At 41.6% G+C, this 104,734-nt stretch overlaps 9 protein-coding genes across 19 annotated transcripts; 8 read left to right on the forward strand and 1 right to left on the reverse strand.

Annotated features, from left to right (window-relative positions):
* The first annotated feature begins 11,971 nt into the window (after positions 1-11,971).
* Positions 11,972-22,178, forward strand: ube2d4 (ubiquitin-conjugating enzyme E2D 4 (putative)). Of its 4 annotated transcripts, XM_052068768.1 has the most exons (8): positions 11,973-12,283; positions 13,803-13,866; positions 17,499-17,603; positions 18,335-18,366; positions 18,443-18,520; positions 18,630-18,735; positions 19,799-19,892; positions 19,972-22,178. In XM_052068768.1, the coding sequence occupies exons 4-8, from the start codon at positions 18,358-18,360 to the stop codon at positions 20,015-20,017; spliced, it is 333 nt and encodes a 110-aa protein (XP_051924728.1). In that variant the 5' UTR covers positions 11,973-12,283; positions 13,803-13,866; positions 17,499-17,603; positions 18,335-18,357; the 3' UTR covers positions 20,018-22,178. The 4 variants fall into 4 exon arrangements, with proteins under 4 accessions (XP_051924727.1, XP_051924728.1, XP_051924724.1 ...); XM_052068767.1 differs by lacking the exon at positions 17,499-17,603 and having other exon boundaries at positions 11,972-12,283; XM_052068764.1 differs by lacking the exons at positions 11,973-12,283; positions 17,499-17,603 and adding an exon at positions 12,693-12,877.
* A 286-nt stretch (positions 22,179-22,464) lies between these two features.
* Positions 22,465-32,735, forward strand: dbnlb (drebrin-like b). Of its 5 annotated transcripts, none has more exons than XM_052068752.1 (15): positions 22,465-22,623; positions 24,824-24,879; positions 25,109-25,221; positions 25,304-25,378; positions 25,655-25,804; positions 26,690-26,767; positions 26,932-27,083; positions 27,159-27,213; positions 27,416-27,487; positions 27,998-28,121; positions 28,353-28,463; positions 30,648-30,736; positions 30,906-30,962; positions 31,036-31,120; positions 31,760-32,735. In XM_052068752.1, exons 1-15 carry the CDS (start codon positions 22,541-22,543, stop codon positions 31,894-31,896), a joined length of 1,437 nt encoding a protein of 478 aa, XP_051924712.1. In that variant the 5' UTR covers positions 22,465-22,540; the 3' UTR covers positions 31,897-32,735. The 5 variants fall into 5 exon arrangements, with proteins under 5 accessions (XP_051924712.1, XP_051924713.1, XP_051924714.1 ...); XM_052068753.1 differs by having other exon boundaries at positions 30,648-30,722; positions 30,904-30,962; XM_052068754.1 differs by lacking the exon at positions 28,353-28,463.
* A 4,333-nt stretch (positions 32,736-37,068) lies between these two features.
* On the forward strand, positions 37,069-46,425 carry arid5a (AT rich interactive domain 5A (MRF1-like)). Its single transcript, XM_052067511.1, has 7 exons — positions 37,069-37,362; positions 38,016-38,074; positions 42,719-42,872; positions 42,959-43,011; positions 44,386-44,483; positions 44,550-44,706; positions 44,791-46,425. Exons 1-7 carry the CDS (start codon positions 37,314-37,316, stop codon positions 45,856-45,858), a joined length of 1,638 nt encoding a protein of 545 aa, XP_051923471.1. The 5' UTR covers positions 37,069-37,313; the 3' UTR covers positions 45,859-46,425.
* Positions 46,426-48,617: 2,192 nt separating this feature from the next.
* On the forward strand, positions 48,618-53,962 carry gins4 (GINS complex subunit 4 (Sld5 homolog)). The gene is made up of 9 exons (XM_052067081.1): positions 48,618-48,687; positions 48,774-48,872; positions 48,940-49,026; positions 50,456-50,569; positions 50,656-50,753; positions 52,586-52,674; positions 52,764-52,854; positions 52,936-53,040; positions 53,458-53,962. Exons 2-8 carry the CDS (start codon positions 48,780-48,782, stop codon positions 53,030-53,032), a joined length of 669 nt encoding a protein of 222 aa, XP_051923041.1. The 5' UTR covers positions 48,618-48,687; positions 48,774-48,779; the 3' UTR covers positions 53,033-53,040; positions 53,458-53,962.
* A 1,210-nt stretch (positions 53,963-55,172) lies between these two features.
* ppp1r3c2b (protein phosphatase 1 regulatory subunit 3C2, duplicate b) lies at positions 55,173-57,605 on the forward strand. Of its 2 annotated transcripts, XM_052067080.1 has the most exons (4): positions 55,173-56,355; positions 56,422-56,465; positions 56,617-57,044; positions 57,107-57,188. In XM_052067080.1, the coding sequence occupies exons 2-4, from the start codon at positions 56,446-56,448 to the stop codon at positions 57,112-57,114; spliced, it is 456 nt and encodes a 151-aa protein (XP_051923040.1). In that variant the 5' UTR covers positions 55,173-56,355; positions 56,422-56,445; the 3' UTR covers positions 57,115-57,188. The 2 variants fall into 2 exon arrangements, with proteins under 2 accessions (XP_051923040.1, XP_051923039.1); XM_052067079.1 differs by having other exon boundaries at positions 55,186-56,355; positions 56,617-57,605.
* Positions 57,606-58,171: 566 nt separating this feature from the next.
* Positions 58,172-67,113, reverse strand: LOC127601646 (phytanoyl-CoA hydroxylase-interacting protein). The gene is made up of 5 exons (XM_052067078.1): positions 66,828-67,113; positions 63,580-63,749; positions 59,894-60,068; positions 59,608-59,725; positions 58,172-59,509 (listed from the first exon to the last, which is right to left on the reverse strand). Exons 2-5 carry the CDS (start codon positions 63,745-63,747, stop codon positions 58,963-58,965), a joined length of 1,008 nt encoding a protein of 335 aa, XP_051923038.1. The 5' UTR covers positions 63,748-63,749; positions 66,828-67,113; the 3' UTR covers positions 58,172-58,962.
* A 1,325-nt stretch (positions 67,114-68,438) lies between these two features.
* Positions 68,439-73,643, forward strand: polr3d (polymerase (RNA) III (DNA directed) polypeptide D). Of its 2 annotated transcripts, none has more exons than XM_052068852.1 (9): positions 68,439-68,504; positions 69,469-69,631; positions 69,713-69,756; positions 69,840-69,994; positions 70,092-70,213; positions 70,295-70,451; positions 72,715-72,962; positions 73,037-73,189; positions 73,336-73,643. In XM_052068852.1, exons 2-9 carry the CDS (start codon positions 69,470-69,472, stop codon positions 73,447-73,449), a joined length of 1,155 nt encoding a protein of 384 aa, XP_051924812.1. In that variant the 5' UTR covers positions 68,439-68,504; position 69,469; the 3' UTR covers positions 73,450-73,643. The 2 variants fall into 2 exon arrangements, with proteins under 2 accessions (XP_051924812.1, XP_051924811.1); XM_052068851.1 differs by having other exon boundaries at positions 68,462-68,594.
* A 474-nt stretch (positions 73,644-74,117) lies between these two features.
* gpat4 (glycerol-3-phosphate acyltransferase 4) lies at positions 74,118-84,413 on the forward strand. The gene is made up of 13 exons (XM_052068853.1): positions 74,118-74,257; positions 74,877-75,416; positions 76,760-76,829; positions 77,490-77,790; positions 79,493-79,567; positions 79,766-79,855; positions 81,928-82,021; positions 82,114-82,229; positions 82,351-82,406; positions 82,508-82,593; positions 82,680-82,808; positions 82,874-82,953; positions 83,327-84,413. Exons 2-13 carry the CDS (start codon positions 75,249-75,251, stop codon positions 83,433-83,435), a joined length of 1,374 nt encoding a protein of 457 aa, XP_051924813.1. The 5' UTR covers positions 74,118-74,257; positions 74,877-75,248; the 3' UTR covers positions 83,436-84,413.
* Positions 84,414-85,071: 658 nt separating this feature from the next.
* inpp5l (inositol polyphosphate-5-phosphatase L) lies at positions 85,072-101,360 on the forward strand. 2 transcript variants are annotated; one of them, XM_052068855.1, is made up of 16 exons: positions 85,072-85,785; positions 89,056-89,097; positions 89,530-89,630; positions 89,895-89,982; positions 93,380-93,443; positions 93,854-93,957; positions 94,154-94,206; positions 96,632-96,751; positions 97,517-97,601; positions 97,687-97,779; positions 97,846-97,920; positions 98,183-98,256; positions 98,351-98,462; positions 98,839-98,907; positions 98,995-99,069; positions 100,192-101,360. In XM_052068855.1, exons 1-15 carry the CDS (start codon positions 85,726-85,728, stop codon positions 99,034-99,036), a joined length of 1,182 nt encoding a protein of 393 aa, XP_051924815.1. In that variant the 5' UTR covers positions 85,072-85,725; the 3' UTR covers positions 99,037-99,069; positions 100,192-101,360. The 2 variants fall into 2 exon arrangements, with proteins under 2 accessions (XP_051924815.1, XP_051924814.1); XM_052068854.1 differs by having other exon boundaries at positions 85,073-85,785; positions 98,995-99,063.
* The last annotated feature ends 3,374 nt before the right edge of the window (positions 101,361-104,734 follow it).

The following is a 104,734-nucleotide window of genomic DNA, read 5'->3' on the forward strand; positions in this document are numbered from 1 at the left end:
GAGTATTATTTTCTGACGACTTCAAAGCTGACCAAGAGCACTCTAGTTTCGGAGCGTACACTGGCTTCAAAGTGTACTACATTTTCCAAATGGACAGGAAAAGGCCTTCACTGGTGAGGTGATGCCATTGTGGTGTGGTGTGAGTTTTCACAGAAAAATGATATCTCTAAACATTGGCTTGCTTTCACCTTCATTTCAATTACTACACAATTTCAATTACTGCACAATTCATTCAATGCGTGAATTATTTTCTGCTGTCTTTGGAAATATATATTTTTATGGTCAAAGTGGAAAAATAGCTCAGCCAACACTATAAAAGGGTACCTCTGTGACCACTATTACACACCCACGGCAATTAAAGCCCCATAATTGACCCACACGTAGTGTGAGTCAGACTCTCTCCAGATGCTGCATTCAAGTTTTGTGCTTTGCAGGTTTTTATTGAATTCATTTATCCTTTGCAAGGTCACAGTCTTCAAGCGTCTGTGTTTTCTCAGCTGAGGATGCAGTGCTTCACATCCTCGGAAGACTGGAAATTCTTTCCCGTGATGTAAACCAAGCAGAAGTGTTAGCCTGTTGACTTCATTGAGTTAGCCCTGCCAGATTTTTATAAGCGTTGTGCAAATGAAATGGTTTGCATTACATGTGAACTATACGTTCCACAGAGCCATGCACGGCTGTAGACAGCTGGAAGTAACTTGAACCCCCCTCGGTCACTTATCACCACTGGCATCCCTGCCATTTCCCATAGCCATCTTCAGGCCAGAAGAATCCAGACATTGTTTGCGTCTCTGTGGGCCCTGTGTTAAACTCGGGCTCATTGATTGTTGCCCATATTAAGGGAGATTGTAGATATGTTTTGGTGTATATATTCTTGCCTTATGTCAGGGGGAGGGTTGAAGGGCTAAAGTTGATGCATTCACAGAGGGTGCCTGCACCTGCACTGTATGTCAGCAGAAGGTTCTGGAGCAGACACTTAAGTAGAGTGGTGGTGGCTTTCACTGCACCGGATTCCAGGAAGCTCCTTATTTTTGAAAGGCAACAATGACCATGCACTCTTCAGGCTCTTTGGCTTTGGCACCTGGTCCGTGTGGCCATGAGATTATCCTCTGACTGCGTCACCTACATTTGAGCTTATTGGGCTTCTCAATGTTCTCCTGTTTTCCTCCTCTCAGGTTTCCAGGATGCTTTTTGACTGTCTGTTTTACACATAGAGACAGGATCCCCTATGGGGGTTGTTAGGAGGAGGTTATAGGAGGGGGGCGGGGGCCAGCGGGGTCAGGGAGAAACTGTCTGTCTATTTCCTTTCTCTGGCCTTGGGAAACTTTCTACCACAAGTCTTTAGCATATTTTTAGCTTGCTTGCTGTTTGTGTCTGTGAAGCCACAGATGATAAAATTATTTCAAGTTCACTGGGACTTTTTGTTTTTCACACGAATTACATATTATTAGGGTTTTGGGCTCCCTTCTACAGTTCAGTCTTGTCCTGTGTACAGACTGTCTGCACAATGTAAAGTATAGCGCCTGGAAGCCATCTATTTTTTTATGTGCTCTTGCAAAAAAACACTTCTAGAACTGCTACACAAACCTCCACTTTCTCATCTTCTAACTGCAGGTTTCAGTGTGTGTGTGTGTGTGGGGGGGGGGGGGGGGGAGTATGTACAGTCACCGGTATGTCCATGTTCTGAAGAGTTTTTGAGGAAGACGCTGTCTATATAGGACCATTGTTTGTGTTGAATATTTCAAATATCAAATTAAGATAATTAAAAACTGTGAGAACCGATGCATTTAAAATATAGAGTTTGTCATTTGGTGATTTTGAAAACAAAAATACTCAAAAATTCTCATGCCTGAGAATCGTTAATTATGAAGTTTATCCACCATTTCCAGGAAAAATATGCCATCCACCATCAGACATCAAATTAAACGTGACATACACAAACATGTGAACAATTTTTTTCGGTAAGTTTGAGCACAATCATCAAACCAGCCCATTCAGTGGTATAGCAGCGTTGTTGATCTGCTGTTGTGTGTACTGCGCATTCATATAACATTTACTGTAAATCGAGTTAAAGATGCTACGACCTGTCACGTTCCGTATTTGACAGCAGGGGGCAGGTGTTCTCGCTTGCCACCTGCACACCTGCCACCCATTTATCGGTGATTGCACCTGCTATATTTAGGCGCTCCGGCAGTCGACTCACTGCCGGAGTATTCCACGCCGTGCCATTGCTATTGCCTATTCCTTCTCGGTTAAACACTGCCTTAAAGACTATTGATAATTGTTGCGTTCCGAGACATCCTCTCGTGTGTAATTATAGTATTTTGCCTAAACTTTCTCCTTGCCGTTTTTTCGCAAGCATTTTCTGTTGCCTCGTTATAATGATTTAATGGTTCTCTTTTTGACCATCGTTTTCTGTTGCCTTGTTATAATTATTTCCGGGTTCTCTTTTTGACCGGCGTTTTCTGTTATCCGTTTGTACGGGGGTTTTGTGTTGTAATAAATATCATTTTCGTGACAAAGTTACTTTCTATGTCTGCTATTTCGGTGATCCACTTATCCCCAGTTTGTTGCGCACGAAGCGATTACTCTGTCGCTTCGAGCTCAACGTGACACGGCCCAGATAATGTTGGTCCAAGACACGTCTTACCTGATGAGCCACATTTCTTTGTGTTATCTCAAGGTGCACAAACACTGCGCTTGCTCTCGTTAACGTCTCGAGTGAATGATGAGCCGTTCATGAAATAGCTGCAGTATGTCTTTGGAATAAATATTCCATATTGAAAGTGCAGATCAAGCTTCCTGCTTGAGCTGTCAACACCTTTGCTTACGTCAAGCTTAGTCTTCGGCTTCGGGCAACAGTCACTATTTGTGTTTGTCTTGCTGTGTTTGCTGTTTGACTCAAGTATTTGTGCTCCGGCATCACACAAGCACGTGCGGCGAGTTCAGTGCGCCAAATTTAGATATAACAAAAAGATGTGAGGATCAAGGGAGACAATACATTTTTCCCAATGTCAAAATGTATTTGATTGGAAGGGCAGATGGACAGATTAGAACAAGGCATGTCAAGTGTTTTAGTCGGGCCCACCTATCTGTGATACACAACTGTGCAGCTGCGCGGTGGAAAAAACAAACAGCATCTTGCAGCTGGGCTCCTATAATACAGCGAATGGGGAATTTTAATCTTTTTTTTTCCTTTGGCACTGGTCAGATGTATTCGCTCATAAAGAATGGAAACCCACCCCACCATATGAGAAGGACTGAGAGGCAAAAGTGCAACACAACTTATGCCAACAGTCATTCTTGCTGACTTAGAAACACTCCTGGAGACCAAGTCCTGCACAAAGCAAAGACGAGATGACTAGTCAGTCCAAATGATGTGACATGACTGCTGGAAATGTGTGTCTCACATGCAAGTCCCGGAACCAACCCCTTTTGCTTCACTCTCCTGATATCATTCACAGAAACCCTTTTATTGCAACACGTGTCTCTCCGACATTGAAAGGTTCCAGGGAGGCTCCAAGCAGTTCCAGCTGTCACGTCCCTCAGCCCCCATATCCTAACCTGATATGACAGGGCAAGACAAGGTGAGGGTCAGGCCTGCAGGATGATTCATGACATGTAACTCAAACTACAAGCATTATGATCACAACCTGTGGTTGAAAACTGAAGACTGCTGTGAAATGCCCCTACTGTCTCTCATGTTACGCTGACTATCATCTCATTTTACGTTAGACATAAGTCCTCTCAAATACAAGGCAATAACAATGGAAATCCACAACAATGGAGCGGTAGCCGTATAAGTGTAACCGCTTGCACTGCTCAAGTAGGTACTGTACTTACCGTAAGTAAAATGTTCCTTTTTTTAACCTGTGTTATTTCTGCAACCTTCTGGAGCTTTGTCATAATTATAATATTCAAATTCTACTTCGACACACTTCCATAAAACTAATAGAAGATCAAAATTTTTTCCCCCCGTTTTGTTACTTTAGGCATATCCGGCTAAGAAAATATACTCGTTATCATAATCAAATATTGTCTGAATAAATAATAACTGGGTATGCTGCTGCTATTTACATTTACAGAGGTAAATATACTGCTAACATTACAGTTATGATTGTTGTACTTTGGAGATTATTTTTTTTTCTGCTCAATGGGATGTAGTTGCCATGTCCCGCTGAGCGGGGGGCAAAAGTATTTTGCACAGTATTTTACACGTGTACAGAACTGGGCGAAAGGCCAGCTCTTTAATCCCCCCCGGAACATCAGAACAACAAACAGCAATGATGATTCAGACGTTAACAATGACATTAATTCTTGTTCCACTGTGTTTTTGTTTTAGAGAGTTGGCTTCTGGAATGTAACATTGTTGTAAATTTGTTGTTTTGCACTCCTTGTATAGGCTTCGCCTTGACTCTCGTGAATGGGAGGTGTAATTCTGTGACAGTAACAATTTTATGAACAAAGGTAATATTACAAGACAAAAATAGTAATATTATGAAAACAGAGTCTCAATAATAAACACATTTTAACAAATTTCAATGCGTGCAATGAAATACTCAATGTTTCCTGCACATTAGAATGAACAGTTTCATTTTATGGTACAAATGTGTGTGTGATTGTTCTTTGTTCTTTTATGATTTCAGCCTTTCACATTTCAATTTTGTTATTATTTTCTTCATAATTTCACTTCCTTTTTCACGATAGCTCTAACCCCTCCTCACAGTTTTCTGAGTGCATTCTGAGAGAAGGCGAAATAATTGTGTGTGTTACTTGTAGTTGCAATAAAAAGTAGGTGAATCCTTTGGAATTACCACAAATGTACATATATATGCATACATTGGTCATGAAGTGTGATCTGATCATCTAAGTCACAATCGGCAAAAATCCTGCTTGAACTAATAGCATACACTTTTTGAGATCCCAACGTGGTTAGTCTAACGCAAAGTGCAGTATAATGCAAATTGCAGTGTGCGCATGGGTGGAGTTTTCTGTCTTTTGACATTTTGATTGATGGGCAGAGTTAGAAATGGGTGTTTGCGCTGTTGTGGAACTGACCACACCCAACTTGATTTGCAGTCCATCGAAGCGGCTCCTCAATCCCTTTAAATTCTGCGCAGGAAAGGCGCCCAGTTTTCATTGTGGAAGCGTAACGGACTCGTGGGTTCCATGAGGAGATTGAAGCACACAAAGAACGTTCATAAGGAACTTCAAGAAGATCTCCACCTGGTTGATCCTTCTTGGGCTTCTGTAGTGGCAGTTCAGACCTCCACAACAGAGAAAAAAATGTTTTCTTATCATTCATCTTTTCAAAATTGTCCCCGTTCAATAACATTTTAGGATGTCTGGTGTGAACCAATCTCTTGACCACAGCTTCTCTGCCAGGTTGAGATTAAGACTGAAACCTTTCACTAGTTAATTTACTTCTGCCTTGGGTCATCCTGTTGTATCACACAGCTTCAGTTCATCTTAAGTTCCTATGCAAAATATCTTGATGAACTTTGGAATGTATTTTTCCATTAATAGCAATTCATCCAGACCCTGAGCTGGCAAAGCAGTCTCAACCGATGAAGCCCTCTCCAATGGCCTTCACAGTTAAAAATGTGTTCACTTTGGTTTCATCTGTCCACATAATGGTTTGCTAGTGGCGCTGTGGAACAATCAGAGGCTTGTTTTAAGAAGTCAAACCTGTAGCAATGTTTTTTGGGACGGTCGTGGCTTGCAAATCTGTGTCTTCCCATTACATGTACTCTTGTTAATTGTTCAACTTTTTATGAAGTTGTGAACAGTGAGGTTGACATGATTTTGGATATGTGACGTGAGTTCTGTAAGTCTTCAGTCGAGACGCTCAAATTCTTCTTCCCTTCATTGAGCATTCTGCTCTGTGCCCTTGCATTCATTCTTACCATTTTTACCTTCCCCCATCTTTGTACAATTGAACAATTCTCAATTTTATTTCTTCTGAGAACTGTTTTGTGCAAGGCATGGTTGGCACTGGCCAATGCTTTTTTTTTCACAGAAGCAAATTCAAATCTTGTGTGTACAAGCTTAACCAACACTTACAATCTCATCAGATTTGTGAGACTCTAGGTTGGTGGACTCTGATTAGCACAAGAAGTGATGAGCCAAGGCGTTGACATAATTTTTCCACCCTGCACTACCAATGTTTTCATGGTGTGGGCAATAAAAACATCCAAACATATAATTGCTTGTGTGGTATTAGTTGAAGCAGAGTCTTTCTCTATTGTGAGTTGTGATGATCTCCTTTATGACCAATATCTGCAGAAATCCAACTTCCATTCCAAAGGCTTCACAATGGTTTTCTTAAAACGATGCATTTTTGTATGCGGTATCCGCATTGTTAAAGCAGCAAACCTACTTGTGTCCTAAAACATTTGCACATTTCCAAATGAGAACGTGAACTCCAACAGTATGAAGATTGTTGGATTGTTATGTTATGTTTTTTTTTTTGTTGTTTTTTTGCAGTGGAGAGTAAAAGGATGATGATATAAGGGTGATGCGGCAAACATCTGGGATATCATTCAATTCTCAAGCTTGGCCCTGTAAAAAAGATAAATGTCTCTTTGTGAATTTCTGGAGGAACGCATCTCTTCTTATCCAACTCCTCCAGCACCTGGAAGCCTAAAACAGGCTGCAGGCCCTAAACTGGCCTGCCCTACATTATGATCTTATTCTTACACTCAATCTCACAGCTTATAGCAAATAGTGGCACACAACCCAAGTTAGTGTGGCCAATTTGAAAGCCGCAACAGTTTCCATTGCAGTATCAAGATGTCTCTGTTCGTCATGCTTCAAAATAGTACTTACAGTATATGCCTCTTTTGAGCTATCTTGTTAAAAGGGTCATTGCAAGCGTCAGTGTGTTTGAGCTCCGTCTGTGGTTTTGTGTGGAAAGGACTGTACAATACAATCACTCCTTTCTTGGATGTTCTTAACTGTTTTAATGACATGGTTACCATCGGTTTGCTGGTTGGATTGAGTTTCCCATATTTGGATTGTTTTTAGACATAAGTCTTCCTCAGGTAAAAAAATAAAAATCATTTAAGTCAGTTGGGATGTTCAATGTCACAAAGTTTGTACAGTATTCTTCTGTTTGTACTTCAGTGAACTCTTGATAGGGACTGGAATTTTGCTGTGATATGAGGGAAAAGAATGATGTCATTTTCATGTTTTGTTGAATAAGAGATATGTATGGGTAGTTGGGAAGGGGGACTCATCACTCCTCCGTCCAACCTCTTACCTCCCCTTTTGGGCCTTTAGGAGCATCCTGTGAACTCTGACCTTTTGGACAATAGAGGCCAGGACGTTTCCCAGTGAGCGGCGATGGAGCCAACAACAGGAACATGAGGGGTGCTCATGGGAAACAAACTGTTTATTGTGCGGCAGGATGGGCAGCCGACCCCCCCCCCTCTTGTCCAAGTTGCTTACTCACACACACACACACACACACACACACACACACACACACACACACACACACACACACACACACACACACAACTCTACTGCACACTAGCAGATACACTTCTGAATTGTCACAGCTTGTTAAGTTATTTATTATGACCATTTATAAACTACACACTAATTTCCCATATCTCGGGGGGGGGGGGATTGTGCCCTTCTGTGTTTTGTTTAAATAAAAATCGCTGTAAATTTGGCGAAATTTAAACCAAAATCTAAACATATTTTTGGGAGAAGGTTGACAGGGTGTTTTTATGAAATCTTAGCAATTCTAGTAAAATTGGGGCGACACAGGATAATTGGTTAGCACGTCGGCCTCACAGTACAGAGGTGCAGGCTTCCAGTGTGGAGTTTGCATGCTCTCCCCCGTGCTTGAGTGAGTTTTTTCCAGGTACTGCAGTTTCCTCACACATTCCAAAATCATGCATGGCAGCCTGATTGAACGCTCCAAATTGTCCCTAGGTGTGAGTATGAGCGCGAATGGTTGTTCATTTCTCTGTACCCTGCTATTGGCTGGCAACCGGTTCAGGGTGTCCCCCGCCTACTGCCCGAAGACAGCTGGAACAGGCTCTGGCCCCCTGAAACCCTAGTGAGGATAAAGCGGTTCGGAAAAGGGATGGATGAGCGTGTGTATACTGCAATACAGTATATTTATTTTTCATTCATCCTTTCATTCATCTTCCTAACCGCTTGATCCTCACTAGGGTCGCGGGGGGTGCTGGAGCCTATCCCAGCTGTCTCCGGGCAGTAGGCGGGGGACACCCTGAATCGGTTGCCAGCCAATCGCAGGGCACACAGAGACGAACAACCATTCGCACTCACACTCACACCTAGGGACAATTTAGAGTGTTCAATCAGCCTGCCATGCATATTTTTGGAATGTGGGAGGAAACCGGAGCACCCGGAGAAAACCCACGCAGGCTCGGGGAGAACATGCAAACTCCACACAGGGAGGCCGGAGCTGAAATCGAACCCGGTACCTCTGCACTGTGAAGCCGACGTGCTAACCACTGGACTACCGGGCCGCCATATTTATTTTTTTCTTCTCAAATTCAACTTCTATGATACATGTAACAAAAAAAGACACAATAAAGACAAAGAAATACCAAAACACATTTCCATAATTATTCCTTTGTTACAATTGAGGTCTTGTGTGGTACACTTAGGCCTCGCATGGATTGCTGACATCTGCATAACCTCTTTTAAAACTCACTTGATGCAGAGTTATATTTTTGTGCAACCTCAGGGTAGTTAGACTATCGAACTTTCAGTGCTTGATTTTCATTGGCATTTTGTATTGGCACGTGTTAAAAAATGTTTAGACTTTTATGTACAGTATGAACACAGTCCACTGCGTTTTTCATAGGCCTGAGCAAAGACCCACTTTTCTGATTTTTCGCTTTCCCACACTGTCTGCACTTCATTCATTGCAAATGGTAAGTTCATATTTAGGGACACTTTTTGTTTAAATAACATTGCCATGCTATTCGTTGGTGCCGCTAAAGCCAGACTGTTACAAAGGAAATCCCTCCTTTGTCTGCCAAGGAAACTCGCCTCGCGAGGAAAACCTGAAATTGACATCAGAAAAACCAACAGCTGGAACATATTTGATCCTAGATGATAACCAGTAAATGTGTTAGTCAACACTATATCGAGCGCTGGTGGCGAGACTCTGGGGATTACTCATTGCATGAACTGCACAGTTCGACATTTCAAAAAGCCATCAATCAGTGTGCAGTGAGACACTTGGGATTGGTCTGAGAGTGCTTCACCGCAAAGGAATACTGCTTCCTTATGATGATATGTTTGGTTTGTCTGGTTTCCAAATGATGTACATCTGATAAGAGAGGACCAGTGGCAATGGAACTGGTTCACGAAGAATTTCAATTCCTAAAAAAAAATTGCAGTGTAAATGACATTGGAAATCATATCTGTTAACAGGAGAGAATGATAAGTTGTTTAATTTTGATTGAAGAATGGGAAAAAAATACCTTACTAGAGTTTGAAACTAATTACGTTCTCCTTAGTCAGTATTTCCTCCATAACTGAAGTGTATTTCAAAAGTAAATCATCTTACATTCCTCCAAAGGCTAAAATTACCACAATGATTCCAGTGTTAAATTATGAGAGGCACACTCCCTCTCCACAAATTGTTTTTGGCTGATTGTTACCTCATGTGCTTGAATGTGCAAAATAGACAAGAGATTGTGAAATTTACTTCGGGTTACTGTGCTGATTATTGTCCTCACTTTAAATCTTTCACATTCAAAATTGGGATGCATTGTAATGTGCCATGCTATTCATACATGCGTGCATTGTGAACTCATGGTGTGTAACAAACATAATTTGTGAGGCCATCTTTTAACGTAGCCACACACAAACAAAGGATTTTTTTCCCATTACAATTACCAAATAAGTTCAATCCCTAAAACAAAGTGAAATGTTAAGGATTGATATTGAGATGTTTCAGGGTCAAGGGGCACCTTAACACTGACAAGCAAAATCAAATCACAGCGAAGGAAATGAGCCATGAAACACAGACTGCTTCACACATAATGACCTTTTTTCCTCTTGTTTAGCTCAATAATTATTTGATTGTGCAGAGTGCTGACTTCACTGTAAACATGAGTGCTACTTGCACATATAGCCTGAGTGTATAATCAAATCAAGACCATTGATACAAGGAGTGAACAAATATCTCTTAGTGTGTGACAACAATAGATCTTTGTTCTGAGGGAGAACCCTCAGAAAGCTGATACACTGACCCAAGGTAGGACACCTCAGGGGACTGTGAGCCCAGCTTGTGCTCAGAATTAATTGGTTCTGCTTTTATTGGATAATTTGGCCATTAACAAGACCAATCTAAGTTAATTAGGAAAATGACAAACTATGTGCCTTGTCATTGCAGCCATGGGAAAAGAGCCATTGAGAGAAGAATACACTCTGGCTCAGAGGTGGAGCATAAATGCCACAAAAAAAGTGAAAAGCTTTCTGTTTTACTATTGAACGAGTATGATTCATGAGACCAAAACGATGCGTCGCTGAGGTCTGCTGAGTCCATTGGCTCACATTACAACACTACAGGCTATTGCCATCATGAGACGGGGCGGCTGAGCTCTCGCCCCCACCCATATCACCCTGGTCCTGACACATTCACACCTTCCCTCATACATCAGTTTAGAACTTGGGCCACCAGTCATGTAACTGAACACTGAAGTTCTAGCTGTAAGTGGGAATTTCCCAGTACGGGACAGTGATATTTTGCCTTTTGGAAACAAATACATATCTTATTTATTACTGACTATTTATAAAGTTGCATTTACCTTATGCCTTGAAGTGCCTCATGAGTGTCAACTACAAATTACAAACATGTGGGTTTAAGTATATGGAAGCAAGTAAAGCAATATTTACTTTATAGAGTTACCAGAAGGCACTATTGAGGTTGGTTGACAACGTGAACCAAGGCTTGGCATAAACAGCACGTGTCTGAAAGCCTGATAAACATTTGTTCTAAAGCTTCCAACAGAAGGCCCCTGGTGCTAAGGAGCCAAAGTGCTACCTCTGCAGCCTGCTGAATCTGATTACAGCAAGGCCTCGGGACAGGCAGGTCATTCAGAGCAGGGAGATGAGCAAACAATAAGATATTATCTGAAGGAATCTTCAGTTTTCCAAAGGAAAATGGTTTCGCTCAGTGTCACACTGACGATAGGATCCTCAACCTGACACTGAATCAGCCATTTAAGAAGAATGAACACTGCAGCCCATTCATGCATGCTCACTAAAATAATGAGAGGTCCTTTTTCACCCTTGTTTAACACATATAAAGGAAGGTTCATGGGTCTTTGCAAAAACAAGGCTGTGCAGAAACCAGTGCATGCAGCTGACTCAGAGAAAAATGACTTTACAATGACAGCATGTGGAATTAGCAACCCTATAGCCTTTGTGTTTCTTTCTGCATGCATTTAAGTTAAAAAAAACATATATATATCTATATAGATATATCTATATAGATAGATATGCCGCTTCATAGTTGTGTTCATCGTGTGGTCATTCTGACATCAAATGAGATTCATTATGACAACGTGCATTCTTGGGGCCCTGGTGTGACTCGTTTGTTCTTCTCAAATAGTGACATCTTGTGGTTACTTGGCCACACTCGTTATTTCGATGTTACATTTTACAGCCAGTGGCCCTTTCAAACACACCACCCGCTCGAGATGCTATGCATTTAACCAATGATAATAAGCACAATTCTGCTATTTTGGAGGATTTGGGAGAACAGTACCTCAGTCACTTCCAATAACCCTAATCCTCTGAATAACCGGACTTGTTTTGTCATTAATTTTTTATGTCATATTCATATTTATATATATTCTGTGCACAATCAAAAATTCGATGTCGTGATCCACAAATTTCAATTTGATCGAAAAACTGATTGAAAATAATCAAGCCGAGAGGCAAAGTCAAGTCTCGCGATGTTTCCCCAATACTCTTGCGCCTGCCTGCAAGGGGGCGAGAATGCGTTCGCAGGGGTACTAGCAAACACCTCGTCAATTTTAGGACTAGCAACAGAAAGAAAATACGTTTTTTTATCACCTCATGTTTGGTGCTTACGTTGCTCCAGAAAGCAAAACACCAAAGTCGTTGTAGGCCAGAGGTGATTGCCCGCATCCTGTTGTAAGGTGTAATTTTGTAATTACGCCACCACCGAATATACATTGTATATGTTCATATCTAACGGTTAGCTGACAGGCTACCCAGCACAGCCATTGGGGCAATGGCGTTGAAAAGAATTCAGAAGGTGAGTGTTTTTCAACCCTCCACGAGCTAGTTGTGTCATACTTGGCAACTGTGTGTTTCATGATGGACCCCTTTCGCGTAAGATGACGAACCGGTCGCCGCGGTATCCTGAAGCTCATCTCTTCCTTTTTAACGCTATTCGGCTTGAAGACAAAGACCAGCTAACCTAAAGTTAACCGGGGTTTCCCGCGTATGTGCGTTGCCAAAGTAACGCCGGCTGAGAAGAACAACCCCGTATTAAGATAATGTCTTTGTTGTGTGCGCGCGAGCGTGTGTTTTTATTTTTTATTTTTTAGAGCAGATAAGAGTATTCGGGAGTCCGCTGACGATGTCTTATCTAAACGTAATCGTCCCACACGGCGTCACCGGATCGCATCGGCTCACGTAATTGTGTGGTTTATACATTTATTTAGAACGTGTGCAGGATATGACTTCTGTTTAGTTACTTCTGGGCAGTTGATATTGTCAAAGCGGGTTTTAGGGTTAAGACAAGTTGTGTGTTTGAATGACAGCTGCGAGCTGGTTGCCGAAATTGAACCCTGGTGTCGCTGTTTCCATATTTGGGCTGGCAAATGGGGCAGCGCGATTGGCCAAGGTGTGTGTATATTTTTATACTGCTGGATAGTTTTTGAATAGTGTTAGAGATGGCAGGCATACAACGAAATGCTGAAATGCCATCTTGTGTAAGTGTTGGGTGTTCATTTTGTCTTGTCTAAACCAAGTTATGTAAGTTGCCTTATTACAAGTTAAAGTAAATGAAGATATTGTGTTATTACTGCTAGTAATAGCATGAGTCATCATTAGCTCCAACCATTTAATCTAATGTGATGTATTATGAATCATCTGTATTTACAATGATACCAATGGGTGTATTTTCACCATCAGTGGTGCACTAAAGATGCTTTAGTTTCCAAAACGGTGTTCCTCTCACAGCTAAATCAGTTAACCAAAATATAAAAATCTTAATGTTGTTTATTTCTACACCAGTGCAACCAACAATCTTCATACCTCTCTGGAAGTGTCTTTATAAAAGCAGAATTTGCTGATTTAGCTTTGTATTGGATCACATTAGCTTGCGCAGGTGTACATAATATCGTGGCTGCCGCGAGTTTGTGTCAGCTGTCAAAGTCCTGAGACAAAATCGCATTTACTCCTATCTTGAATCGTCCGGCTTTCCATTTTATCTGCTGCTGTACGTTGTTGACCAACAGTTGTTCTGTGGGTATAGACAACAACAACTAGTTATGTTTCACACACAGTTATTGAATTATTTGTATCTTTACAGCAACCCGTGATCATAGCAATGTGTGTTATGACTGCTTTTAAAAGTCATTCTTGGCTAAAAAAATTGGTTTCAGCCCAAAGACAAGTCAAACCATTTTGCATGTGGCGTTATTGTATGAATTATTCATGTGACTGTTCTTTTATCAGGAATGTAGCTGTCAAATCATTTATAAAGTGGTTATACCAATTGAACATGAATATATTGGTGTCATTATTGTCTAATTGTTTGCCATTAGGAGCTGTCTGACTTGCAGAGGGACCCACCTGCTCAGTGCTCTGCTGGACCAGTTGGAGATGATTGTAAGAGTTCCGTTAATAGCATGTTGTTTTTCTATTGTGTGTATTGTACAGTATGCAGTAAATTCTCCTCTATTGCGGGGATTACATTCCAGAACACCCCCGCAATATGGAAAATCTGTGATGTAAAAATACAATCTTGGTATGTTATAACATATATCTTTATGACACAATTTTTTTAAGGGTATGTTAAAAACATATTTGCAGTAATATGTTTGATGCGGCCCCACTCGTTTAAACTTGTTATTCTACTTCTCTGTTTGTGGAATATGAAATAAGTAGCAAAATCCACCAGTTTTTATCTATCGCAGGGCACGGCCATTTTGTCACTTGCTGTCAACTGAAAATGACATCACAGTTGCTCAGGGCTCAAATAATTTCCAGTCACAGCAAGGGATGTGTATTGATACGATTTTGTCAAGACTATTATTCTTAACGATACTGCTTGTTATTCCTATCGGTACTTTTTTTGTTTCGGAAAACACCATCAAAATATTTGAACTCATATTAAAAAAAAAAATCAAAATATTTGAACTCATCACTTTTTAAAAAATAAATCTGCAACTACAATTACATTCATGTCAAATAAAAAAAATGCATAAATAATTTGGACAAATCACTACTATACTGTTAAACATTTTATAAACAATTATGATCTCTAAATGAAAAGTTGTGCCGAGTAACAAGACTGGAACATGCAGTTGGGCTGCAAAAAGCACTTCTGTGAGGCAGATGCACATTTTTGATTGCTTGTGTTCAAGGGGAAACCCTGACATTTTAATGATTGATTGCACTTGTGACAACGTGCATTGAGCAGCGACGTTGCGACATCATCCCCCTTCCCGCTCCAGTCTACATGCGTTATCGCTCAAACCGAGAATCACCCAACTTTCACGTTAGTGTAACGGTTGCATTGACTGTAAATCAATTAGTCATGCCTTGAATGAAACGCTCAACTGCAATGTTTGTAGCAAGTAGCAACAGAGCTAATGTAAATTAACCAGCTTGGGTTGTGTGAGTGTACCCGGTACGTTGTTGACAGCGCCACTTTAAAGCCTGAGTAGGTCGGGCTAGGATCCCACTCATCAAAGTAACAGAAAAACGACGGCATGCTGGAAGTTAAGTAAGACTATGTATTATGTCGTAAAATGATTACACAGCGCAATATTTGCAAAGAAAGGAGTCACGGGTGCCTCACGCTCATGGAAAAGCGTTCAGGCGAAATGGCTCACCTTCAATTGTGAACATATATCGTGACCAAACATATTCATAATTTTATTGTTCGTTAGAAACAATATCAGAGAGATAGAAGTTGCAAAGTAACAGTCATGGAGCATAATCAATCAAAAATGAATGAGTAATTCCTCTAAGACTGTTAACAGAATCATTAAGAGTGGAGTATACTGTTTCTTGTACATTATTGTACAAACACATCATTAATCAGAGTGACGTGTTTAGACTAGTTGGGCCGCATAGATACCCAAACTTTTTGGATCGAAGATCTACTTTTCGATCAACTAACCTCCCGGGATCTACCCTTACCGGCGCGCGCATGCGCACAAACACACACACACACACACACACACACACACACACACACACACACACACACGCCATGATGAGAAACAGCCTGAAACAGAGGCATGCCACACACTTTAGCAGCCTGTTAACTATCGTAGCTCACACGTACCGTTTTAACGTGCTTCCCTGGGCCCTCCTAGATTCCTATTCTTTGCTCGTGCCCTCAGTGAATTGTACAAGAAGCAAACTCTGAATGAGAATCATAACGATAAAAGTTTTAGCGCAACAGCTCTGATCACAAGCTGCAATTGCAAACTGCTGAGCGCTAACAACTTCCGGTGACGTAATCACGCGCCACGGTAAATTTAAGATTTACCTGCTTTATTTTATTTTTTTAAAAAATAGTGAAAATGAAACTGATAAGATGATTAGGGTGCAGTGTATATTAACACAAAAATATATTACTAACATGTACAAAGACACACAAATGGTTGTTTTTTTTTTTTTTTCTTCTCAACACTCCTCGGATCTACTTGGGACCTGTCTTAGATCTACCGGTAGATCAGGATCTACCTAATGGGCACCCCTGGCATAGAACATATTAATGTCAAGAACATTTTTGACTTGACTTCCCCTTTAAACACATTTAAAATTACCGGTATACAAATACATTTAAACATGTATAATATCATTAGGCGAGAACAAGATTGATGAATAACACAAAATGTTGTATAAAAAAACAAAACTGTGCACTCAAACCAGCAAAGATGGCAACAAAGATGATGATGAAGCAGCCATTATAACAGTGTTTCCTTTTCAATGCCGAAATATGCCCTTTGTGTAAAAAAAAGAAATCGATCATAACAAACTTCTTGTGTGTGGAAATTGAACATTGAAAATGTTCCTCTGGCATGAGCATTGCAGTACAACATGGTCACAGCCCTTACAGTTGTTGTTTTTTTTTTTTTGGTGGGGGGTTATGAACATGTTTAAAGGCAGTTGCTGGTTGCCTGTGTATCTTTTGTATACCTGTGTGGCTCCATCAATGCTGTTTTGAAACTGCAGTCACAACCCGTGTCAGTATCCCCCTCAGATAACACATTATGTCACCAATACAGACAGCATGGGAAACGTGGAAGTGATCAGCAAGCGAGCAGAGCGCCATGTGTCGACTGACAGAACACAACAGTCAATCAGCGGCTGATAAAACGATAGTGGCACCCCGATTGGCCGAATCGGTCCATACGTGGAATTTAAATTCAAACCAATGGCATAAAATGCCGGCAAATTAATGAAAAATAATGATGCTAAAATAAACATGAAAAAATGAACTGTGAACAGGGAACCAGTTCTGCTGTACTTCAAACAGGTACATCTGGAAAAACTGAGATGATCATGAAAATGTTCAATATTATTATTCCCCTCATTTGCGAAAGTGAAAATTATATTTTATACACAGAGTGGAATAGCTCAACCTTTTAAATCTGGCAAGTTATATTATTTTGGTTTACAGGTAATTCAAAAAATTCAGTGTCTCAGAAAATGTGAGTGTTAAAGATGATGACGACAAAAGGATATTTTAAATAAAATGTCATGCTTCTGAAAATTGTGTAAATTTCTCTGCACTCAGTACTTTGCTGGGTCTACTTTTGACTGGAATACTGCATCAGCCAGTAGCGCTGCTCAGTGTGTGTAATGGAAGTCCATGTTGCTTCCATAGAAGCATTCAGGTCAAGATCTACATTTTTGGGTTTGGTTCCTCTCATCTTCTTCAGTTTCCGACAGAGTCTGAATGGGATTTAGCTTAGGTGAGTTTGCTGTCCAATCAAGCACACTGACCATCCTGATCATTGAACCAGCTGCTGGTATATTTGGCAAATGCCAAGTCTGGCAAGAAAATTAAATAAGCTTCTCTATAAAGATTGTCAGCAGAGTGAAGCATCATTTGCTCGAAACCTTCGTCGGATTAGATTGCTGCTTTGACTGTCCGCTTTGGAAAACACACTGGACCAACACCGGCTGATGACAAAAGACCTGAAATCATCACTTACACTGGAAACTTGACACTGGACCTCAAGTAATGTGGGTTCTGTGCCTTTCCACTCTTCCACCAGAATGTGGGACCCCGATTTCCAAATGCTATACAAAATTTACTTACATCTGAGAAGAGGATTTTGGACTTCTGAACAACAGTCCAGTTCTTTTTCTCCACAGCCCAGGTAAGACACTTCCGAGATTGTTGCCGGTCCACGAGTGGCTTGACATTTCTAGCTCATGGCGAGGAATTGTCTGACACCAACCTCAGTATGTCTTTGTGGACTCCCCCAAATTCTTGAATAGATTTTGCTTGACAAACCTCACAAGGCTTTGGTTATCCGTTTGTCTGGTGCAACTTTTCTTTCCATGTTTTCCTTCCACTCACCTTTCAATGAATATGCTTCTTGGATACAGCACTGTATGAAAAACCAGTTTCTTTTGGTACGAGCTTTTGTGCCCTCAATGACTGTCCTCTGGACTTCTGTCAAGTCAGCAGTCTTCCTCATGATCGTGTAGCCTGCTGACCCAGACAGGCTATTTAAAGGCTTGGGAAAACTTCACAGGTGTTTAGTGGTAATTAGTTGCTTCGGGTGTGACACTATGACTCTCCAATCGCGTACTTTTTCATGATATTCAAACTCTCTGAGACACTATAATCTCTAATCCCTAATCAGCAATTTGCAAGTAACAGTCTTTAAATGTTCCACTCTGTGTATAATGAATATATATCTTATATGGGTTTCACTTTCTGAAATGAATGGCAAAAAATATTTCACTTTTTCATGATGAACCATACCTCTACTACAATATATTGTGCATTCATCCATTAGGGGCTTTGATCCAAATCCACATGAATTTGTTAATTAAATTCCTTGGGATGTCAGATGCAATGTTATTGTTTTGTCTTTTTCAGTGTTTCATTGGCAGGCAACGATAATGGGTCCAGTAAGTATGTCTCTTCTATAGTTTCATTTGAAATGTGTTACACAAGCACTAAGTGCTTCTGTCTGTATGCCACTAGAGTGACAGCCCTTATCAGAATGGAGTGTTTTTCCTTACCATCCACTTCCCTACAGATTACCCATTCAAACCACCAAAAGTGAGTAACTATCTGACATCAGTGTCACGGAATACGGACACTTAAGTTGTTTCTATTTTATTTGACTTTCACAATTATTGGGACTGACAACTTTCCTGCTAAATTTCAGGTTGCATTTACAACAAAAATTTACCACCCTAATATTAACAGCAATGGAAGTATTTGTCTGGATATACTGAGATCACAGTGGTCACCTGCACTAACAGTATCCAAAGGTAAGTGGCAATAAGCTTGACCGACAGTAGTTGCCCGTCTGGCGGCAACTGCGTATGTCACTTTCAATTTTTTTTTCAGACCAAAAAAAAAAAATGTTGATCCATGTTTCACAGCTAGTTCTGTATGTTGAATATGTATATTCAAATGTTTTAATAGGTCATTGTGCATAAATGATTGATTATTGGGCCATTTCAAATTTTGAAAATAAATAACAGGATCTTAAAAAGAACTCTAAAATGTATAGGGAGCCAGTGAAGGGATGCCAGAGTAGGAGCTATGTGCTGCCTCTTACGAGTACCAGTCAAGAGGTGAGCAACATCATTCTGGACCAACTGGAGACGCTTAATGACTCCAAAGTAAAATGCATCACAGTTAACAAGCTGGGATGTGACGAAGGCATGAATTACTGTTTCAAAGTGCTCTTGAGAAAGGATGGGCTTTCCTTTAGCCAGTTCGGTCAATTATTACCCCCCTCCCCCCATCCCCAAAAAATAAAAAAAAGCTTATCTGCGTATAACATACGCTTGGATCTGTCATTTGGTGCAGTGTATTTCAGACACACCATAAACGACAACACACAAAATGATTAAATCATCGCTCCCTTAAACTATCTACAGAGAACTTTTATAGCATTTAACCTTTATGGCTAGTAACCATCTTGTTCAACCTGCATTACTTTTGCTACATACACTTGACAGTCTAGCTGTAACATACTCCACTTGTTTCCATATTTATAGCAGATTGTATTGTATTGTATTTTGAATAGAATATCAACGTGTGAACCCTGTCAACTCAATGGAGCCTTTTGCGTTGTCAAGGCCCTTACTTGGCCATACGTATGAATTCAGGATATTTTCTAATTTTAATGACAATATGCTTTGGGAAAATGTCCTTTGTGGAGTTGGTTCAGTTTTCAGCTACAATAACTTGCACTTTCTGGGAAGACTTTTGACAAGATTTTGGAGTGTACCTATGGGCTTTTTTAAAGTACTCTAACCTTGATAATTTTAAAAAAACTGTTGGCTTCTTAAAACTTTGATTGTACTTGTATAATTTCCACAGTATTATTGTCAATCTGCTCCCTTCTTTGTGACCCAAATCCCGATGACCCTTTGGTGCCAGAGATCGCTCATACGTACAAGGCTGACAGGGAAAAGTAAGTGCACAAATGCATTAGCCAGCTGACATTCAAAATCGATTGAAAGTGGACTGAAGAGACTGTTTGGGTTTTGCAGGTACAACAAATTAGCAAGAGAATGGACCCAGAAGTATGCAATGTGAGGTTGCCAGCGAGACGGAACTCCAAAAGGAGAACAAAAGAAACATGTTTGATTGTAACTGGAGGCATAGTGAAAACAACATGAGACAACAGGCAACCTTTTGGACAAGGCGGCAATATCCCGATGTGCTGAGTTTATCCGATGCACTGTCCTTGATGCATTTATGGATCTCAGCAGGACCTGAAGGGCTCCTGGAAGCACTCGCTTAGCGAAAAACAGACACTACTCACAGCCCAAACGCCATACTCCAGACTTTAAATTGTTATCCGTGCTATTGTTCTAGCTGCCATCTTTGTTGCTTTACATATACATCTTTCATTGTCATGTTGTTTTACTTTGTTGGGTTATGAAAACCATCACCTTGATTTTGGGGGATGCTGCCTCTGTCCCACCGGATGTCCTCTTCTCTTACTGCATTTCCATGGATATCGTGGCCTTTCTGTGTTCGGCCAACGTGCAATTGAGACAGAATGTTCCCAGTTCAACACAATAATGGTGCGGTGCCATTACCAGCAGCTGATCAAATGGCACACACAAACACTACCCCAAGACAATGTGAAAGTATAACAAAATCAAGACCGATCAGATATATTCCTTTGCTTTTGGAATCGCAGCATGTAGCGTTAATGGCACTGGAGCTTTATCTGCCCTTCTGCAGCCCACAACACACACACACACACACACACACACGTAGGTCAGATGGCAATTGGATTTTTCTCACATTTTGTCATTGCTTACATACAGATATCTTGTATAAGAATGCATTTATGATGTGTCTGACAAACTTTACTGTTAGAAGACTTTGCTGGTATCATCATGGCTACTCCTCGGCATGTAGCGAAGCTATGTGTTACCTCCTCAGTACAGTTACTCAGGTATCAAACCCAATCATCAGCCTTTGGAATAAGCAGCAAAACTTGGTGAGAAAAATGCTTGAGGCCCATATTGTAGGGTGTACTATTTACATCCATAAAACAAAACAATTGCTGAAAGACAGAACTGCTCATCTGCCCTGATGTTTGTTTTATATAAGTATTCATTTTGTTGGGGAGGAGTCTCCTTTTACGCTTTATATTTGTTTTATGAACAAAGCTCGGATGTGAACAACTTCATCACGCTTATGCTACTGAAGTAGAACTATAGTAATGCTTTTTCAGGGTAAATTAATCTGAAATTGTCATCTTTCTTTTTTTGTTTACATTTCAGGTGATGTAAAGCTGCAGTACTCCATGCTCATAATCACGATTACACAAGTATATTTTGGGGTAAACAACCTCAGGTGACCAGTTTGTCTGGTTTCCACTTTTGTTTAGTATTATTAAAACATTTATTTTTAGCCTTCTATTGTCATTTCATCTGGTGCGATCATGTTTGGAATGTGTCATAATAATGTTAGTTTGAATTTAATACAATGTGACTGTTTGATAAACTAGTTAGTGTGTGCTATTTTTTCCATGTACTGATGCTGCCAATATAAAGGGAAATTATTTAATTGCAGAAAGTGGAAGAAACACATCTGAAATGGTCCACAGCAAAGCATGAACATTAGTACTTTCAATGCTAGGTTTTAGACCGCATCTTAGATTTCTAAATTCATTGTTGTTGTAGGAAAAATGTCTGAATCAGTATATATTATAAGGTTTTGAAAAGCTACACTGAATGAAGTAAATGTCTTTTTATGTTTAGACTGTGTACAATGTTTATTTGGCTTTTTTTTCCCCCATACTCCAACTGAATGAATGCAGCCTCAATCCATCGTGACTGATCTTACCATTGACTCTTGTGCTCAAAAGTTTGTATAGGCAGCTTGGCATGCTTTGCACTCTAGAGAACCTTCTCTCAGCCACTTGCCAGATATCAGGGATTTTGTTATAATTCATCTGCCTAATACATTTGATGAAACGTTTAGCCTTAACCCTCATTTTGTATATACAGTACAGGAAAAAACAAATCTTACTGTAAGTGTCAAATGCCTAAACTAGATGTCATGGCTCGTTCATTTCCTTAGAATTGTTTTTTTTCTCTATATCCAGGGCTGGCTTTCATGCATTTAAAATTTTGAAATTGTGCTTGAACTGTAACATTGAGCAACCACATATCTTCACTTTGTCCATCCATGCAAGCTAACTGTTGACATTGTCATTAAACATTAATAAAAGCAATGGCTTTACTGTCGTTTTCAATTTTCTGTCATGTATTTTCAAAGGTAATGATTGTGTAAACTGCGAGCATGTTGTCAAACAAATGCAAATGTACAATTAGACACTGATAAAAATAACTACTCGAATTTGAAACAAATTGGCTTTTTTACCTTTAGTACTCAAAGCGTACACTATACTTGCTGTCCCGCTGTTTTGACGCTGCCCCTGGCCTCTATGTAGCATTAGCATAGCCGGTTTAGCTTCCTGGTTAGCTGAAAGGCAGCGTCAGCGCTGCCACTCCCCCAACAAGGAAGGGCGCATCCCGTATAGGAAAGCTAGCTGGCTAGCTCAGCCCAGCCCACTCAACTCAACTCAACACAACCATGGCAGTAAACCTGAGCAAAAATGGCCCCGCGTTAACAGCGGCGTATAAAGAAGTCGTTAATGAAAAATCCGATACCAACTGGTAAGACGCAGCAAGTTCAAATAACGCGGAAACGTTGAGGCTGATGAGGAGAAATTGCGATATGATGCTGGCTAGCATGGGAGCAGCCAGTCGTGAAGTAACGTTTTAAGTTGTCTGTTGGGTTCACGAAACCTTAATCTTAAACCTCAACATATGTTACATTGTCAACCTCTATGTATATTTGTTCCCTTATCTATGGAGTTTTTTTGGCCTCGACGAATGGTAATTTTATATACTCGAATCGAAGCCCATACACCATTATTCATTGAGAATTTTGTTTTCAAAACGGTTGAAGATTTGTTTAATGTTTTGCGTGTACGTTGTTTATTTTTTAACGAAGTCTTTGTGCGTCTGACAACCCCCCCCCCCCCCACTTCCTGGTTAAGCCATGATGTGGAAATTGACAAATGCAGTACTGTGTGACTTTTGTTGTCTTTGAACATCAACTTCATATAGTACTCTGACATCCGCTGCAGTTTAAATATTCCTCGCTTTTTGTCAATCTATCTCTGCATGTCCTTGGCTGGACTTTCAATTGATAGATAGTAGCACCATCCTAATATAATATGTAGAATAAATGTGTCTTTGATTATCTCTTTATGCCGGTGACATACAGAACAATTAAATGTCCTTCCACTACCAATTTGGTTGTTATTGCGACTATTGCAACATTTGTGAAATGTTGCAATTGTAACATGTCTTGGCTCAATAAAAGTTGGAAAACACTGTTATAGATAATAATAAGACATAAGGTAACATACTGGTTTAAATGAGTCAAAAGCAAGTATTTGCCTCAAAAGTTTAAATGGTTCACTTTCCACTTATTTACATTCTCTTCTTAATTGTTAGCAGTTTGTGCTGAGAAGCTATGGTGGAGGCCTGTGTTTCACTTTTCCACAATGAATGTCAGCTTTTCTATCTTTGTTGTCATATATCTCTTTGTTGTCACTTGGACCCACACAAATAAACAAAAGTCACACAGACTTGAGTTCAAAAGATTTGCTGTTTGACCGTTGGAGCTCACCCGCTCATTTTTTCTCTCAAAAAGATTTGGGTTGATTATCAAATTTATATGACCTCTCGGGTGTTCAGTCTTATTATAACAATTGGAATGTCTGCCTTGCAGTGTGGATTTATTTACTGCTATTTTTCACCGTTTTCTGACATTTTATCTGCAAATTTCCCCAGTGTGGGAGAAATAAATAAAGGTTATCTTATTCACAAACAGGAAATAATCACTTGAAAATGTAAGACAATGTATTTCTGTAAAAAAGTGTCATCTCACAGCAACATTGACCTTTACAAGGATGGTGTGTCCTTTGTTTTGATCAGAAGAAAAAAATGCTTTTAACCACCGCGTTGTTAGTTTGTTTAATAACTGGATTGTCATCTTTGCGCTCATTGTTTACACTCATTGTTCACAATTCTTTGTGTCATTCATTGTAAGGTGTAATGATCAGCTTGTTCTAAACATTTGTCATATTTAGGTCATCACAGGAAGATTTAAAGGCTACATAATGTGCAAAGTTGACCTTTTCATTGTTTTTATGGAAATAACTGGTTCTCTCGAGTGCCTGCCCACTCATCAAGTGTGAAAATACACAAAACAACTAATGTCATAAAATGTATCTTGAAACAGGCCATTTGGATTTTGGTGGCATTTGTGTTTGCTGGTGTGTCCCTATTGTAGGATCTACTCAGTAGTTGACAAGTGAAGTGCCACCTCCCCAAATGAAAATACAATTGATGAGTTTACTGCCATTTATATGCTTTCCTCTTGTGGAATAAAATTTATTTTAAGGGTCTATGCTCTAATACGTCTTCATGGTAACGCAAAGCCACCTGACATTGACACACCTCAAATTAGAGGGGGGCAAGGAGAGCTGTGTCATGGTGAACTGCCTCCCACCACCAAAAATATCTTCTCTAAACATTGCTGTTAAGAGAGAGTGACTAATGTGCTGTAATTCTAAATCCTTTGGGTATTTTGACTGAAGCTTATCACATACGTGTTATTGAGATACCAAGAAACTCTTTAAATTATGGAAAATGGCATAATGTCTAATCACAAATACAATTGCTTTGGCTCATTCCACATGCGACAAAAAAAAAATCAAAACATCAATCTAAGCCTTAAAGTAACAGGTCAACTGTTACAGAAAACAGCCTTGTAATATATTTTACTGACTCTCCTCCTCAGGGCCTTGTTCACCTATGAAGGAAACAGTAATGACATCCGCCTGGCAGAAAAGGGAGGTGAGTAATTGGTTACGTCGTTCATCAAGCTTTTGTCATCTCAACACAAAAGTATCAAATGTGTGTTGGAATGTCTCTGTCAGCATGCAACCGCAGCATTGGAAGATCAGCACAAAGCAACCGCTTGCCCCTGCTGTCTCAACCCGTCATTTGCAAAGGCAAAAATGTTCCCTGTTATACAAGTAACCACAGCAGCCATTTGACTATTGCCACAATGTTTGTCTATCAGATGGTGGATTGGAGGAGATGGTTGAGGAGCTAAACAGTGGAAAAATCATGTATGCCTTCTGTCGGGTCCAGGACCCAAACTCAGGTCTCCCTAAATATGTCCTCATCAACTGGGTCAGTACTGCATTACACCGCAATGCATTTGTTGTATCACACTAGTCAAGTGGTCCTTGAGAACCAATTGTTTGCATCTTAGACGGGGGAAGGAGTAAATGATGCCAGAAAAGGACTTTGTGCAAATCACGTGAGCTCCATGGCAAACTTTCTTAAGGTAATGCTGCACTCATTTAAATATACATTTGACTTTTTGCCTACCATCTGTTTGCATTTAAAACATGCTGAATTGCACATTCTTCATCTTTCGAGGGCGACATGAAGAAAAGATTATTCATCACAGCTACATGCCTGCTGTGGAAAATGGCTCAGTTGGAAAAGTTTCAATGTCAAGACATCGTATATCATAGACGCAAGAGCTTGGAAAGACAAGTTCACACCAGCTTTTTTCAGACTGAGCAGTAAATGGAACTTGAACTTTACTGTTTTTCAGGGGGCCCACGTTACAGTAAATGCCCGAGCAGATGAGGATGTCGAACCTGAGGTGATCATGGAGAAGGTGGCCAAGGCCTCCGGAGCCAACTATAGCTTCCACAAAGAAACCTCCAGCCGCTTCCAAGACAGTGGCCCTCAGGGTCCCGTGGTATGTCTCATTCACTGCTCAACCTGGAGAATTAGAAGTAGTTAGTAGTTGGGAAGGGTAAAAAGTTCTTTGTAGGACCTATTAAGTTTATGTTGCCCAGTGGCTACTTGTTTGAGGTCTAATTCAGGCTCTAATTGAGGTCTATCTCAAAAAGTGAGTCAGTGAGGTACAAATTTTAACCCCACCAACTTTGGAGTTTCCAGAGGAGATGTTTTCACCTGCTGGACTTATTAGCATCCCATTTTGGCTTGAAACATGTTGTCATGCTTTTGCATATTTCTATCAAACAGAAAGAATTGGAACTTGGTTACAGTTGCCCATTGCATTTGAATATTAAAGCATCCTAGCTTTTCATTTTATGGACTCTTCTGCGCTGAGCATAACGTATTACTACGCCGACCATGCCATTTATTGTCTACTGTATGTGCTGCCTCTCTGCTATGACAGCTGATGTAGCGTATTGGGGAAAAAAAGTTCAATTTGGGTGACAGCATGCTGTGGCAACAAAGGCCGCACCCAGGAGGACAGGTGGTTTGGCGGAGTTGTACAGTAAATGGCATGGAGAAATAAAACAAAGGACCGTGTCCCGGCAGGGTGTGTGCCCCCGATTGCCCAAAGTGAGGCTTAAACTAACCTGCCGTCCTGCGACAAGGCAGCAGTATAGAAAAGGGATAGAAAGGGAGGGATTGAACATATTCACAATTTAAAATGTATTATTTAATCTCATCACATTTGTACCCTGCATTGTCGAGTGATCTTAATTCTAAAATCTGATGTTCAGCTAAAGACTGTGTGATAGTGAAGCATTCAGGATGCATTCCAATTCGTTCTGCTCTGATTTTGTTTTGTTGCCCTATGAATTCACGTTAGGTGTCTTTGCCGTAGGGTTCCGTGTACCAGAAGACAAATGCTATGTCAGAAATCAGGAAGACCAACAAGGACACATTTTGGGCACAGGCGGAGGTAGGCAAACTGTTGCTGCGCCGGGTTTTCATCTCTGACACATACACAGGGTGAATCGCATTTTGCAACACATCGTTGTGATGAAGTTTGCTTTTTATATTCATTTGACATGTGTTGTCCCTGCCATAGCACCCTTCGGTCTGTGTTTTCATTTTGTCCCCCAGAAAGAGGAGGAGAGACGTCGCCTGGAGGAGCGGCGCAAAGCAGATGAAGAGCGCCAGCACCTGGAGAAAGAGAGGAAAGACAGGGAAGTCAAGGAGGCAGCACTGAGGGACCAACGGGACAAGGAGAAGGCCGTGCAAATTGAGCAACAGAAGTCTGTAGCAACAACCGAGCATGCGTCTTGACATTTGCTCATGACATTGGTCTGATTTGATTGTTGCTTTGACAGGAAGTACCAGCAACAACAGGAGGCTGAGCGCAGAGAGCAAGACAAACAACGCTGGGTGAGTGTCTCCTTTTATTTTGTGGTTGGGGGGGGGGGGAACCAGAAAGTAAATTTGTTTTTCATGTTGTCTTTGTCTTCAATATTCTCTTGGTTGGTTGGCCTTTGTTGTTTTCACGCAAGTCTTTTATGATTAACACACACATTTTCATAGAGAAGTTGCAGGATAACTGATGAGAACCAACATTTAATGTGACCAACAGGAGCAACAGGAGGAGATGCAGGTGGCCCAGAAGAAAACCGTCAAACGGGGGGAATCTATGGAAAAGGCCAATGTTAGTCTCACTCCTTCAACTGGACGGCACAATTATTTTTGATTCGCTGCCATTTTAAAGCGCATATGCAATGGCGTCACCCTGCGTTTACATCAAGACAGAGCATGCGCAAACTTAACGCAGCTCAGCTATTCTGATTGAACTGTTTACATCACACCCGTTCGGACTGGCAAAAGGAGTATGCCACCTCTGTGATTCCAAATAAAATTCCATTCAGCCTTTTTATTTAAATCGAGGTGTTTATATGGAGCTTTTTCATTCTGTTTAAGTCATTCTAATTGGAATACATGTAAATCTGGCTGTAGATATTAGATTGGTAAATGAAGCATGAAGTAATACAAAGGACCTGTTTATTTCTCTGCTGAAAGGACAGGTTTCAACTTATGAAATATTTGTGGAGGCACTTCACCTGTCAACAAATGTACTGCAATACAACCTGGGCAATTTCATGTGGCGTTATTTTCGCCGAGTGTTTTTCTTTCCACTAATCTGCTGATGTCTGTGTCATAGGAGGCAGCCTCCCTCATCTCTCAGCGAGCTATGAACCCCAGAGACATGTTCAAGCAGAGAGAGAGGGGAATAACTCCCAGTGATTCAAATGTGCCGTCTGCTGCCCCTGCTAGCCCCCAGCCAGGTATTATACCCCCCCATTCCCTTTGCCTTAAAGGTCAGCATCTGCTACCTTTCCACTCTTGGCTAGCGGTGGCTACAAGCTACATTTGTCCAAAACCGTCTCCTTGTGGAGCTCTGCCTGTCCATGATCACACTTAAACCTGTTGGTCTGTCTCCATTATGTGTCTCCTCCTTTCTTTTCTCTCCTCATCCATCTGTGCATGCTTTGGATTCTATGTGCGCCCCTACTTAGGGCGTCTGCAAAGCTCTTTCCTATCTAAGTATGAAAGCGAGCCGGCCAGCTCCCCTCACCGCCAAGCCTCCCCCGTGCCGGCAGGCTCCGCCTCCCCTGTCCATGCTGCAGGTGTGAGCTTACACACACAACACAACATATCAGGTGATGGTTAGTCTGTACCAGTGTTTCCCAACCTTAATTGCGCCAAGGCATTTTATTCTTTTGTGTGAATGGCACTAGGGAGTTCCCCACCTTATTGCAGTTTACAATCATACTAAATAATTGAAGTGCATGTTATTATGGGTTTTTACAGCATTCTCAACTCAACTGTATTTATAGAGCACTTTCAAACAGCCATCACTGCATACAAAGTGCTGTATAGGGAGCAATTTAACATATACAACAAACTGATTTATTTTAAAGCCAAATTCCCAGTTGGTTGTGCACTTTTGAGCCATCTATTGCGCGCTAGAAGAACAGTAAGGCGCAGTTGAGCGTCTTGATTCGGAAGCTGTTATCAGCCACAGCACTCACTGAGAGACTCACAGGCACCTCGCGTCAACCAAGCAGGTTCCTGCTTTTTAAAGGCGTGTGCACTTATTCAAACACTACAATAAGTACAATATTTTTTAATATTTTCTGTGGTTGATTTTTTTTCTTTGTAGTCAACTGTGTTTACAACAACTATGTACTGTATGTGAAATTGAAGTGTGTTGGAATACATTTAAAATGTGTTCAAAGCATATCGTCGCTATCCTGTTTTTCACAGGACCAAAATTGGGCATCCCGTTAATGTAAAAAATTTTTTTTTTAAAAGGACAAAATTGGACGTACGTGTTTTTCATAGGACATTGTTCATACGGACGTTGGGCTGAATGATTCATTCATTCATCTTCCGAACCGCTTGATCCTCACTAGGGTCGCGGGGGGTGCTGGAGCCTATCCCAGCTTTCTTCGGGCAGTAGGCGGGGGACACCCTGAATCGGTTGCCAGCCAATCGCAGGGCACACATAGACGAACAACCATCCACACTCACACTCACACCTAGGGACAATTTTAGAGCGTCCAATCGGGCTGAATGATTATGCAATTATTATATAACATGCGATTATTTTTTCTATGTTTTCTTCCCAGTTTTTTAAATAAACACAAACAATGAAAATTTATCTGTACAATGGTACCTCTACTTCCGAATTTAATCGGTTCTGGAAGAAATTACTTAACGAGAAAGCATAAAAACGCATCAAAATATGGAATAAATACATGTTACAATTAGATTATTGCGCAATAAATGAGAATTGTTTATAATTAAAATAAAGAATAAAAATTATGGTCATTTAACTTTTATCCGTGTCCTCATCGTTTTTTGCTCTCTTTAGTCAGTGTTCTTTCTCAGAAATGGGTTTTGCCTGGCATTTTGTAAAGAACTGATTCAAGGACGTTTGCTTTTGTCGGCTTTTAACTATCCCTTGAAAATGTCCAAGGCAAACATCATCAGAGTGAGCGACCGCCCGACTGGACAACAGTTTTCTGGTTGATTCACATTTACATAAAATGATTGGAACACCTCATGGCCTGAGGGGCGAATGACGAGGACACTTCATAGACACACATCTATCTCTCTACACATTTAGACACATATGGTAGAGGTCCCAATGAGATGCCAGAATGATGCTCGGGAATAGCTAATGGCAGTTCAGGAAACTCAGAGGTGCGAGAAGCAGGCCATTCTGTATTTTTACCTTTCGTATCTTGACACTTCTTTTGTAACGAGGCAATATTTTCCTGTTGAGACATTTCATAACTTGAGAATTTCGTATGAAGAGATGTTCGTAAATAGAGGTACCACTGTATTACAATAATATTTGTTATAAATGTTTTGGTCTTAGAGGTTAGGCTTCAATCATCATGGCAACTTACTATCCACACAATGTTCACTACGACGGCTACAAAAATTTCCACAAGTGTGAAAGTCATACATTATGACAATAACAAAAACAAATGTGTGGCTCATCACTTCAGTTTTTTTACGTCTCATGAAGCAATGATATGGATGCATGTTTGTGTGTCGCTGGCATACCGAACGAGCTCTCACTAGTTTGGGAATCACTGGTTTTAATGACAGCTATTCTTTGTTGCTTTTTTGCTGTTTCATCACTTAGTCATTTCACCATTGTACTTCCAATCACTCATGCTGTTTTGACATTTATTTATTTTTAATCACCCCTCCCGTCTGCTACTGGTGGTGGTTTTCAACCTGTGTGGGCTTGTGTGTGTACATGCATGTCTGTGCTTGTGTTTTCGGGTAAAAAGAGCCAGATCTGGATGATGGACAGTCCAGGTGTGAGTATGACGCGCAGGAGGTGGCCCCCGAGGAGCACTCCAAAGGTGGGGCATCGGCTGTCGTCATAACCCTTTCACAGACACCAAGTGGCCCTCTCGTTGGCCTCATATGCTCTAAACATGATTTGCCTTCAGCTTCTCTGGCCTCCCAGTCAGCAGCTGCAGCAGCTGCATTTAGCTACCTGCTGGTAGCTAAATGCATGACAGGTTATTTTTCTTTTCACAGAGGAAGCGCCAGCCCTTAGCCCCTGTGTGCAGGAGCCTTTACACGAAGACCCCCCTCAGGTGGCTGTTCTGTTCTTTGGCAGCATAAAAAATATATATTTTTAGGACACAAATAAACCAAATTCTTTGGCAGGTTGAGGAGAACAATTATGAGGTGACTGCTGAGGAGACACCAGATAGAGGAATCTGTGCTCGGGCCTTGTATGATTACCAGGCTGGTAATTACATTTCATTTTAACGTTTTATTTTTAAAGCGCCATGCTTGCTTGGGTTTTTTTGCCTGAGTATTCCAACTTCTTCTTGCATTTCCAAAACATGAATTAGTACTTAGGAAATTGAAAACTGTAAATTATCCAAATGTGTGAGTGTGAATGCTTTTTTGATGCAATTATATTTGGCATTACACCATCGTGAACTTTTCCTATTTTCTGAAAGCCTCATAAAACTATGGTAAGGATAAATATAACTTTTGATTAATTTACTGTAGCCTGGGTTTAAAATGAGATACGAAGCTTTGACAAAGTGGGATTCAAAGGTACATCAAATATGTCCATGTACTTAGTTTATGTCCTTGTCAAATGTGTAGGTTTTTTTTACATGCATTACAAAATATCCCAGTATTTTTGTTTTTTTCCAGATGTGTTTCTTAAAGCATTGAAATCCACATGACATGAAAAGGTGGGGAATGTGTAGGAATATGATTTTATACCTAGAGCAAACATGGAATCAATTGTGCCCCGTGGTTAAATTCAGCTAAAGTAGACTCCATCTTCGCTGTGACCGTAATGAGGATAAGCACTATCGGAAATGGAGAAAGTGTTTGGATTTTTGTATTAAATGACTCTTGTGTTTCCTAGCGGACGATACAGAGATCTCCTTCGACCCTGATGAGATCATCACCGGGATTGAGATGATAGATGAGGGATGGTGGCGGGGCTACGGCCCCGACGGCCATTTTGGAATGTTCCCAGCCAACTACGTCGAGCTCGTGTAGGCACGTAGATAGGCACGGTAACACAGGGAACCTCCCACGAAGAGTCCTCCACTGAACAAGCTTCTCTACATCACGGACCAATGAAAGGACAATACAGTAAAAGGCCTGGCCATTTCAAGAAATTCTCATTTCCAGCTGTGAAGCAGGTACCTCCACCTCTTGACCCTAAATGTGATGAGCCTTAATTTGAATCTTGATCATTTCTGAACATACGCAGCACTTGAGTCCACATTCCTTTCAAAGTGACCTATTTATCTGGTGTCATCGTATTACTTGCTGTAGCAGCGGGGTTGGGGGAGGTAATTCAAGATGGTGGTACTAGTTTCGTTTCAATCCTCTTTTGTTTCTTGCATTTGTTCCCAGAAAACCAGATGTTCCTTTTCGTGTGACTGACCATAAATTACATTATGTCTAAATGTCAAAGCTTTTTGAAGTGGATTGTGTTAAAATGTCACAGTCATGCTCTCGGGAAGGGTCTTTGTGATTAGGGAGACAAAGTCAGTTCAAGTTTCCTGGAGTGTGTTTTGTGTCTTTTTGGTCTCTCCATTTCAATGTACAGTATTCAACATTTCTGAGGTGTACTAAAGTGAAAAAACATCTACAAATAGCACCTTTTCCATGATGACTTTAACATGTGAGATGTGAGAGAGGACGTAAGTACTCAAAAGCTTTTTGTGATATTTTAGAGAAAAAGAAAGTTGAGTTTGATCTTGAAACATTCTAGCTTTTCAGAGTATCATTCCTGATCAGTTCCATATTGATTTGGAATATAGTGTCATGTGCCATTCTATGCCAGAGTCTATTATAATCCAGCCTTTGTAATAAAACAAATAAATCCCCTCTGTGGTCATATCGTCTCATATTCAAACACATGTCGTCGATGAGATAATTGCTACAAAAAAAACAAGGGATTTTCAGAAGTTAAACAGATACCCTGATGTAAAGGCAACATATCTGAAGTCAGTTTCCTGGAATGAAATGGCGTGTGGGGAATTCACCCACTTAATGCATAAGTTTCATTTCATTTGAAAAAAACACTTTGCCTTTCCTGCATGCTTACTTTTTTTAATACAGGGGCGGGAAACTTTTTTTCTTGAGGGCTGCAATTGGTATTTCAAACTAACATATAAGCCAGGTCATTTGCAGGTCAAATGAAATACATTTCTTTTAATAAGCTATTTAGTCTCTCTAATTGTTGTGAGCATAAGTGGGGCAGATAATGATGAATTCATGTTTGCGGTCAAGTATCAACCAGTTTATCAAAAAGTGAAATGTATATGTTAATGTTACAGAATTTTTCAAATGTCTTATTTACAATAATCAATTAACAGCATGAAGAAATACATTTCACGTAGCCAATTTTATCAGGGAGAAAACTGCTAAATTAATGTCACAAATATCACTGACCCCTGGTAATTGCAAATGCTAGGTTTGTCGGATTTAAGAAGACCGCAGGTCATATGTGGTCCGTGTGTGCCACCCGTCTCAAGAATTGCGGAGGTCCACTTTGATACATATAACTGCGGTTTACAAAAGTTTTGTGATTTGAAAATGTTGATGGAATTCCAAACTGTGCAATGCTATCTAGAGTCCTCTTTATTCCTTCTTTGCTTCCAAGGAGTTCATTCAATACCTTGTTTTCACTAACTTGATGAGTGATGCCAATTATGTGGAGATGTTGCCATGTAGCTTTAAGGCACTATTACTATCTCTGTAAATTTGGTATCAGAATCATCTTTACTGGCCAAGTATGTAGAACACAATAGGAATTTGTCTCCGGTATAACACGCTGCACTAGTATCATCGTAAACAACAAAAACATTGAACCATTTTAGAGTAACCAGTAGTTTTGTAGTACAAGAAGGGTGACTACGTCAGTGACTGTTTAAGGAGTTAATGGCTAGAGGGAAGAAGCTGTTTAAGTGTCTAGTGGATTTGGTGCACATGGATCTGTAGCGTCTGCCTGAGGGGAGTATTAGAATGTGTTAATACCATTCCAGCTTCTTTGTGGCCATTTTGGTCCAACTACAGGCAGTTTGTCAATTTTAATATTTTCCATGCTTTTTGCTTCTTTTAGCAAATAGTTTTTAATTAACCTCATTTTTTGTTGTTCATATTAAATAAGATAAGATAAGATATCCTTTATTCGTCCCACACTGGGGAAATTTACAGCCTCCAGCAGCAAGAATGTATGTAGAAAGAAGAAAGGAGAAAGAGAAAAAAAAAACAACAAACATCTTTCAATTAAATACAATATGAACACAATGGATAAATCACAGTACTATTTACAATTTTCCGTCACATAATTTAATTATTATGATTGTTATTTTTTATTCATCAGCCTGACAGCAGTCGGTGGGAACGAGCGTCGGTATCTCTCCTTCTTGCAGCGCGGGTGTAACGATCTCTGGATGAAGGAGCTACCAAGTGCTGTCAGGGCCACCTGGAGGGGGTGGGAGCGACTGGCCATCATAGCTTTTAGCTTAGTTAGCATCCTTCTGTTGCCCACCTCCTCCAGAGTGTCAAGGGAGCAACCCAGGACAGAACTGGCCTTCCTGACCAGTCGCTCCAGTCTCTTTCTGTCCCGGGCTGAGATGCTGCCTGACCAGCAGACAATGCCATAATGGATGGCCGAGGCAAATGTCTATTTGTTTTAATTTTTAACTCTTCAAACCAGAAATCTAAAAAGTGAAAATGTACAATTAAAGATAAAACGACCAGAATATGAAATGGCGAAACCCTTTTCTCATTTTCTGCGAATGCCTTTTACGCCACCCATCTATGCATGAACACATCCAAGCTCTCCACAATCTAATGCCCTTTTAGGTCGAGGGTCGGCAACCCACGGCTCCGGAGCCGCATGTCGCTCTTTAGCTGGGAGTGCCAATAAACAATTTGAAGCTCCTTTTCTGAAGAATTGGTCAGTCTGCAAAAATGCTGCTTGTTGGTAAGTCAATTGACTTGAGTTCACTACCACAATGCGACACATCTCAAAAATGGCGTATCACTAAACACCATGGCGCCACCCAACAGTTGAGCTATTGGAAGGGAGAAAATGTGTTTGAACTGTGTTTATCTAGTGCATGGAATTCTACCAATGAATTCAATTGTGTCAGCTTTAACAATATTTCGATCAATTCCTTAAGAAGAAATTACTGAATTTTCTTGATTCATTTTGCTGAAGCGCCATTTCTATCTCTGCATCTCTTCCTCCTCATCAATGGCCTTCGTGGTGGAAAACTTTACTGTTGCGTTCAGGTCTTTAAAGGGGAACATGTATATTAACACTTTGTTCCCAGGAAGGTGACTCATTTTAGCCCATCATCGTATTTTACAAACGTGTAGTGTTGTTATCGCTTACCCTTTGTGAACAATAGGAAAAGCACATTTAACATTTCTATTTCTGTAAACTATGAAAAATAAAATAAATCCACATGGCATTTCAACTCGGGATGGACGTCATTTGTCAACTTGACAATTTGACAAAAAGTACCGTACACTAGAAATATTTTGCGATTGTGACATTTCATTAAAATGATTTGGAGATGTCATTAAAACTGTTGCACCTACCGCAGAGGGCATCCCCTTTCTGTGACAGATCAAAGACAAGTAGAGGAAATGTGGAGCCTGCGTTGCAGCTTAACGTGTGTGTTATTTGTGTACTTTTGCTTGTTGTTGGTCATGGGAAAAATCTGGAGCTTTATATGACACTGAGCAGATATCAGATTGACCTGATTCTCTCAAAGTGATGACAAGTGTGTGATAACGACGACGATACGCTTTAACAGCTACAAGTCCGCCACTTGGATCGCTGTCATGGAAATTGTTATGCCCTAATATTTCTCTTTCTCTCTCTTCGTTTTTTTTAAGCATTCGGACAAAGGTACCGATAAAATTTGAGAAAAAAAAGCAGTGGTCCTTTCATCTTTGTTAATATAATGACATGCCTTTGAATACATTTCCCGGTGTTGGATGTTACAAAATTAAATGCAAGATGAAATATTTCAAATGGCACACTTTATGATAATAATATGATGCCCTGTCCCTTGTACTTACCTCACCTTTACTTTCAAAACCCCTTTATTTAATTCTTATCCTGGATGATTTTTGAGAATGCACAATGTTTTGCAGCAGTCTGAAATATCTCAACATTATTCTAGCTACCATAATCATAATGGTTAATAAAGTGACATTTCTCACACACACACACAAAAACCTAATCACCTCCCCCAAAAATCATTTCAACTCAAAATTGTCTCAAGGTGTGATTTTCTGCTTAGTATCCACTCAGTCATAATTACAGCTTCTAAAAATCTTGTCTATAACTGTATAGGCAAGACTTTTAGAATCAATGACAGTGTGGCTTGGTGGCAGGAACGATACTTCATCTGTAAAACCCACATCAAAACTAAAATGGAAATGAACAAATTGGGGAAAAGCCTATTCAAAATAGCCAATACAAAAAAGCCGGGATAAAGTACAAATTCTGACTGATATCCACTTTTACAGTATAAAATGTTGGTCTCATACTAAGGAAACAACTGTAATTACTCACCATAATTATGTGCATGCTTTCTCGAATATTTATGCATACTATCAATGTGTTCATTGATTCATGATAATTAATTGTCTTGGTTCTTAAATGTGTTATTTTTTATCTAAGAGGTTCTGTTTTTTTCCACAGTTTGTTTAATATATATTGGTTTCCTAACTCATCCTAAATACCATCCATCCTAAATACCATATTTTGTATAATATTAAGAAAAAATAGAGATTTGGCTTGATTGGTATTTATAGACATGACATACTGTAAGAGTTGAAATCTTAGAGGAGAAAAACAATGTGTGTGTGTGTGTGTGTGTGTGTGTGTGTGTGTGTGTGTGTGTGTGTGTGTGTGCGCGAGAGATAGGTGTTAACCAATGAGCATGTGCAGTGTTAGAGACATCGTCTTATGTCAAAGCTTAATCTACAGTCACAAAAAACACTACCGTTGGAAGACGTCTTCTATGGGTGAGAATCACTTTTTAATTTTTATTCACATCAACCAGTTAATTCAAAATTCAGTTTTTAACGTAACATCATGTGTTCTGTGAAAAGACAATGACTCATATCACAATGTATATTTAATATGAATAGTTGGTTCCATGTTCATGAAAATAAAACATTTCATTCATGAGCGATGAAAATATAATTTGACAAAAAGAAATGTTTTGCGTCTATGTATTGGGTCAAGTAATTAGTTGAAATCATCTGTAAAATAGAAGTGATATATTTGAAGTACAACTCCCAGAGATTAAATAGAGAAGTCGGGGGTTATATTGAAAGCAGAATGCGAATCTGAAGCCGCAGCACAGGAAGCAAGCGATCTCAAAAGGAACGTATTGGTTTTACACACAAACAAAACAGCGGTTGAAGAGATGAGAGGAGACACTGCTGGCCTGAAGGGACTTTCATTCATTTTAAAATGTAAGTCTTATATTCTCCCCAAAAAGTTTTTTTTTGTTTTTTGTTTTTAAATGGTGCTCTTCATTGGACTTCATTTGCGAATATTTTATTGAAAATACAGTTCAAAGTTTGGGGGTTGATCATGTGTTTTTTTTTTGTGTGTGTTTGTTTTGAAGAAACAGTGAAAGAATGTCACATTCTATTAATCAGAAATACAGATTTTTTTTTTTAATGAGGACATTTCTATGTGACCCTAAATTAGACACAGTATATTCGGATGATGTAGTGCCGTGTTAACACAACTGTAAACTACATGCCAAATTACAAACATCTTGTGAAATGAATACCTCTCTCAAAAAGCGATATCCGGACGCCGTGTGGACTCTCTTGACACGAGAGTGCAGTTGTACCAAATATAGTGGCTGCAGACTGATCCAACGTACAGTTTACTCTATGTATAACAATATTATACAGAGCTTGTGTTCGTGAGCAGGAAGTGGTTTGTCACCTGTGGTTTCATATCAGACTCCAGTGACAATATGTTCAGACAACCGTTTGAATATTATGACAATTACAGTTATGGGAACAGCAACTCCATTCAAACGATGCACAGTTGCATGTCTATTATTTGATGTGAAGTGAACTAACAAACCATGGTTGTCTTTATTGTTTAGCTCATGAGGACCAGAACGCCATGGCGCTCGGTGAGGAAGATAGGGAGACAGCGGCCGAGGTAAGAAAAACTGTCGGTAAAAGGTCTGTTGGCCTGCTGGGTGCTCTGTGAGCTATTTTCATCAGTTACAGTTGAGTTGTGACTGCAGACATGACTACACACAGACGCATTCTCATTTCCCTTTTTGACGCATTTCATTAGGAGCGCAATTTTGAAGCGCTTGATCGTATGTGTCATTTCTGCTCTGCTTGTGAAATGAGTAACAAGAATCGCGTGATTCTTCTTTGAAGGCACAATTTAGTTCTGGTAACTGAGAGCGAGCTGCAATGTGAGGAAGGCAGACTGTTTGTCAAATTTTCCCAACTTGGTGGTTTCTGCGCTGACCTCTGGCCGGCCTGTAGCAACGACTTTGGGGAATGTCGCCCACGCCTAGGTCCCCGAAGGTTTCAATTCAACAGCTCTACCCGTGCAGCATTTTGGTCGAGGATATTCAGTGCAGCTTCCAATACCAATTTATCAAAGTTCTAAACAAATTTGGTCAATCAGTGACAGCATATGAGCAGGAAGAAAAGCTTGACATTTTGTATCCTTTCTTCTTGAAGTTACATCACAGTTAGAGTAGATACATCTGCTTCTGCTCAATAATGAGATCCAATTCAAGAGCTTTACGGTGATAAAGCCTCAGCATCAGCTAATTGTTGCTTCCAGGGCATATTTCTGTTCCCCCCCAGCCTTGTGTTTTACTTTATGATAATTTATTCAAAATCTGAAAAAAAATCAAAGAATTGTGTTTAAATTGTAAAGATCCATGAAGTGATATAATTCAAACCCTTAAGAACCAATACAAAAATACTTGCATTTTATATTTTCTGAGGACAGTTACAAAGAAAATCAAGTTTTAAAAAATATAAGTCCCTGTTAAAGCGTTTGAGAAAAAAAAGTCACATTCAGCATGACAACAACAAAAACAGGAAGGTTACTTGTCCAAAAGGTTCCATGCCATCAAAATCAATTTTTCCCAATGTACTGTATATCAGAGGTCAAAATGAGTATGTGATGTGGTTTATGTTTGACATTTATGCAGTTTCTCAATTTTTTGCAATAGGCAATAAAAGGGGAAATGCTTGCAAAATGAGCAGATCCGATTTTGACGTCATCATTCAAGTACCTGCACACTTTGAGGTTGTGACACTGTGTGTGAAACTGGCTGAGCGGCGACAATCTGCCTGATTTACATCGGCCGCCAACCAATAGCTTGACCAAACAATGGCAATTGTCTCATTGCTGATATTTCAGTGCATTGATATATTGCAGAAAATATTAAATGCAGTATTACCACAATTACTCTTTCTATCAGTAGTGTATTATCCATGTAGGGTACAACATTCATTCATTCATTCATCTTCCTAACCGCTTGATCCTCACTAGGGTCGCGGGGGGTGCTGGAGCCTATCCCAGCTGTCTTCGGGCAGTAGGCGGGGGACACCCTGAATTGGTTGCCAGCCAATCGCAGGGCACACAGAGACGAACAATCATTCGCATCACACCTTGATTTCATTTCTTCAATAACAAAATGGGTTCCATATGTTGAATGCAGAGGCGATTGCTCTAAGACTGCAAGGGCATCTCAGCTTCCCCTAAAATGTCAAAAAATAAGTGATCAAGTAAATGTGTGGACATACAATTGTGTGTACATGTCATTGACTAAATATGCGCTACAACGTGCTCAACGTTTTTCTGAATCAGCTTCTTATTACTGGTTACGACGCGAATCTCTTCTCATTCATTCCCACAGCTTCACTGTGCTTTAAACTTTACGGGAGCATTTTTCAATTCTCATTCTGTTCTGAGTTAAACTGGAGACTTCTCAGCTTCTGAGCGACACTCTCTTTGTAGAAAACGACTAGCCAAAAATTAATCTTTTATTTCTGGTGGGTTTTATTGTAGTTGCTGTAGTTAGAGGACACTAGTTAAGTCCCTGGAAAAGAAGCCTTGTTGGTATGACAGGGTCACAGATCATTTTCTTGAAAAAGAACGGAGAGTAGAATTCACGTATAAATAAACTGACACATTTTAAGATTTAGGCCGAAATTAAGCTTCCCCTCCTTGACAGACCAGCATCCGCCATTGGTTGAATATTTCTTTTTAAGACATGGCAAACTCCCTAACTGTTGAGCTGGCATCTACGGAAAAAGCATATCTGGTTCTGAATACTGTACTATATATTTGCGTTCTTAGTCAAGAGTGGTGTCAAAGGGATAAACTTCCCTTTTCGATCCCGTTGCTGTGCACTGCACAGTGTGCAGAAGTGACAACAGGGTGTAGTGCCAAGTGTCAACCCAAACACAGAGAATGGGGCCAGTCACAACTTTTGACAAAGGAAACAAAAAATACTAAATAACCACAGGAAATGGATTGAGCTGCTTGGTTGAGTACATTGAGTACAGTATCATTTTGGTAACAGTACAACTGAAAGCAGAAGTCCCCGGATGCAAATGTACCATACTTTTGCTGCAACCCTTTGGAAATGTAGAAGTGCACAGAACTCTCATTTCGGATCATAAAAACAACATGGGATGTGTGTGTTTTGAAGTAGACCAACGAGGGGCTCAAAGATTGCAACGACAAAACTGGAAAGAGCAGTGCCGGGCGGGAGGTTGACTCAATCGGGGCTCGCCTGGAGGCCCGCACCTTCACTATTACTCACGGCGCTGGCCGACTTCTCGGAACCAGGAACCACAGAGAGGAACTTGATTCAACGTGAAACTACCTTGAGCTGTTTATTGTTGAGTGGCCGCCCTAATTTTTTTTTTTTAAAAAGCATTTTCATGTGTTGAGTCAAATGAAAATATCAATAACATCCATCGTGGTTTTTCAAACTTCCAATGTATCGAAAGTGACGGTCTGATCGGCAATGTGAAGTTTCGTGTTTGAATATTCGCCCTGACTCATTCTCATCCTTTTCACAACCACTCAGTATTTGTCTGGTCACAATAGTTCACGCTCAATGTCATGTGCACATGGAACACTTTTAATAGATCCTTCTCTTCTTCTGCGCACTGGTACACTTCTCTATTAAGACACTTTTGTGCAGACTCGCATTGTTTCGTTTCTACTTCCTTACAAACCACAACTAGTGACAATGTCAATTACTTGCACCAAGTTTGTGGCCAGTTTGAAATGTGTCAGGGATGCAATAACTACGTATAGGATGTTTTGTAGATTTACATTTTTTTAAATGAATTGTGAATTGTGTTTTTTAGCAAGAGACGTATACAGAGCAACCCCCTTCAAACCTGTCACTTTTGTTGCAGAAAAGATATGTGCTGATATGGTGGGAAGGAGGTCACTTTTATCGATCCGATACAGCCAAATTGGGCCTATACACTAACGTAGAACCAGCCGATTCTCATCAACTCGAAAGAATATTTATTGTAAATAATGAAACTTGAGGTAAATATTTTCCTAAGAGCACGGACTGATCCATCATGGCCTCCTTTAGGTGACCACCAGAGTGCTGACGAACGAGCCGTGACTTTTCCCTATTAACTTGACTTTTACTTTTGTTGCTGGATGCCATAATCGTGTGAATTTAATCAACATCGCATTCCAGTCCTATCCGAGGAATTCCAACAACTTTTCACAGTACTTTCAAAATCGCGGACGAGATGAGGGGCGACCAGCGGGACCTCCGTGGTTTGTTGTCGGGTCTGGATGGCGCTGTAGTTGGCGTAGGCAATGTAAACAAAGGCGAGCCAGTGGAGCTTCACCGCACTTTTCAACATCCCAGACGAGATAGCCAAACAGTGCGACCTCTGTGGTTGTTGTCGCGTCTGGTAGGCGGCGAAGGCGTTGTAAAAAAAGTGGACCAGCCGAGCCGAGCTATATCGCTCAAATAAATGCTAATACAGTGATCCCTCGCTATTTCGCGGATTCGGTGCATCGCGTTTTTTCAAACATATTCATCATTTTTTTCCCCATATACATGGAGTACAGTACTGTATATGTTGCTCTATGTGACTCGCTGTTGTTTTGCAGCTTCTCCTGAACTGTTTGCGGACTTTAAAATTATTATTGTATTTATTTATTTCTTTATTTTACCTGTATATGTTAATTGGTCGATACTTCGCGGATTTTCATTTATCGCGGGTGGTTTTGACCCCCATTAACCGCGATAAACGAGGGATTACTGTCGTGAGGAGAAGTGGTTCAGAAAATGGATGGATGGAGAGGAAAAGCCATGACATTGCTTTGTGTCCTATTGTACACCGGCATACACTCGGCCGCGGCTCGTTGAAGTGGAGTTATGTTGAGTGATATTTTTTAATATTTTGGTCCGTGAAAACGTCACCAGGTAGACATGTAACTGTATTAATTTATCATTCGCTGAGTAAAATGGATAGATTCTTTTTTGCGGGTGGGTGGGGCAGGATAAATATGAATTGTCATGCCTGTTGGTTTGTATACATCAACATGAACTCGCGCTGCTTCCCTCTCGTGTGTGTGTGCGGGTGATAATAGTGCATCACTACTTTTAATCCATCTTCAGTTTTGCTCTTTGCCTTGTTTATAGAACGCACGTGTATTTTTAATACAAATACATATATGTGAATATTCTCATGTCACAATTCAATTTCCCCTAGGGAATTAAAGTATATGAATGGATGTATGGTTGTCCTAATGCAGTGCTTTTGTCCACCTTAGACATCTCCCCCGGTCACTGAGGTGCATCACAAAAGTAAAGAAGGATCCAGCCTGTTGCATATAGAGGAGAAGTTATTTGTATCCAGTCTGCACTCCTTCATGAAGGAACGGGGTTCGCCCATTGAAAGGATTCCACATTTGGGCTTCAAACAGAGTGTGTGACTGTTCAAAAGTGTAAGAATACAAAGTTATAGCCAGTGTACTTGAGTTAACTTCTGACATGTTTCTTTTTACTTCCAGTTGACCTTTGGATGATCTTCAAGGCAGTTGAGAAATTGGGTGGATATAATTCAGTAAGTCAGTCTAATGCATTGAAATATTCATTTACTGCTGGTGCAAACAACACAGATGTTTATCAAGTGGAAGACAAGCATTCAACAAATACTAAGATCTCGATAGATTACCATGACTAGCTTGAATGGCACTGATCTTTTGCACAGCGCTATTTCGTGGCATTTAGCAGTCAATTTACCACTTCTCGTTCCCAAACTCACAGAAAAGGAACATGAATATATGCACCGAGCCCATCCATCCATTTCTCAATCCCTCTTATCGCCACAAGGGTCACAGGCATGCTGGCCCATGAATTAAATTTTAATCTTCCGTTCACACACAGCTGCAGAAAAGTGTCACCACTTTGTTAATTATATTGAAGACTTGACTACAATATATTTTCGAGGCCACAATAAAATGATAGGACGGGTGTTAATTCCCACAATGGCCTGGACAGCTCATTCTTACTTACTTATTCATGTTCTCTATTTGTATCATTCATGAAGCAAATATACTTCATCAGTGGTATGATGGGGCATCAACCACTTTATCAAGAAAATTACAGTGATCTGTTATTCTCTACAAAGAGCAGTGTAGGAGCGGCCCCAAGCAGCCACTAAGCTGCCCTGTGCCTCAGGCCACCACTGGGGACAAAAGACTGCTGGCCCTGCAAGAGAAAGGACAGTGTTGACAAAACAGGCACACACATTATTCATCACAAATATTTCCTAAACAGCACCGCATGGATTATGACTCATTTGTTTATGCCTGTTAATTTCCCAGGTGAATCACTCCTCAGCAGGAACCCTTTTTTGTTTTTTCCACAGCATCTCATGTTGCCCCATTCGCAGATAACTTGCAACTTATGTCTAAATTCAGGTTCTCTCACGACTGTAGAATGAAACTTCACCGTACACCGAGACCAAATGTACTTTTTGATTTAGTTTGATATTTGCACAATATATTTTGAATCCACAATTACGCTACACAGGATGTAACTGATACACCAACACATGCACATGATATTTAGATGAGGGGACTTGACATCAACACATTAACATTTTAGCTCCTTCTACTGGGAGTATACTTAGAACCCTGTGCCTGCATTTCTTAAAGTATGATTAAGAGAGGGACTATTTCCGAATGGGAACATTCTGAGTCTTGTCCACTATTTGAAAATGAGTCTTAAAATGGATCTTCATGAATTTATATTTTTACTAATTCCATACAAATGCTACATATGGTTAGGGCAAACACATGTGTATTGAGTCAAAACAGCAGTGGTGGGACCTGTGTGTTGTATTTGTGGTTGTCCAACAAAACCAAGTTTTTATAATTTTTAAAATTTTTTAATGTTTGTCATGAATAATGTCACAAAGTGATATGGTCAACAGGTGACAGCACGACGCCTGTGGAAGAAAGTGTACGATGAACTGGGAGGGAGTCCCGGTAGCACCAGTGCTGCAACCTGCACTCGCAGACACTATGAGAGGTAAAGCCAATCAGATATTACACGTATTAATTGATGTTTATCCATACATTCTGACTCATGTTGCAGGCTAGTGTTGCCTTACGAAAGACACCTAAAAGGAGAAGATGATAAGCCTCTGCCTCTCAGCAAACCAAGGAAGCCTTATAAAAGGAATTCGGGAGGGAAAATAAAAGCAGCGTGGAAGGGGAAAAGGAGCAAAACAGACAGAGAAAAAGATTCGGAGGTATCAACACGTCATGCTGGATGAAAGCAGATGAAAGTTTTCTGTGTAGTGATTATTCAGACTTTCAACTCTTTTGTTTTGCAGAGGCTGCTTTCAGAGGCTGCTAGTCGGAGTGGAGCAGTGGTGCATCCTGATTCTGCTTTCTGGTCAGCTAACACTGACAGGCACCAGCCACAAGTGCCTCTTGCCCCCGACTTTTATGCATATTCACACCTGCTGCACAGCCCCGCAACAACAGCGTGGCCTGCGAACATCTCCTCAGCTGTTGGAGAGGTCATCTCTCCTCTGGAGAAAAAGAAGCGCGTAGCAAAGGCCAGCCTTCGAGCGGATCCGCAAGAGGAGAGTGACAGCGCTTCTGTTATCCACCGCTCTACGTCACCAGCCTCTGCCAGCCACAAGTGTGACTCCTCTGACAGCTCTCCTCGGCCTCTCTCTTCCTCCTCCTTCTCCTCCAGGAGCCCATCCCTGTGCTCCATCTTATCAGAGGACGAACAGAACTCTGCACCGAGCTCAGATTTGGACCCCGATTGTTTCATCCAAAATGATGACACCCCCAGGGGACAAACGTCAAAAGATACAACAGGAGAGAGGAAAGATAGATATCAAGTCAACTCCTCAAAGGATAAAAATCACATTAGAGAGCCTAAAGCGTCCACCAAAGACCTCACATATTCCTTTCACTCTTCGACCAAATTGAAGTCTGACTCTTCCTCTGGTTTCATCAAAGTTTTGACCAAATCGGCACAGTTACCGCGCCCCGCGCCTATCTGGCCAGGCCACAGAATCCAACATGGGGCTTTGATGCATCACAGCAAATCTTTAAAAAACATCCCTCCGGACTCATTGCCCTCATGGGAAACGTTCAGGGCAATGCCAACAAAGTTTCCTCCCACCCAGCAGAGGCCATGCCACGCCACTTACACCACGCCGTCTTACAACATGTCAGTGAGAGACTCTCATCTCCAGACCACGCTGCAGCAAACGGCCTTCCTCCCCAGAATAAGAATACCTCAGTCTCAGGTCCCATACCGCCATCTTCCTGTCAGTACGCCTCACTCTGCTCTCATTTACCCCTACCCGTACACCATCCCTCTGTGGGGTCCCCGCACTTCATACACCATTCCCACCTTTTATACTCAACACAAACTGTGATTATTTCATTTTATCTACAGGTGTTAGCAATTTCAACTTGTGGAAAAATACCTTTCTTATAAATTCAGTGGAATCTCCAAACACTCATGGATTTGCATATTCATGGATTTCATAATTTGGATTTTCCCCATTTTTTATGGGATTTTAACTCTTTGTTCCCTACGCTTTTTGTGGAACTGTTAATTGTGTTTTTAAACCCCAAAATAGGGGGAGGATAATTACCGGTAGTTGCCCTTGCACTTGACAAATCTAGTGCAACCCACCAATTGCCATTCATACAACAGATTTGTACCTTTTTGTTCAACTGGGTCGTAGATTTTACACTGAGAAAGTAAATTTGTGAGTAAACGGAAACAAGTCTATCAGTATTTCGGATACTTTTTGGAAAATACGTGTGTTATTTAGTATAGTTTATTGTTTTGGTTCCTTTTTAAAATGTACAAACATCGACTGCCAAAAATGTTAAGACCGGAGTATCGCCTTCAATTTCATTTGAAACAACATTTATAAATATGTCAAAATCCTGGGACAAGCTGCAAAGTTTAATAAAAGTTAAATATACTATCATCTTAATTGTCTTCATTTTTAATGTGTACATAGCTCAAATAATTCAGGCTGTAAGCTTATGATTATGATGATTTTAGAAGAGCAACTGCTTGATGTTGTGATATGCTGCGATTTACATTATCTGATTCCTCGATTTATTGTGACTGCTATCGGTCAATAGTCCATCCATCCATCCATTTTCCGAACCGCTTGATCCACACTAGGGTCGCGGGAGGCGCCGGAGCCTATCCCAGCCGTTTTGGGGCAGTAGGGGGGGGACACCCTGAATCAGTTGCCAGCCAATCGCAGGGCACACAGAGACGAACAACCATCCACGCGCACACTCACACCTCGGGGCAATTTAGAGCGTCCAAACAGCCTGCCATGCATGTTTTTGAAACGTGGGAGGAAACCGGAGCACCCGGAGAAAACCCACGCAGGCCCGGGGAGAACATGCAAACTCCACACAGGAAGGCCGGAGCTGGAATCGAACCCGGTATCTCTGCACTGTGAAGCCGACGTGCTAACCACTGGACTACCGGGCCACCCGGTCAATAGTCCACTTCCAAAATAATTGTTGGTGGTAGCCCTTTTCTAAAGTCTACCTACTACTGTATGCATGTTTTTGAAATGTATAGCCAGAGTACCCGAAGAAAAGCCACACAACCTGGAACTCAGAGTTGAACCCTGAACTGCGAGCAAAACATACTAAATGTTATTCACCGTGTGGCCCCCTATTTAAAAAAAAATATTATTCATGATCACAGGAATAAACTTCAATGTTATGCGGTGATGTTAAAACATAAACATACACAGTTAAGTAGTGTCCTCATCCAGCAATTGTTGGCTTTGACTATTGTCACAAGACATGAATGCATTAGATGTGGCAATGTCATTCCATCAGAATAAAATTACAAAATCTGAGACCTTTTTTCAGGTAAGGAATCTTGAATTACATTTTCTGACTCTTTGTCATGTTACCCTTTAGATAAGAAACAGAGCTCTTAATTTCATGAATCTAAGTCACAGCTGCACTGATCTCTTTCAAAGAAAATAACATCGTCTATTGGAACCACAAACGGTAAATTCACATTTACATCAAAGTCCTACTCAGTTACAAAGCAACTGTGTGACCTTTTCACATACCACACAGCTTCTGATGGTCATGGAATTTTACTGACAGTGGAAAAAAACATGAACATCTAGGTTAATTTTTTAATTATCATAGGCAAGACTGGCCCTAAAAATTTAAGACAGTGGAAGTAAATTTTTCATGTAATTACACCCGTGCGACTAGAGATTTATTTTTTAATAATCTAGTGAAAATGAGTGGAGTGAATAATTACTTTGCAAGTCGTCTGACAGTGTCTGGCTCTAAATTTCCTACTTGCCTCCCTATAATTTTAGGTGAGGGGCCAATGTGATGCTAGTAAAAAAAAGTTCGTCTGGAGCCCTGATTCTCAGTTCTTTTGGTTGACACATGTCTGTGTCTCATCATTAACGCTCACAGGATAATGTATTTGGTCTCATGTTCAACCATGACTATGTTTCCATAACAATGCTAAGACAATAAGGATGAAATAATGCAGGAAACATATTGTTTGATACTTTAAAAACGTTTGGGATCAACATTATTTATGTATTGTCAACTGGACAGTTTGAGAAACGTTTCTCCTGCAATTTTTCAGTTCCAAACTCTTCTGTATTCTTCTGGAGAAAATTAATAATCCCACACAACAACCAAAAATACAATTTCCGCCAGGCTTCTGGATATTATAAAATGAGAACTATAATAATAATGTTGTAATAAAAGCCACAATAAGCTCCTTATTATGGTATGCAAAATTATGCATTGATGCACATGGCACGACGAGAACTACAATAGATCTAATTTGACCATTGCGCATACAGTAAAGTAGCCAATGTGTTCTTTTATATGCTAAAGATTCAAATAGTCACTTATAATAGTAACTGGCATGGCATGTTTTGGCTATTAACCACTTCTACGATGAGTTTATTTGCAATACCTTTGAGATTAAGCGCCGTTGCCTTTTTTAAAAATCTCTTATCAAGCATTATTTGGATGTTACATACGACTACTTCAAACACTCGTATTCAATTGCTGTACGAAATTAATAAGACAAAATATACTAAAGTATAAATTACGAACCGCAAAACGCTATGCCTTGCAGTCTAAAATCAGGTTAACGTTAGCGCAATGGTAACATCTCGCGAGAACGTCCGCAGAGGCGCGAATATACAAGCGACTTGTTGCTGCCAATTGTGAGCTAGCAAATCAAGCAAACCAAACTTCGGCTGAGCTGCTTTCATTATCGTTTGAAATTAAAACTCAACCTGATAACACACAGGAAATAATGTCGAACCCGCTCTTTGACAACGACCCCAACCAAGAAGAATGTCAGGAGGATGACATGACTCCGGCCGACTTGATCGCGAAACTGGAGAAGGCCAGTTGTAGTTGTTTTTGAATAATGTATAATACTGGACCCGTTCTAATGTTTCTCTCTATCGCAGGCTTGGCTCAATGAAAAGTTCTCACCGGAGCTGCTAGCCAACCAGGCCGAGGTGGTTGAGTGTGTCATAGAGCAACTCACACACATGGTATATTGACCCCCGCGCCCCTCTTTTTTAATTTTTTTTAAACCTCAACGTTCAAGAAAGTAATAGAAGGGAATCCTTAAACATCTAATTGATTTGCTGTCATTTTGAATGAGGGTCCAGAGACATTTCTTATAATGGACACCGCATTGTCACCATGGTAACAACTGTGCTTGCTAACTTGACTCACGAGAAATTTTTAATTTTGCTTTGTGACTCTGTGGACCATGCCATGATCAATCAAATATATTTACAGACCCGAGGTCCAGGCATAAACAAATAGGATAAACAAGATAAAGCATTTAACAATTTTCATACACATACAGATACATCAGTAGGAGCAAGTCTCTCTTGTTAAAATGACAGTTTTGGGTGATGTATGGAATGACACCAAGATATGTAATTTCAAAATTCTTTCCACCATTATTGTAACTTATAGCGGGGGGGGGGGGGCAGTAAGTATGCACACCCTCTGATGACTGGGGAGGTTACTGTGTTCAAAATTTTGCAATCTTAATCATACCTATTGAGATGGGATTCAGCACACAGAGACTACTTTTTAAGTGCTTTTCATAAACCCCAAATAAACATATGCTTTTTATTTTTGACATCCCACAGCATCATTGGGAGTTCATTGTTCAAAATTTGTTGGAGTCAGGAAAGCTTGCCAAAGAATTTCCAATACAATGAAACTCAAACGAGACAATCATCAAGTGGAGAAAATAATGCTGAAAAGATGACAGGAAAATTGTTCAGGGAGATGGCTAAGAAGCTGACAGTAAAATTTGAAGAGCTGCAGAAATTTATGGCAAGTACTAGTTGTCTAGCACTTGTGACGACAATGTTCCATCCTCTTCATCCTTGGTGTCGGACAGTTTTTGACCTGTTTACCCCTGAACCTTTTTTTTCATTCCAGAAGTACCACTGTGACTCATACATGTTGATGATTCTCCAGACGTAGAACAAAACGGATTATTAAATAAAATCTTTTTATTTCACTTAATTTGAACATTTAGTTTTTTTGCCATTGTCGTTTTTTTAGTTAAAACTCAACATGAAAAAATATGTATGTTGCCAATTGACAATAAATAAGTAACAAAGGAAAAATAGGAATGCATCTGTTTGAAAGCAGAATTTAACAAATGGAAAAGCCTACCAGAATAGCTCAACGTTATTTGGGGTTAATCAGTGGCAGGAGTCTGCTTCCTCCCATTTAACATGAGTTGAATGTGATTGGTTCTTTTTTTTTTCTTGGTTGATTTGTACAGTTTGTAGGTCACATTAATGATGGACATTTGTTTTACATCTTTTATCTTGCCCTCATTTTTAATATCACACCCTGTCAAGGTTTGGCAGACGTTTTATATTCATGGTGTTATACATGGTGTGTTTGTATATTCCACTCAGTCAAGTCACCCCTTCCTTTCACCAGGAAGCAAACCTACAGCGGGTGAAGAAAGGTGACCCCAAAGCCAGCATCCATCGCATGGAGATTGACCGCATCCGCTTTGTGCTGTGCAGCTACCTGCGCTCTCGCTTGCAGAAGGTCGAGCAGTTCATCAAATGTTTGTACACCTCAATGTTGCTACATGCTATTTGACAACATGGCTTTGTGTGTATTTTGGGGTTTAGATTGAAAAGTTCTATCCGCATGTTCTTGAGAAGGAAAAGTCCCGCAGCAAAGGAGAACCGGCGCTGCTTTCACCTGAGGAGTTCGCCTTTGCTAAAGAGTGAGCAGATCATAAGACAGGACAGCGGAACCTACATCCACCCATGTACTATACGGCTTGTTGTCATGAGGGCCGCGGGGAAATTGGACCCTTAAAAAAGTCCTCAAAGTTCCTCACCTTCAGAGTCGGCATGCCTGCTGGTCTAGCGGTTAGCACGTCTATTCCTGTGTGCAGTTTTGCATGTGTAGTAGGAAGCCAGAGTACCTGGAGAAACTCTCCAATTTCCTACTATCACTCAAAAAATATGCATGTTAGGTTTATTGAAGACCATAAATTGTCCGTAGGATCATTTAAAAGTCTTAAAAGGCATGAATCCATCCATTTTCCGTTCCGCTTTATCCTCACAAAGGTCGCAGGGGGTGCTGGAGCCTATCCCAGCAGTCTTCGGGCAGTCGGCGGGGCACACCCTGAACCGGATGCCAGCCAATTGCAGGGCACACAGAGTCGAACAACCTTCCATGCTCACACTCATACCAAGGGACAATTTAGAGTGTTCAATCAGCCTGCCATCCATGTTTTTGGAATGTGGGAGGAAACCGGACTATCCGGAGAAAACCTACGCAGGCCCGGGGGAGAACTTGCAAACTCCAAACAGGAAGGCCACCGGCATTGAATCCATGAATCTAAAAATGAGTGCTTAACACATGCTCCACCCCTCACAGATATTTGAAAACGGCACTAAAAGGTGGCATTGCCTGGAGGACCATTGGGTTTGGGCTTGGGCTTGGGCTTGGGGTCGGGGTGGGGCGTGTCTGTGATTGAAAGCAACAATGACCAACTACGCTACACGGTCACCCCTTCCTAATAAACAACAGTACAATAAACACTATAGACTAATCCTACACACACAACAAAGAATGGAATAGTACCAACTAAGACTAAACTGACCTAATTAGTTTATATACTAGGACAATCTATGCTAAATAAACTAACCAAATGCGATGCTCATAAAACACTTATCTGAAACTCGATATAAAGAAAATGATCACAAACACTCCTATTCGAACTCACTACGGAGGCGCGTACGAGACTGAACCTCTTGTGTACCCCATGGTAGTAGAGCAACTACGTCAAGATCCTGAAAATGACCTCAGAATTCCTTACCAGTCCTGTCCACAGGACAGAAAGCAAAATTCACATGCAGTGCAGTGCAGTGTTTATCCAGAAGATAGCGCCATACAGACAGTACTGTATTAGGCCAAATTCAAGAGTTCAACAAACATGCACTAAAATGTGAAAATAATGACCAGGGGATGTGCACAGTATTACGAAACACTCGTTTATACAGTTTCTAAAGCAAAAAAAAAGTTGTTTGGGGGTTAGAATACGTTTCAAGGCACTTCATTTATGTACTGCAGTAACATTCGACAACATGGGGTGGAGAGAATATTGTGAAGCTGGTCTCTAATTTAATTTGATATATAATTTAAAAGTCTTGAATCTAACTTGAGTGAAGTTGTAGGAACCCTGGTTAGGTATAGGTTCACTACTGTGCTTCTCAACATCTGGTACAAGTACCATTGATGGCACATGGGCTTGCCGTACTCGCTTCTGCCACGCTGTTAAGCTCCAGCATTCCTGTACTCGTCGGCTTGATCATTTTGACTGCCTTTCAGTTGTTACCACCTCGACCTGTTTCACGTCCTGGCAATAAAATCCTTGTGCGTTTTTTGTGTCTGCGTCCAGCATCTCAGCACAGTTTGTGTTGTTCCTAGTATTCTGTTTTAGTTGTGTGCTAGCTTCTTATATGTGTGTATATTTTTTTTGGCCCTAATATTCTGTTTTCAGTTGTGCGCTTGCTGTTTACATGTGTGTATGTTTGCATTCTCCAGGTATGCTGCAAACACGGAAAGCCACTTGAAGTCTGTGGCACTGAGCCACATGCCCCCCATCCTCCAGACACTTGACATGCTCAAAGCAGGTATGGTGTTCTAATCTTGTCTCGTTTTAGCACACATGGCCTGTAGACACCTTTGAATACTGATTCTGTTCTTTCTGATGGAAACTCAGTGCCAGCGCCATGCCTAGATTCCTTTGTTTTCCTCCGAGTGAAGGAGAGCCAAGAGAACATCTTAGTGGAGCCCGAAACAGATGATCAAAGGTACTTCACTCTTGTGAGGCTATCTGAACGTGATTTTCAACACATAAGTAACATCACTGACATTTTCATCTCTTGTCTCAGAGAGTACGTTGTGGATCTTGAAGAGGGCTCTCAACATCTCATGCGCTATCGAACCATAGCACCACTTATTTCGAGTGGAGCTGCACAGCTCATCTAAATGTCAAGGTAAGTAAGCCTCAAGTCCGCGCTGCCCCTCAAGCTCATGCACACTCTCTCCGATTTTTCTGCCTGTCTTATGTAAGTGGCTCCTTTGTATTGCCAACTTGATTATTTTTAGCTCTAAGATTTATTCCTGCATAGTTTCTTGGCAACAGTTTAAGAATATGTGTTCTAATTGGGGCAGCAGAGTGGATGAATTGCCACCACACCTGCCTCATAGTGCTGAGGTTCTGGATTCAAATCATTGAGCTTTCTGTGCACAGTTTAAATGTTCTTTCTGGTTCCTCCGGCTCCCTCCTGCATTCCCAAAAACATGCATGATCGGTTAATTGAAGAATCAGAATTGTCCATGACTGTGAATGTGAGTGTGAACTTCACTCAACGATAAAATGCAGCTCATACAGAGTGTACATTGTGTTGCAGGTTTGTGTTTCTGTTCTGGGCGCTTTGGCCTTCAACAGCTTGTAAAACAAGTAGCAGACAGTTTTACAGATCTGGATGCAACTCAGACCTTATGCTCCAAGCGTGATTGGTGTCCCAATCGTGGACCCATAGCTTCAAATGCAGGCACATCCAATCCACTTAATATTGATTCCTGTTCCTGTGTCCACATTTTGAAGTGGAGTGGACAATTTCTGTGCTGCATTAAAAGCCCACAAATACAAACATAACATGGTAACTTAACTATTTTGTATTTTGACCGCTGGTTTGAATGGGGCCGTCTATTGCGTGTTCGCAGAATGATGTATTGGTGGGGAGGGTTTGAGGGGAGAAGTACTGTGTTTAAAAAAAAAAAAAGAGCCCTGCCATAATACATGTCTCAGACATGATGGCAGTGGCCCAAAATATGGAATGTACTGCCGGAATTATTTTCTCTGGTGGTGAAGGCTTATTAATTTCATTAAATGAATTGTGAAGAAATACAAAAGGCATCTGTGTATTTCCTTTTGTGTCAAATCCTTCGTTGCCATGTGAACAGGCTCTACTCCCTTTTGCTGTAAATCTACCCTGGTATTTCATATGTTGCTTTGAGACTCCTAGAAAAGGTTTTGCTTCATAGTGTCTCTTCATTTTTGTCCTCTAAACTGCGTGTTATTAATATTACCATATCTTCTCTGAGACATAATTGTTCTAATCGTGCCGTTGTGTAATTTTCAGCGGGAGCAATCAGTTTTCATTGTGTGCACTCGCTCTAATTGCGAAATCATGATCTCTAACAAGGGATGAAGCACTGATTGAACTGAGCGCAAAGGCCTCATGTTTGTGATGAATCATTGCATTAATCCAGTGTGATCAAATTATTAATGATGCTAAATTTAGTTTTGCTCAGAGCTGCTTAAAAGCATAAATGGTGGAAACTGGATTGTATAATGTGCCCGTTAAAATGTATACATAAAAGATTATGACAATTTCAATGACTCTTCTCATGATCCCAATTACATTTAGAGATCATATAACTTCCATCTGCAATTAATTTGATGGCTCAAATTGCTCGTAATGGAAACATTTATTTTTATCCAAACATCTCAGCACGCATCCGGTTTCAAGTGCACACTTTCACCCACTGACTGCAGCCAGTGCTGACGCGTTATATGACAGTCATGCCGAGAGATGGCTTGTAATCTTTGGCGCCACACATGCCAACATAATCTGAGACAAGGATCCCTTCAGGACACAAGCCAGCCAGCAGAGTGCTGCATTTTCCAGATGACCCCTGTTGACTCCTTTACCATGCTCATAACAACTCATCAGGGATGAGATCGATGCACTTGAACACTTTGTACTCATCAATGAGACTTTTAAGGTTGAGCATTTCACTCATGTGCTGTCAATAATTGCTCTAATGGCCCGAATGGTCCTCAAGGACCATGTGCAAATATTAATAATAATAATAATGCATTTTATTTAAAAGCGCCTTTCATGCCACCCAAGGACACAGTACAGACAATAAGAAAATACAATGTAAAAATTTGTAAACGAGATATTATATAAAAACAGGACAGAAAATCATAAAAACATAGGAAATGGAAGAGCTATGTGTTGTAGGCAATCCTGAACAGGTGTGTTTTTAGACTTGAAAGTGGAAAGAGGTGTGCAGTTTTGAAGGTCCGGAGGTAGGTTGTTCCAGAGCTTTGGAGCAGCGTGACTGAAGGCTCTGGCTCCCATGGTGTTCAGTCGGGCAGGGGGCACTGACAGGTGGAGGGAGGACGAGGATCTGAGGGAGCGAGAGGGGATATGCACCTGGAGAAGGTCGGATAGGTAAGGAGGGGCCAGGTTGTGGATGGCCATATATGTATATAGAAGCAGTTTGTAATTGATGCAATGTTGAACTGGGAGCCAGTGGAGCTGTTGGATAACGGGGGTGATGTGCTGCTGGGAAGATGTTTTTGTGATGATACGAGCAGAGGCGTTTTGAACCAGCTGGATTTTATGAAGGGACTTTTGAGGTAGGCCGAAGAGGAGAACGTTGCAGTAATCAAGGCGGGATGTGACAAGACTGTGACAAGAATAGCAGTGGTGCGGGGGGTGAGGGAAGGCCGAAGTCTGGTAATATTGCGGAGGTGGAAATAAGCAGTGCGGGTGATGGTGTTGATATGTGAGTGGAAGGTGAGCATGCTATCCAGGATGACACCCAGACTCAACCTGGGGGCAAGGGGACACTAGGGAACTGTGAATGTTGAAGGAAAAACTGTTTACTTTAGATAAAGTGGATTTGGTGCCAAGAAGGAGGACTTCAGTTTTATTAGCATTTAATTTAAGAAAGTTTGTTGTGAACCATGTTTTGAGTTCGGAGAGGCAAGAGGTGAGGGAGGGGGGTGGGAGTATGGAGTTTGGCTTGCAGGAGAGGTAGAGCTGGGTGTCATCAGCAAAGCAGTGAAAGTGGATATTAAATACAAGCTTTATCCACATTAGCAGGTCGACTTTGGCCTTCCAGCAGGATGACAATATGTTAATAGTGAGGCACATGTTGGCACCTGTGTGCAACCCAGTGTGCTGTCACTTTTCTATTAGTGCACTGAATTGACTTACTAGTGAGGACAATTGGGTCTTAAACTGTATTTATCCTGACACTCAAATATGGAATTCGGTCACAGGCAAAGGTCACGCATTCCTCACTTGACTGTCATGCATCAATGGCAGTTAGTACTATATTGTTAGAAGAGCAACCCATCCCATCAAAAAAAAAACTGGTCAATAGAACAGAGGGGGCGGAGTAGTACAGGGTAGCTGGGTGAGTATAAATGGGACATCACACAAGAGTCCTCTGTGGGTGAAGGGAGCCCAAAGACTTTCGCAGGAGTACTGGCTGCCCACCATTTCGTAAGTAAGATGGGATGTGGTAAACTTTATGTTTACTAACACACTCACATTTTCGTCTTATTCAAGACTTCTGTGCACCACGCCAGCAGCATGGAGACCTCCAGCACAACGTAAGAACTTAATAGAGTTGATGTGCATGCACTCTTGGCATGAGCAAATGGAAATGTAATTAATTTGGGGGGTTCTCCCATCTAAATACATCAATGTAAAAGAAATATCCAGAAAAGTTGTAGTCATTGTGCCACTTTGATCTATTTCAAGTTTCCTGCCCATAATTGGCCTCGGCTCAATGGCTCAGTCAGCCGGACTTGTGGAGATTGCCGTCAGGCTGTGTCTGAACCAACGTAAGCAATTGTGTCCTCATGTTTGGGTGCCCATCTTGAAACCCCTGCGGCCTTGCATCCGCTCCACATTTCCAAAGGCCACATCAGCTGACATCCGACGCCAAGTCGGTTCAACCCAGACGCTCGCAGGTTACTTTGAGGACTTGGATGATGACAATGATGTTTTGGCCCCGGTCAAGAACAAGCATGTGGTTTTCGCTGACTCCAAGGGCCAGTCGTTGACAGATGTGCGAATCTTTTCTGACGAGGAAGACCACTCCGACCTCGACCCTCTGCCGTCCCTCCAAGGTTTGGTTAAGATGACTGAGCTTGGTTACAGCTGCACGGTCAGCACCTGCTGCCCAGGTACACGGCTCACGCTCGGTTTCCCGCAGCCCTCCGCTAATTTCCAGGCCTTTCGTGCAAAGCTTGCTGAGAACATGGTCACCCTGGAGAACTGCACGGTCACTGGGCAAAACCTCAGAGGCATCGCCCGAGTCCAAAACCTCAGCTTCCAAAAAGATGTGCGTGTGCGTATCACCTTTGACTCATGGCAGAGCTACAGAGATGTGCCCTGCACGCACCTGCCGCAGCGCTTTGGAGGGCCGCAAACAGACATCTTTCAGTTTGACATAGACATACCCAAAGTGCTTGATGCAAAGAGGAAGATAGAATTCTGCTTAAGTTATTCACCAGGGGGGCAGGCTAATACTTTTTGGGACAACAACAGTGGACGGAACTATGCAATTAAGGTGTGTGTGAGCTCACATCTTTGTCACAATTAAAGAAGTCAAACAACATGACATCAAGCTCAACTTTAATGTAAATTAACTTTTTTTACTTATATTTACAAGGTTCTTTTATTTATTGTGTGTTGTGTTTTCTTCGGACTTTTTGTGTATTAATTAAAAAATACATTGTTGTATAGTTGTTGATTTTCATTGAAAACCAGTCTTTTATTTGTGTGAGTCAACACGACACTCTTTTACTTTTGGTCCATTCATCCCTGTTATAACAGAGGGTGGGTGATCCCTTTCACTTTGGACATATCTAGAATTCCCAACAGGTCACAGATACGTTGTCAGGGCCAAATCCAAGCCCCTGAGCAGGATACAAGCTAATCTTAGCTCAGGCCTGGTCGGATAAACTATCTGACTGATAGCAGGAGGCTTTGCGCACCCATTGTCTTAATCACAGCTGTAACTGGAGAGTGTTTGTGGACTGAAGTCCCGTCTGATGTGTAAAACACACATTTTCAACCACATGACGAATCAGACAAATGAAGGACTCACATAAGTAAATCAAATACTCTTAAGTCACACATAATAATTAAAAACAGGCATGTGCAGTATGTTTCTAGGGCGACATTACTATAAACTCGTGTTCATCAATGTGAAAGCAAACCGAAAACAAGTGCAACTTAGTGTATAAAACAATTCACCTGACCACCAAATAGAATCTAACCTTCAAGAGGTGGTGCAACATGAGTAGAAGAGAGTGAAGTGATAGGGGACGGTCAAAACAGGGGAGCCAATGTTGTCAAAGCGTCCGTTGCTATGCAAAATTACAATTGTGGCTATTTATTCCACCCATCCATTTTCTGTAGTGCTCGTTCTCATGAGGGGAATGGATGAGCGAGAGCCAATCCGAGCTAGCTGCACATGTACATGTACATGTACACTGCAGACAACCTTTCACATGCACAGTCACACCTATGGACAATTCAGAGTTTTCAGCAAACCTAACATGTCTATTTGGGGAGCGTGGGAGGAAGCTTGAGTACCTGGAAAAATTGACACTGGCACTGGGAAACATGCTAACTCCACATAGGAAGGTCATGGCTAACATTCAAACTCCAAAGGCCAGAACTATGATGCAGATGTGAAACTAGAGGGCCATTTTGCCACCATAGTATTTATTGTTTTTCTTTCTTTTCCAATTTTGAATCCCTATAAATGTGGCTGCTGTGTGACTGCAACCAATATGACACCAGCTAAAAAATAAATTAATAAAACAAAAACACCATCAAGAAACCAGGGATCACGGATAACTTTGTTTAGTCTGGTGAATGTCAATAAAATGTTCCGTTTCTAGTTGCTCATGAGATTGACTTCAATTGGACACACCTACTCTAGACTAGGAGGGAGGGAGAAGCGAAAACGGCATGCACACCTCTGGGAAGCAGGTGTTTTCCTCTGGCCTTTGGCCAACACGCGACAAGCTTCATGTCTTTCAGCCTGAGACGCTCGGCTGTCCCCCGGCCCGTCCTAAATCATCATGTGGCTCAGCGGCCTACGCTGATGTTGCATACTTTGCAGCTGGGATCTTTCTTGGCATTGGCCGTTGTCAAACTCATGAGCTGGTGGTGACCACTGATTAGCTCCACGGTACCTTGATCCAAACTGACCGGCTCTGTGAAAAGCACCTCAAGGATGACATCACTGGCATGGCAGTAGTGCGGCTCCTCCCCCGGCCTCTGGGGGGCGGTGTATGTTAAGAAGGGGTTGCTGGCCAAGTCCAGCATGGGGAGGCGGCTTCTGCAGAAATGGTCTCCTTCCGTTCCCACAGGGGCAAGCACCAAAACCACATAGTGGTAGGCTGTGTACATGCAGTAGAAGTCAGCAAAGTACAGGGAGATGTTAGGGTTGAGCAGGTGTCCAGCTGGGATTTGGAAGCGCAGGGGGCCATAGGGAGAGTCTTTGGGGGGGAGTCCTGTATCGAACTCAGTGTTGCAGCTAAAGAAGACTCCCTGCAGTTTGCCATTTATAGGAGAACCATGACTCCCACTCGTGTCTTTAAGGGCAGGATGCATCAGACCTGCAAACTCCTTTCTAATCCAATCATCCAGAGAAAAAAGCGCCATTATTTCCATGATTATTTCTCCACTCAGTAGTCATTCATTCTCGTGCCATTATAATGCTCCACTTACCTGACGCAGTCAAAGTAATCTGGATGCTGATTGCGATAAAACACAGAGAATTTCAAAAGCCTTCCCGCAGAGCCTTTGGCCTTGTCGAGAAGCTGCTGAAGGTGTTCTATGGCGTAGTCTGCCAAGTTAAAAGGAGCACTATAATCATTTCAAAAGTCTGCTCTGCTTTCAAATGCTAATGACCCGACATACAAAGAGAATTTTTTTTGGCCACTTTCTTTTTGTCTACGCTTACGTAACAATTTATGGGATACATTAGCATCACTTTGGCTGTCAGGCGCCTCACCTCCTGTGCAGAACTCCACCACTTGGCTCCACTCTGACACCAAGTATTCGCCATCGGGCTGTCGAACCGCAGTCTGCACGGCGACACAATATTCCGTGCAGGGGCTGAGGAACCAGTGGCCCCTCACCGCCATGGGCAGGGGCACAGCCTTCGCCACTAGTTTGGTTGGCACATCCTGGAGGTCAGAGCAGAAACATTGCTGCATGCTGTTTCATTCATTAACATTTCAAAGGAAATTTTAATGGCTATGTAAATTCAGCCTTTCCCTCAATAGGATTTGCATTAATATCACAATCTTCCTTTCAAGCCCAAGCGGCTGTAACTTGGAGACGCTTAATCGAACCAGTGTGCTTTGTTTTGGCCAAGGTGTCTAAGAATTGCCACTAAATACTCATGAGGCCAGCATAGCCATGGCAAACATGGATGATAATGTAACTTTCTTTTGCTCTTTTATCGATGTTCAAGAAACAGTTTTCAATCCGTTTGTACTATTGAAAAAACTTTTTTTAAACTACAAATTGTGAGTCACTCTGAAATTGTGTGTTATCTGAAATGTCAAGAAAAGAAGGAAATAGAATACCACAGCGCCTTGAAGAAGTATTTTAGCCCCTTCAACTTTTCACATTTTTTATTTTCACAACAACAAATGTTTTGTATTGCGATTTTATGTGATTGCCCAACACAAAGTAGGGCATCGTTTTAAAGTGAAACAGAAATCATGTGTTGTTTTACAAATTTTATGCAAATTAATGTCTGAAAAAGGTGGAGTGCATTTTGTATTCAGTCCCCCATGTCAATACTTTGTAGGGCGACCTTGCGCTGCAGTTACAAAAGCAAATCATTTGCAGGATGTTTCTACTGGCTTGGCACATCTAGACACTGACATTTATGGCCATTCTTGCTTCACATTTGGCACAGATGCTCAAAACCATTCTATTGTAGCCTTATGGTTTGGAACATTACTTACTTTGTACTACGCCACGGCCCTTAAAGGCAGATATCCAAAACAACAATGCTACATTTTTAAAAGCAATTGTGTTTTTTTATTTTTTTGGGGGGAGGGGGGGGGGGGGGGTAGCTGAACAGCTAAATGACATTCAGATCAATTACAATGGAGAAGATTGATGTGATATCCAATTCAGGGTAGCACTGTATTTTGGTGTCAGTTGATGTTTGGACCGACAAAAACAGTAGCTTATGTTTCCCAAACAAAACTTTCATTGGTGAGAAATGGGAATGCTATTGGCATTTTCGCCCCTGCCGAATAACATGTTCTGCCAGAATTCACAATTCAAAGAGTTGAGTGACATTTTCGTATAGTCTGTGTGCATGGGCGGAGTTTTCTTTCTTTTGGTACAGTGTATTTTCATAGACGGGTGCAGGTAGAAATGGACGTTTGCGGCATTGTGGGACTGAACATAGCCGACTTATTTCCAGTCAGTCCTTTATTCTGTTGAAAAAAGTTACAGGCCCATTTCCAAACTGCCTTTCATTTCCAAAATTCTGGAAAAAGTGGTGCACATGCAGTTGAAACTTTTCTTGGATGAACATAACATCTTGGAGGTCTTCCAGTCAGGTTTCAAGACGATGCATAGCACGGAGTCAGCTCTGTTGCGTGTTTCTAATGACATCCTCCTGGCAAATGACTCTGGAAACCACGTGTGTCTGGTTTTATTGGACTTAACTGCAGCATTTGATACAGTGGATCACAGTATTCTGCTGACTCGTTTGCAGCACTTGGTGGGCATTGGCGGCAGTGCTCTTGAGTGGTTTAGGTCCTATATAGCTGACAGGACCTTTTGTGTCAGCCTTGGCTGCTCTGAGTCACGCACTGCTCCCCTGTCATGTGGTGTTCCACAGGGCTCAATTCTGGGGCCTTTGCTGTTCTCGCTGTATCTGCTCCCATTGGGTTCCATCTTAAGGAAACATGGTATTCCCTTCCACTGCTATGCAGATGAGTGCCAGATCTATGTCCCACTGAGCAAGAAAGACACCTTCTCAATAAGGCTACTCCTATCCTGTCTGGAAGAAATCAAAACCTGGATGGCACAAAATTTCTTGAAATTCAACGAAAAGAAGACAGAGGTGATATTGTTTGGTCCCAGTGGCCCTTGTACATTCCATCCTGTAGACTTGGGCCCCCTGTCTCCTTATCTGAAATCAACGGTCTCAAACTTGGGTCTTAAACTGGACAGTGATTTCAAACTCGATCGGCAAATTGGTGCCGTTGTTAAATCAAGCTTCTTTCACCTTAGACAGCTGGCCAAAATAAAACTTCTCCTCTCACATGAACACTTTGAGACAGTAATTCATGCCTTTGTCACATCCCGGCTGGATTACTGCAAAGCCTTGTACTTTGGAGTCAGCCAGTCCTCCATTAAGCATCTTCAGCTGGTCCAGAATGCCGCTGCTCGCCTCTTGACTGGTACTCGTAAGAGGGAGCATATAACTCCCACTCTGGCATCCCTTCACTGGCTCCCCATTCATTTTAGAGTTATTTTCAAGATCCTCCTCTTTGTTTTCAAATCTCTGAATAATCTCGCGCCACCTTACCTCTCTGAGCTCATCCGCCCCTACACACATGCCCGGCGCCTCAGGTCTGTGGACCAGTCTTTGTTAGAGGTACCAAGAGCTAAACTGAGGCTCAGAGGGGATCGAGCCTTTTCTGTTGCTGGTCCCTCTCTCTGGAATGACCTCCCACTGAACATTCGCCACGGCTCCTCGCTGCCCATCTTTAAAGCCCTCCTCAAAACTCACTTGTATTCTTTGGCGTTCGACTCGGCATGATTTGTCCTTGATTTTACTGTTTGGTGCTTTCCACCGCCTTTATTACCGATTCGTCTTACTGTTTATTGTGTATGTTAAATCGCTCCATGTACAGCACTTTGTATGCAGCGATGGCTGTTCGAAAGTGCTCTATAAATACGGTTGACTTGACTTGACTTGACTTGAATTCAGCGGAGGAGAGGCGCTTGAGTCCATGCAGGAGATCGGGGCACGTAAAGTATGTTTGAAAGGAACTGCAAGATTTCCACTTGCGGATGATGTACAGTTGGCAGCTGCTAACTGAGGTTTTGGTGACTGCCTTAAATTGCCATAATGCGTCTGTGTCTGACAACTTGGACTAAGGTCTAGTCTACATTCTGACATCAAATTGTCAGGTGTGCCGGGGATGTGTAACATAAAATGTCCTTGGTTCGAAGTGTGGCACGGTCCACCAAATTCTCAAACGCGGTAAATTCAATTTGCCCTGGCAAGAAAATGAAGATGCCCCAGTTTTTACGCCGAGCGCACTTGCGCCTGTCTATGTAAGCAAGGCACTTGGTGTGTTGCTGACTTAAACTTGGAATCAAAATGGAGTTAATGATGTGCATTAGCAGTGGTTACCACAATAACTGGTCTGTACTGCATGTGTGGTAAAAACACAAGTGCAAGTGAGTCACAGGCCCAGAGCTGTTGACTGCACTCATTTTTCCTTTTGCTTCAATTGGAACAGACTGAAAGGGCACATCCGCTGCTTTCTGTGCTCAGATTAGTCTAGAAAGAATGTCCGTTCACCCTACCACATTTGTGAATCGGCTTTTGACTATTTAAGCCTTCTGTTGTCATTCCAAATGAATTATATGAAGACAAACAATTTCATCCAGGTAATAGACATAGCCACAGGCCGTTTGGTGTCATCTCACCCTGTGTTTAAAGCGGTTGGGATCCCTGCATTCTTTGCGGCTCAGGTCAATGAAGAAGTGTGTGGCTCTGGCTGTGTCCTCGGGAGTCATGTCCCACACGATGCGAAACGAATCGCATGTCACCTCACATATTTGAATGTTGCAAGGGGTAGCAAGAGGGGTGTCCATTTCTGTCAGGGGATAAAACAGGACATTTGAAAGAAATAGGACGGCATATCATTTTTGAAAGCCCTTTCATTAAAATCATTGTCACATATTCGCAATGAATAATCTCTTGAGCCTTGTGAATATTTAAGTGTGTAAATATGCTCTACATCCAAAGTAGATAGATGCAAATAAATACAGTTCAGTGTGTGTGTGTGTGGGGGCGGGGGGATATGCATCAGGGAATTTTAAACACAGTTTGGAACCTTATCCATCATGTAATTGGTTATACACTTCATGTTTTACGAAACATTTGGACAAACACACATTTGTATTCATTTTCTTTCTTACCTCATTGATACAGTACATTCTTGTTCTATTCGCAATACCACAATTATTCATTCATTCATTCATCTTCCTAACCGCTTGATCCTCACTAGGGTCGCGGGGGGTGCTGGAGCCCATCCCAGCCGTCTCCGGGCAGTAGGCGGGGGACACCCTGAATCGGTTGCCAGCCAATTGCAGGGCACACAGAAACAAACAACCATTCGCACTCACACCTAGGGACAATTTAGAGTGTTCAATCAGCCTGCCACGCATGTTTTTGGAATGTGGGAGGAAACCGGAGCACCCGGAGAAAACCCACGCAGGCCCGGGGAGAACATGAAACTCCACACAGGGAGGCCGGAGCTGGAATCGAACCCGGTACCTCTGCACTGTGAAGCCGACGTGCTAACCACTGGACTACCAGGCCGCCCATACCACAATTAGACTATAAATATTTTAAAAATAGGATTTACCACATCTGCATTTCACACCAATGTCAAGTTATAATATTATGCTCTTTCTGCCAATTTAATCTCTTATACAACAAAGTACACTCATTTAAAGACTTGGAAAGTATTGACACAATGCTTTGAAAGTTTAGTAAGGTTTTCACGTTTGTAAATGGTTATTTGCAGATTATTTATCATTTTGAAGTGTATTGCCATTGATTTGATAGCAATGGTAGTGTGTTACATGCTGCTGTCTTTTGCGCAGACGGTGCGGTTTCGATTCACCGCCAGTGCCCCAACACCCTGCCGGTTCCAATCCTGGATTAAAGAAATTGGATGTGTTGCTTCAGGAAGGAAATATGCCATGCCGGACATATTACGTGAGTGTCACACTGTGGCGATCCGTAATGGGACAAGCCAAAAGTAATAACAAAATTGCAACAGACCTTATTATTGGTGGTACCGCCATAGAGTGAAGCATATGTCTTCCATTTTAAGTTTGGTGTAAGATACCAAATATATATACCGGTATATACCACATGAAAATGTCAAACTGAAATATGGAACTGCATGCTCGCAAGATGGAAATACGCCAGCAGTGAAAATGAACTACAAAGTCAACACTGTGGTCATTATTTCTTGAAGCTGAGACAAATTAAACTTTCATCCATGGATCAGCTTTCATTTTGTCCTTCGCTGCCTTTTCCCCTCTATTTGATGGCCTTAACTGACATTTCTCATCATTATGCAACATGAGACGCTTCCAGATGACACGCCTTTTATAATCACCTCCATCAGTCTCCCAGCAACTACATGTCAGCAGCATCTCTTTAGCTCCTCAATTCTAAAACAAATCTTTTTTTTAATGTTTTTATTTTATAAGTTAGTAACTGCTGAGTCTTGTGCTTACAATGACAGCTCTTCTTTTATTTGTCCGGCAAGACAGGACAACGGGGAGATTTAGGTAGTGACTGTGGAAGGTGATGAATCACTCCTTGGTCACACATCAGCCATTTCACTGCTGCACAAAGCCTTCGGTAGCAGCCCGGGGTCAGACACTTTTTGATGTGTGTTTGATTTGCTATCCGCTTCATTTATCTGCAGCGCAGCACATTGCATGTTTCCTTTAGTCTGACCAATCCGTCCCTCTTGAACTGAGCATTATGCATATGTGTGCTTAAAATAAATGACATAGCCGTTTTGGACGCTCATGATGCTGCATTACACATGGACAAAGATGCTTTCACTGGCAGACTGCGAGGTCTGCAGAGGTGTTGTCCAGGCCTTACATGATGGACAGGCTGCAGCTTCTCATTAAAGCTTGTGAACTGTGAAATGTGTGCATTAGCCCATCCTTCACTGAAGCCTGAGGAAAAAGACAATTGCTCATGTTTCACCGCTGTTTATGCGCCCCTCATCTCCCAAGTTTCTTCAGGAACAAAAAGTGGGCCGACAATAGATTCTCACAGGGCACTCATCAAAGCTCGCTGTCTTTGAATGTTCTACTTAAAAATCCATCTAGTGCATGTGAGCACAGTTCAGATTCCGGTTTCCAAATCACTCACACATCCCTATTGCCCTCATTTGTGCATCAGTCTGTGAAAAAAAAGAGCCAATTTTCTCAACTGCAACGCTAACTGTAATAGCCGGCTGCTCCAAATGAGGCAATTTGGGTCTGCCTGATGGATCTGACAGAAAAACACCTCATTAGTTTAATTATTTGTGTGTGGTCCACACTCAGATTAATTCAATCGTATGCACGCCAGCAGATGGAGCTCAGTAAGCAGAGATCAAAGTATTTTCTTTTGTGTCCATTAAATATAGAGACAAATAATTGCTTGTTCCATTTGGACAACCGGGACTTGTTTAATGTCCCAGCGAATGTATGCATGTTTAGAATGCATGATGCTCGGGATTTGGAATTTGAATCTCACCCTTCCTGCATTGATGCTCAGTCGACAATATACCTGTATCTGGTAAAGTTTGATTTGCGTAGTAGGAGAGTGTAATCAGCATCGCTCTCTGTGTAATGACAAAATATTCCGTGGGAACAAAGTCCTAAAGGGGCAGAGTGTCAGTGTACCTAACTAATGCAAGCATTGATGAGAATAATATGAGGATAAATGTACTGGAAAATACTTATGAGAAAGGCTTGAAAGGTAACAAATGCTGAAAAATATGCACGGACACTTACACGACTGAGAATAATGACAACAATTGTATAACATCTCACTCAACGGAACAGATATTACAGCACAAAATATTATGGAAACTGTGTTCCTTTCTACAATCTCAAGCTTGATCATACAATAGAAAGCAAGTCCTTACTTGTTTGTTGTTTAAGGTGTAATTGAAGATTTTCTTCTGAGTCTCCTTATTTGCTGCAGTCACCAATAGATCCCCCTGCAAAACTGATTAGGAGGTGAAACGAACATACTGGAGCCTCTCTCACTCTGTCTCTTTCTACCCTGCTCTCCGTCTGTTTCTCTCATCCATGTGTGTGTGTGTGCCACACAAACACTCTCACCCTTCGCCCCTCCACCCCACCGCCAGTCTCATTTTTGCTGTGGGCTTTGAGCATGATGTTTATTTGACTCTTACGCAGCTGCACGGCACATGATGCATTCAGAGCTAAATGAGGTGAAGCGAAAAGAGAATTGTCAAAGACGACAAGCTCATCGGCATGTTTGCAACACAGCATCACTCCTCCAAAGTGTTGCACTGTGGCGCTCTGATAGACAGTACACCGAACTCTGCTACGCTGATAAATGTCGCCGAACACATTTTAGTGACTTATGGATACAGAGGTTGTGATAAAATAAACAAAACGTAAAACAAGACATTGAGGTCGGAGAATATTCAAACCATAGTGCGTGTGATGAGATGCCCCAGTAACTAAAAAGCATTTATGCCAACTGCAATGCCATATGGATTTACTCCACAGAGTATAATCCCCCTCCCCGCAGCCTACCCTCATAGCCCATCCTCTGGCAAATGATGCCACAATGTTAGCCCAGAGTAAGCAGATTTGCACTAGGGATGTTTTGCATTGCTTCCTTGGGTCAACATTTAGGATTTCACCAGAGATTAAAAAAGCGATGTCAAGAGACGCTTTTAGAGACGCTACTCAGATTAATGGCTGTAATCTCTTTTTAAACAATGGGAATGGATTTAGCACAAACATGACAATAAAAGAGGTATTGACAAACTTCTATCTGCTATCTTCACAAACAAATAACATCAAAATGAACTCTATGAATAAATTTAGATGTACAGTTTAGATCCAAGGCATAGAGAAAATTAATGTCTGTACTCGCCATACTTCATTAGGTACACCTGTAAAGACCCTGCTCAGATAATATATATAAAATAATTTATATATAAAATGTTTAAGGGCGGCCTGGTAGACCAGTGGTTAGCACGTCGGCTTCACAGTGCAGAGGTTCCGGGTTCGATTCCAGCTCCGGCCTCCCTGTGTGGAGTTTGCATGTTCTCCCCGGGCCTGCGTGGGTTTTCTCCGGGTGCTCCGGTTTCCTCCCACATTCCAAAAACATGCGTGGCAGGCTGATTGAACACTCTAAATTGTCCCTAGGTGTGAGTGTGAGTGCGAATGGTTGTTCGTTTCTGTGTGCCCTGCGATTGGCTGGCAACTGATTCAGGGTGTCCCCCGCCTACTGCCCGAAGACAGCTGGGATAGGCTCCAGCACCCCCCCGCGACCCTAGTGAGGATCAAGCGGCTCGGAAGATGAATGAATGAATAAAATGTTTATTTATATATATATATATATATATAGAGAGAGAGAGAGAGAGAGAGAGAGAGAGAGAGAGAGAGAGAGAGAGAGAGAGAGAGAGAGAGAGAGAGAGAGAGAGAGAGAGAGAGAGAGAGAGAGAGAGAGAGAGAGGCTGATATGGGAACATTCACAAGTGGGTTATGCGTCGGTTTGCGCAGTGGTGAACCGCCTCAACTTCGGCTGATGACACCCGGAAGTCACATGGGGACGGCGTGTGAGTAAGCAGCATTGAAACAAGTCTATATGTCGTGACGTTTCTCCCAAATGAGTTATTGTCGTCTCGGGGTGAATACGCTCCATTAACGTAAGTTTCTGTACGTGTGTCAAAAGACAAGCTTAACAATAAGACATTTCTTGTCGCCGGTGTTTGCCGGTAGTGTATGTCGGCCACGTGTGTGGATACATTCTCAAAGTGTACTGTGTCGTTGACCCCGCATGAGTTCATGTAAACCACGACTTGTCACTGAAGGCTGTTTCTTTTGTTTTTTTTTTTTTTCAAAATATGCGTTGTATGTTTGCTCTACAATATACCTATATGTTAAATGCAAAACATTGGTCATTGGGTTATTTTACTTTTAAGTTAAATTTGCACACTTGTTTTTCAGATACTGTACATCGGTCTGCCCACAAACCTGACAATTTTGCCAAAACGATTCATTGTCGTAAAGTGAACGTTATTGTTGTTGTAAAGCCAGAATATTTTATGGATCTATTGTACTGTATTAGGGCTGACTACAATTTCATAGTGCTACAGTAAGCTTGTTTTCTTTAAGAAATAATTGAAAGTGGAGAGTGGACGACTGATTAGCACGTCCGCCTCACAGTGCAGAGGTGCAGGGTTCGATTCCTGCTCAGGCCTTCCTGTGTGGAGTTTGCATGTTCTCTCCGTGCCTGCGCGGGTTTTCTCTGGGGACTTGGGTTTCCTCCCACACTCCAAAAGCATGCATGGCAGGTTAATGGAGCACTCTAAATTGTCCCTCGGTGTGAGTGGTTATTAGTCTCTGTCCGGGACAGGCTCCAGGACCCATCACATCTCTTGTGAGGGTAAAGCGAATCAGAAAATGGGTGGATGGATGCACTGTATTATTTTTTGGTACTTGGGTGGAAATGTTGTGGCTTGCAGGTGGCGTCACCTAATTTCTATCACATTCATTTTTACTTTTTAATTGTCTGTTAAGGATGGCCGATTCAGGCAAAGGTGACCCCAGTGCTCATCGCATGCCACCACCCGGAGGAATCGGGAGGAGCCAGCTCATGGGCCGCCGACCACCTGCTGCCATCTCTGGGGGCCGCCTCCCTACGATGCGTTCTAGAGATCTCACCCTCGGGGGAGTGAAAAAGGTATCCGTTTCCCAAAATATTTGACTGAAGGGGTCTCTTTTCCTTCCCTTTCCATAATATCTTATTTTTCTTTGCATCTAGAAAACGTTCACACCAAACATTATTGGCCGGAAAGTTAGAGAAGAGTAAGTTCACAATAAGATTACAGAGGTGGAAGGATATATGTAAAAGTTCTTCTGATTAATCTTGACTGATTTATGTTTGAAAGTGTCAAGGATGAAGGTGTACAAAAGAGAGAGCGGATGAATGCGACCCGAGGCAGAGGTCCTAGAGAGAGAGGCAGAGGCCGGGGTCGCCCAGAGATGATCCAGTCCCACTCTATTTTTGAACAGGGTCTAGGAGAAATTGCACTCAGAAAAAAAGGTTGGCATTTACAGTAGCATGTGCAACTACCATGTATTGGGTTTGGATGATAACGTACAATTAACTAACTTCCCTGCTTTATTTAAATATGCAATAGCTTATGAAAGTGAACGAGATGCCCCGAGTGTAGGACCATCCCCCATCATCAATATCAAAAAAGAGAAGAGAGAAACTGAGGAAGAGACCAAAGAAATCCTTCGCAAACTGGAAAAAGATGGCGTATGTATCATTTAATACATATATGCACTATTTTATACTTTTACTGATTGATTCTTCCATTTCCCCCTCCATGTTTTTCAGTTTATAGATGATCCATTCCTGAGGGGTGAAAAGAGGAACTGCCCGGTCCAACTTCCTCTTGCTGTGTCAGGATGGAGTTTCAAGGAGGAATTCAGTGCTCCTACTATTAAAATTGAGAAGATGGATGAGGATGATCACATGGAACCTGCAGTGGAAAGTACTTACTCGCTTTTGCAATACGCATTCTCTTATTGAAGATCTCACGGGTTAACAGTAAGAAGTACATGTGTGAACTCCCTTCACAACTTCAAACCATTAAAGATTAAGTAACTGCTGGGAGAAACAAAATTCTGTAAATGGCAGATAGTCTCTCCTCCCCAAAATCTTTCTGGAATTGTGGATGTCTTTTTAATATAACTTTTTTATCATCTTTCACTTTTTATATCCTAATTAAAACAACATAATTATGCCAGGGATACACAATGCCATCTTATTAAAATTATACTATTTTACTATAGGGGTGTTCACACGGCAAGATTTGGTCCGGTGCTGCGCCGGGGCTGCCCCAGTAGAGCGTTCACACGTGCAAATTAGCTCCGGCTTAGCCCCGGAAAAAGGCTTACACCGGACCAAATTTGATCCACCTCAGAGAGATGGTTTAAAAATTTGCTCCGGAGCAAATGCTTGTGAAGAGTACAGTACGTATGGCGAGAATGCGTTGCTTTCGTGCTCTGTGGGACTTCCGTAATGTGTTTGTTTAATAACGACACAAGACTTGGCTGGTAACATCTTTCCTTTTGTAGGAGACTGGGCTGTCTCTGAGTTGTTTGTTCCTTTGTTGTTTGTTCACAAACCCACACCCCCCATATCATTTATTTTGTGATTTCCTCTCTTGATTTTCTGTTTGGTGCATTAGTGTTTGCTTTTCTGAGTGTCATTGAAGTCATCGTTGATTTACGTTTTCGTGGGCGGTCACTCTCGAGCAGAAGGCACGGAGACCGAGAAGGAGAAGGACGTGTCTGTCCAGTAGTCGCTTGAGTTGTGTATATACAGTACGTTTTAAAAAGAACCAACACGACAGCTCTTTTGTTTTCTGTCGTTTTGCTCCGCTGCAGAAACTGCCGTGTGAACGCAAGTGGGGCTGCACCGACGCTGTGCCGATGCTGTCACGCTCAGCGGCTTTGTACGTGTGAACGCTTCACACAATTTGCTGCGGTGCCAAATATATTGCAACAAAATACATCGGTGCAAAGCCGGAGCAAATGTGTGTCGTGTGAACACCCCTTATGTGATACAAAAATACATTCAATACATATTTAATACAATGAAGTTGCATGGCCCGTTCAAATAATTGCCCACCTTTGACTTGCTGTATGGGACCCTGTGATCAGCTAGCTAGTCTAGCACACTTGTCTCAGGCAGCAGTCTAGTGCCCAATTGTTTTTGTTTTTTTAACCGAAATAATAGACAGCTTACTAAAATTGCAAAAAAAATAATGTTCATGTAAAAAATTAAAACAAAATTACAATGCTTTAAACTAACTTCATTGCACTTATGAGGGGGAAAGAAAGTTCTTCATTAAGATTTAAAAACATTCGCAATTGAGGCTGACTTCACTTAGGTTAGAATCATATTCCATTTGTGTGTATCATAACGGATAGATGCTGCTTCACCATGTTTGGTTTGAAATGAGAGCACCACTATCTGACCTGAGTCTATAGACCTGTCAAGCAATAAGGAGACCTCTGTCTCTCGTTAGCTTATGTTTTTAACTCATTCACTCCCAAAGCCATATTTAGATGCATTTTCAGACTTCACACATTCAATCCCATGTACTTAGGTTTTCTTTTTTCCAAGACTGAAAGTCAATATTTTTTTATACGGGTCTGAAAATGGCTGGTACAGAATGAGTTAATTAACCACTCGGCAAGGTAAGAACACGGATACAGTATCCCTAATTCCTTGACAGCTGTTTCTCTCACTTCATTAACAAAATCTTCGAAGTTCCTCTTTGTTTCAACAAGGGGGTGAACATTTCCCATAAAAATACCAGTACTTTACATGTCTTGAGTTGATACCAATATAAAAAAATGTCATAGCATTTTTCAGGCGCGCGCATTTTCTACATCTTCGTAACTGTCACTGGGCGGCGGGGTAGATGCATTTACAATTCTCCAGAAGACCAAATTCATGAAAATACATAGTAGGTAGGCTTCCAGTACTGTACTGTATACAGGAGAATTTGAGAATTCAAATTCACAAGTTCCAATTAGAAACCCATGAGAAGTGAGGGTCTGCAATGTTTGAACATCAATATAGTGTGGGATTTCTGTATGTTTTAAAAAATATTATGCTAGTCGTTTGTGCCCACTCACTCGCGCCACTGAATATTAAACATATCAAAGTTCCTTGCTCATGTTTTTTTTTAATACTCTCATGCTGTTAGAAAGGTGTGAAAAGGCAATCCCTTTTAATTTCAGTGAAAGAAGAGCACAGGGGAATAGCAATAAAGAAGACTGAGGCTGCCTTTAAGCCTTCTCAACTCCCTGAGCCGGATGTTTTGCCGGATCTTCTTCACAAATGGAGTCTGAGCAAAGGTGAGGAGCTGTTCTTCATGCAACTGCCCGACACGCTGCCTGGCCAGCCGCCTACCAAGGAGTACAAGCCAATAAAAACTGAGGTGAAATCTGAGGATGGTCAATCTGTCCTCCTGAAAACGGAGTCTCAGGTAGCTAAATGTCATTACTAAATAGTAATAAAATTCTGACATTTATGTGTAAGTACGTTTTGCATATTTAATAGGAGGAACAAAATGAAGAAAACAGCTGTAATTTGAAAGATCTGCGAGAAGGTCTTGTTGGAAAGATGCTGGTGCGAAAGTCCGGTCGGGTGCAGCTCATAATGGGACAGATCACGCTGGATGTGTCGCTTGGAGCATCATGCTCTTTCCTTCAGGTATGACAGATGATAAATCATTCAGCTTGATCATTTTCTGTCTTTATTACATGCTACATAAACAACACTAAATTCCATGTTTTAAAATTATATAACTACTGAATGAGAACTCCACCCCACGTGTCTGTCTTTTTAATTTGTTTCAGGAACTGGTTTCCGTTGACACTGAGGCACGAACAGGTGACATGACTGTGTTGGGAAATGTCAAACACAAAATGGTTTGCTCACCAGATTTTGAATCTCTGCTGGAAAGCAGGTGATGATCGTTGATGCTCTTCAAGGTGGTCATTTGCTCTGTTGTGTCATATGAAAGTGTGCTAACACTAAACTGTAAAACTTGAAACAAGACCAAAACGTTTTTGCTTGAAAAATTCAGTGATTTGCCATATTTCGAATCTTCAATAATTTGACTGTACATGGGTGTAAATGTGTGAATAAAATAATTTCTATTAAATGATGTTTGTATTTTTTTTTTTACCCAATTGGCAAAAATCACATTTTCACATCTTAGTCTTAGTACGAAAGGCTCTTTAATAATAGTAGTTAATAAAAACATCAAAGCATACTGCGGGTGTATAATCCACATATTGCAATTTCACTTCAAGGAAATTCAAATGTTTTTGAAACAGTACATTAGAGCATACCAATGGGCTAAAAAAGATGAATAATGAAATAAGGTTAAATATATAATCCATTATCTGAGGCACTTACCTTCACAAGAGTCACGGGCGCGCTGGAACTTATTCCAACTAACCTCGGGCAGTTGGTGGCGTATACACACTGTACACTTTATTGGTGGTTAATAAAGTCCTGAGTCGAATATGTTGACATGGCAAAAACACTAGGGCAGCCGCACGCTGTTCTATTAGCCATAATGTAATGTAACGTAGTACCCATTTTAAGCAGGTGGTGTCGCTGTATAGATGTCCATGTCCTGGGCTGGCTATACGAAGGCAGGCAGCTTGGCTCCGACTAGTGGCCTGTTGTCTGTTCGCGTTGTACGCCGGGTGGAGTTTGATTTCAGTCTGCTGGACAGAGACAAATGATACACCGGTGTCACGCCAGAAGGTGGGTCTATCATCCATTATTTTATCCTTAAAATGCGTTTTGATAGTTATTGGGTTCACTCCACATAAACATAGTCAGACAATCCACGCTGACAACAAAAGGTTGGCTCAGCGGCTCATTCTCAGTCGTGGCGGATAGCAAAAGCTAACCAACCCAAAGAGCAACAGCACGCCTGGGATCAGATCCTGTATAACATACGGCTCGCTAGAACAGACTTTGGTCCATGTTGCTGATGGCGTAGTGGGCTCCTTAGACTGTCGAGCATCATATGATTGCGATGAAGAACATTCATTACGTTGGTACGTGGTAGAACTTGTGGTGTAAAATGTTAGCTGCGTGCCTGTTAGTGAAGAAGCTAGCCGTGGCCGAGCTTATGTCATTAGCCGTCTCGCTGAATCATCAGTAGAGAAGAAGCAGGCCGGCACGCTACTAACATCTGAAATCTTTTCAAATCTAGTTCCAATTACCGGTAAGTTTTTTTTGCAACACCAAATACGTAATGACTCAACCATGGTTAATGGTTAAACCTCGACTGGTACGAACAAACACATCGACGATGTCAAGTTGAACAAACATTCACACGAGACATGATGATGATCAACTTTTTATTCTTTCCAAGGCCAACTTCCCACTGAGGAGCAGAGCGGCTCTTCACCACAGGCAGCTACCTGCTGAGTCCACCTGTTTTTTGTTTACATCTCCCTAATGTGACACGTGCTTTAACCACAGGGACATCGGGATATTACATACAGTTAAAAAGACTGATGGACCTGTTTCTACTTTAATATTGCCCATGATGGCAGCGTTAAGATGATCCTCCACTCTGTGCAGTGAGAGGAAGATCCATCCCCAAGTTGTCTTTATGGAGACCTTGTGCTGATGCCAGATAAGGGCCAGTTTAGGCCAAGGCGTGGAGCCCAAGAGTTCTACTCTACCCATCTGACTTGACTTGGGACGATCCAGAAGACCTCACTGTTCAGCTGTCTTCAAAATGGAGCTGTTCTTTAACCCCTTCGACAGCTTGGTGTGTATCCTACTGGGTATCTCCTTCACTGTGTGGTTCACACTGCTGCTTGTGTTCATCATCGTGCCAGCCATCTTTGGGGTATCATTTGGCATCAGACGCCTCTACATGAAATCGTTGTTAAAGGTCTTTGAGGTAAGCACTCACACTAAAATGTTGTCCACACAAAATAAGGACTTTTTAGAAAGTTTAAACAAGGCCAATCATTAATGTAAAGTTTTAAGTAATGTCGTAACATCTCAAACTGTCATACAAACTAAAATAGAAGAGATGAAATACTGTACAAACAAAAGCTAATCACCATTTCAAGATGCCTGGCAGACATGTAATGGAGAGCAAACGGGAAGATGTTTGCAAAGGGATGTCACATCGTGGCATTTTATTTGTTTCACTGGAATTGTTGTTGACTTGGAAGTTTTATGATTATAGACAATGGAATAAATAGGCATATATTCTGAAAATAAAAATTGTGTTTGATGAAGGGTGTTTGACTTTGGATGTTCACTTGTTATTTTATGAAGCATGTAAGCATGGTTCATGCCTTACAGTGGTGGAGATGGATTAACATTGCAGCCTGCTGTTATGTAACGTGAAGGGGGGCAGGGGTGTTGGAGCTTGTCCCTAACTATAGTCAATAACTATAGTATTTCAAAGCTCCAGCTGCTTTAAATGCATCAAACCGTTGCATTCCTCCATCATGGGACTAATGTACTTACCGTACATTAGTGTATGATCACAATTATTTGGTTGTGATTTCTTGAAGTAAATTCTGGAAGAAAACTGAAAACTTGGAGCAGATCATATGCCAGAAAAAAAAGTGAGCCAGTGGGAACTGGTGCAGATTTCCCGAGCTCGAAATTCCAATATCAAACATCAGGAATGTGGAAACTGTGGAAAGGACAAGCTGTATGAAACTGAATCAAGGTTTCTCAGGTTGTTCAAGTACGGCAGACGATTCCTCTAATAACACTTCTGTGAAAATTGTGACCATATTTAAATGATTTAAAGTAATTGCCCCAGTGAGATTTGACTTTTATGGAAATAATTTTTTGAATGGCATTTGAATGCACCATAAGACAGTCAAAGCAATGCTAAACATTCTTCACCTGAGCCTGTTTTTTGACACATTTTCTTGATGTTAATATTCACTGAATTTGCTTCCATTGTTGCATTCGGGTGTATCACGCCGTGTAATGTTGTACTATCAAATGTAATTGTGTGGGCTGCGGACGTCCCAAACTTTAAGAGAACGTCATGTACTTTTCCTCTCTTAGCAGATTTATGTCCGTTCTGTTGTTGCTTAAAGGAAGGCCTTTTGTATTGAAGTAGACTACAACAATGCATACGTGATTGCAACTTGTAAAAGACTGGAGAAATAAAATGTTCGGCAATGTAATTTGACTCTGTAACGTTGATTCTGGATAAGATGTGTAACAATCTTTCAACTCTTCTGTACTCTCCCACTGTTATTTTTGTAGTGGGCCACACTGAGGATGGAGAGAGGAGCCAAAGAAAATAATCATCCCTTGTATAAACCCTACTCAAATGGTAAGATTGAATATTATTGGGTTTCATTCTGTGTTCATGCCCCGTGTGCTTCTTGATGACAAGCAATGCCCTTTACTTTGGAGTCAGCCAGTCCTCCATTAAGCGCCTTCAGCTGGTCCAGAATGCCGCTGCTCGCCTCTTGACTGGTAATCGTAAGAGGGAGCACATAACTAATACTCTGGCATCCCTTCACTGGGTCCCCATTCATTTTAGTTATTTTCAAGATCCTCCTCTTTGTTTTCTCTGAATAATCTTGCGCCTCCTTACCTCTCTGAGCTCATCCGCCCCTACACACCTGCCCGGCGTCTTAGGTCTGTGGACCAGACATTATTAGAAGTACCAAGAACTAAACTGAGGCTCCGAGGGGATTGAGCCTTTTCTGTTGCTGGTCCCTCTCTCTGGAATGACCTCCCACTGAACATTCGGCAAGCCTCCTCGCTGCCCATCTTCAAAGCCCTCCTCAAAACTCACTTGTATTCTTTGGGATTCGACTCAAGCATGACTTAGATTTCTTCATGGTTTTACTGTTTGGTGCTTTCTACCGCCTTTATTACCGATTTGTCTTACGGTTTGTTGTGCATGTTAAATTGCTCCATGTACAGCACTTTCTATAAATACTGTTGACTTGACTTGACATCACTCTCCCCTGGATGGCTCTAGCTATCATTGCAAAACATCCCACTTCCTTGGAAGAAGAGATTAAGGAGATTCGGCGCAGTGGCAGCAACAGAGACCTGGACTCTGCGCCCGAGTTTGAAATGTCGGACATCTTCTATTTTGCCCGAAGAGGAGTAGAAAGCATCATGGACGACGAGGTGACCAAGCGCTTCTCGGCAGAGGAGTTGGAGTCTTGGAATCTGCTGACACGTAGCAACTACAACTTCCACTACATCAGCCTGAGGCTGACTGTGCTGTGGGGACTGGGCCTGCTGATCCGCTACGGCATCCTTTTACCTCTCAGGTATTGACTGTGTACATAATACAAATGTTTGATCAAGCTTTGGCCCACACAGTGACAACACGCAAATAAGTCAACAGATTAATGCTAATCCTCTTCTTCATTATTTTACAACCATTGGAGTAATAAATAAACGTTGACTGTTAAGTAACACTAACTGATATAATCGTGCAACTGGGAACTGCTGTTAGTGCACCTACATCTCATTTGAGCTAAGAAAGAACGGAGAAAAAAAAGTAACATCCTTGTTTGGGACTCTGTTGATGGAAAAAGTGCTGTCCACTGAGACACCGTGCCATTTCATTATTGAGATATGAGCCCTTTTTGCTTTCAATTGAAAGCAAAAGTTTGAAAAGCAGCAAGACCGGTCGCCGCTATGAAAACTAGTTAGTAACCCCCGCAGCCCAAGCGACGTGGCCCAAACTCACTGAACTGTCGAGCAATGTCCGGGATTCGGCAACTGCAGTTCAACTGCAGGCTGCCTGGTGTTGACAATTAGTTAAACATGCAGACTGTTCTGAAGTAAAACACGAAAATTGCGGTTACTGTGTTTAGCTACTCATTAGCTCAAAATTTGCAACACCTCGTCACGTGATACGGTGCAGTTCTACCAACTCACTTTGGTACCATCATGTCGTGGCTGGGTGGCGTTTATATACTTCATTGCAGTCACTGGCCTTTATTAGGAGTAAAATGTTTCTGGGGGCTGGTCATTTGTACAAATCCAACATTTCTTATGTATAATAACGATTTTATCCATCTCTTATCCCCCTCAGTAATCTTTGCGAGGTCAATGATGACATGTTTAGCTTCTTTCATTTCACTCTGGAATGCTCTTTGTTGCATGTAGCAGCACTTTCTCTTTTTACTCCCACAGCTACTCCTCGGTAAACTTCATCTTGAAAAGAGTGGCTGCTCTGAAGGCATTGTGTAAAATCGTAAAATGCTTTTTTATATGCTGATAATTAATGAGGCCAGTGCAGCGGAGACTCTTATTTACGGGGAAAAAGTTTATGAATGACTGATCATGAAATGACCATTACTTCCTGGCAGAGGGCAGATGTTTCTATATAGTCTGCAATGCAGTTAGCCGGATGGTGAAGCATACCTAATGAGGCTTTGTGAGTGAGTGTGCTGTTTTTCTGTGTTGGCAGAAGAAAAAAGTGTCACAGTCATGAGTGATGTAGCGTACAATTGTCTTTAAAGATGTGTGAATAGTGTGTCACGTTTATAATCACGCATTAAAAATTTGTCATTGAATAGCCATTGCGATAGATACAATGTGTCACAGATAGTGACTGGTGACTCACTACTGAGCCTGGCTCGCACACATCCAGTTTCCAGTAGGGAGACAAAACAGGCCACATGACACAGACACGCATCATTCTTTTGGTTGATGTTTTTTTTCTCCCCCACACAAATGCGCACTTTTGTCTAATCAGAAATATCAAATCTTCACACCATTTAATAAGCGCCCTCTTTGAAACTGTTTCAGGTTAATTTTGTTTATTGGCCCCCTCAAACACAGCCCAGTAAATCCTCTAAAAGGGTCTGTTTATGACCAGTGACTGTAAGAAACTTCTGTCTGATGGTGCAAGAGCTTCCCTATACTTGCATGAGGCCCAGTCCTGTTTTCTATTGAAATGCTGTTACCGGTACTTGTCCCACTGTTGTCAATAGCCCGCATCTGTCCTATTTGTTTCAGGGTAACCCTTGCCTTCACTGGCGTTGGCCTCCTGGTATTCCTCACTTCTTTTATCGGCTTACTGCCCAATGGAAGGTATGCGTGTCTGTTTCTAACTAGTCAAAAAGATCTTTTCATCTTTTGCTGAATTAATTGGCTGGTTAAAACTCTGTTACACTGCTGCGAGGTCGCATTTGATTCAGCTGATCCAGCATGCTTAAAACAAACTGAATAGTGTCATTATGTGGAAACATGACTCAAGTGACCATTACCGTTGTGCGTTCCTTTTTGCAGGATGAAAAGCATCCTGAGTGAAAAGGTCCACCTTATGTGCAACAGAATATGTGTCAGAGCGCTGACGGCTATCATAACATACCACGACAGGTAAGGAGAAATATTGTGGGTTAAGGAATTGTCCCCGGCATGGTTTGGTATAACCTTAGCTTCCTGAGGGTGTCTGTGATTGTATGGATGATCGTGTGCTAGTGTTGGTGAACATGCAGGCAGACGTATGATCCATCACCTTTCAAACAATACAAAGGGATGATTCCCATCATAACACACTTATTTGTTCATTATCTGCTTGTTTGGTATCAGGAGAAATAAAGCAAGGGTGGGAAAAATGAAAATGTGTCCTTTTACGCTGAGTGTTTCTGTGAAAAGAGTCAAATCTTTTTTATTTTTTTATCTTTGTAAAAGATTGCACTTTCTTGTAGTCTGGTACAGGTGTTGACATGGCTGCGGTCATGCTGCTGCTTGTTTATTGTCAGTGATTTTGTAATTGCCCTTTACAACAGGTTTTTATTGCACCAATAATGTTTGTATTGTTTCTGCTTACTACATCTTACGGGCAGGGAGATTAGATGACACGTGGCACTGTAAAGGAAGAATGACTTGATGCTCGATAATATCTTCACGGTTGCAGCCATAAATTTATGTGTGCTACATTGTATTGATTAGGAGTTTAGACACACGTATGAACAACTTTTATGTACATAAATTCTCTAAATACACTCTTGTTAACAATAGTTTGCAAGTTGTGTGAATGTTGTGAAGTTATTGAAAAGAGGGCTAATTTTTACCAGTACCTGCATTAATTGCTTTGCAGTACTTATATGGCCGCGTCCTTTATTTGTCACATTGGCTTTTGCATGTGGACATTCCCTCACCTATTCCCCGTCATACCTCATCCACTACGGTCTACCTAAGATTACATAATGCCAGATGGCTTTTCTCTGAGGTGAGGAGCCAAGGGTGTGGGTTGAGCACGCAGCCAGAAAATGAGTGGTTGTGCAAGCGCTTGCCATAGGCGCAAACATTTACATTTGACATCTTATTGGTTTTGACAACACATAAAACTCTCAATTGTAATGTGCCTTCTATTAACTGTTTGAAAATCACATCTGATTCAAGCCATGTAGCAAGTTGCTGATTTGAGCCTTTTCAGCAAATGTCACTGTTCTGGAAGGAGGAATTGTAACATGGCTGTTGTTACCGCAGTGTCTGAAAAATGGCACAAAGTATATACAGTAATGGCTATTAAACTGAAACGCTACTCTCTCAATTAGGGCTGGCATTAGCCAATATTTTTTGAATAGATGAGCTGATCGTTTTATTCCATCAATTAATTGATAGCATTAAAATATATTGCAAAACCATTTCCCCTCAGATTCCTGTACTGTATATTCACCAATTCTTGTTTTTCTTTCGGTATTTATTAGTGATTAAAAAAATAGCCATATAACAATTCAGGCAATATCACATGAGGAGGATTGCTGTTGTACTCACCACCCTTTTTGGAATTGATTCAGTTACTCTTTCTGTCATTGTTTTCCAAAGTAAAAGCAGATCTTTGCAAATGTTTTATTTTTTGATTCACTTTGACAAGCAGGCTTTAAATGAAGTGAGATTTGATGATTTCTCACAGCAAACCTGCTGATGTCTTACGATACCGTGATTTGGAATGATGCTACACCTTGATTGGGAGTCATTCTAAAGGTTGTTGTTTCCCAATTAAAATGCGTACTCTATGGATATGTGAAAATTAAAATTTTTTGTTGTTTAATTTGCATGTTTTGCAATGCATTGGTACCACTGCCAGAAACCAGATGAAGCAATGACACTGGTTTGTTGTCCGAGATACCAGGCCTGTTGTAACATACCGTACTCACTCTGGCACTGTGATAAAAATACACCAGTCTTTTGTAATTCAATCTCTGGATTGAAGCTTTGGTCTGTGCAAGTGCTGCATGTCAGATTATGTACAGCATCAACATGATTTGCTTTGTTGCCGTTTAGAAAGAACTGCTTCTCTCTTTTATTGTGTAAAAGAAACTAAATTGATGTGTGACTGCATCATCATGACATTCAACCGCATGTGGTTTGAGTTGATGATTGTTGATAGTTGCTAAAGGAAGTGCTCACCTCGTTTTTTTTATTTTATTTTTTACTTGTAGTGAGAATAAACCCAAAAATGGAGGAATATGTGTCGCCAACCACACGTCACCCATTGATGTCATAATTCTGGCCAGTGATGGCTGCTATGCAATGGTAAGTGTTGTCTCTTTTTCCATAATAGATTTCTTTTGGAATTACATCTCCAATTATATCTACATTTGTACATGTACGTGTGTGTGTGTCAGGTGGGCCAAATCCATGGGGGCTTGATGGGAATCATTCAGAGATCCATGGTGAAGGCCTGCCCTCACATTTGGTTTGAGCGCTCAGAGGTCAAAGACAGACATCTAGTGGCCAACAGGTAGAACTGCTACTTTTTTGTCTACATGTTTTATAGCGGTTGTTATTGTCATCGATAATCAAGCAAATGTAAGAATGAATTGAAGATAGTGAGATATGCGTTTTTTTTCTCTGCATAACAGGCTGAGTGACCATGCACAAGATAAATCCAAACTTCCCATTCTTATATTTCCTGAAGGTCAGTTTGATTCTGCTTTATTGGGTTGAGTTTCTTTAAAACACAAGAGTGTTGTGTTTGTAATAAAGTCTGTCTTTTTAACATTTTTTTTTTGCTGGCAGGTACGTGCATTAACAACACATCAGTTATGATGTTTAAAAAAGGCAGTTTTGAAATTGGCGGCACAGTGTACCCGGTCGCTATCAAGGTGGGAGCAATGTCTTTGTCTTACGTCCTTACTGTAATTACAACTATGTGTTGACAGTGTAATTTGAATGCTTATATCCTTTGCAGTATGATCCCAGATTTGGAGATGCCTTTTGGAATAGCAGCAAATTTGGAATGGTCAATTACCTGTTACGTATGATGAGCAGCTGGGCTATTGTCTGCAGTGTATGGTACCTTCCTCCTATGTCTAGAGAGGTACTGACTTTAATTGTACTATTAAGTCAAATATGCATGCTTACGTGAATCAATATTTTCCATAGGAAGGGGAGGATGCTGTACAGTTTGCCAATCGGGTCAAAGCAGCCATTGCCAGACAAGGAGGATTAGTGGACCTTTTATGGTAAGACAGACTCGCATGCATTTTTTTCTTTTTTTTTAATCAAGGTCGCACATCAGCCATGCTGTTGAATGTGTACATCGATGAGGGTTAAAGACACGGTACGAACAACGTGCCATTCGCATATGAATCCAATTTTGTTTAGGTTTGCCCGGGGAGAAAATTGTGGCTTACAGTCAAAACATTATTGTAATCAGTAGGTGAGCTACCTGACCTGCTTGATGATTTCAGAAGTTTTTTTCTCACTCACTAGCTCAGCCCTTGATGATGTTAATCCACTAAAAAGCTAACATATTTTAAATGTTTCTACCATTGGTTATTCAGAGGGAGAATGTTATACCCAGCAAACATGTGCTGAATAAATCCTTCTTTGCAGGGATGGGGGGCTGAAAAGAGGTAAGGTAAAAGATACCTTCAAAGAAGAGCAGCAGAAGCTCTACAGTAAAATGCTGGTGGGCACCCAAGAGGATCGCAGTCGCTCCTGAAAGACTAGCGAGGAGGTGGATCGGCTCAAAGCCCTCACAGGGAAGCTCTGACTGCAAATGAAGTCAGCTGTGCAACCTCTCCAGTTGGGGTTCCTCGACTTTTCTCTGCCTCACACCGACGTATGCTGTTTGCAGCGTTGTATCAGGTTCATTGGAGTTACATGAAACAAGACTTGCCTGGATTAGAATGGAAAAGTAGAAGCGCTCTGAGATAGAGCCATGTCTTCCTTGTGGTTGAGGGAAAACTTGTAATATATGTGTCATTAAGTTTCAGATTTTTAAGATTATTTTACCATGTTTGTATCTCAGTCATATTTTAAGTTAACCCTGATTCTACCTGGGTATATAACAGAGTTATAGATGATGTTTTGAGAGTTTGCATGACTGGCTTGTGTTTGACATAATGCCAGACTTTGTTACATTTTAAACTATTTTTATGAGATTTTTTTCCAAGAGAAAGAATCCTGTATTCTCAGCTTTGTCTTACATGAAGAACCTGTTATTACAACAGCAGTAGTTGGCTCTTGTTGCTGGTTCTTTTTCCATGGAATGTGTTGAATGCTCACATTGTAAAGTGGAAATATTGCACCTGTTCCATCTAAAGTCAGTGAAAGAGAGTCAAGTGAAAGAACATACTTGGGATGTTTGCATCTCAATCATCAATGCCCATGGCGAGCAGGTAATCGAGCAGGTTGAAGCAATTACAACGGGTCTCTAAACAACCCACTTGGAATGGGAAGCAGCTATTAGTTACACCCTGTAACAGACTCCTTGAGCCACCTATTGGTTTAATTTATTTTAACTCAACTCTGGAGGGCTTTCTTATTTTCTTTGCTTTGGTGATACTTGGCCTATTGGACGGACTTCAAAAAGAGAAAGTTGCTTTAGTCTGGTCTCCTTCAGGCTGGAGTCAAACAACATGAACTCCGCATTTAGATTACACCAAATATGTTTATGAAAAATAAACCGTCATGGATGTCACTGTTTGTCTCTGACTGTGAATTTACTCGAAATGCATAATTCATAATGATTTAATTGAGTTCAAATGAGACATTTAACACAATAATGCTCGTGCTGTATTCCGGAATTCACGTCTAAAAACGTGGGAATTTGTCAAAGCACTGCTTTCAAACTGGTGATTCACACAACTTCATTCATTTGTTTCCCACAGGAAGAGAATAGACTGCACTCTGCTTGTAGAAGAGTGAAATGGTGATGGAAATGGACGTGGTTGAACAACTCCCAACACCGCTATGGAAACGTCATGGGGTGCTTGCTGAAGCCGAAACTGCACAAACCATGTAAGACAAGGGTTTCACAGCTATTAAATCCGCTAACATTCGTCCTGAATACTAAGGCGTTTGCTGTTTTGCCCGAATCTGTTCTTCGCAGTAATTCACTAAACCTTTGTTAGTTTGGAAATTCGTTAAGAAAACTCATGATGTTGGGCTTTACATAGTGAGTTGCAAGGTAGGAAATTGGGTCGATTGTATCGCCGACAAACGTTTAAAAATATGAGTTTAACTTAAACGGGGAAACAAGAAAGTAGAGGTGAAGGCTCCATTCAAATCTCTTTGGTAAAAGAAAATGACTACTTCCTGTTTTTTTCCCAGTTCAGTGGTGTGTTTGTGGTTGTGTGAGTGGTGCGTTCAAGTTCTTCCGTTATTTTTTAAATCACTCAGTACTGTAAACCGTAGACATGTTCGATATTACTGTATACATTTTGTCCCGTTGTAATAAAACACGTGAACGTCACGTAATTGACGACCGCGTAATGTCAACATTGACGTCGTTCGGTGTGGTGTGTTGCGTTGAAATTTGCTTTGGTGACGGTAAGACGACTTCAAGATGCCCAGCGCAATAGGCGGAGCGCCAATTGAATAACGCAACAGTACTTGATTTTACTGTTTGTACTGGTAGGTGGTCGGAACAGGTTGAGCCTAACAAACAGCTTTGGCTTAGTCAGCTTACTTGTGGGGTACTTGGAGATTTACGCAAGAAGAATACTGAATATTTGAGTGGCTCTGGCTGCGCTCGATGATGGCAGTGAGTGCCTCTGCTGCTTTTGACAACCGGAGACCACGACCACAGTCTGTTGTCAGCAAACAAGTTGGACCAGAAAGCGGCTCAGGACCTTTATACTTCAATTATAGCTTATTTTAAGCGCTAACTACTCTGGTTCTCACAATAAGCCTTTCTAAGCTGCTGAGGAAGTCCCTTATAGGCTTGATCGTGAAAGAGGTTGCCAAGTGAGTGTGCGCGCGCGTGTTTTATGTGACTGGTCTGGACTATGGAGACACACACCGAGGTGCTTCTTGTCACCGCAAATGTCGGGTCACTCTTCGACAATGTAAGTAAACCGACTCTTGTCAATGTACAATTAAAAAAACTACACAAAATAGGCCGAAATTATTGATTTTAATTAATGTCGGCAATGTTACGTAGAACTAAAGCAAACTGTACTTCGAATGGGCGCCATTTATTTTCTACGTCACGATTTTTTTGTCACGCGCACACCTATACGTGTTACGCCCATCCAAGGTGTTTTTACATTACGTTACATTACAGTTCCAATTTTGTTTTTACTTTTCCTCGTAATGAGGTTCCACTTGGTAGAGTTAAGACTCGACTCTACAGGGTTAATTTCAGTTAATCTTTTGAAGCAGGGTGGTAATAATCAAGTCGCTGGTGACATGTTGACCTGGTTGGCGTGAGTGAGAACGTTTAATACGTCAGGACCTGAAATACGTCAAGTTCCAGATGTAGTTTAGTCACAAACATGGGGGTTTTACCATATTTCCCAACAAAATTCTTTTTTAAATGTGAATTATTATAAACTATGATGCAAATGTAATAACTACCAAGTGATGTAAATAAATTTAATTAACTGACTACAGCGTTGATGTAACTGCATGTGTTGTGTTTATTATTTTACTTTATGTTAACTGTTTTGTTAAGCGCTTTGTTACAGCTGCCGCTGTTGTGAAAACGCTATATAAATCAGCATGTATTGTATTGTACATGGCTAAAAGTCTAAGCACATCCAAATCACTGAACTTTTTTCAAGACATTTTGGACAATTGTATGCTTCCACCTTTTGTGGATAGTTTGGATGCTCGGTGTGGAGGCGCAATTCTTATTTTTTGGGATTAAACGAAACAACCCGAATGCACAATAATATCAAAAACATTTTATAAGAAGTGGGGTACATTCTGCACTGCCTGACAAACATATTACTATTACCTATCAGTATGATTAAAACATAATGCAAATATTCTTAAATGACTATCACTCAGACAGTATCAAGCAAAAATCAGCATTGTTATCTTGAAATTTCGCTTCCTTTAATTGTAATGGTCAAGTGTCCCAATACTTTAGTTACTGCGTATAAGTGAGGTTCTGTATGTTCCTGGTAAAAAGAGTTTTCCTATTTTTCTAATAGTTATTTGCACCTATTGGTTAGCAGTCTATTGTAAATACAACATGCAGTTCAATGTATTTCAGTTTTAGCACATTTGAAATTTGGTTTTAATATTTCCAGCTATATTTTCAATAGCTTTTAGTTCCGGTTGAGCTGACAAAGTTTGAGGTGAGGTCAAGTGATTCAAGTGATTATGCTCATGGAAATTTGGCTCAGGCCCATGTTTCCGGGTGCCAGATTGAGCTCCAGTGGAAACATGTCAGAAGAGCCCATTGTGGGAGATATGTAAACAGATGATAATCTTTACTGGTGGATTCGAGCTTTTCTAGTTGAATACCACCCGCTTCCATTCATATAAACAAACACTCCAAAATATTCCTCCAGCTTTCAGGATATCGGCACGGTTTGATGGTTTTGTTGTTAAATCTGATAGCTCGTCAACATCATCATCATTATAATGATAGTACATCCTGAGGTTGATAAAACATGGTTAGCAAAAAATGAGACTCACAACTTTAAGGAGCTCAGATTTCAAAGTACTGTATTTCCTCAATAATTAATGGTTGTCATTTTCAAATTGTGGGATTAGTGGAACGCCAAAGAATCGCTGAATTAAATAAAGGTGACATTTATTACAGTCACTGATGGTGAGGTGGTACACTCGCCTGACTTGTGTGCAGACAGGGTGAGTTCAGGTCCCACTCACTGCATGTGTGTGTAAATGATTGTCTTTGTAAGTACCCTCTGACTAACTGGCAGCCAGTTCAGGGGGGAGTCTGCCTTTCACCGGAAACTAGTTGGGATAGGTTGCAGCACCCTGTGACCCCAAAAATGAATAAAAGTGTTTAAAATGGATAAACAAATTACTTTTTTTTCCAAAAAAATCTAGTAAACTACTCCACTAAACTACACTTGAACTCCTTGAACTTTTTGACCTTTTGCCACATATACGATGGAGATCATTTGTGAACATCATTTTAAAAATATTTTCAAAGATTCTCAATTGAATTCAGGTCTGGACTTTGACTTGGCTATCTTAACATGTTTAGTTTTGAACCATTTCATTGTATAAATTGAGCTTTATGTTTCAGATAATTGTCTTGTGAGAAGGTAAACCTCCATTATAGCCTCAGGTCTTCTGCAGACTCAGGCAGTTTTTTTCCCCTGAAATAACCCTGCATTTAGCTCCATCCATCTTCCCATCAGCCATAACTTCTTCCCTGTCTCTGCTGAACAAAAGCAGCATACACCAAGAAGCTGCCACCACCATGTTTGATAGTTGGAATGGTTTGTTCATGGTGCAGTGAGATTTCTTACGTCAAAATTGGGCCTTATTTTCGTGCCGAGTGCAAGTCTAGTACAAAGTGCAGTCTAACCATGCGCTTGGGTGGAGTTTTCTGTCATTTAGTATTTTGCTAGACCTTGCACAGGTAACATTGGATGGAACAGGGTGTTTGTGCCTTTTTGAGCTGTTGTGGGATGGAAGTAGTTGTTTCCCGGCCAATCCCCGTGGCGTCCCTATTTGGCTGTGCTTGGCATTGCAGAAACAGATATAGAGTCGTGAGGGTACGTGCATGACCCTGGCAAATAAACTGCAGAGAGGGGCAAAATATAATATGAAGCCGCTTTCAGGATGTTGCAATTTAGCTCAACACCACTGCAAACTCCACCCACCAGCCTCATTGTTATGAGTACTTGCACAATATCTCATGGTTATGCGTTATGTCATGAGATCCATAATTGTAATGCAAGAGAAACCCTTTAGGGTAAAATATTACTCCCTTTCCAGATGAATTATGTACAAAAGGTGATCAATCGGCCATTAGAGGCGTTGATTGGATTCACCGATCGACGCAGTTTTTGACGAATCCTGGCTTCTGCCTGTAATCTGTAACATGGTTTGATTGACACTGCCTAGATAGCTATCAATCTAACTACTGTATTTTTGGGGGTTGTAGTGCAGTGGTGTAAAGCTGTACAGCATTACTAATATTTTGCGAACGGCTCTTGGTAAAATAAAACAGTGATAGATCCAATCTGAATATCTCCAGACAGTGTTGATCAAAACTAAACCTTATTGTTGACACGGCTCAAATCGGGGTCTCATCGTATTGTAAACGTGTAACTGCTACCCCAAGTTTGCGTGACAATAAGCTATTTGACTCTAATTATTGTATTGCATCTCATCTCATGTTTTAGGTCGGTGAAATACAAAACGAATGGCTGCAGGAGTTATACAAGGTAAATTTGACTGATCTCTCCCACATGTAGACTGTTCACGTCATTCCATATGACTCTCATTTCATGTCTAACCTAACCTTTACTGAGCCATGGTCACCAAACAAAAAATGTCAATCGATTAATCTTGTCTCCTTTTACTTACAAAGTACTCAGTGGGAATCTGGGTTTGTTCAGTTGAGCTCAAAGCTGATTTACTTGCAGAAAGCCATGGTCACACTCTACATACATGACTGCTTCATGCACTGTGGAAAACAGATACTGTTGACCATTGATAAGAAATGAACGCATGGCCTGGTATGTAAACTAAGTAACCAAAAATTTCCACCTGACTGACACATTGTGGAAAATGATCCTCCTGTTACAAACAAATTCCTCTCTTTCCTCTCTCCTGACTCTTAAGTAATTTGTAGCATTTTACTCTCTGTGTAACAGACCATCCGCACCTACCAGCCACAGTTCATCGCCCTGCACTTTCAGGAGGTGGGAGGGAAAGACTACATGGTCAACATGGGCCACGCAGAAGAATTCTTTTGGTAGGGAAATGAGCCATGACTAACTCGTCTGTTTGTGTTTGTTTCGATCACAGAGAAGGGGTCGTCGTTGTCTTGCATCCAAATGGGCGGCTTCATCAAATGTTTTTCCATTCTCAGTCAATTAAACTTTCTCCTACTTGTTTGCTCAAAAGTGTAAATTACTCATGACAAAGTGAATAATTTTCCCAACCAACATTGCAAAACCTTTTAATGAAGCAATGCAGACTGGCCACATTTGTTCATAATTGCTCTGTTTCTTTCCAGGAGCATTGAGTCCTGTGAAGCTCTAAAAGATTTTGACAGGCGCTGCATTTACGTGGACAACCAGTTTCAAGCAGAAGAGAGTTTCACGGTGAGAAAGAAAGAAAAACGTACGGAAGCTGTGTGTGACAGTACAGTAGTTCTCAGGAAATTCCTCTAGATGGAGCCCTCATCCTCGGTAGAAAAATGAAGTGCAGGAGCTGTCGTGACGTGCAGTAAAAGTGAACCCTTGATTGTTTGCCGATATTATCAAGTGTGTATATGTCACATTTAATAAATAGGACATATGCATTCATATCATTGATTTTAATCATGTCAAGACCTCATCTTTAATTTTTGTATGATTACATGAGGAGTAGTCAAACGTTTTGGTCCAGTAATCCTTTACAGTGGAATACCCACCCCCCAAGATGCCCTTAAGATCCTTACTCCAATTGAACACTACAATGGGTACCCCTAAATGCTAGAGAGATGCAAGTATGAATCTTAAATGAAAACTTTAAGACACAGGCAACAGGTGAGCATCAAGCCGATCCATCAATCAAAATGATGCATTTTCTGTCTTGGGAGCTGTTTGTGCCCTAATTGTGTGTGTGTGTGTGTGTGTGTATCCAATCTGGAGCCGCATCAGCTCTTTATGCTTAGGTTTGTAAATGAAATCCCTTGAATTCCCATGTAATCACCATCATGCAGTCAGTCCTTTTCTGTTAAAATAGTCTCTGTGTAGGTGCATACACTGCAAGCCAGGTGTTCTTCACCTTTTTGACCTTGGGGTGAATGAGAGGAGTAACTCTGCACCGGAGGCGGGCTCGATCCGGTGTGGATAATATCTGCGACAGGGAGGCGACTCCTCTCATTCATTCTAAATGCAGTGTGCTTGTCATGTGCTGACAGTCTCAGGCGGAGTGCAAAAGTGGATTTTGACATGGGCAATGTGAGCATATCTGCAGTATGAAGTAGGCACTTGAAGATCACCCAAACCCAATTGTTTAATATTTGCAGAGGGAGAAGAAATGCTTGAGTCATATCACCATGGCCTTCATCATTTCAAACTGTCTGTCAATCAACCTGCAGTTGGTCGCAATGTGTTTTTCCAGGTTTATTTATTTAAGATCCTCGGTATGAACCACAGGGCAGCCTGGAACCCACAGACTCATTTGTTCAGCTGCTGACTTGACATGAATGCAGGTCTTTGCCCTACTTTTTATCTATTTAACAATTTGAAGAGAACATTGCTCAAACCCTTTGACTACACTCAATTGCAAGTCCCAGCCCTGACCCCCCCCCGCCCCCCCACACACACACACACACACACTTCACTGGAAAGTAGCAATGCCTTTCTTGAACTATTAACCGATACGCCTCCCTTTGCCCTGAAATCTGACAGCAGTTGCCACTGGCTTTGCTTGTTGGCTGAGGCACCAGGAGTCAAAGGGAGAAAGTCAATGGCCAGGTGTGCGGGTGACAGGACTGAGTCAATACATTTAAGTCCAGATTAAAACTATTGATCCGAGCCCATTCGTACACAATAAATAAAGTGTGGGGCCACGGTGGCAGCTGGGACTAAGTTTCCCCCTGCACTCCAGTGTTTGCACCCTCCACTCATTGCCCTGAGAGAGATCTTGCGTCGCCAGCTCTTCCATGCTGTGTAGCCTCATTCTCATTAAGTTCGTGCCACCTGTATTGATTTTCAATTTATTTCCCGTTGGGTGCAGATCATCAGTTACATGCCTGAGAGAGAGCGAGAGTTTGGGGTGTAGGGTGTGTATGTGGTGGTGGGGGGGTGGGGGTGGTTTTCAGGCTGCAAAAGTAAGTGGGCTCAGACTTGCAGGCATTTTCAGTACAAATGGTGTTTTGATTAAAAATAAAAAAAATCACTTGTAATTCAATATTTTTTATTAAACTGTGCACATACCTGATGGATGAAGATAGGTGCTTGATTGTATAGGGAGCAAAATGCATGCAGTTTCTTGCACTATTAGAATTCAACTAGGCCAAATTTAGAACTTATTGCGCAACACGATTAATGTAATGACATGCGTCGGCTTTAACTATTGGCAAAAATGGTTGATGCAAATGTTCTTGGTATATAGCTTTTTTAACAACTGTTTTTCTGTCCATGCTCCGGTCATGAGTTTGGACAAGTTGCTCCCGAATTGCTGTTCACTGACGCAAAGCACACAGACGCCTCTGTTTTGTTAAATGAGAATTACTTTGGCAAAGAAGAGTGATGATGTCTTTTGGGAGCTAGGGGGGTCTTGCACAGTGGTCCGTCACGCCCTTCACGCAATGGCTGATTTTTCTTTTGCCGCCAGTCCCTCCGAGCCGTGTTGGCAGACAGCAGAAAGCCCCCTTCTTAATACCTTTTAGATTGTTTTAATCTTCTGTCTTTATTGATCTCGCGGGACATGATTAATCAGATCAGTGGAGCAGGCAGTTAGTACATTAAAAATTGTCGGACCATATTTGGGGATGATTGGGTGCTGAAGTGGACTTCCAGGGGGGGGGGGGCTGGTCTAAGTCTCCTGAATTAAGTTGTAGGTGTATTTGGCAGCGTAACAAACAATCTTACAGTATCAGTCATTGTGCAAGCCTCGCACAATGGCGAAACAAACATCTCAGTTCATCTGCTCAGCTGTCGGCTTGGGATGATTTCTGCTGTTTTGGTCACCACATTCCAGTGACTTTTTGCCTTTTGTTTATGGGTCAATGCTTTAGCAGTTTGTAAGGTTCGAGCATTGCTGAATTGAAAGAATATGTGCTGCTCAGGTTTATGTTTGCCTTCATGAAATGTGTACAGCCTGCCACCTTTCAATCATATGCCAATGATCACCTCAGTCACCTGTCACTTCATGAGGTAAGCAAATGCACAAACCAAAACCGGACCAACATCACAGATGTGTACTCTGTTTGGTGTAATTTAACTGCAGTATGCATGTATTCATATAACTATGAACGATATACTTTATTTTGCAGAAAACGACAAATAGCGAACACTACAGTATATGACGATGATGATTCAGAGTAATTTATAGTTAAGTTGAGATTATGTTACATTGGTATCACATATTGCAAATTCAAGTAGCACACAACACATGCATTCAAGAACAGAATTTCTATTAAAAACACGAATATGGTGCATCAAGATGAGGATGTGTTCTAATGGTAGACTGGGACCAGTGTCAAACTTTACACTTGAATCCTTTGTTGCAACTGATGTAAGTCCTTTCATTGCATTAATGGAATAGTTATTGTCAATGTTTAACGAAATATGCGCAGTTACATCCCAGTGCCTGCTCCTCTGAAATGATTTGCATCTGGAAAAACTGCATTTGCATGCTAAGAATGTTTACACTGTCTGTTCTGGTGCCACTGTGCTGCATTTTTTTAAAGTCAATTTATATTACAGTATGTCTGACGGATAAATTTATTGCTGATTTTCAGTCATTATAACTCCACTCTTTCTTGTGTTGTTCTTTTGCATGTAGGCGTTGGGCAGCATGTATTTCATCCACAAGTCATTGAAGAACATCCGGCAGTATGACTTCAGTGGTAAAAACAATCTTGATTGTGACTTAGCCAAATTCTTTAGCAGGAAAAAGTGCATTTTAAGATTAACCACAAATAGCTAGAGACCAACTCCCTTCCCCCCACCCCATTGCACATTTGCAAAGTGCCGGAATTTTGAAGGAGTCATTTTCCACCTGCATATTCCAGTCACGTTAGGCATGAAAAAGCTCCTCAAAAAAGCTTATGGAAGAACCATAAACATCATGGAGCTGCCACTAGCTGTTTGGCCCAAACAGATAGTCGCAGTCTAATGGCTCCTTTATAGATCCCCCTCATCACGTATGCCGTACTGATGAGGTTAACACCAGTTTATTGATTACTGTTTGCATGTTTCCTCACTCTTTTTATATGACAGCCGCCTGTCCCTCCCTCTTGGTCTTTGCCTCTCACAGTTAAGGACTTTAAAGCGGTGCCGGGACTGGACAAGTATGTGGGCTCGCTGGATGGGGTCACCACCATGGAAAAAGAAAAATTCCCAAAGACTTTCTGGCCTGATGTGAGTGTTTGTGTGTATTTTTTAGGCTGGGAGTAATGTCTGTCCCAATGGGAGATGTTTGGATAAATGAGTCTACTAGGGAAGAAGGGGGTGTCTGGCTGCTCTGACAGGGAGATGAGATAAATTATGTGAAAGGATCAATAATTATGTGTTTGGCTGCTGTTTACGGACTCTTGCTAATTTGTCACTCTTGCAGTTCAAGTGGTCCAGAAAGGGCTTCTTGAGAACCCGCTGGATTATCCATGACCGGTATGTACATCGGACTAATCCCTGCTCATCCGATTCATGCAAATTCTGCATAATCTTGCCGGCCACATCATCTTAAATCCAAGAGATCATCACAATCAATTTTGATTGACAATGTCAGAGAGCTATCCATTTAGCAATATATGTATTATTGTGTCACTGCACCAGACTGAACGTGTCACTTATATTACCTTGTAGCTACTATACCTCACTGGAAAATTTAGTTAAATTACCAGAGCTGCCAACTGTTCCGGATTGTTCGTATTTTGTCGCGCAAATCTCTGAACGTGACGTCATTATGGCCAGAACATGTAGTCTTCCAGATATTTTAAAAACAAAAATCATGGGTCACACTCCCCCAAAAGTTTGAAAAGGAGCAAAAATGCTTGGTAGATAATTGCGATTTGTATTTGACAAAATGCCGCTTTGGCCGGTGGCTGCGGTGACATAATGCGTCTCTGCAGAAGCAAGTTTAGCTAAAGGCTAATGACTTGACTTTGAACTGATATCTGCTAGTTTTTAGCGAATCCAAAGTTAGCCAAACGCTAATGACTTGACTCAGCCTCGATTGCTTGGAGCATCGACAAGAAACAAGGGCAGCCGCACAAAGTGAAGCTTCACCGGCAGGTGATTATGCGCAGACAATAATTGTGTGCAACTGAAGAAGAATTCTGACAACTTTATCCATCATAGAATAACAAACACCAACACAGTGTTATTATGCTGTCAGTTTCATAATAACCGGTATATTTGTTGGAATATGCCAAACAACTGTGGCTCTGTAAAGCGGAGCTAATGGTGACTGACATTCTTAATGATTGATTTTTATTTTGGTCTTTCAAAATAATGAATGCAATGAGTTGATTTCGCCCATGATTACAATACAATACAATACATGCTGATTTATATAGCGCTTTCACAACAGCGACAGCTGTAACAAAGCGCTTAACAAAACAGTTAACATAAAGTAAAATAATAAAAACACATAACATAAAACACAGACAGTCGTGCAGTCCTAACCACTTTTCTGTCACACGCTTTGTTGTTTGAAGCAGTTTGAGATGAAAGAGGAGAGAATCAAAGTGTCCTTTAACCAGTGGATCAGAGACGTCATGCTCAAAATGTGCACACGTCAGCTACACGCTAAGTTTCAAAGTCAACAAGAAGCTGTAGCATCCATTGACGAAAAAAGAGATTGATTCACTTCTCCTGTCCCATGGAAATCCATTTCAATTCCAAGCGGCGACTCTCGGTTCCAAATACGCATCGGCGCTCTGCGCCAACGCTCCTCTCCTCATCCTCAACTTCAGCAGCCATCCATCCAGCCGCACCAATGCCGACTGTCCAACAACGCCGACATATCCACTGAACAAAACGGGGTTTTGAAAAATGCTGCCCATTACAGGCGCAAAAAACACAAGCGCCCCAGGTCTGTCCAGCACCGACAGTCAATGGCGCCGACATTCCTCCCAATCAAAATCTGCTTGTACAGGCGTGCTGCCGAGAAGGCACAACCACCAAGCACAGATACTTCTCCTTTGACGAATTTCGTGGCCAAAAAACGCTGAAAACAGTCCATATCAGGTCCACACGATGAAACAACAAACAACATGTGACAAAACAAAAGACAAAAACACTAAAAAAGAACAAAAAAGCAATGCTCTTGAAGAGCCTACTCGGGCGCCATCTTCTTGTAGATTCGAGGGTTGATGCTTGCTGTTGTCATGTTCAAATAGTATAGTATATAGTGTCATGCACTATATTTAGCACAGATCTGATCAAGTGGATCGAAATCCATCTATATTTTGCATTTTTATGCACATTTCCTGATTGACCGAATGTCATAATCTGCGCAATATATTAATGATGTCATCGATCGGATCTGTGACATAAGACATAACTTTTTTTTTTTTCACATTCACCAATATCACATTAGATTGGCTGGCTGGCTGCCAAAGGTTAGACGTGGTCTGATGAGGCATAAGTTTAGATCGACTTTCAGCTGTCAATTTGTACCGTGCCAGGCGGATGTCAAAGGACATGTACTTTGGAACTGCCAGTAGATTGCAGATCGGTCAGCCAAATTCCCAAACAGGCACAGTGAGGCCTGAGCTACGACAATCAGGATACGCCGGTATTTCCACATGCACCAAAATTAGTCTTCAATTCATCTGTCTTGCATGTTTTGGAATGTGAGAGGAACCTGGAAAAACTCTGGCAAAAACATGTAACATCACATGTAAAAGAAACACCACAAGGAAAGGTCGGAGCCAACATTCAAATCCAGAATATTTGCCCGAGAGGCATAAATGCTATCCACATACTTCACCTAACATAGAAGTAATATCTCTTTCCGCCACCATTTGCTGTTTTCCTTCCAAATGACTTGTTGCGCATGTGTGAGTTTTTGTTTTTGTTGTCTTCTCAGAGGACTGGACCTAGTCAACATCCACCTGTTTCACGATGCCTCCAACCTCATTGCCTGCAACGCCAGTCCTTCTATTTACTCTGCCAATCGCAAAAATGCACTCAGACACGTCATCAACAGGTTCGAGTTGCCGCTCCATCATAACACATTTCTGACTAACAGCCAACAGTGCACACTTCCTGGTCAAGTTTAATTAAGAGGATTACCACATAAAACAGTCCTTCAACTAAACTTGGACAAGTGACGCTAATGTATTTTTGCTTTGAATGTAAGTGCCAATGCTTAATTTCTGTACCTAGAGCAGTGGTTCTTAACCTTCTTAGCGGTATCGAATCCAACCAATTAATATGCACATTCAGCAACCCCTTTTACGAGTGAAAAATAAATAAATATACGGTATATGCCTCGCCCTTTTTTATTTATTTAATTTTTTTAAACAAATTCAAGATATACCAAAAAATGCATTTATTAAAAACTGAAAAAGATAACTAAAATTACATGGCATAAATATATATATATATTTAATTGTATGACATGCAATCACGACAGTCACACTGTGACTACAAAGCGAACAAAATTTCCCACAGCACTGATTGGACAAGCAATGTAATGCGATTATCTGCAGCCAGTGATGGCCAAGCGGGCGTGTCATAACTAATTGACGGGTGTGTCTAAACCTCCATGGCAAAGGCTCCGTCGAACCCCTGAGACCGATTCGCCGAACCCCGAGGGTTCGATTGAACCCAGGTTTAGAACCACTGACCTACAGTGTATATTCTTTGTCCTCTATCCTCTCACTAATGATAGTTCAAAGTTTTGTGTGACTTTTGTGAGACCCCAGACAACAAGCTCAAAGATTTGCATCTTCAAATTTTTTTCCCCCAGGATATCAGACAACTGCCACACGCCGATGCCTTTCTTCCTGTTTGGAGACTTTAACTTCCGCTTAGACACTCAGAGTCTAGTCCAGGTATGCTCCCAACGATGCTGCTGTCTTTGTATCTCTCTATTGCCATCACTATTTGACCAACACCTTTGTGTTTGCATATGAGCAGCATCTGTCTACCTCAGCTGAAGTCCAGACCATAAAGAAGGACAGCAGCAATGAAGTGGAGAAAATCATTTGTGAGGAGAAAGCTGATCGCCAGGTGGTTAAAAAGCCTTCCCTGACAATTATTTTCGCCATATAGCTCATGTTGTTTTCTCATTGGCAGGTACTTCTGCTGATTGAGGACAAGCTCTTTGCCTACCTGTATCAGGCGGTGTTCAGAGAAAACAACGGCAAAGCGGTGAGCTCATCATCCAGACTTGTGTGTTGCTCCTTAGATCTGTCACAGGCCAGCTCAAAGCCTGTGGCAAAAGTTAAGAGGACGCAGACAATAACAGGCCAATTTTTAAAAATAGTAATACCAAGTAACTTTGTGTGTATGAATAATTGCTTTATAGATAGGATTTAGCACATTTAACAAATCAACGTTGAAGAACGTCAGTGCATGTGGCCCTCGGAAGAAAAAGTTTGGATGTTTATTGACAAACCCCTCTTCGTTACAGCTGCTAAAATATGACAAAGAAGTCGCAGCCTTCCACGACGTTGTTCGAGAAGAAGAAATCCAATTTCCACCCAGGTGAGATTTGTATTTTACTGCAAGTGTCTTACCTCTCTAGTTGTTTGAACAGACCCAAGTGTTTGATGCGGCTGCCTATGTCTCATTCTCCCAGTTACCCCTACAGTGAAGAATTCACTAAACCAACGCAGTACATGAACACTCGCTGTCCTGCATGGTGTGATCGTATTCTGATGTCACACACTGCTCAACAACTTATCCACAGTGTAAGTCACCACCTGCTGCTTCATATGGTTTTAGTTCTATTTATTTATTTATTTATTTTTAGTATTAGTTTTAGTTTTATAAAATATGGCATATTTGTTGATGCAAGATATATATTTTTAAAAAAGGTAATGTATTATATATTTCATGAAAGTGACCTTCAAAATCTTTAACAACTGCTCAACCTTCCTTCTTCTGTAATGTCATACAATAATAGGACAGCCCACTAAAGTGAGTTTTATTCCACTTATCGATGCAGATGATTATTTTTCAACTAAAGCAAACACCTGACCTGGACTACAGTCAACTGAAGCTCAGTTTACCCCTGGTTTGAATGACCCATTGGCAGTATTAATGACGCTTACCTTCTCTTCCCAGGGCACCGATGGCGAGAGGAGTGTTATTTATGACACAGTGGGCCCTAATGTTTGTATGGGCGATCATAAGGTAACATTTGATTGAAACACGGAAGCTGTAGCCACCAACCAGACTGGCATTTGGATGTGATAACGTGTCATTGTGTCTCTTCAACAGCCTGTTTTCTTATTCTTCGCACTGAAGACAAACGGGCATTGACTTGGGGATCTTCTCAATGGTAAACCAGTGAGTGTGTGTCCATATTGTCGTGGTTGTGGCATGCGTAGAGGACGGGGAGGGGAGCGCTCGGCGTAAGAGTAGCAATCTTGTTGGATATCCCCAGAGAGGCATTAGCTAGACGGAGCCCACAGTGTTGCCGTATGAACTAAGATGAAGTACCAGCGGGACAGCAGCTCTCCTTTGTGTCCATGTGCCATCAGCACCTTTCACTGATGTCTTTTACATCCTCTCCGCTGTCAATCTGGATCCACAACACCGAGTGCGCTGATAGGTCGGTCCACATTTCTCTCTGGATGGCCAACTCCGGAGAAATACATTGCAGCCGACAGAATATTGGCTTTTTTTTTTTGGTTTTGGTTTTTTTTACATTAACCCTATTAAGGACAAAACACTGTTTGAAATTTGTTTGGTTGGTCAGGACAAACCAGGACAAGTGCTTGAATATGCGGCTTCATAAAACGATTTAAGTCCTTTTAGAAAGTCAAGTAAAGCAGAGTACGTACCTTACAGTTCGGACTACTGAGCACACTGGCTTATAAATCACACGCACCAAGATTACAATACGAGAAGATAGATAGATAAACAAAGACATGGATGGGAATCACTGCTAACTACAATTGAAATGTGAGGAGTTGGAAAGAAGCTCTCCATCCATCCATGTTCTCATCCGCTTATCCTCACGAGGGTCGCGGTCGAGGTACATCCACCCTGAACTGGTCGCCAGTCAATGGCAGAGCACACATAAACAACCATTCACGCTCACACTCACACCTCAGGACAATTTAGAGTGTTTCATTTGCTAGCCAAGCATGTTTTTTGGAATTTGAGAGGAAGGGAAAAAGCTCTCATAACATAAATTAAAATTAGTTTGCTGTCTGCTGCCAGGTCAGAATTGCAAATGAGAGAATCTGTTCTCAATGGACTTGCCTGCACATAAAAAGGTATAAATAAATAAAAAGAAACTTAGCTTCTCCCCCCCCCCCCCCCAACTCATTCCTCCCTCTCACATGCCAGTCGAGATATTACAACACAAAGTGAAAAATAAGAACATGCCCATTCTGTGTTCATTAATATTTTTTTAGTGTAACTTCTCATGGACAATCTTTTTTTCTGCATTTATTTGTGTCTATAAAGGTGCAACAACATTCTCGGAAAATTGAAGGAATGAAAGAAAGAACTTGACCCAAGGTCAAGTGAATGCTTATCGATCCTGATCTTTCAAGTTCAAGACCTTCACATAACCTTTTTTTTTTCTCATAAGTGGTTCTCAACAGACGCTTGGACTTCATCACTGAATCTGTCAACATACCGTATATTCTTATTCAGTCAGACAACTTTGTTACCGTGTGTTCAGAACCGTAGAAGGTTTCAGTTTTAACGTGATTTGGTTTCAACTGTAATTGTGCATTTGTTTTGGATTTTTATACTTTTAGCTATTTACTGATGTGTTGTTTTTATTCTCTTTTCATTTCACAAAAATAATTTCAGACAGCTGTGATATGTACTGTATGTTTTTTTTTGGGAGGGGCAGAGTTGGATAACGGAGGGAGACACTATATATAATTCACTGAAAGGCATGCAGCACTTGTTATTTATCAAATTTTGCTGTTTCAAATGTGAAAAAAGCTTCCAGATGCTCAAATTTGTCAAACAGGTGTTGAAACATGGAACTGCGTTTTCCTTTCATTTCTTCCTCTGCCATTGCAAAACTATTGCATTTGCTTGAACGTAAGTACGGGGTCTTCAATCCTGTTCCTGGAGGGCCGCTGCCCAGCCATTTTTTCCATCTCTCCCTGCTGCAACACACCTGGTTCAAATGATCAGATAATCAGCAGCTGCTGGAGAACGATCCTGCACATTTGAATCAAGTTTGTTGCAGCAGGGAGTGGTGGGAAACAGGAAGGACGACGGCCCTCATGGAACAGGAGTGAAGACCCCTGACTCAACAGGACATCTTTGAATATGATCAAGAAAAACAGTCATGGTAACTACATATTAATGTATATGTGCGAATTTGTTTTTATCCATCTGAAAATGGTCCCTAAAATGACATGAAGTGATGGCATTTCGGTATGAGCATGGGGAGTGATGGTGGTGTTGGCAATGAACCCTGCATACTAAGTGCTTTATTAGGTACAACACTTAGCAAATTGCTCTCTTTAATTCATCCTTTTAAGCTGTCCTTGAAATGTTTCATGTCTGTGCTAAGAGTCGACATAGCCGTATCCCAAGTAAGGTATTGCATCTTGCAAAGAAGCAACCTTAAGAATTTAACCACTGTTCCTATTAAAATATCAACGTTATCATTCGGAGGTTTGTTTGTTTGTTTGTTTGCAACGGCCTTCACCCTGGGCGGGTTGAACCGGCTTCTTCCTTGGCGCACGCGACATCCCTGATCATGGCGGCCCAAGCGCGGCGATCCTGTGCCAGGTCAACCGACAGCTTCAGCCAGTCCTGGTTCCACCGTCTCAGACCCACCACCAAGGGGCCGGAAAGATACGTGAGGTCTTCTTTCATCGTGGTGGCCCAGGTCTTGACTTGTCCACCACGCCGCTTGCGCCAGGCTGGCAAAGGAGCAGGAAGGAGAACATCCCTGATCAACTCGCCCTCCTGGTGGCGTGCCGCATGCCCAAACGGAGTCGGCGTTGCAGGAGACACCCTGGTAAGGGGCTATGGTGTAGGCAGCAACGAAGGTCAGCAGTGGGGACCCGGTCCGATCGGCGGCGGCGGAGAATACGGCGGACGCAATCGTTATCAAAGACTTTCAGCTTGCGCTGGTCAGCCACTCATAGGCCAGGTCTCACAGCCATAAAGCAGGATGGGCCGTACGATCGCCTGGTAGACACGCCCCTTTGTCACTGCCGAGATCTCGCGCCGACCCCACAGATGGCGGCGTAGGCGCACGAAGGCGGATCTGGCGGCCCCAATGCGATGCACGACTTCTTCTCCTTGCCCCGACGGAACCACAGAGCAGCTGAGATATGTGAAGGAATCAACGTTTTCCAGGGTCACGCCCTCCAGTGACAGCGACCGTTGGTCAGCTGGGTTGGTGAGGGAGGACATGATCTTGGTCTTCGAGGCGTTGATGCGCATTCCAACGGTCAGGGCCGTTCGATGGATTTTCATCAGCGCGTTTTCAACTTCCTCGAACGCGTTTCCAAGTCCCCCCCCCCCCCGCCCAAGATGGCCCCCGAGTAGGCAGCCTTCGGCAAGTGCTCTTCAAGAGCCTTGCTTTTTTGTTCTTTTTTGCTGTTTTTGTCTTTTGTTTTGTCACATGTTGTTTCATCGTGTGGACCTGATATGGACTGTTTTCAGCGTTTTTTGGCCACGACATTCGTCAAAGGAGAAGTATCTGTGCTTGGTGGTTGCGCCTTCTCGGCAGCACGCCTGTACCAGCACAGATTTTGATTGGGAGGAATGTCGGCGCCATTGACTGTCGGTGCTGGACAGACCTGGGGCGCTTGTGTTTTTTGCGCCAGTAATGGGCAGCATTTTTCACAACCCCGATTTGTTCAGTGGCTATGTCAGCGCTGTTGGACAGTTGGCGTTGGTGCGGCTGGATGGATGGCTGCTGAAGTTGAGGATGAGGAGAGGAGCGTTGGCGCAGAGCGCCGATGCGTATTTGGAACCGAGAGTCGCCGCTTGGAATTGAAATGGATTTCCATGGGACAGGAGAAGTGAACCAATCTCTTTTTTCGTCAATGGATGCTACAGCTTCTTGTTGACTTTGAAACTTGGCGTGTAGCCGACGTGTGCACATTTTGAGCATGATGTCTCTGATCCACTGGTTAAAGGACTCTTTGATTCTCTCCTCTTTCATCTCAAACTGCTTCAAACAACAAAGCGTGTGATGGAAAAGTGGTTAGAACTGCACGACTGTCCGTGTTTTATGTTATGTGTTGTGTTTATTATTTTACTTTATGTTAACTGTTTTGTAAAGCGCTTTGTTACAGCTGCCACTGTTGTGAAAGCGCTATATAAATCAGCATGTATTGTATTGTATAGAGCGATGTCATCTGCGTATGCCAGGTCCGACACTGCGACATCTCGGCCGACCCTCACACCCTCAAAGCCATGGAGAGCAGTGTTGAGGATGTGATCGATGGCATAGTTGAATAAGGTTGGCGAGAGCGCGCAGCCTTGTCAGACACCCGACCGCACCTCAAAGGTTTCTGATTCGCTGCCGTAGGCCCGCACTCGGACTTGGGTTGACCAGTAGTACCCCTGGATGAGCCGAAGCAGTTTCACAGGGATCCCGTCAGCCTTCATGATCATCCACAACACACCCCGGTCAACTGAATCAAATGCTGCGGCAAAGTCGATGAAGCACACGACTGTTGGTTGTTGGTAGGCCCATCGTTGCTCCAAGGTGCGACGCAGGCTAAAGATCTGGTCTACACATCCCCTTTCGGGGCGAAAGCCACCTTGAGTTGGGCGAGTCCGGTGGTCACGGGGCATCTGGAAGCGTTTCAGCAGAAGGACGACGAATGCTTTTGCAGCCACATCGAGAAGGCTAATGCCTCTGTAGTTGGCGCACAGCTTCTTGTCTCCCTTCTTGAAAAGGGGTATTAACACTGCTTCGCTCCAGTCATCCGGGATGGTCTCGGACGTCCATATGGCGTTGTAGACGCGATGAAGCCACGCTGCGAAGACGTCATTGTCGCTTTTGTAAACTTCCCCCGGGATGCCGTCTTCACCTGGGACTTTATTATTCCTGAGCTGAAGCAGGACGCCTCGAATTTCATCTACCGTAGGTGGGTCCGAGCTGCAGTCGTACTCATCAATTGCAGGAAGCACAGACGCCAACACTGGTGGTGGATGATTGAGTAGGACTTCAAAGTGTTCGCGCCAACGTTGCAGCCGTTCCTCTCGGGAGGTTATCACAGAACCGTTCACTGTGCAGATTGTTTCGCTGACTCCAGCGGATTTCCAGCTCGCCTTCTTTACCAACTGATAAAGCTTGCGGGTATCTCCCACAGCGGCGGCCCTCTCAGTTTCTTCGGCAAAGTCGCACCGATAGGCATTTCGATCTGCCCGAATCGCCCGAGTGGCAAGTCGCCGTAGTTCGCGGAAGTTGGCTGCTCCTGTTACTCGCGCAAGCCTGGATCGTTCACGGTTCTGGCGTTTGGTGGAGAAGAGGTGTGCGCGTGCAGCTGCAATGATGGTTGATTTGTGTTCCCGCCACTCCTGCTCTGGCTCATTGGAAGCCGGTTGTAGTTGAGCAAAGCGGTTTTGGACTTCCACTTGAAAATTCTTCCCTCCATCCAGCTTCAGTTTCGCGACATCAATCCGGGTGGTGTGTTTTGAAGGGCGATTAACTTTAAGTCTGATGCGAAGGGTAGCACGCACAAGCACGTGGTCGGAGCCGCTCTTGCCTCCCGTGTCTGCTCCACGGTACGCCCGTGCGTCGAGGACTGAACTCGCCCAACGTGACCGAACCAGTATGTAGTCAATCTGGTTAGTCGTCCGGCCATCGTTCGAGTACCAGGTGACTAGCTGATGTTGGGGGTGTTGGAAGCGTGTATTCATCACGACTAGGCGATTTAAGGCGGCGAAGTTAACGAGCCGTTCGCCATTGTCGCAGCGTCTTCCCAGAGCAAAACGCCCCAGCACTCATTGCGTGGTGTCAGTCGCCGGTCTGGTGCGCGCATTCCAGTCTCCTGCGACCACCAAGATG

The sequence above is a fragment of the Hippocampus zosterae genome, chromosome 6 (assembly GCF_025434085.1).
Source record: "Hippocampus zosterae strain Florida chromosome 6, ASM2543408v3, whole genome shotgun sequence".
Taxonomy (NCBI): domain Eukaryota; kingdom Metazoa; phylum Chordata; class Actinopteri; order Syngnathiformes; family Syngnathidae; genus Hippocampus; species Hippocampus zosterae.

Bases quoted from the DNA above. Each gene is read 5' to 3' on its own strand.
- ube2d4 (XM_052068764.1), top strand. From the start codon at position 12,788: ATGACAGCTGCGAGCTGGTTGCCGAAATTGAACCCTGGTGTCGCTGTT. The intron at 18,367-18,442 runs GTAAGTATGTCT...GTATGCCACTAG, and splicing joins AGGCAACGATAATGGGTCCA to AGTGACAGCCCTTATCAGAA. The intron at 18,521-18,629 runs GTGAGTAACTAT...GCTAAATTTCAG, and splicing joins ACCCATTCAAACCACCAAAA to GTTGCATTTACAACAAAAAT.
- dbnlb (XM_052068752.1), top strand. From the start codon at position 22,541: ATGGCAGTAAACCTGAGCAAAAATGGCCCCGCGTTAACAGCGGCGTAT. The intron at 25,222-25,303 runs GTCAGTACTGCA...TTTGCATCTTAG, and splicing joins AATATGTCCTCATCAACTGG to ACGGGGGAAGGAGTAAATGA. The intron at 25,805-26,689 runs GTATGTCTCATT...TCTTTGCCGTAG, and splicing joins GTGGCCCTCAGGGTCCCGTG to GGTTCCGTGTACCAGAAGAC.
- arid5a (XM_052067511.1), top strand. From the start codon at position 37,314: ATGAGAGGAGACACTGCTGGCCTGAAGGGACTTTCATTCATTTTAAAA. The intron at 38,075-42,718 runs GTAAGAAAAACT...TGTCCACCTTAG, and splicing joins ATAGGGAGACAGCGGCCGAG to ACATCTCCCCCGGTCACTGA. The intron at 43,012-44,385 runs GTAAGTCAGTCT...TATGGTCAACAG, and splicing joins AATTGGGTGGATATAATTCA to GTGACAGCACGACGCCTGTG.
- gins4 (XM_052067081.1), top strand. From the start codon at position 48,780: ATGTCGAACCCGCTCTTTGACAACGACCCCAACCAAGAAGAATGTCAG. The intron at 48,873-48,939 runs GCCAGTTGTAGT...TCTCTATCGCAG, and splicing joins TGATCGCGAAACTGGAGAAG to GCTTGGCTCAATGAAAAGTT. The intron at 49,027-50,455 runs GTATATTGACCC...TCCTTTCACCAG, and splicing joins TAGAGCAACTCACACACATG to GAAGCAAACCTACAGCGGGT.
- ppp1r3c2b (XM_052067079.1), top strand. From the start codon at position 56,446: ATGGAGACCTCCAGCACAAC. The intron at 56,466-56,616 runs GTAAGAACTTAA...ATCTATTTCAAG, and splicing joins ATGGAGACCTCCAGCACAAC to TTTCCTGCCCATAATTGGCC.
- LOC127601646 (XM_052067078.1), bottom strand. From the start codon at position 63,747: ATGGACACCCCTCTTGCTACCCCTTGCAACATTCAAATATGTGAGGTG. The intron at 59,726-59,893 runs GTGAGGCGCCTG...TTAACTTGGCAG, and splicing joins GGTGGAGTTCTGCACAGGAG to ACTACGCCATAGAACACCTT. The intron at 59,510-59,607 runs GTAAGTGGAGCA...TGATTGGATTAG, and splicing joins GATTACTTTGACTGCGTCAG to AAAGGAGTTTGCAGGTCTGA.
- polr3d (XM_052068852.1), top strand. From the start codon at position 69,470: ATGGCCGATTCAGGCAAAGGTGACCCCAGTGCTCATCGCATGCCACCA. The intron at 69,995-70,091 runs GTTGGCATTTAC...AATATGCAATAG, and splicing joins AATTGCACTCAGAAAAAAAG to CTTATGAAAGTGAACGAGAT. The intron at 73,190-73,335 runs GTATGACAGATG...AATTTGTTTCAG, and splicing joins CATCATGCTCTTTCCTTCAG to GAACTGGTTTCCGTTGACAC.
- gpat4 (XM_052068853.1), top strand. From the start codon at position 75,249: ATGGAGCTGTTCTTTAACCCCTTCGACAGCTTGGTGTGTATCCTACTG. The intron at 82,230-82,350 runs GTAGAACTGCTA...TCTGCATAACAG, and splicing joins AGACATCTAGTGGCCAACAG to GCTGAGTGACCATGCACAAG. The intron at 82,809-82,873 runs GTACTGACTTTA...TATTTTCCATAG, and splicing joins TTCCTCCTATGTCTAGAGAG to GAAGGGGAGGATGCTGTACA.
- inpp5l (XM_052068855.1), top strand. From the start codon at position 85,726: ATGGAGACACACACCGAGGTGCTTCTTGTCACCGCAAATGTCGGGTCA. The intron at 85,786-89,055 runs GTAAGTAAACCG...CTCATGTTTTAG, and splicing joins TCGGGTCACTCTTCGACAAT to GTCGGTGAAATACAAAACGA. The intron at 98,908-98,994 runs GTAACATTTGAT...TCTCTTCAACAG, and splicing joins TTTGTATGGGCGATCATAAG to CCTGTTTTCTTATTCTTCGC.